The sequence below is a fragment of the Cricetulus griseus genome, chromosome 3 (assembly GCF_003668045.3).
Source record: "Cricetulus griseus strain 17A/GY chromosome 3, alternate assembly CriGri-PICRH-1.0, whole genome shotgun sequence".
Lineage (NCBI taxonomy): Eukaryota > Metazoa > Chordata > Mammalia > Rodentia > Cricetidae > Cricetulus > Cricetulus griseus.
This window is the reverse complement of record NC_048596.1, coordinates 118,223,438-118,367,616: the sequence shown is the minus strand read 5'-3', so window position 1 is coordinate 118,367,616 and position 144,179 is coordinate 118,223,438. Positions and strand designations below refer to the sequence as shown.

The following is a 144,179-nucleotide window of genomic DNA, read 5'->3' as shown; positions in this document are numbered from 1 at the left end:
GTAATTCAGGCCCTGTAACCCAGCTCCAGAGGCGGGGAGAGGGTGTGGTGGTTATCCTGTCAAATGACAAGAATGAGGGTCACCAGGAGACAAATCTCTGGTCCTATCTGTGGGGGAGTGTAGATTGGGTTAAGTGAGATAGAAAGACCCACTTTAAATGCAGAGGGTACCCTCCCAGGGAGAAAGTGAGCTTAGCACCTGCTCCATCTCTCTCTACTTCCTGACTGAGATCACAATGGGACTCTGACTCCTGTGGCCATGCCTGTACCACCAAGATGGCTGAATACACCTTCAAACTGAGACTCAAAACAAGCCCTTCCTCCTCTCCTTAAATTGCTTTTGTCAATTATTTGGTCACAACAAGGAGTACCAGATACTGAGAACCTCTGTCCTCTGAGTAGAAGTGCCAGGTAAAGACGCAATGGGGAAGCAGCAGAGGTGCTGGGCATGGAGCACTGCAAGGCAAAGACTTGTGGGAAACCATCTGAAGAATGAATTGTAAGAGAACACATTCTAGTGGCCACTAAAATCTGCAGGGAAAGTTATGTGCAAATCAGTTGCTAGGAATTTGGAATTCAGGTTCCCATGGGAGCAAGGCTATAAATGGAGGCTGATTTCTCAGGCCAGAGGAAACTGATTTACCCAACATTCTTCAGCCAGATTACTTATGAAAACTTCCTATCTCCAGGACCAGAGAGATGAGAGAACTGGAGTAGGTCTCCTTGTGGGTCTGTGATGCCACAGGTCGAGCGATCTTCCTGAATAGGGTTCCAAACAAATTTGAGAAATCAGTAGGCTGGTTTTCATTGTATTTAATAACAAAGCTGTCAACACACACACACACACACACACACACACACACACACACACACTTGAGTATTCAGTTTGCAGGAAGTGGTGATAAATTCTCAGTTATTACCAAATCAGCAGGCTGGCAAGTCTTCGGGTCACACAGTAGCTGAAGCAGAAGTGTTTGATGTAAATGCCTCCTAATCCTGTAAGCCATTATGCCTAGTGTCTGTAGCAAGAAGGGGACTTAGGATGCAAACACAGGGGGAAAAGTCTGTGATGTAGAGGGCAGAGATAAGGGTGCATCCAAGGAATGCAGCAGATTGTCCAAAAAACCAGCCAAAGCAGGGGGTGTATGTAGAATAGCTTCTCTCTCACAGCTTTCAAAAGGATCAACTCTCTTGACAGCTTGGCCTTGCTTGGACTTCTGGCCTCCAGAATCATAAACCCTTAGATAGCTGTTGTTGAAGCCTCCCTGTGTGAAGGGCTTTCTGAAAGCTGTAACAGCAGACCAATGAAGGTGTTGGAGCAGCAGCCATAGATAACTGGCAGGCAGCAGAGTCTCAACCCCCTGGTGATGGCTATCTGCACCAGGGATCTTGACTGGAGTTAAAGGTAGCCTTCTGCGTGCTGACCAGTATCCCCTGACATCATCTAATATTTCAGCTATGCCCAACAGCTGCTCCTGACAGTGAGTGTGTAAGACCCTCGGAAAGCTGAGGCTTCCAGAATCTTAGCCCAGGATCTCGGCCACCCCAATCACCAGGCGGATTCGAGAGCTTGCTGCAAACTGCACGAGGCTTTATTGTAATTTAAGGAGCTAATCCCATGCTAGCTCGGGTCTTTCACCCACCTGCCATGGTGGATGGCTAGAAAAGACGGCTCCTAGGGGCTCCCGAAAGATCTTATAGGGCAGTGTAAGGGGAGTGTCTAGGAGTACGCACAGGCTCACGATTGGTGTGCCTCCAGGCTTGGAGGGCTTGCCCTGTGTTGATTGGTCAACTGGTTGTTATGGCCCATAGGCCCTCCCAGGGTGGTTGCTATGCTCTCTACGTCATTGCTGTGTGCTTGTCCGTAAAGCACACCAGAGCCATAAAGCATAGCGCCACCAGCTAACTCCCGATTGGTTCCTTGTCACGAGACAGGAATCTGACTTTCTAGTGTCTAGGGCAAGGTCATAGAAGCACGTGTTCGGCCGTTATGGCTGCCAAAAGGGAAGCTGGTTCCTTCAAGTGCCCGAACAGTCTGGTTGGTTGGTTGGTTGGTTGGTTGGTTGGTTGGTTGGTTGGTTTTTTAATCAGAGTTGGGGAGGAGCTGGGGAGTGCAAGACCCTCAGAGAAGGGGTACACAGGTTATAGACAGAGATAGAAACAAAGAGTTTCTGGGAAGGCGATAGACAGAAGCAGGGGTAATAGTGAGAAAGGAGAATGTAAATGCTAACAGGCTTGACAGAGCAAGAGAAGGACTGGGTCAAGATACTCTTGGGCTGGTGCCTCTTAAAGCAAGCCTGTCGGGGGCCGAAAATAATATTTTTTTCAGAAATAGGTCTCAGCTCAATTCCAAGAGCTTGAATCTCCTATTGTCTTTTAGATGTCAGCTGGTTACCTCTGGATGGCCTGGCCTTGGTGGAGAATGGCTTCTAGTTTGTATAACAAAAGACCTAGGCCTAGGTAAGCCTACACCTACCCTGAAGGCTATTGAGGACTTGAAGTTTTAGGGGTGTTTTGAGGATTAAAGGAAATATTTTATTGATATCAGCTCTATGCATGATAATAGATGTCTTCTGCCAGTACCTCCGCTTTTGGAAAGTTATTTGAGATGATGCCAGAATAAACCATGGCCTCCAGTATGGATGGAGAGCCCTCCTGAGATAACAAGATGTCTCTGTCTCATCCTTAATGTTGGGTAGCTAGGATTTCCCTCATCCACACTCCCCCACTCAGAGTCGGACCTGGGGATGTTCCGCTGGTTCCAACTGAAGCCCCAAAGTCATCAGTTCAAAATAGATGGCCTCTGTAGTGTGGGACTGATTCAGGCCACACCCTGGCAGTCCCCACTGTCTTTGAAGGATCTGATGTTCACCCTTGTGGTCCACAGTGATCATTCTCCCAGAAAAGGTACCAGCCTCCCCAGCGCCTGACACCTTCACCTCATCCCTGACAGGTGACATGTCTGAGCAGTTGTCCATTTCCTGCAACCCCAATGATTAACATTTCTACATAAGCAGTACATGATCCCATAGAAAACAGAGATGAGGTAATCGCAAAAATAAAGGTGGGACAGTGAGATAACACGGTGAATGAAAATGCTTGCTAGGCAAGCCTGACTGCCTGAGTTCAATCCCTGGGGCCCACTGAGGACCGATGAGAGAAAACCGAACTCTGACTACATGCTACCCTCACCCGAAATGGGGGGATAGAAGCAGGGAAGGAGGGAGAGAGAAGAAGAGATAAGATAAATTTTGGGCTTTTTTTTTTTTTTTTTTTTTGAGACAGGGTTTCTCTATGTTGAACTCACTTTGTAGATCAGGCTGATCTCAAACTCTCAGAGATCTGCCTGCCTCTGCCTCCTGGGTGCTGGGATTAAAGGTGTGTGCCACCACCATTGGGCACAGTCTTTTATTCCATGCAGATATTTTTATTTAAAAGAAAAAAACATTTCTGCTGTTTTAGAACATTTTTTCCCCCTTAAACAGCTACCTACCTGTAGAACTGACTACGCCCCTTTGGGAGTGGTCACAGGTATGCAGAAGGGATGGGATAAAAGAACTAAGGAGGAGGCTTGTATTCTCTCTCTCTCTCTCTGTGTGTGTCTCTCTCTCTCTTTCTCTTTCGGTTCAGGCCAGGTCTCAGAGTACATCTGAGACTGGGCTGCTCAGAGTGCCAATCTGGTTATCGGCTACATGTGTGCGTTGTTCTCATTGTTCTCATTTATAATATACCATCAATAACCATATCATGTGTATGGTTATGTTCCTTTTCAGGGCTCTGAAGGTTGGTCTTCTCTATCAGCAAGCAGCTGACATTTCCTTTGGGAGCATCTGTAATGAAAAAAAAATTTTTGGCATAAAGATTAAAAAATAGACCTCTAAATGAAGCCAGGGCCGTGTGATCACACAGCTGGTCTGTCTAAACATCCTTCTTCCATTCCTGCCGCCATTGCCTCCAAGGCCTCAGGGTGGCGCTGCTCCCTCTCCAACCTCTCTCTGCTCTGCTGGGAAAACAGAAGGGACTTTTCAACTAGACTATCTTTCCTAACAGCCAAGTGATATAATAGTAACAACAACAAACAGCAACAATAGGCATCTCTCAGTCTCCTCTCATATCCACCAGGAATCCCACACCATGGGCTCCCGAGTTCCTCACACATTCAAGTGTTAGGACATTTGTCAACCCCTGGCCAAAAGCACAAATAAAGGCTCAAGGATTCTGTGTCTATAGGTGTTTAAGTTATCAAACCAAGACAATCGATTACCAGGTGAAGAATGCCCTATCCCTCCACTATGAAATGCATACCTTCGTGACCAACTATATTGAGCTCAGTATGGTGACAAATGTCTGCTTTAATTTCTGAGATGCAGAGGCAGGAGGATCATGAGTCTTGGGTCAGCCTAGGTTGTACATAGTGAGACCCTGTATAAAGTGGAGATGTAGCTCAGTGGTAGAGAGCTTGCCTAGCAAATACAAGGCCCTGGGTTCAATCCCTAACATCACACACACACACACACACACACACACACACACACAGACACAGTGGAGATCTAGGCAGATTTTTTTCCTCAGTCTTCTTGGAGATCCATGTCCCGGCCCTTCATTTCCCTTCCCTGCCCCACTCTGCCCCAGACTGTAAAGAGCCTCAGATAACACAAGAATACTGACAATTGTACACCCAAACTTCCTCCACCATTATCCCCTACATTGCCAAATAATCACCCCTTGGATCCAGGTCCAGGGAAGATGTCCTTGTAGGCCCAAAAAGGACTTCCTACCACTGAGACATAAATTCTGAAACCTGAATTTCAAGTGAGTTCACAGATCTCTTCCCCCAAGGATACTTACTCTAGCACGGGTAATGCGGTCAGGGAGAGGTGACATCCACCCCTTAGAATTGCCCCTAGACATATGAACTCCTGGAATTCTGTGTTGTGGGAGATGACACCTTCTCATTATCACACCTCCTCATCATCCATCGTTCTTGCTTTGACACTAGACAAGACCCTGCCCATTGGCCAAGACTACAGCTGCCCTGGAAGTCTCTTTCTCATTTCTCAACAAAATGTCCTCAAAAAACAGCAGCCTTGTGTTCACAGAGGCCCACGGTACAATGCAGTAGGAGGAGATGTCCTTTAAGGGCATAGTGTGTCACTTCTCTCTCAGGGGACCGATAATTCTGGCCTTAATGCAGCCCTTCATCTGTCTAGTCTCCAGCTGATGGGAAGGCAGGCTCCTGAAGCAGCCCCAACGAGCGGTAAGGGCTCTTTGGCTGAAATGAAAAATTCATGAAGGGAGACAAGTGCTGGGGCCTTTGGATGGCCTCCAAACCACTGTGCTCAGGGGATATGGCAAGGAACTCGAAAAGCCAAATGGAAAATTTCGTTCCTCTCCAACATCTCTCATCATGCTTCCCGTTCATGTTGCCCCTTCTCTGCTGTCCCAAGCCACACCTCTTCAGTCTCCTCAGTGCCCATATCACCAAGGCATTCAGGAAGTAGGGTGGCCTGCCTACCCAGACCAACCACATGGCACCCATCCAGCATCCTCAACAAAATAATCCTTGTACCTAGACAAGCTGGCACAGACCTGGCCACCTGTCACCCCAGACCTGGAAGAAAACCAAACTGGCTATTGTCTGTCCTCCCAACCCTCCGAAGACACCTACAGAATACTACCTGTTCCGATTTCCTAACCAAGAAATCTGATCAAAATTCATGGGATTGGTCAAATCTCATGAGTTAGGACAGAGATGGTGTTACCATGTTGGGGAGATGGGTTTGGATGACATCAAGGGGAACAAGTAAGATTGGAGAGTTGAACTCTCACATAAGATGGGTTTGAGAAACCTGCTAGCTGGTGACACAAAATGGTACCATGGTGGAAGGAGCCATTCAGGGGCAGTGAGTGCCAGGTCAGGGGCCAGGCTTGCCACCAGGGGTGGACATTCTTCATTGAGGGGATGCAGATGCTTTTGTCTCTGCTTGTGCCTCACCCCCACCCCCTGCCAGCACTTGGGAGGTGGAAGTGGGAGCATCAAGAGTTCAGCTATGTAGTGAATTCAAGGCCAGCCTAGATTATAAAAGACTGTTGTAAGCAAGCAAATAGACTCCCTTCACTGTCCCCCTTCCAGGCCAGCTGGTGTCTTCAAAGAAACAACACCCTCCATGAGCTTGACACCTGCCATTGCCTTGGCAATTAGCTCTCTACTCTCTTAGGCATTCACACAGTCTTCCAGACAGTGAAGGACCTGGGTTCCTATGGATGACAGCTTCTTATTGATGAGCTTCTATTGACAGGCATGGTGGCTCCTGCCTTTAATCCCAGCAGTGGGGAAACCAAAGCAGGCAGAGCTCTGTAAGTTCAAAGCCAGCCTGGCCTACACAGTGAGTTCTAGGCCCTTGGGGCTATATAGTGAGGCTCTGTCTCAAAAGAAAAGGAAGAAAGGCTGGCTTTCTCATCATGCCCATTTTCATACAATGAACTCAGGGCATTGTACATGGTAGACAAGCACTTTGTCAACTGATCCACATCGCAGCCTCCCCACCCGTGGGGAGGGGAGCATTTCTAAAGCATAAGTTCCAGAGGACCATTGCAAATAGAAAGAGAGAAGCCTTTTAAACATCAGGGCTAAACATGGCTGGAGTCCTGAGGTCCAAGCAGAAGCATATATGTGGAGAAAGGTTTGTGAAGCTTCGGGCCATTGTCCAGTCAGGAATATGAGATTGGGGCATTGGGGAGGAATTTGCACTGGGTATAAGGTCTTGGAATGGAATTTTAGAAAACACATTTAGGAAGGGACAAGGGGTGGTGTGGTTCTAAGACAGAGAAGACAGTATCAGGAAGGAAGGCTGACATGGCTGTTGGTAAAGTGCTTGCCTAGCAAGTGCAAAGCCTTGTGCTTGGCCCCCAGTGTCACATGGGGCATGGTGGTGCACACCTAGAATCCCAGCTCTCAGGTGCTGGAGACAGGAGGAGCACACATTCAAGATCATTTTTGGCTACAAAGTAAGCTCAAGACCAGACTGGGCTACAAAAGACTTTAGATCACTTCCTAATGCTGAGACCCTTTAATACTGTTCCTCATATTGTGGTGACCCCAAACCATAAAATATTTCATTGATACTTCATAACTGTAATTTTGCTACTGTTATGAATTGTAACATAAATATATGCATTTTCTCATGGTCTTAGGTGACCCCTGTGAAAGAAGGTCCACCCAGAAGGGGTTGCTACCCATAGGTTGAGAACCATTTAGATGGTAACTTAGACATACTTTTAATGAAGAGGTACTAAAGCTAATCCATCATTGATTTTGGTGCTTACTAACTTCTCGGCTTTTAATGGGGACTAATTTCTTTTCAATTTTTTTGTCTGGATCATTTGAAAATGCCAAGGTTGTTCATCAATCCTCATTGCTGTTCCCAATAGAAACTGATTTCTACCAGGCAATGGTGTTGCACACCTTTAATCCCAGCACTTGGGAGGCAGAGGCAGGAGAATCTCTGTGAGTTCAAGGCCAGCCAGGTCTAAAGAATGAACTCCAGAATAGACCAGGCTATGCAGAAACACAGAGAAACCTTGTCTCAAAAAAAAAAAAAAAAAAAAAAAAAAAAAAAAAGAAAAAGAAAAGAAAAAAGAAAAAGAAACTGGTTTTTTTTCCACTACATTGGATTTTTTTTTCACTACATTGGATTTTACACACCCAGAATCCCCACTCTCAAGAGGTTGAATTAGGAGGACAGGGGCTTCAAGGACAGCCTGTGAAGGACAAGTGAATGAGAATAATCTATGGGTTGAAACCTGACCACTGAAAACCACTGTTTACAAGCTGACATACACCTTGCTGGGCTTTTGTTGGGGGGGGGTGCTTTGAGACAGTGTCTTGTTATGTTGCCTAGGCTGGCTTCAAACTTGCGGACATTCTCAGCCTCACAAGCACTGGGATTACACAGAAACACCACCGTGACTTGTTTGGCTTTTTCTTACATATTATAATCCCTCCAGCTCTCTTCCCATCCCCTCACCCACACCGGCCTGCGCGCACACACACACACACACACACACACACACACACACACAACTGTAGTGTGCAAACACATACAATACATAGTTTGGAGCTGCTTTTGCTTGTTGGCAGTGGCTGGGAGTCAAACAGAAAGCTCACAGGTTCCTGTGGCCATCTTTGAGTGGCAGTAGACGCCCGAGTGACTGTGCAGCAGCCATCTCTACAGCCATCTATTGTTGACTCCATGGCCATCAGACACTGGCTCCCTATTTGCTCCCAGTCCCCAAGGCCACTGTTGTACTTTGTGTCTCCATGAGTCAGACGGCTCTAAGCACCTCGTGTAAGCAGCCTCATACAGTGTGTGCCCCCTTGCAATTGTCCTATTTCAGTTGGCAGAAAGAGAATTCACTTAGCAGAGTCAAAATGCCCTTCCTTTTAAGTGCTCAATAATGCTCCATCACAGGCATATACCTCGTTTTATTTATTCACTCGTCCATCGATGGGCACTTAGTGAAAATAGGTTTTTTAAGTTGCTTTTTTTGTTCTATCTTGCAGGCATCACTTCATATTAAAGTAAAAGTACATTTTAAAATTTTATTAGCAAATGGTAATTATATATAATGGGTTATATTATGACATTTCATACATTCATATAATTTTGGTAATATTCATGCCCATTACCCTCTCCTATTCCCTTCCCACTGATCCCTTCTTTTTCCAGATATTTTCTCTTCTGCTTTCATAGTTCTTTTCTTTCTTTCTCCCTTCCTTTCTTTTTTTGACCAATGAGTTTCATTAGGGTTGTCTTTAGGAGCACGGGTTAAAAGTCATTTATAAGAGCGTGGGCATCTTACCATGGCTGCACCACCAAATAAAATGGGTACATTATTATTTAGGATTTTTTTTTATTGGTGTTGTTTGAAACCAAGTCTCACTATGTAGCCTGGCCTGAGACTCACAAACTTCCTTCGGGAATTTCAGGCCTGTGCCACCATGCTCCACTGGTATCTCTTAGAACTCTGTGAAATGTATAGTCTATGTTAATTAGCTAGATCACTCATAATGAACAAGGCTGTTTACACATTTTTGTTTAATAAACTTTTCCACAAATTTATCCCGAGGAGTGAACACGCATGAGGAGGTGCAGGGGTTAGCAATAGAAAAGCCAGGTTTGTGCATTTTCAGACCACAGAAACCTCCTGCTGATCTTCTCCCACAAGGACTACTGAACTTGTGTTAACATACTTTTCTCTATAATTTTATCATATGAGAATATGCTCTGATCCCTTTCAAATTCCATTCCTAATGGAATCTGCAGAAGAGACAGAGGACACTGTAGGAACCCAGTCCACCTTGTTCCAGCTTATGCTCCTCACCACATAGGCTGTGCTCACAAGCTGGAGTCTTCAAATTCGTGAGCCAAAATAAACTTTTCCTATTTATAAGTTCACTGCTTCAGGCATTTCATACCTCTTTCTTCCCTTCTGGCGGTCATCAGCAAGCCTTGGTTGGCATTGTTTGGTTTGTAGATACCTCACCCAGTTCTCTGTGATCACATGGCTTTTCACTGTGTCTCAGTCCCTACATTCAAATCTCATTTTTCCCCTTCCAAGACACCAGTCTTTGGGCTCAAGGCCCATGATCCCAAACAGCATGAGTATATCTTAATTTGATTGCAATGGCAATTGCAGTGACCCCTGTCCCCCTAATGATTAAGATATGAACATGTGCTTTTTTTTTTTTTTTTTTTTTTTGAGATAGGCTTTCTCTGTGTAACAGGCTCTCCTGGAACTCACTTTGTAGACCAGGCTGGCCTCGAACTCACAGAGATCCACCTGCCTCTCTGCCTCCCGAGTGCTGGGATGAAAGGCGTGCGCCACCACTGCCAGGCTGAACATAGGCTTTTAAGGGACACAATTCAGCCAACCACTATGGGCATCCTGTCCCCAAACTACCCTCCTGCCCTATCTCCTTCTGGAGGCAGGCAGAAAGATTGCTCCCTGCTCACAAGCAAATGGGGGATAACGGAGGCATTTCCCTAGCCAAAGAGAGAGCAAAGGTGCATTGATCAGCACAGGAGCCTTTGCAGTGAGAGGGGCCAAGAGAGCCGTGGACCAGCAGAGTGGCTGAGCCAGCCTGTGCTGAGACAGTTTGCTTTGGTGTCCTCAGCTGAGCCCTGAGCACAGTGATATAACGGTCCAACTATATTAGTCATTGCTCCTCCAGATGCCATACCATTTGGGAAACATGGCTGCATTCTGTGAGGTCACCCCATTTACAGCATTTAGGGGCAGAATAAATAAAGAAGCAAAGAGTTTAAAGATTCATGACTTTCTACTCCAGACTCCAGAGAGTGGAGAATGAAGGATGGTATGTTTACAGGGACCTACGGCACCTGTGCCTAACACCCCCGACCCAAAACTCCCTTTGCTTACTGTCTATTCTTTCCTCTCTGGCCTCTGGGAGGTGGAGCATCAAGGTACAAACCAAGTTTAGAGGGATCTCACAGACTGGCTCTTCATAGTTCTGTGATGAGAGAAGGAATTCTTCAACAAATGGATAGATAAGTGAATGAAACAGTCCCATGGGATTCTTTACCCACAAATGTGTGTTGGGTGCATGTGTGTACATAAGCAGTCCTTGATTTAAGATGCTCATTTTTTTCTTCCTTTGAGAGGGTCTCATCATATATCCCAGGCTGTCCTGGAGTTTATGGTCCTCTGGCCTCCCACGCGCTAGGATCACATATCAGTACACCGTGAGGGAGTCTAACCTGATAACTCAGCTTCATGAGGGGCTTCTCAGGGTACCACATGCACTTTTGGTTTATTGTGTTCTACACTGACCGTAGTTTATCAGAACATAGGCTCATCTGTGTGTGTTTATGTATGTGAGCAGTTTAAACTATCTTGATAACAAACTGTTTCAGACTCCAATCCCATGAAAACCGTTTGATGAACTGAAGGGCTCAGGTCAGGAAGTCAGATAGGAACTAGAAAGGGTGGCCAATTTTGGCCTCAAGCCAAGGCTGACTCCAAAGTGGGGGGCTACATCTTCACCCACATGTCTGGTGGTTTGGCTAAAGCCTCAGCTGGGCTGCCAGCCCACACGCCTACCCCCGGCCTCTGCATGTGGCCTCTCCAAGTCACTTGGTTTGCGTTTCTTCAAACCAGCTGGAAGCTAGGATCCAAGGGAAAGTTTCCCACAAACCTAAGTGCAAGCACACAGAATTTTGTGATTGTGCCTGGGAGAGCCCAGAGCAGCAGCCAGCACCATGCTGTGTGCCTCAAGGTGGTCACACAGGTTGACAAGTTCGGGGCCTGGAGGAGTGGGCAAGAGCCTAGGACATGTGGACAGTCTTGTGTCCATCCCTCCACTGGAGAGATGGCCCAGTGGTTAAGGGCACTTGCTGCTCTTGTAGAGGACCCAGGTTCAGTTTCCAGCATGCAGCTCACAACCGTAACTCCAGTTCCAGGGGATTCAGTGCCCTCTTCTGGCCTCCATGGGCACTGCATGCACGTGGTATACATACAGACTGCAGGCATGTCCACATCCACAGTAAATTAAAATAAAAAATGTTTAATTGTGCCATTCATACAAAAATAGTATATATAACTTTTGAAGAGTTAAAACTCGTCAATTGTGCCTCCCTGATGCTCAACCAAAGGCAACCACTTTAACCTGCTATTTATATGTTTGCTTTATTTATAATTGTGCCAACCTACATTTATTCCTAAGTAATATAGGAATAAATATAGCATAAAATAGCATCAAAAAGCTAGTCATGATGATTTATATCTGTAATTCCAGCCTTTGAAAGGTTGAAACAGGAAGATGGTGAGTTTGAGCCTAACCTGGGATATATAGCAAGTCCCTGTCTTAAAAAAAAAAAAGACAGAGTATTCTTTTGTGACCTCATTCATTTACTCTTTTATCAGTCAGAGTAGGCTTGGTTATGCTGCAGTAACCAACATCATTGAAATCTCAATGGCTCACTACAGTTATCCACCACTCACAGAATGTACGTGTTGTGAGTCAGCTGTAAGTCCGCTCTGGAATCCAGGCTCAGGAACAGCTCTGACTGGAAACATTGCTAGATGCCAGACAGAACGAAAAGATGGTGGGTTACATCTTGGCTCTTCAAACTCCTGTTCAGAAGTGACCTGTGTCAGTTCCATTCTGCTAGTCAAGCAAGTCACATGACCAAGTCTAAGATCAGTAGAGTGCAAATGTAATCCTCAGGTAGAGGTATACCCGAAGAGAGTGACCCTAAACCAGTAAGGAGTGTTTGAGGTAATAATTAAACTACTATGTTCCCCTTGGTCACAACCATTTGCTTCTTTGATGCAACTTATCTCAACATTCCTCGTTGGTCACACATGTTTGCTTCTCTCTTGCACAACAGCTCTCTTTCTCACAGGAGAGATCTGACATTCCCACCTAATCAGGGAAACCAACTCCAAGTCCAGAGTCTCGTGGCAGGTACAAAGGGTGGAGGTATGGTTCCTCTGACTGGAGAGATGATGCTAAAAGAACAAGTTATTGTTCAGGAACAAGGATGAGAAACTGACAAGGACGGCCTAATTTAGAAAGAACAGGGGACAGGGCACTGGCCACTGAAATATTGAAATGTTATAGGACTGAAATTACAATAAAATTGTGTGTGTGTGTGTGTGTGTGTGTGTGTGTGTGTGTGTGTGTGTCTGTGTGTCTCTGTGTGTCTGTGTGTCTGTGTGTCTGTGTCTGTGTGTGTGTGCAGGTGCACACATGCCATGGCATAGACACAGAGATCAAAGGCCAGCTTGAGTCTCTCCTTCCAGGATGCCGGTTCTAGGGATCCAACTCAGGTCATCAGACTTGGCAACAAGTGCCTTTATCCACGGGCCGTCTCACCAGTACACATGGAACCCCTTGTCCTGTCCTAAGCGTGGGACTGTCTCTTGATCAGGTCTTAGTTTTGCTCCTGGTGGAGAGGAAGTCCCTCAACCTTTGGCTGAAAGGATTTAAATGCTGAGTCCTCTTGGCTCTGCCATTCAGAAGGTCCATATAAAAAATAAAAATAAAAAAAATAAAAAATAAAAAAATTATGCATTCCTGGGACATTGAAGTCTTCCTACTTGCTTTCTACAATAGATTCTACTATTATTCAAAATATCGATTGCCCCTCCCTATGAGTATTTTACTACCACAGGATTGATTATAAATCAGTGCTTGCTCAATTCACTGATGTCAAATTGGTCACATGATCTATCTATCTATCTGTCTATGGTCAATGAAATGTGAGCACAAGTATGATGCCACTGGTCCAAGACAGGGTGTCTCACCCTTTAAGGCATGTATGAAACACCATAGGATCTTGCCAAACACCCTTTCTGATTCATCAGCTCTGGGGTGGGGCCCCAGGATCTACATTTCTAGCATGCTGAAGTAAATGCTATAGATTTATGGATCACACTAAGTAGTAAGACTGGGCAATGGTGCTCAAACTTGCCTCATGTGGAGAACTTGTTAAACCAGACTTATGGGTGTATCTCAGGCTTTATGATTTAGTAGGCCCCTGAAAGAATTTGGTATTTCTGATATGGCTGCTCTGGGGATCCAATGTTGAGAAACACAGTGGGAATTAGCAGGTGTCTAACTCCATCCTAGCAGGGTGCTGAATCTGACAAATTCTGTATTCTGTATGTTAGACTTGGGGAACTTAAGCCAATCTGATGCCTGTGTTCTGTCCCAGTTCCAGTTAAATCAGAAAAGCCAGGAGGGTCCCCAGAGTTGTTATTTCAGTAATGTTAGATATAATGTTGGAGTCAAGTGGGAACCACAGAGCCACTTTGAGCCTCTCCTCTGCAAATGGCCAGAGGATTTCAAATAGAAATACAAAGGACCAGCATAAGGCAAACCCTTAGACCTGTAGTCTACTCTCTACACTTTTGTGTCATCAACTGTTTTGTTTGTTTTAATTTCCACAAATAAGTAAGGACATCAAAAACAAAACTATAATCAAACAGTAGCAAATAGTCATTTTAACAGGGCAAGTACTGTTCCAGGGTTGTCCCTGGGCCTGTACAAGGCTCACCTACAGACACCATGCAGAGAGTCCCATAGCCTGCCATTTTGCTCCTGGGCCACTGTTTGCTTTCTCCAGAACTGTACATCTATTTCCTGCTGGCACTTCTCTGTATTTGGAAATACTCGGGTGTAGCTCAATGGCAGAACACATGCCCTTGCAGGATAAAATACAGAATAAATGAAAAGGAACAAATAAGATAAACACTCAGTCTTGCTGCCGTCCTGTATCCTGCCTCTACTCACTGATACATTTCCCAAATAGATGAACTAAAACTGTGCCGATTTCTAAGCTTTCCTAAACAGAAAAGCCTTGTTCCTCTCATCCCTCACCCTAAACTATTACAGACTCCTAAATATGATGGAAGGTGTTTGGCCAAAGTCATTTTCTCAGTGATTATTCTCTTCCAATTCAATTAAATAAACATGGTTTATTGCCTCCCATCTGAGGTACAAAGATGACTAATTTACCATTCTTGACCCCAAAGGGTAGAGCCCGGGAGCAGATGTTACATAAATGAGTCAATACTACCGGCCAAATAGGAACTGTGACGTAAGGTCTGAATTATGTCAGTGCTTGCCCTTGACACTCTGCCTCAGCACAGGGCCTCACATATAAATGGCTTTAACTGAACAGATGAGTGGAAAATTGAGTATTGAATAAATGAACTCCACAGGAAGGTGAGGAAGTCACCCAGATGGAGGGATTTTGTAGCATTATAGGGAAGGATGAGTAGTTTTCCAGGTGGGGAAGGGTGTCTGGCTAGCCAGCTTGCTCCAGGGAGCCTGTCTTTGCTTCCCGAACACTAGGGTTACAGGCTGGCCACCACACCCGGCCGCCATTTACAGGAAGGCTGGGGATCCAAACTCAAGTCCTCACACTTGGGTAGCAAGCCTTTTACCCCCTGAGACATCTCGTCATCCCCTAGAACTCATTTTAAAAACTTAGTCCCAGCAGCAACATGGAGCACTAAAAAATGACAAACCCTTTGGGAAAGAAGACAGAGAGGAGAACAGAAGGCTAAAGACAGAACCCAGGGCAGCAGGAGTTGGTCCTCAGTGTAGACACAAAGGGGCGGCAAGAAAAATCAGAGGTGATTCCCAAGCAGGAGGGGCCTGGCAGCCAGAAGTCAGGTACAGAGGGGCAGCAATCCAAGTGCCAAATGTGCCAGAAGTCGGGGTCAGGGTGGCATCTGCCACACCAATCCAGTGGAGACAGAGATGAAACTAAAGTCACAGGTACCTGGAGGTCCCATCTTCCCTTACATTCCCTCCTTACTCTGGGTGTGTTTATGTGTTTACAGTCTTCTCTCTCAGAGGAAATGCAAACATAAAGACAAGCCAAATGCAAATGTAAAGACAAACCAAATGTGGTGGTGATCCCGGCACATAGGTGGCAGAGGTAGACCCATCTCTGTGAGTTCAAGGTCACCCTGGGCTATACAATGAGACCTTTTCTTTAAAAAAAAAAAAGTGAAGTCACAGGAAATCTATTCATTTGCTGACACTCTGGATGTTAAGTCAGTTTTTTCTTCCTTTCCTTCCTCCACAAAATCTTGTTCAACAAAACATTCGATGTACATGTAAGTATTATTACACCAAACCCCAGGTAACCATCACACACTGTCAGCAATGTCCAACCCAGTTTCATCTCTATATGCACATCTTCAGGATTTTGAAGCAAATACTAAACTTTGATTCATTTCATCCATAATTATGTCAGTATGTGCCTCTAAAAAAACATAAGGACTTAAAAAATTCTAGCAATTAATATAGCTTAAAATCAAAATGCCTCAGTGTCCACCAAAATGCAGTGTTCAGATTTCCCAGTTGTTTAGATATTGCATTGGAATAGAGTTCGCTTTTGTGCAGTGCTAGGATCAAATCCAGGCCCCTGCACACTAGTCAATACCATTGAGCAGCAACCTCTGTTGTGCTGTTTTCAGTTTGTATTAATGCTAGCCAGGCGTTGGCGGCACATGCCTTCAGTCCCAGCACTTGGGAGGCAGAGGCAGGAAGATATCTGTGAGTTCAAGGCCAGCCTGGTCTCCAGAGCGAGTGCCAGGATAGGCTCCAAGGCTACACAGAGAAACCCTGTCTCAAAAAAACCAAAAAAAAAAAAAAAAGAAAGAAAGAAAAAAGAAAAACAACAACAACCACAAAAACCAGAGACGCTAAAACAAATAAACAAAAAACCCCACACATTGCTTTCCATTGACCTGCGTCTTGAATTTAGGTTTATGATGTCACAGGTTCCCTTTCCACACTTTCCTTGGCTGAAGAAGAGGCACACACTGTCTTGATAGTCTGGGGGCTAAGAGGCTTTTTGTGCGGGGTGTTGCCTACACAGCAGGTGAACCTGAACTGACAGCAGGCATGCAGCTTGACCACTGAGGGTCAGCTCAAGAACAAGACAGTATGTATCCCAGCGACCCTCTCTCCCAGTTTCTCCTACCCTACCGAGGCCACCTGACCTCTCCACATCAGAAATTCCTTTTGCCTCTTTTGAACCTTCTAGAGATCAAATCAAACAGATCTCTTTTGTGGCAAGTTCTTGCTCAGCATTTTATCCACGTTGGGTTTAGAGCAACGGTCTGTTGATTTTCAGAGCTGCACAGGAGTCCACTGTATATGGACATACCTTGATTTGCTTATCCGTTGCTGTATTGAGGAACCTTTGGGCTGTTGACAGTCATAGGCTGTTATTATAAAATGGTGCTACATGTGTTTCTTTGGGTCTTAATTGCTGGATTTTAACCTGTTTTTTAAAATCTTGATCTCATTGCATACAATTTGTGCGACCTTAAGCACATCATTCCAACCATCTGGAGTTCATCTGCAATGAGGATTATCACATTGGCCCTGTGGAATGATGAGGGTCATGTAAAGTTCTCAGAGTCACACTGGCTTTTACAAAGTGTCTTATGACTGGTGTTCCATTTTTCTTGTGGTGCCTTCTTGGTCTTCATTGCTCTCATCCTGCTTCCTAAAAGCTCCATTCTTCCAGGTTCAAGGTAACCTGATGGTGTTTCTCTCTAAAACTGGTCTATTCCCGTGACTTCTGCTTTCTTGTACATGGACAAATTTGCAAAGTATTATATTAATATACTATGTATTATAATAACAGTAAATATCACTGTTAATCTCATCTACAAAATTTGTTCTCTCTCCTACTGGCCAATTCTAGTCAGGACCTAATATTTGCTCTTCCACCCCCTCCCTTTTTTTTTTTTGGCCCTGAAACTTATTATGTAGATCAGGCTAGCTTTGAACTTGCCTAGATCTTGCTGCCTTCTGCAAAATTATAGGTATGTAACCCCTACAAACAGGCCCCTCTCCTTTGAATATGCATGTTATCATAATCTCAACAGCCCTGGATCAGCCTGGCCTTTCTCTTCCTTGCAATTACCTTCAAACAGCTTGGAATCATCTCTGACCCTTCCTTTTCCCTTGAGTCCAGTTTTAATTTGTGAGGGAGTTCTGATGAATATCTGTCAAATTACTGTGTGTGTGTGTGTGTGTGTGTGTGTGTGTGTGTGTGTGTGCACGCTGTGTTGTATGTTTCTGGGGATGGAACCCAGAGCCTTTTGCATACTAGGAAAGCATTCTGCCACTGGAATACTTGTCCCCTACCCCCTACCACTCTTTTTTATTTCTTGTCCATTTTTATTCCCATTGCTTCCTCAATCCCTTGTCACTTTACACCTAATGTCATAGCCCACCATTTCCTCTACCTGGCTCCAGGCTGTCCACACTGCCTCTGGGGTGACCTGGCTCAAACACAGTAGTGCTTCGAGGCTGGGCAACCGGATGCATGGCTTCCGGAATGAATGGTGGCTCTCAAATGGTCCATGATCTCTCTTCCCCAGTGAAACACCCAAAGCAGGTGGCAATTGCTTAAATCTCAAACCGCAACCACTTAAAGCTTCTGCAAATTGTCCTAAGGACATTCAAGCAATGTACAAACTTGGATGCCAGAAAATCTGCTAAATCCCAGAAAGAACATTGAGAGTCAGTGTCACTGAGCCACAAACCACTTGCTCCTTCCCACTCCAGTTCTGGGAGGGAGGCGGTGAGAACAAAAACACAAGTAAGACTTTTCTCCAGCTCATTGCTGGTAGTGGGCTTCTGTATGACCCTGGGAGGGGCAAGCTGCCTTCTAGCTCCATGTTGCAAAAGGTTCCAATGCAGACAACGTAGGCTGAGTGGCCTGAAGCTCACTTCTTACCCCCACCACCATGCACAGGTAGAAATTCTAGTTTAGCTATGGATGGTTGAAGACTAGCTGCCCTTTAGTCACCCAGGCCCTAGCCTGTTCATGGGGCAGAGACTGTTTTGAATGGGGCAAGCCAAGAAAACCAAAGGTTACTTACTCCGTCCATTGTCCTGCCCACTTAAGCAAGACTGAGACATGGGGACTGCCACTGTTCCTGCCCAAGTTCCCCCGGCTCTAGAGCAGCCTATAGGTTTTGCTGGAGAAGAGCAGGCCATGAAACAGAGCAGCCTGGAGCTTTCACCAAGTAAGACAATTTGGGGCCATCAATTGGGGATGCTCCAAGAAATGATAAAGATTGTGTTAGGAAGCAATTAAGAGGAGCCAGGCACTCCTCCATTAGAACAAGCTAGAGTAGGGGGTGGAGTGTGTGTGAAGGCCTGGGTTTAATCCCTAGTACTACATACTCGGACTCTAACTGCAGACCAGTTACAAGTGCATCAAAGAGAATCATGGGATGAATCAATCAACATCCCTCCCCCACTTCCTGGAGCTGGACTATGCCTCAAAATTGACCTGAAAGATTGTATCTGCAAAAGGGGCCAAATTTGATTGGGCAATACTGGAGAATTTTCTACACCAGGGCAGGATCAAAGCTACAGTGAAGGTGAATAGGTGAATAGCCCATAGCATTTCACTGGCTAACAGTTTAATTGAAAGTTCAGGTAGAAGGGCTGGAGAAATGGCTTAGTGGTTAAGAGTGCTGGCTGCTCTTCCAGAAAACCTGGGTTCAATTCCCAGCATCATATGGCATCTCACAACTGTCTGTAACTCCAGTTCCAGGGAACCCAATACCCATGGCAAAACATCAATGCACATTAAATTAAAAAAAAAAAAAAAAAAGGTCAGGTAGAAAAGCAAAGGGAGTCTTTTCAGATAGGTGTGAGGCAGGCATGGTGGTGCAGGCCTGTAGGCTAAGCACTCAGAGGGGCTGAAGCAGGTTGATGAAGAGTTAGAAGCCAGCTTGGGCTACAGAGCTAGTAGAGCTAGATTCTGTCTTAAAACAACAACAAAAGACCATTGTCATTCTAAGGTAACTGTGTACATGCCCGAGTCTGCAGTTTCTGAGGAATGGCATCCAAATCTACCAGTGAGAGAAAGAGACTTCATCAGAATAATCCAGCTAAGCCACTCCACAAATAAAATATGCAAACACAATAGCAAGTCCCAGGCAGGGTTGGTGGCCCACCCATTTAATCCCTGCACTTGGGAGACAGAGGCAGGTGAGTTCAAGACCACCCTGGTCTACATAGGGAGTTCCAGGACAGCCAGGGAGGGTTACATAGAGGGACCCTGTCTCAAAAGCCAAAATGAATAAAATCAAAGTTGCTATAATATATTACCTAAAATAATCTTCAGTGAAAAGTTATAGCAAACAGGAAAAGAAACAGAAATCATGACCTACACAGAAGAAAAAAGATATTAGACTCTGAGCTCCCAGACATCAGACTTCCTAGACAAGGACTCTTAAAACTCCAAAACAATTGTCAAAAGACCCAGATGCCCCATATCCTCCTCCAGGGTCTAGGCTTGACCTCCCTATCTACACCCTTTCTCCAGCCCACCATATCCAGCCTGAGACTCACATACTGTGCCCTGGCCTAGTCTGGCCTCCCCTGCCTGCACAGCAAAGGATCAATCCGTTTTTGCCAGGACCCTCCCTACCTATACCCCAAGCCATAGGCCCAACCCATGACACAGTCAACATTTCCACCCAGCCAGATCTACTCCCACACTCCAGGCTTGGATCAGGAAGCACACCTCCCATACCCCAGCCCAGTCTCCCCACTCTGCACCTGACCTCATCCCACCCCAGCCATTTCCAACCTCTAGACACAATGCACCTGGACATCCTCTCTTCTGCCCCATCTGCTCTGTCCATAACAAACTCAGAGGTCACATGCCCAGATCTCATTCAAAAATACAAATAGGAGAGATCAAGCCAGTGACTCCTCTCTAAAAGTCTTCTGGTCCTGTAGAAATGCTTGTCAGTGAGACTGACCTAGAAGGACTCCAAGGACACAGGACTTAAAAGAAAAATATTGAACTTTATCTGAGAAATCAAGGAGTTTAAAGAAGACACAAAGAAACAGCTCCATGAAATTAAGAAGAGCTGAATGACAAAGAACATCTGAGCGATGTTATCTCGAGATAACACAAACATAAGGCTGATAAAAATGACTAAGACAATTCAAGCTTGAGAACGGAATTCAGTAAGGAAATAAAAACACTGAAAAAGCCTCCAGGCAGTGGTGGCGAATGCCTTTAATCCCAGTACTTGGGAGGCAGGGGCAGGAGGTTCTCAGTTAGAGGCCAGCCTGGTCTACAAAGTGATTTCAGGACTGCCAGGGCTGTTGCACAGAGAAACCTTGTGTTGAAAAACCAAAGCAAACTAAAACAAACAAACAAACAAACAAAAACCACTGAAAGATGAAGAAGACTCAAGCTGAAATGAAATGAAGATGAAATTGAAAAAAAAAAAACCTACCACTACCACCACCAATAACTCAACTAGAAAAACTCAAAGGAAAACCTTACAAGTAGGCTGAATCAAGCATTGGATGGAATATCGGGGCTCAGAGATAAAACACAGGGCCTATATCAAGTAAGTAAGGAAGGTGGAGAACATTAAAACACAGGAAATGTGGACCTCCATGAAAAAAGCCAAGCCTTCAAATAAGAAGCGTAGGAGAAAGAATACCAAGTCAGTGGTATATATCAGATCTTCAACAAAATCATAGAAGAAAAACTCTCTAAACCAAGAAACACACACACACACACACACACACACACACACACACACACACCACTACAAAGACAAGAAACACAGGAGATCCAATAGATAGAACTGGAAAAGAAAATCCCCACAGCCACACATATCCCGTGATATTCTGCCTTACCACAAGCCTAAAACAACTGGACCAAGAGACCACAGACTGAAACCTCGAGCCCAAATAAACTTTTCTTCCTTTAAATTGACTTATCTCAGTATTTTGTCACAGCGATGGCAAGTTGACTGACACAGGTATGTATCTGGATATATGCAACTCGATGGTAAAAAGTAGTGACGTCATAATACATGCTATGATATGGATGAGCTTTTAAAACAAAGTGAAAGACAGACATAAATGGCACATAGTGTATTATTCCATTTATATGATATTTCCAGACTAGGTGAATCTGTGAATACAGAAATACATGCAGGGGTACCTTTTTAAAAATATTTATTTATTTATTTATTTGCCGGGGTACCTTTCAGAAATGAAATGTTACAGTGTTTATTGCTTTATTCTTATTGGATGATTTCCCTTAGTCTAACATCCTCAAGGATTATTCATGGTGTAGTGTGTCAGAATTTCATTTTTCGTACCCACTTCTCCCCTGCCATAGACTGTTTCTTCTTTTCAGCAGTTGTGAGCAATTCAGTGATGAACACTGGTATACAAATACCTATGTGTACCAATCTTAACTTTATTTTTCTTTCGAGACAGGGATTCTCTGTGTAGCTCTGACTGTCCCGAACTCACTCTGTAGACCAGACTGACCTCGAACTCAGAGATCCACCTGAGTGCTGGGATTAAAGGCATAGGCAACCACTGCCTGGCTCTTTAACTTTTAAGGTCCCACATCTGCATCAAGGATGACACAACAAATGAGGTTAGGGTAGAACATGGGAGAATATCTTAAATTTTAACAGTTATGACATGGTTTTAATGAAATCAGAATAATCATAACCATCACATCAAGTCTGAAGTGTCACAGGCAATGCTTCTGTCCACCGAGGTCCCCAGCCACAGCACTCCCAACATTTGGGGCCAGGTAATCTCATATGATCAGGTGCTATTCTCCGCACAATGGGTGGTTCGGCCACATCCCCGGTCTCTATTCACAGAATGCCAACAGCACCCTTCTAGATACGACAACCAAAAAATGTCTTTGGGAAGAAAATTGTTGACAGTTAAGAAGTACTGATTAGACTGAAGATGTGGCTGAGTGGTATTGTGTTTGCCTAGGATGTGAGGCGCCTTGGATTCAATCCTCAGCATCACCAAGCCAAAACCAAAACACTGATTTAGGATGAGTCGGAAGAGGCCATTCCACTTGAAAAGCAAAAGCGCACCTGGGCATGGTGGCACACTCTTGTTACCCCACCATTTGAGAGGTAAGGACAGGAGGATCAGGATTTCAAGGCCAGTCCCTGCTACATAGCAAGTAGCAAGCTTGAGACCACCTTGGGCTATATGAGATCCTGTTTCAAAAAACAAAATCTCTCTCTCTCTCTCTCTCTCTCTCTCTCTCTCTCTCTCTCTCTCTCTCTCACACACACACACACACACACACACACACACACAAAGAAAGAACAATGCCAAAATCCAGGAATGGTGGTACTGCTTATCATCCCAGCACTCAGGTCACTGAGGGAGGAAGCTCATGAGTTCAAGGCCAGCCTCTACTACCTAAAAACACCTGACTCAAAAAGAATTTAAGTGAATCAATTTAATGTAAGTATAAGTTACAGAAGAGGGGATACAGAGATAGGGTCAAAATTATGAAGGAGGCATGCAGATGCCTGGTGATGGGGGATGTACGCCCTGCAGGACACCAGGCAAAGCCATTAATTCAGGTGAAAGCATTCACCGGCCTCTGGTCCATCTGTTCATCTCTCCTGTTATTTTCACACTCTGATTCCACTCTGGCCAAGCTGTCTTGAGTTCTTTTTTTTTTTTTTTTTTTTTTTTTGGTTTTTCGAGACAGGGTTTCTCTGTGTAGCTTTGGAGCCTATCCTGGCACTCACTCTGGAGACAGGCTGGCCTCGAACTCACCTGCCTCTGCCTCCCGAGGGCTGGAATTAAAGGCGTGCGCCACCAATGCCTGGCTGTCTTGAGTTCTTCTACCTAGAGGACTCTGAGGCTGCTACCTTCACCACCTCGAATACCACCCTCTGAATCATGCCAGGGGCATCTAAGCACCGGCTCAAATGTCTATGAATCCAAATCAGAAGAAACTGTTCCCTCTTCTGAATGGAGATGTTCAGCACAGGCTGAACTAAGCTTTTTACTGCTGATGTTTCCTGAGGTGTCTCTAGGATTTCCCCTTTGTCCTATATACCCACCCACGCAGGGACAGGACTTGGCCTCACAGTTTAGTCCATCTCTCTAGCACTAAAAATATGTTGTTCAGTAAAACTGTTTACTGACTGGTTAATTAAAAATATGATAAAAACACTATATGGGTCTCTAAAGGGATTTAAGTAGCTTTAAAATAGCTCAAGCACATGAATTTCAGTAGGAAAGGATTTGTGATACACTTACTTAATGCACACATTTTATTGACTTCTTTGGAATTAATAGTGGGAAGCAGTCAATTTTTATTGCTGTAATTAAGGATGGTGTCAAGAAGAGAAATGTTTGGTGACTGAGATTTCACCTACCTGTCTAACTTTTTTATGTATCTAATAGTAAGTCTGGAACACTGGTGTGTGTGTGTGTGTGTGTGTGTGTGTGTGTGTGTAAGATGGGCAAGTAACCTCTGGAAGTCAGAAGACAACCTTGTGGTATCAGTTCTCTCTTCCACCTCGACATGAGATCAAACTCAGACCATCAGTGCAGTGAGTGAGTTACCCACTAAGCCATGTTGCCAGCCCTGCCCCATTTCAAAACCTTACTATAGACAACTTTACATGTAAATTAAGGAAACAGCACAGGCCAAAGAGAAGGTTATTTTCCCATCATTGCCGTCTTAAACAGTCAGCTGGAAGCTTTTTCTAATAACAAAAGGAACCAGGTCCTTGAATAGCATCCTTGCTTGTCTTCATTGACCTGTAACACATTGGGCCTTAGAACTTCTAAACCAAGTTAATCACCACAATCAGTGAGAAGCTGACCAGGAGGCACAGCACACTCTGAACCTAAACTTCCCATAAACAGCCCTGGGTGTCACAATAAATCGACAATGTTGCATCGACTGTCTGAGCCATATCAGGCTGTCAGAGGAATCCAGACTAAATGTCCGGACTACAGCGTTCAGTATCATTGTCTCAGCCTCACTCTCTCCCTTTGCCCTCACGGTGACTAAGCTGATGAGGTCTAATCCCCTGAACCTTGACACAATCCTTCAGATAATCCACACAAGAGGGTGGTGTGGTGGAGTTCCACTGCAGGCCCGGCACTAGGAAGGCTAATGGAGGAGGGCCACAAATTTGAGGCCATTCTGAGTTATATGAGGCCTTGTTTTAAAAGGCTTGAATTAAGTTACACATACACATGTGTGTGCACACGTGCATGTATGCTAGACACTGATCACCAAGGAGAAAACCTAGGAAATGAGGCAGATTTAGGGAATGGTTCCTCAATGGCTCCTCTCATAACTACGACAAAGGTTTATTAAGAGCTTGGCGTTTGCCAGGTGCCGGCTGAAACTGTCGTCTGTCCATTTGCTTAGTCTTAGGGACCCACGAGGGAAGCCCATTACAGTTGGCTGTATTTACTAAAGAAAAGGACAGCACAGAAAGGCACTGTGCTTGTCCACAGCCACAAAGCTAGGGAGGGTAGAAGCAGGGTTCAACGCCAACAGCAGAGATTCCAAAGCTGGTTGCTGGCAGTTGTTCCCTGAGGACTGAGAATAACTGACAAGGCTAGGAAACCACTGGGCTTGCCTGAAGACAATGAACAGAGGATGTATTACTTATGGCTCCTCCATCTTCCAGGGTACTTCTAGACTCAAGTGAAACCCTGTTTGGCCATCATGGCGTTAAACCCAGTCCACATCAATGAAGTCCCAGAGCCTCAACCAACACAGAATGTGAGCAGGGACACACTGACTTTAGGTGATCTTGAACTTATGATCTTCCCACCTCCATCTCCTAAGTGCTGGAATGACAAGGTCTATGCTGTGCTGAGGTTGGAGCCCAGGGCCCCATGGTGAACTACACCTCCATGCTTTATAGACACACTCTGACACCTGAGTATCTCAGGCTAAGGCTCACCGAGTCCTCCATCCCTGTAGGCTGCTAAACTTGAAGGCAAAAATGAGGCCATTTTTGCCCCCTAAATGGCCTCCTGAATCAATGTTTTGTAAAATGGAATAATATGATTAAACAGAATATGGCAAGAGCCCTGAGAGAGGGGAGGAAATGGAAACCGGAGATAAATAAGAAAACAGTGCTTTGAGCGTCATTATGATAATGGATCCTTCTTCAGGCCACCCAGTCACAAAGTCCTGTGAGCTCCCTCCTCTGCCTAGGCTTAGTCTGCACTGCTTCTTAAGCCTCAGTGGCCCACTATGTTTGAGAATTCCCAAACTGGCAGATGTCCTTTGCTAGCACTGCTGGCTGAACCTAGGTTCCTGAGACAGGAGGGAAAACCCACTTTTACCATGGTGAGCTGTCTGCTGTTTATTATAAACAGTCACTTTTATGGCTGGGCTTTAAGCTAGAGAACTCATCTGAGATCCCAGGAGCCACTGCAGCCATTCCAAGGCCAAAGAAGATGTCTCAGGCCCAGCAGACATGTGCAGGAGGAGACCCAAATCAGGCTGAGCTGGCTTCCTCAGCACGTGTGCAACCATGTGCAATACCACCAACCAGCTCTATTTAAAGGAAAAACCAGAAAACTGTAGCTTAGAACCAAGTGTGTGCACCCACACACACGCCTTCACCCACACTCATGAATACAACTCTCAACTGACAGCAAATCTATTTATAAATTCATCATTTTTAAGAATTTCTTAATTGGCAATAGTACATATTTATGACACACCTACCACACGATGTCTTGGTACCTGTGTATTAGTGAGATGGCTATATCAAACTGGTTAACAGCCTTATCTGGTGACAAATCAAAAGCTCATCTCTCCAAGTCTAAACCGTTTCAGTAGAGAAGTCAGGACCATGGGGAAGGCTGATCCTCAGTAAAATTGTTTGCTACCAAAGCCTGGGCTTTTTGTCAAGATGGGACAGAATACAGAGGAATAAATAAGCCTTGAGATGAAACTTTATTGAGGTAACATAACAATGGGATAAAAAAACACAACAGTGATGTATTCTCTCCCCTCCCATTGGTGCTTAAAGGTCTGGGGTTCAATGCAGTTCCAAGAGTCCATTCTGTCTACACTCTGGGGCATCCCATACCTTTAGAATGAGAAACAGGCTTCAGGAGAGCCTGACAGGTTCTTTACAGAGTGACTTTTGGTTCAGCACTGAGCACCCTTCAAAGGATGCTATTTGCTCACATTGCTGTTTTTCTTTGTTTGTGACAAGGCTCAGTCTGGCTTTCGGCTTACAGCAATCCTGCCTCAGTCTTCTGCTGTGATAACAATCATGAGCCACCATACCCAGTTTGCTCCCACTCTGTGAGTTGGCTCCTAATTTCCTTGTCACCATCCTGAAATGTGTTGGCGAAAATTTAGCATTGCTTCAAATACAACCTCCTTCCTCTGGCTATGTGGTTCTTCCATGTCTTCTACATCCTCTCTTGTAGCCTCTCTGAGTCTTGGCAGTGTGTCCCTTGCTGCCCCACTGGAGTGGCATTTCCAGTCATCAGTGTTCTATTCTTAGTCAAGCACGTGCCATTGCACACGCAGCCTCAGGCTCGCAGAATTTTAGAACTGGGCCTAGCTGCATGGATGGAGAGGGTGAGTGGCGAACAGTGAGTGAGTCTTGATGAAGGCCTGTGGAATGCCAGGCACTGTTCGCCCTCATCTTCTCATCAGCACTTACCAAATGAAATCAGCACAACGCCGAAAGGCTAAATGACGCGGCCGAGGCCGCACTGCTAGCACATCCTTCCTTCTAACTTGACTTCAAAGCTTTTACCTTCTTCCAAGAAGCTTCCAACCTGTAACGGTTGCTTAAAGAATGAAAGAACAGAGAGGCAATAACAGGTTCATAAAGCCCCGCATGCCCCCACCCACGTCCTTAGCTGAAAGAGGTCAGAGGTCGCAGCCTTCACTTCTTTGTCCCTTTCTGGCTTGGTGACTCACCACCTCTGGCCTTCGAAGTTAGGACTCCACATTTCGTCACCTGCGTCCTGAGCTACAGGTCCGTCCTCCTGGGGCACACCAGAGCTGAGAACCCCACAGCTGGGCTATCCCTTTCCCCCATTCGTCCCCATGGGATTCCAGAGCTTTCCAGGTCCAGAACCCAGCTAGCAGTCACAATGGACCCTTCTCCCATCACCTCACCCGGTATCAACCATCAAACACAACCCACCTCTAGCCAGCTCCCTTTATCCCGCCTCTTGGGGCTGGCCTTACCCAATAGTGTCTTTGCCCACTGGCCGAAGACATCAAAAGTAACCAATTGTAGAAGAACTGTCTGCTAAGAATCACCTCCTCCACCCTGAGGAACAGCCCCACCGACCAATGGGCTGCCAACCAAGCGCAATAAGCGCTCTGAACAAATAGAGTGGCCGCTTGGTTATCCAATGAGCAGTGGGGTACCCTTGCTTAGGGGCGTGGCAGAGGCGGTCGTCAGGGGCGTGGCGGCAGTTGCCTGGGCGGGGCCGGTAGCGGCGGGAGCTGCGCTGGCCAGGGGTTCCGGCTGTATTTCTATGAGCGCAGCCGGCAGCCGTGGAGCTGCGGGAACCGGACACCGGGCGAGCTGGACCGCTGGAGTCAACGAGCGCAGGTAAAGCCTCAGCTAAGAGAGTTCCACCAAGCCGGGATCGCTCTCTGGAGGCGTCGGGCCAGAATCCCGAGTCCCCGGTCCCCAGCGTGGCTCGGCCCATCGCGCCGCAGCCTGTGTGCTCCGGATCTGTGGAGACTGTTCAGGGACTGTCACCTGGCACTGCGGGGATCCGGAGGGCCAGCTTGTCTAGTGGCGGGGCAGCCCAACCCACGGGTGGGATACGCCTTCCTGAAGGTCCTTTGTCCTCTCCTGCTCGAAGAACCGAGGTTGGGGACAAGGCCGACAGAGGCCTCCTGGCTGCCACCCCCTGTTCCCCATCGATGCCCACTATTGGGCCGGGGGAGGTATCCGCCGGGCCAGACTCGGGGAACAGGGTTGCTGGATGCTGGAAATCTGAAAGGGCCTGACTACAAGCCCGAGATAATTGTTGGGCCTTTGCGTTTTGGGATCCCCGTGCTCACCTTCGACTGATGGGTTCACGTTCTAGGGAAGCAATTTTTGACCTACTTGGAGGCGCACTTTATTGAGCTTGTGAAGCAACTGTTCTAGGTGTTTCGTGGGCTTTCCCCATAGCAAGAACTGTCCAGCAGCGCCCTGGGCTGCCTGCCAGGCTAGGCAGCCAGAGCATCGACCTTGGAAGTGCCTAGGCAGAGGCCAGATGACAGCCACCTGTCTGGGATGCTTGGGAAGGGAAGGATTGTATGATCCATCTGTAAGGCCCTTCTCCATCCACCAGTGCACTCTGGGCAACATTTGATGACTAGGTTGAGTGGGGTAGTTACCAGAGTCCTCTAGATTCCAAGGGGGTGTTGAATTCACCCATAATGATTTTTGAGGTTTTAGCTCTCACGTGCATGTGTGCATGCCTGCATGTAAGTGGAATAGATTATACCAAAAAGGTGAATTAATCGAGTGGTTTATTTCAGTGTTCAGCTGGGGTTAGTCCTTCTGGTTCCTCTATGTGGGTGCCTCCACCTCCAGCTTGTCAATTTTACCTGGCCCAGAGGCAGGATCTGAGAATAGACCGGGGAGGGATTGCAGGTTTGGCAGAGTCAACATGATCTGTACCCAGAGCTTTTCAAGGGCCATTGGGTTACAACCACATTAAGCAGAGTGCATTTCCCCTCTTCACAGCCTTGCCTGAAGGTCAGGAAGCAGAAGAAATAATTGTAAACCACCTTGCTCATGTGAGGATAAATGAAGCTTTCAGCCAGCCAGAAGGCAGGCCAGTCCATGCTGCTAATGGTCAGCATGAACTTGGGATCTTTCAGAGCTAAAATGCCACAGCTCATCTAATTCATTTCCCTTACTGTACAGATAAGACACTTAAGGCCTGGGATGGTTACCAGGCTGGCTGGTCATCACAGGGCCATGACTAAGAGTTAACCTCATGACCCCAGATCTAGTCAGGACATGCCTTAAATTTTACTCCCAGCCTAGTTCTCATTCTTTGTTTAAGTTCTAGAGGAGCCCAGAGAGATTAGAAGCACAGATTTCAGTGTATCAGTGCCTGGGTTTGAATCTTAGTCCTGCTTCTTCTTAGCTGTGTAATTTGGGGCAAGTTATCCAACCTCTCTGTGCCTGTTTCTTCACCAATTAATGCAAGGAACGATGCTGGCACTTTGGTTAAAGATTAGAAAAATATGCACTCTTGGGAACATTAGAACAGTGCCTGGCACACGCTAATCATAATAGAACTGCCAAATAGCATGTTGTCACCTTTCTCTATAGCTTTCCTTCATATCTACCATCCAACATTCTTCATTCTTAAATATATTCTATATTCTAACACGAGTTTCTTAATTGCATCACATTTTTTTTTCTGTTTTTCCTTGTATTGAATTGGAGAATGTAGTTCCTCTGTTAGTTCCCACCTTGTGATAACACTCTTCTTAGACACTGGTATTTCTGGCACCTTTAAAGGGAGTTAAAGTGAATCAAAGTGGTAAACCAAAGTCCCCAGGGTCCCAGTCCTTCCAAACTCAAATTCTCTCTGCCCAGCCTCCCTCCCCAGTTGTCAGTGTGATTCAGCTTGATTATAAATGGACGAGTGTTTTTAGATTAAGATTTCATGACCCACTGAATTAAGAGCTTTACAGAAGAAGTTCAGGGATCCTGTGTTTAGTGTATTTAAGCAAGTTTCTTAGTCATTTGAGTAGGGGGAGCGGCAGCAGCAGCCTGGCAGAGACGCGAAAGCAAGAAGGATCTTTGCTGGCCACCTACTTGTTCATTCCTCTGTCTGCATCTCCCCCTCCCCCACTCCACCTCCTTTTACAGAGCTTGAAACAACCCAGATGGCAGTGCAATGCAGTGGTCTTTCTCTTTTCATTTTATCAAAAGTTCTCATCCATCCCCCTTTTACCTTCACTTTCATTTATACTACCTCTTTGATGCTTTTTGAAGTCCACTAGGTTCTAAGGGAATGTTGAATTCACCCTATTGAAGTGCCCTCTGTGTGCAGAGCTGTTTTCTGTAAGTGAAAAGATGCCTGTCACTTTTATTTCTTTGTTTATTTTTCAAGTTTTTGGATTTTGCAGAAACTACATCCCCTGTCATTTTTTCCTTCTCTAGGTGTCACTGAAGTTGATTACTCTTCATAGATGGGCACCTAGGATTATGACCCTGAGTTCGGGGCTTTGCCTTGGATGCTTACCACTCAGCCATTTTAGAGTAATGGTTTCTTTTCTTTGGTGCATTGCTTTTTTCCCCTGGCATTCTAACAGAAGGATGACTTCCTAGTCACTGCCATTCCCTCCTTCCCAAACTGACACCTTTTTCCTAGTCATCTCTGACAGAACCTGTAGAGTACAGAGGTTCCACCATTTAGCTTACAGTTCCTGCCCTGGAGCTCAGCATAACCTCTGGCCCTGTGGCAGACAGGGGAGATCACTTCTTTCCTTTCTTTCTTTCTTTCTTTCTTTCTTTCTTTCTTTCTTTCTTTCTTTCTTTCCCCTTTTAAAATCTGGTTCTGTGGAACCCCCTGGCTGATGGACACTTTCAGTATAACGGAATCCCACCTGGCATAATTTCTGCCAGAACCATAGCCTACAGTGTTTGAATTTTTGACTGTAGGGTTTGAACCCTCATTGACCAGTTGAAGAGTTGATGACCCAGGACATGAAGTGTTGTAAGCCTTTCTATTTCATCTTGGCTTTCCCAGGAACACACACTGGAAGGGTGGAGAACCTTTTGATGTGGTCTAGTGTTAGTTAGGATTATACAACAGCCTTTCATTCTTCTGTGTCTGTCTGTCTGTCTGTCTGTCTGTCTGTCTGTCTCTGTCTCTCTCTCTGTGTTCTGATGGTGATGTTTGAGACAGGATCTACATATGCAGTCAGGCTTGGCTTCTCCTGGTCCTACTGCCCCAGCCTCCAGGGTCCTGTGATTCCAGACATTCAGCTCTGATGCCCAGTGATTACAGCCATTTTAAGCCCTTGTTTCTGTTCAGCGTTGATAACATTACAGGTGCTAAACTTATTTTCCATAAGAACTGGTTTTGTTTTTATTTTGAGACAGGGCCTCCTGTAGCCTAGGCTGGCCTCAAACTCACTGTACATCCAAGGATAACCTTGATCTCTTGATCCTCTCAAGTGCTGGGATTACAGGCATCACCAGCCACTACACTGTCTTCTTTTAACGATTGTGTTTCCACTTACAGATTGTTATTATTATTATTATTATTATTATTATTATTATTATTATTAGTTTTGCTATCTTGGCTCCAGAGCATCATGTATGGGAATTAAATCTTTTCAGTTTATAAAATGGCTGCAGGAGTGGGGCGTTGGTGGCGCACACCTTTAATCCCAGCACTCTGGAGGCAGAGGCAGGCGGATCTCTTGAGTTCGAGACCAGCCTGGTCTACAAGAGCTAGTTCCAGGACAGCCTCCAAAGCCACAGAGAAACCCTGTCTCGAAAAACCAAAAAAAAAAAAAAAAAAAAAAAAAAAAAAAATGGCTGCAGGAGACTGATGAAGAACCCCACGAGGACCCTGAAGTGTATGTTCCGGGCTAGTTGGACAAAGCACTTGTTACACACAGACCCATTCTCTGGTCTTTCACAATCATCAGGCAACAGTCAAGTAAAGAGTAGATTAAAGAATCAGAACATTGGTAGCATAAGTTTGCATAGTTTCTGATTTTTCACTTGTCTAAGTGGAGCCCAGGTTGGCCAGGAACTGGCTGAGGTGAGGGATAACCTTGACTCCTGGTCCCCTTGATTGGGCCTCTGGAGAGGCTGGCATCACAGGTCATTGCATTAGTTGGCCAGTTTGTTATATGGTACTGAGGATGGAACCCAGTGCCAGCAGTCTGTCAACTGAGCTACATCCCCAGCCAAGTGGAGGTCTGTTAGGTCACAAATTCTTCACCAGGTATATGTTGGAAACACAGATAACCAAACCAACAAGTATGTCTGCTTTATCACACAAAACTATTTTGTTTTAAAATTGATTCTATTTAAAATTTTAAAATGTAATGCTCTTTATTCAAATTTTGGTGGTTTGTTTGAGATGGGATCTCTCTTTGCTCTGACTGGCCTAAAACTTAATAGGTAGACTAGGCTAGCCTTGAACACAGAAATCTGTTTGCTTCTGCCTCCTGAGTGCTGGGATTAAAGGTGTGAGCCAGCACACCTAGCTTGGCCTTTGTTGTTGTTCATTTTAATTTTTTAAATGTTGTACACTTATTTGCTGTGTTTGCATTTATGTATGTGTATACATGCTATGGTGTGCGTGTTGTGATTAGACAACTTTGGGGATTGATTCTCCCCTTCCATCCTATGGGTTCCTAGGATCCAATACAGGTTGTCATGTTTATCGACAGGCACCTAATTTATCTGCCAAACCACTTTTCTGGCCCCACTAAAAACATATTTGAAGAAATTATACATTGAAAAGTACAAAATATTGAATCTATATGAGAAATGTCACTCTTGAAAAATGCAGTTCTGTTTTGTTGTTGTTGTTGTTGTTTTGTTTTTTTAAATGGGCAATACAAATCCAAGTTATCCCAGGATTTGGGAGGTTGGGGCAGGAGGATTGCCCAACACCAGCGTGGGCTACACAAGAAGTTCCAGTCAGCCTGGTTTACAATGTGAGAGTCTGTCTCTGGGGGGGGGGGGAGTTACACATTTCTTTGATGAGAGAATATTTGAAAAGTGCAAAGATTAGGAAATAAATGCATGCCTCTGTCCTCACCCCTGCACCCATCACCTGCTTTATTTGACACGCCCCACCCTTTTTACCCAAATGGTAGCACACACTTTAGGCAAGCTGTTTGAAACCTTACTTTCTTCACTTAATTTTTCTTGGCAAGATGAAACACGCGTCCACGTCACCCTGCATGAAGGCCGTCTATTTTAGATCTCGCTTTCTGCTCTGAAGGCTGCTTAGCCGCCCTCGTGTTTAGGCAGCAGCTTTGCAGGAGAATCTTAAAGTATTCTGTGGTAGTTTGGAGACAGATGTTTTTCTTCTCTTTGTCCTACTCTGCTGTCTAAAGGTCCCTTTTTTCTACCAGTTAAAGGATTAAAAGGTAGGGGTGAAAAATCTCAGACACAGCAGGCAGCAACCGGCAACAAACTTTATTAAAAGTAAATTAGCATATACACATAGCAAAGGGCACACAGAGAGACTCCCCACAAAGTGAAGAGGGCATTCAGAGACTGAAATCACCCCATCACGTCCCCCCCCCCCAACACACACACATACCAGGGCTGGGAATTGTGTTTCTGGGCCTGGGCTGGGTCCCTTTCCCTTATTTTGAATTGGTCAACTTAAAGAAAGGGAAGCTGATAGACTCACAGCTTCAAATAAACATTTTGAGGACCAGCTTTGAATACCTGACAGCCTGGACAGGTCAGCCAGGAGGAATGTCTGCTGTTGGGAGAGAAAACCTGCCAGGCCTTTGTCTCGGGTTATGAGGGTGAGGAAGTTTTCCATTTTACTTATGTTACTCCTTTCCCTATCTGTTTGTCAGGGATCTATCTGGCTCCCAGCCCCTCACTAGGACTCTGAGCCTGAGAAAATGCTTGGAGAGGCACAAGGCTTCTCCAGGTTAGCCTGTGAAGGAGAGCTGGGACAGTGAAGAGTGAGGGACACACAGACCCTTAGGCACTACCCAACCATGCCCTTAGGGCAGAACATGCAGGCAATGCCAGAGCCAGTTCACTGTGTTCTCTGGTATCCAGAGAGTTTTGTTTCCAGCTCCTGTCTCCTGGCCCCCGTATCCCACACCACAGCTTTCTCTGTGTTCTCACCTTTGAACAGCAGAGAGGAGCCTGCCCTTCCCCTCAGGACTTCCTGTTTGGGGAGCATTAATAAGTGCCACACCTCTTTTCTCTTGCCTCGGGAAGAAACAGCTCTGACAACTTCCATTGCCCCCGGATCTATACGCAACTTCTGTTAACCTGATTGTAAGTGCTTCCCAGGCTCTCCAGATCATTTTGCCACTTCCACATTCTGATCCACGCCAGCCTTGCTAACTGAAGCGTTCTTTGGGTCTAAGGAGAGGGTTTCTGGTTCTCCACAGTGGAGTTTCCTGTGGCTGTATAACCACATTGATTTGAACATGATCTTTTGGTCTTCTGTGGTTCTTAGATTTTGCCTGTGGGTTTTGGGTTTTCTTTGAATGTGCCTCAGCCTCTATCTTGCTTTATTTTCCTCTGAGTCCAGTCTAAAGTCACTTTGGAAATGACTGAATGTTCAAGGCGTTAGTCAGAGGGGCCAGTCTTGAGTCATCACTTCCTGGTCTTAGCTCACTGCTGAGCACCCACAGCATCTGTGTGTACCACAGGTACCTTCTTGTGCACATGAAGACGGGGGTGTTATTACCAGTTATTCTTTTCCATCCTTTCTCTAATAAAAGAGACAAAATCTGCCAACAAGTGCCCCCAGTTTGTGCACCATCATCTGGACATGTATTTGTATACTGTTTGCTTAGTCATGTCAGTGAGGGCAGTGAAAAAACAAAACAAAACAAAACAAAAAACCAGGAAGTTCAACACAAGTTCACCCAGATTCAAAATTTTTCAAATAAGGAATGCAAACCTAAGATCACTTATCACCTTCATTTTATTCATGAATAAATTTTATTCATGAACAGATATGTTAGCTTCTAACAGGGACTCTTCTACACAAGGTCAAAAGATTGTCCTGGTGTCTGTTGAATCATGGCATTTGGGAGGGTCTAGATCCCCTTGTGGAAGAAGACTGTATTCATGAAGAGGCCTCACCCACTTCAGGTTCCTTAAGCAGTACTGGGAAATCAGGGCATCCATTCAGTTCAGCTTTCTCTGGATGTGGTACTTTTTGGCGGGCTTGCAAATCCAGCATCTGGGGCGGTACAGACCATGAGTTTCTAGCATGTTAGAGAGAAATAAAACTGATAGGGGAAATTGTTCTTTAACTCCCTGGGGTCTGGATTGTTCATGTTGGATTTGTATCTTTCTTTCTTTCTTTCTTTCTTTCTTTCTTTCTTTCTTTCTTTCTGAAACAGGGTTTCTCTGTGTGACAGCCCTGGCTGACCTGGAACTCGCTCTGTAGACCAGGTTGACCTCGAACTCATAGAGATCCACCTGCCTCTGCCTCCTGAGTGCTGGGGTTAAAGAACGAGCACCACCACCACCACCTGGGCAGTGTTTACACATGAGATTTTCTGAAGCATGTGTGTAAGCCTATTAAGCACATGATGTAGCATGTCAGGGGGTGACCTCTCTCATCAGGTCCCAGGTCCTGTTTGCTCGCCTCCGCCTCCGTAGTACCAGCACTCTGACCTTGGGCTAAAATTTCTCAATCCAGGGCCCAGGGTCTATTTGTGAGGTTTCCTGAGGTCTCAGATGAACACTCAGCACTCAGTCTTTTTTGTTTTATGTGAATGATAATTGGAAAAACTTGACAGACCCATCCTGGAATGTTGGAATTACTAAATACTATTAGGGTCCACAATGCAGCCTTGGTAACCCTCATGTATGTGTGGGAAATCCTGATGGGTTGGAGTCAGGAAACCCCATTAACAGAAAAAATGCAAAGATGGGCTTAGCACAAAAAAAGAGGCAGGGACTTTTCAAATGAAGAAATAATATAATAAATAATTTGGATAAAATAAATTATTTGTATGACCTAAACACAATGTCAAAATGGCAGCAGCCAGCAGCCAAAGCTTATTTGACAGGGTAACACATGAGCTCAGGGGCTATTGCCCTGAACTTGACTGGAACTGAAGGCTAGGGGTGAATTTGTATCTCATTGGCTAGCAAGGCTCTTGTCTGTTACTAAATAACCACTCATGCCCTTGTTAGCTTTTTACTGTGGAATTTTTTGTTTTGTTTTGTTTTTTTTGAGACAGGGTTTCTCTGTGGCTTTGGAGGCAATTTTAAAGATACATAGTAGCCAGAATCATATAGTGAGCCTCCACGGACCAAGGGCCCATCACCAGCTTATGAATAATGGAGTTTCCAATATTCTTGTAGCTACTTTCCCCAACCCACATTTATCTTAAATTCAACCCCAATTATGTTGTTACATATGTAAATATTTCCATGATATCTCTTCAAAATACTCTCTTATTATATATCTAACATTAAAAAAATTAACACTAATCCTTTTAACATCCAGTATTCAATTATTCATTGAATGTAACCGTTCTACAGCCATACCACCCTGGATATGCCCAAGCTTGGCTGATCTCTTGACTTGTAATCATTCTAGTTCATTGTTCTACCATTTATGACACTGTGTCTTTGTATCCTTGTCTCTTTATGAGGTGGTTGTTTGGGACAGGGTCTCACTCTATAGCCCAGGTTAACCTGAAGTGCACACCATTCTCCTTCCTTAGCCCTCCTGAGTGCTGGGATTACAGGTGTGCACCACCGTGCCTGACTTGTTACACACGCCAGGCAAGCACTCTCCTCCTAAGCTTCAGAGCCCCCCTCCCTTTTCCTCTTTCCCCATTCCCCTGTGATTTATTGGAGGAGCTGGGCCCTTTGTATGGTAGAGAGTTTTATCTGCTTTTGAACAGGCAATGTATTGACATGGTGTGACCTGGGCAGAAGAATGTTCCTGGAAGTAATGACTATTATTAGTGCCTCGTATATTTTTTTAGATGTATTTTATATGTAGCACAGCAGATGTGTGTTACATTAATATCCCTTTTCTAACTTTTTTTATATAGCTGACAGCATATTGCCCATGTTTTTCTCTTCCTTCCTTGTGTTCAGGTAACATGGCATGATTTATTTTAGCAAATTGCCACATGTATCAGTCTTTTGGCAATCTTTTCTCATGTATTCATGTATGAAATTGTTTAGCTCTAGAAATGGAGGGAGAAAAAAAAATCAACCTTTCTAGGATTCTGTGATTGGACTGGAATCTTCGATGCAGGGGAAATGCTCACTGATTTCATGTTTTCAGAAATGCTCATGGGGCTCTTTCTGTGCTGGAGATGACCTGGGACTCTGCCATCAGCACCTTTCCAGGGGACTTGGGCACTATGTGTGTCTCTGTGGGCTATGCTTAGCCCAAGGGAGGCTCCCTGTGTTCCAGGCTCTGCACTCCCGGGAGGTGGGGGGAGGTGAACTGTATTCATAAGTAAACTTCAGCTTCCAAGGACTCTGGCTGCAGTTCCCTCTCTGAGTCTGAAGTGTGCATAAAGTGCTCACTCATTCTTGTCAATGCCATTGGAAAAAAAAATGTGTCCTTCTGAACAGTGAGATGACGGAAAATGCCAAGGAGAAGAGATAGCCAAGGATATTTTCCCCAATTTAGAAAATAGCCCCTTTCCTTTGGTCTGTCATTAATAACATCCACTACAAGTTATTTTAGCCTTAACAGAGGAAGGTGGATGTGGCACTGGCATTGTCACCATAGAGCTCATAGGGGGAATGCAAATGTCTTTATGTCTATCTTTGAATGGGAAAGGCCTTAGAGAACCCCTGTCAAGGGGCTCTGTCAAGTGGTGGGCTCCATTCAGCTCTAACATGGGACCCCCCTCCCCACGTTCCTAGAGCCTTTCCCAGAGCCTAGCACAGGGAGGGGTCCCTGGGCCTCAGTTTCCTTGTTTGCATTCATAACACTCAAAGCTGCTGCAAGTACCAAATTAGGTAATGTCTGAGCGTACACTTTGTAAGTAGTAAATTATGAAGTTTGCCTCTGCTGTCAACACTAATGCATTCTGTGCCTTGTTTGAGGAGTAATTGAGGTCATGTATTAACATCACTAACACTTGATAAACTGTGGAGCTACCCAAGTAGAACACTTCCCATCATCCAGTTCTGTTCCTTGTTTAAGATCTAGTGTGTTAAAGATAATGATGTCAAAGCCAAATGTGATATTAGATCCCAGGGCAAGCCTGGGTGAGTGAGGGAGACGCTAGTGGTCTGCAATAAGGGAAGGACTGTGCACTCAAATGTGTGTGTGTTATGTATATGTGTGCTGTATGTGTCTGTGTGTGGTAAGCATGTGTGGTATGTTTGCGTGGTATGCATGTGGTGCGTGTGTGTGTGTGTGTGTGTGTGTGTGTGTGTGTGTGTGTGTGTGTGTAGGGGGATGTTCCCACATACTGGTGATCCAGTTATTGCCTTAGTACCTGCTAATGTTGGGGATGGGAGGGTGGTTGTGGCTCACAGGCAGATTAGACAGCAGACTAGCCAAGCTTAAGCAGCTGTCATTTGGCTCTGGAATAAGGTCTTCTGGTCTCGGATACAGGAAGCCCCTTCTTTGCCCTCTCTGCTGAGAATACCATTGCCAAGTTTGCATAGTGTTTGTATCTTTAAACTCATAATAGCAGGATGCTCTGGCATAGGGTGCTTGGCCTCTCAATGACTCTTCAAAGAAGGTTCTATTATATCCATTTAATGAGGTACCAAGAGGTTAAGAAACTTGACCAAAGTAATATAAATAGTGTGTAGTACAACTGCACTTTAGGCCAAACCTGTCTTTCCCGAGAGCCCAGGAGTAGGCCCCCTCCCCTGCTGGCACTACAGATCAGAGGAAGTCTCTCTGGAGGTGGAAAACTGTGGGGCACCAATTGCTCTAAAGGACTTCTGTTTCCCTCAGATGCTAAAAAGGAAGCTTATTTTATAATCTGACTGGCTTCTTCGTCTAGATTAACCTAGGATTAGTACTATTTAAATGAGCTTATGTCTACTAGAAAACACTATAGACAAAGTTGTGGCATCGACTGTCTCAACAGAGCTGCAGAAGGATTGCCTTCTAAAGGTCTCAGTATTTATCAGCTCCTTCCAGTCTATGGAGAGGTTTCCAGCTCTGTTTCCTTCAGGGGCCTTTCCTTCCTTCTATCTATGATCGCTTGTTTCCACTACAAGTTATCTTTGTTTGTGAGACAGCCATGTCTGAAGTAGATTTCTTACTTTTTGGCCTACTGAGCTGTTCTTTAGTCACACAGGGAAAAAGTAGGAAAAATATAGCTTTGGACAGTAGCTTCTCTGAATGACAGAAAATTGAAAACCTTTATTTTAGATGGAGAAACGGTTTTCAAGATGGTCTTTTAAATACCCCAAAGCTGCCGCCAGCCCAGGTCACATTGAGCTTTCTCTCTCAGCACACAAGGGCAAGGCAGCTGCCCACCCCTCAACCCAATGGAATACTCTGGCAAGGAAATTCTGCTTAAGGATCACAGTAGTGGTACTTCAGGCTAATTCTTTCCCACTGGCTCAATCTGTTTACAAGATGCCCACTCTGTGCTCAACACATCTATGTAGAATGTCAATAGGAAGATTTAGTTAGAAAGGCCAAATTGGCTGGGATCCCCAGTATGGAGAGTAAGGAAAAGCGACTTGTCATTTTATTTTTTTGTTTTATTTTTTGTTTTTTCGAGACAATGTTTCTCTGTGGCTTTGGAGGCTGTCCTGGAACTAGCTCTTGTAGACCAGGCTGGTCTTGAACTCACAGAGATCTGCCTGCCTCTGCCTCCCAAGTGCTGGGATTAAAGGCGTGCGCCACCACCGCCTGGCGAGACTTGTCATTCTTATGAAGAGATGAGACTAGCAAATTTTCTGGTCATGAATGGGCATTTACATGTGAAGGTAGGCCATTGTGGTCTTAGAGTCTACAGGAGATAGCCCCCCCCCCATACAAAAGTTCCTGCAAAATGAGTTGTCATTGTGACTCCAATGGTGAGTGACAATACATGTCCCAACAGAGCCAAGAGTCTGGTTCCAATAGCCAAGTAAATGTTCCTCACACCTTCCAGCCTTATGTCAGTCCCTCACATGAACAGAACGATATACTCGGCTCATTACCCACAGCCATGACAACATTTGTGTGGCACCATCTTCCAGGCTGACTCCTGGAATTCCCCTTTTAAATAGAGCGCTGAAGCGTCATTCCACAATGACTCATGGTCTCCACTCCAAACCCATCCCTCTGGTTCTGTCTGCCTCACAGTCTGAACCTCAGCTTAGCTTGTGACCCTGATGGCCGTACACACCCCATTTCTCACTCTCCTCAAGGATCCCCAACTGTAATGGCATCTCCCAGGGTTTGTTGCTGGCCTTCAGGAGCCTGCGCTTACTCCTGCTTGGGTAGCACTTCCACTACTCTACAGATCTGTGTATTATACTTCCTGTGTTATACCCACAGAAGGAAGACTGAAGCTGAGAGGTCCTTGATACAGTAGGATTAGGGTAGAATGACAGAATAGGGTGTGGTCTATAAAGCACCCCCTCCCACAGTTGGCATGAACACTTCTCACAGTTGATATGAACACATCTCCAGTAGGCTCTGTCCTTTTCATTTGCAAAGCACTGCCTTGGCCACTTAAAGTAGGTGGGTTAATTTTCGGTAAATGGTTGTATCGTCTCCCCAACTGTGGGGAAGGATTTGCCCTACTTCTGTTGAAACCATCTCCCTCCCTGGCAGCTTTCTAACCTCCCAGGACACTAAAGAAGTGGCAGTGTTTGTGTGTTGGGAAGACCCTGAAGAGGAAGAGCTCCATCAGGGACCTGTCTGCTGGTCCTTATAGTGTATGTCACAGAGGAAGGGTCGGGTGTTGACTTAGAGCAGGTGCCTGTTAGTTATGGGCAAAACTAAATTTGGGCAAAAGTTAAAAGAGGAAGGCTGCTGGCAGACTAAGGGTGGCAGTTGGGACTCGCCCTTGGGCTTTAAAAAGGCTGAGAAATTTTGCTTCTAGAGTGGGAGGCAAGAGAGAGCAAGCAAGGCCCAGAGCAACAGTGGGGTGTTTGTATTGGATGGATGGGGAGACAGGAACATTTGAGGGTGTGAACTTACTTCTATTTCTTTACTTGGCAAAGCAATCCATTTAGCTCAAACCCTAAAATATACCAACCCAGTGTGCTTCCTTTTGAATTTTTATTTTTCTAGATTGTTCAGTATCCTCCATGCAAAGATCTGATAAAGCCAAGCTCAGGGATGCCTGGCGGCAGGTGCCAGGCCACGTGTATTGAAAGTCCCTTACAGTTGCTTTCAAATGGCCAGTTCTCTAACCTAGAAGTAACTTTCCCTTTAAGAGCTCAAAATGTTTGTGAGCCTCTTGTGTGTCTGTAAATATTTTATAATATTAAAGCCTTCTTAACCCATATGGTTCCTGTAGTTCCATAGTTCAGCTTCTTTCCCTCTTTAGCCTGTAAAGGAACCTATGCTCCCTCATTTTTAGGCGAAAGTACGAATTAACATGAAGTTTCTATGATTTACCTAAGATTACTTGGCAGACTCAGGATTCAAACCTAGGGCCTCTGATCCTAAAACCTGTGGTGTTCGGATAGGTCACATGGGCTCTCAAGCTGTCTCAAAATATCCAGGGAGAGCAAGAAACCCACCCAAAGCTACACAGCACAGAATGCTTAGGGGACAGTCACTCTAGATGTCATTGGTAGAAGTATAGAGGGTGTGCATGGTATCCCCACCCCCTCTCTCTCTGGCATCAAGTTACCACTTGGGTTGTGCCCTGGAAGTTCCAGTTCTCAGAATCCATAGAACTGACAGCAGAGAACTTGACACTCCCCTGTCCTTCCTTTGCTGCTCAGGGCCCACAATCAGTGGTTCGTACTTATCTGTGTTGGCTGCTCACACCTGTTATCTGAGACTGGGTCTCAGTGGAGCCCATGTGACCTCTAAGCCTGCTGCTGTGGGCTGGCAGAGGCTCTTGTTTCTGCTCATAGCTTCCAAGGTGCTTTTACAGCTTGAAGAAGTAGAGTGCCTTCCAAAGCTGTGCACACTACATTCTCTTGCCCCCAGAGCCTTCTGTCAGTCTCAGAAGGATGAAGATGCTAGAGCTGTCAACACTGTCTAGCTTTTATTAAGGGCCCAGTGGTACAGACCTGAGGAGAGCCATTGCTCTCACAGCAGATAGAGAGAGCCACAGAGCAGAGAGGGGCAGGAGGATGAGCAAGCTCAGCTCCAGCAGGCCTGGAAGGATGAGATGAGTCAGTTTTCCCCATGGGGAGGTGAAGGGCTTGGCACGTGGGTCAGGTCTCCTTGCAGATCTGCTGTTTGATGCTCACCATGGTGAGATGCAAGATTAGCAGCTTCCTAACCATGCTCCCACTGGCTCCCACCTGCATCCTCATTCCTTCCCTTCTAGAAGCTTGTCTGCAGAGTGGCAGCTTGTCTGTGTGGCTCCTGGGACATGCCGGGAGTTTCTTTTTGCTGTAGATCGGGAGCTGTTCTTTTCACTTGTACCCTTCTCTGAAAAAAATCTGGCAGATGGGTCTGGGGATGAAGCTTGATTGAGAATGCCGCCTAGCGTTCATGGAGCCTCGGATTTGAGCCTTACCGTGTGCAGCTGGGCATGATGACATGCCTATGATCCCAGCACTTGAGAGGGCGTGGGGGGCATAGGATAAGGAATTTGAGGTTATCCTTAGCTGTTTGGTAAATTCTGGGTCAGTCTAGAATGCACATGACTCTGTGAAGAAAGAAAGGAGAAAAGAAGGGAGTCAGGACTGGGTGGTGGCAGCGCACACCTTTAATCCCAGCACTCAGGAGACACTGATAGGCTGATCTCTGTGAGTTTGAGGCCAGCCTAGCCTACAGAGTGAATTCTGGAACTGCAAGGGCTGTTACACAGTGGAAACACTCCCCTCCCCCCAAAAAAGAAGAAGGGAGGCGGGGTGGTAGGTGTGAGTCTGTCTTTGCAGCAAATGAAGCAATGGCGTTTGTCAGATTCTGAGAAACTGAGAATTTGCTTTGATAATAGAGTTTAGTTTTAGTATAGTTTTGAAAAATGCAATATTTGGAGTTATTGAATCTATTAAAATATTTTCTTAGAAATGTCCTCTTTGAAGATTCTGGAATCTCTAGAGGAAACAGCTGGCTTTTGTTTTTGTTTGTTTGTTCCTTCTCAGCATGGGCTGGTTTCTTTATGGTAAAGAACATTTCTAAGTGGGGGAGCAGCAGGTTCTAGGCGTTTCTCCATCCTTCTCCAGGGCATAGCACATCCCCCCCTCCACACCAGCTTCTTTGCAAGCGGGAGAGACCAGCTTCTCTTCAGCATTTCTGCAAATGCAAAGTGCCCAATTAAATGATCATGTGTAACTGGTGACTCAGTCTTCAGATATTTTTAGTTTAGTGAGTTACTTTCGTGAAAGCTGGTGGGTTAGTAGCCATTCCTGACATTTCCATGTGAAGTCTTCATGTTCTTGCTTTTCTGAAAAAATCCCTTTTGGGGTTTAGTCTATTTTCTGTGTATGGGTGTTTGGACTATGAGTCTGACCCACAGAAGTCAGAAAAGGCATCAGATACCCTCATACTGGAGTTGTGGATGGTTGTGAGGCTCCCTGTGGGTGCTGGGAACCCAACCCAAGTCCTGAACTGAATAGATGGCCTTCACCCCTGAGCATCTCTCCAGACCCAGGTTTTGTTTTTGACCAGGAACTCAGAAGCCATCTTTGGAAACTTCAATAGGTTATGACCTTACAACTTTGTAGAGGAATACTGTTAAATAAAACTATCCACCTGAGTGTGTTTACAAAAAGAAAAAGGAATTTCAAGGTCTGAATTTTTAATGAAATTGAAGGCAGCATTAACATAAATATATTTAATTATCTAACATGTCTTCTACTTAATCAAATTATGTGTGACTTTGTGCAGACTTTCATCTTCCAAGATCTAATTTATGAGAGATGTCAGTCTTATTCAGTAAGTGTGTGTGTGTGTGTGTGTGTGTGTGTGTCTGTGTGTGTGTGTGTGTGTGTGTGTGTCTGTGTGTCTGTGTGTGACTGTGTGTGACTGTGCGTGTGTGTATGTGTGTCTGCCTGCCTGCCTGTCTGTCGGTCTATCTCTCTGTGTGTGCCTATTGGTTTTTTGTTTGGGTTTGGTTTTGGTCTTGAGACAAAGTCTTACTCTATATGGCTCCATTGCTGGCAGCTCCAGAATTCTGGGATGGTGCCTGTGTTACTGTGGCTAGTGAGGGGTCTTCTAAGTTGTAGCTTTCATCCTCTCAACTCCAACAACTTCAGCATGGGAAACCTGCTCTGATCTTCCTGGGTGGCCCCAAGAGTCAGTTACCAATAGAAAACAGCAAGTTGGGAAACAGCTAGTTACTCAGTGCTGATGCTGAAAAATAAATGCCTCTTGGCATCTTTTGAATGAGAATTGGTGCAGTTGCCAGGCTTTCTCATCACTTGGGAGTTTGAAACAGTGGTGGTCCAGAAGGAGGGTCTTTCAGAGCCCAGAGCACATGAGTAAACACTCCATCCTCCCCAAACTCTGAGGGGGAGGGATTTAGGTCACGTGGACATGTTCTGTGAGCTGCTGGCTCAGATGTTCAACCACCTGGGGTATTAGACCCAGAGTGGGACCCAGGTTGTCAGGGATTGCCCAGTTCTCAGTAGATGAGGCCGAATCTCAAAATCTCTTGGAAGTTCCTCTGAAAATCTTCCATCTACGGGAGTGTGATGGTTTGGTTAGAAATGTCCCCTATAGCTGGAGAGATAGCTCAGCGGTTAAGAGCACTGACTGTTCTTCCAGAGGTCCTGAGTTCAATTCCCAGCAACCACATGGTGGCTCACAACTGCCTTGAATGAGATCTGGTGCCGTCTGCCTGAATGCAGGCAGAAGACTGTATACATAATAAATAAATAAAATCTAAAAAAATAAAAATAAAAAAAGAAATGTTTCCTTTAGGCTCAGGTGCTTGAATATTTATTTGGTCCTGTTGATGGCACTGTTTAGAGAGGTGTGGCCTTGCTGGAGGAGGTGTCTTACTAGGGGTGGGCTCTGAGCTTTGAAAGCCTGGAGCCAATCCTGCTCTTCTGCTTCCTGCTCAATGTTCAAGATATGACCCTCAGCCTCCTGCTGCCACTTCTGTCCTGCTGCAGTGGACTCTAGCTTTCTGGAACAATGTGCCCAATGCCTTGGTCATGGTATTTTATTACAGCAATAGAAAAATACCTTAGTGACAAATAACTCCAGGGTGCAAGACACATCTTGAGAGTGGACACTAGGCTTTCTCCTAGCCATCTTATCCTGAGCTTGCCACTTAATTCCTTTATCATATGACAGCTCTGACTTCTCTGTGAAATAGCTCTTTTCCACTCTCTCCAAAGGTCTTGTGCTACCCACACTAGGGTTGACTGCTTTTTTTTTTTTTTTTTTTTTTGTGCCACATCAGTATGACATGGAGTGGACATAGGTCATATTTTTGTGGCAGGGACTTGTTCCTTAACCCCCTAACACCTTCAGTTGCCAGAGGCCTTCTATGTGCTAGCCTAGAGTTGTGGGTTAAGGTGGGGAGAGGCATGGACTTCCTACAAGGGGAGGTAATTATAAGGGGCTTGACTTCTACAGGAGAGACCCTCTGCAGGACACGGTGGGAATATCAGAAGGCCGTTAGCATAAAACCAGGAGCTATGTAGCTTGGAACTTTCTTTCTTTCTTTCTTTCTTTCTTTCTTTCTTTCTTTCTTTTACTTTCTTTCTTGACAGAGCTTCTCACTGTGTTACAGACCAAGTGGGCCTGGAGCTTGCCCACAGTCCTCCTGCTTCCGTTCCCCTGAATCGTAGGACTCGGGTGTATACCACCATGCCCAGCTGTTTGGAACCCTTTGATGATCACCATCTATTATCCAGTGGTGTATTTAATCTCTAACAGGGTTCCTCTGTGGAGGACTCTGGAGGAGAATATTCTGGGATTAATTTTAATCTTGTTGGAGGTAGTCCCAGTAGATAATCAGCTAGCTGTCTCATTGTTTGATGATGCCCTGGTGTTCTTCAGCCAGGCGTATTTTGTGTGATTTCTGCATGTCAGATTAAGAAGAGAATTTAGTAGTGATGATGGTGATAGCCAATATTTTGAGACACTTAGTAGAGTAATATAATGGAATTATTGGTATAAATGACACAGCTGAAAATATATAACTTTAATTGATTTGGAGAAAGAACAAAGACTTGGGTATGTGGATTTTATTGTGTGTGGTCTGAGGCAGGAACGCAGGGACTACATTCTGTCACGAAACACAGATTTCTTCCCCTTGTGCGTTTTAGCCAACAACTGCAATTGTATCCCCAGAATCTCAGACATTTCAAATTGAAAGAGTTTTCTACTCTAATCCAAGCCTCTCATTTTACAGCCAAAATCCTTAGGGCCTGAAAAGCTAAGTGACTGTTTCAAGTTGACTAGGTAGAACAGGTTCTAGGTCCCAGGTCTCAGGGGCCTGCATCCTAAGTGATACTCTTGGCCACAGGAGAGCAATGAAAAGCATGGGAGGCACAGCCTAGGCCTTCAGCATGGGTGGAAATACCAGCCAAGCAAGTCTTAGAGTCCAACAGCAATGCTGAGAGCTCCCTTAATGACCCCATGCTGGACATTTGGCAGCAACCTGCATTTTCTTTTGGATGATATATAGATGACAAATAGAACTAACTATCAGTTACAGCACCAAAATTTACTCATAAAATAGCAGGACTGGGGTATAGGGTAACCCACAGAATAAAGACTGATATATGGGAAGTCCAACTCAATGGAGACAGGTGGGGAAAGACTGGTCCCTTCCTTCACACACCCAGTCCCCCAGCCCCCTGTGACTTGTTTTCACCATCTGAGACTGCTCAGGGCTCATTCCAACTGGATTTCATCTGCCTAGAAAATGGAGTGGGGGAGCACTGAAAATAGTGTTGAGTTCGGTATGTCTTACATCTGAGTAATAACCTAGCCAGACCTTGAATAGCTTCCAATATCAGATGAAATCCAACATATTTAGGGTAGTATGGCTATAGAATCTAAGTTTGATAAGTCTAGACAAAGTTTAGAATATTTAATATTAAGTGACAGGTCAGATTTGTAAAAAAGAAAAACAGAGATGAATGGAAATGGATGTGAAGAGCTTTGTTTTGGAATTTCCTGATGATTCCTAGTTTAATACCTGCATAGACTGACAGGTAGGTAGGTTGGTATTTATTGTACAGACATACACATACTTCTAAAGTCCTAGACTTGATACACTGAGGCCTACTTCTGTGTGTAGCTGTTCCAGGCCCTTCGTTGCTCAAGTATTCTCATCTCCAAGTTCCTAAAGTACACAGAACCCTAGCTTGTTTTCCCCTTGGTTGTATTCAGACAGTACTTAATTGTAGTTCTGTGCCATGCCAAGCACCCAGTCAATAGTCGGCTGCTTAAGCCTGCTAGGATTTAAGGGTTGCACTCCTCAGGGGCATGCAAAGCTGACTTGCTGCTCAGGACCCTTAGACTCAAGCGTTGGGCCAAGGCTGTAAATTTGGGTCATAATAATTGTAAACCATCCATGGAATTGTCTACCCTAAGTTAAGTTTTAAAACCTTGTCATTTTTCAAGGGTTGAGGAAATTAATTCTTTGCTGCATTTGCTATTTAAAAAAAAAAAAAAGCTGTAGGAGAACGCCATCAATGAAAGTCCTCTCTAAAGTCCTGCTTATCTTTAAAATAATTCTGTTCCAGAAAAGCTCTCCTTCCACTGAGAGCATGTCATAAACCTGAGGGGTCAGAATGCTCTGTTAGCTCTTTCCATCTGGGGACCCACTCATCTGACTGGTTTCTCTTTCCCCTCTGGTGGACAACATACATAGTTGTGTTTATTTTGACTGTACTAGATTTTAACTTTTTTCATATATTTTGTTAGTTACTATCTTAAAGCCAGCTATCATGAATACATTCATGAAGTCTGTCTTTCCTTGTGCTACCAAGTAATGAACCCAATGCCTTGCACGTTTTAGAAATATTCTACCACTGAGTTCTACCCCTAGCCCTTAAAGCTTTTTTTCTAACAAAATAGCTAATGATAATAATAGTGGGTTTTGAAAATAAATTAAAACACTCTTATAAGTAGCAGCAGAAGCATCTTATACTTGACAATTGATGCTTCTAGCATCACAGAGGTAGGTATATAGTATTTCCTTATGTGTCACTGGAAATTGTACAGTGAAATCATCTAGAAATAACAGTGGTATAAACTATTCTTTCACATAAAAGGAATCCCCAGACAGATGGCCTAGGTCTGATATGGTAGCTCCACTAAATCACCTTCCAATCTGTTGGTTTTAATAGACTTATAGAGTTACTCCAAGGTTTTTTCATGGCCCAAGATGTCTGCTGGAGTTGCAGCCATGTTGTCTGTATTTCAGGGAGGCAGGAAGAGAAGAGGGCAGGAGGGCTGACTACCTTTTAAAGGAGTTTTCTTAGAAATGAAACCAGACTTTTAGAATTGGCCAGGATTTAGTCAAATGGACTCACCTAGCTGCAAGGGACCCAGGAGCATGTCAGTTTACTCAGCAAGACACATTCCCAGGGGAAAATGGTTTGTCAAGGTTTCCTCAAACAGTTTATAGGAAGTTTAAGCATAAATAGACTTTAATTGATGAATATAGTAAACACATCCTATAAGCTTTGACATTTTGCCTTTCAAAACTTGGCTATGATTTTATCATTTGTGCATATACTTGATATTTTAAAATATTCAGACAATACAGACTATAAGAGACTTTAGATAGGTTTTTCCAAGGAGTACATGCTCTGGAAGATAATTATAGGGATGACTCAGGTATAAGAAATGATTAAATTGGACTGGGGTGGTGGGGTCAGTATCAAAGACTTTACAGACTCACAGAATATGTGTGTCTGGAGGAACAGGCTCATTCATTGTTGCTATGGCAGGCTCTATTTTACCAAATCTTCTGGTTTGGTTTTTTGTTTGTTTAGTTTTTTTGTTTGTTTGTTTTTTAAGAAAAAAACGGAAGTATAGATTTTTGCTTGCAATTTGATGTTTGACAACTAATAAACATACAAACAAAACATTTCTCCCTAAAAGCCAGGCAAAGCCAGGCATGGTGACTCGCATCTATAATCCTAGTACATAAAAGGCTGAAGAGGGAGGACTGCCAAGAGTTCAAGGCCAGCCAGAATGAGATAATCACAACCACCGCCAAAGTCAAGCAAAGATAACACCAGGCCATGGGCCAGCAGCTTAGATAGATCTTGAGTCAGGACTGTGTCTTGTTTTCATCCTCCAGCTGAGCCTTTGGGCCTGGTGGGCCCAGGTGGCCTGTGATGTGGCTGGGGACACTGATCTGCAGTTCCTACCTCACCACACCCTGGCCCTTGTGGCTAATTTGTCTTGGAATATGAAGAGCTCATACGAACGTGAAGTAGAGCAGGGTCACTGTGAAGGCTAGTGAGCCTCCCGTTAACCTGCTTTTCATTTTTTCCCTCAGTAATGTTAGTGTGGTGAATTAGAAACAAGTGGAGGTTGGATACCTACTCTGCCTGTATACCTGTGATTTGGGGAGAGCCTTTAGTGTCTTCTGTGTTTGACCTCCATGCTGTTCATTTCCTTGTTTACTTCTCTTGGTGACTTTCCAACAGCACTGTATCAAGGTCTCTGGAGTCAGAAATGAGCATTGGCCTTTCTGCCTATCTGTCTTATGACCTTGGGCAAACTTAATCTTCATAGGCCTCAGTTTCCCCACCTGTAAAATGGAATGATACTTACATCTGTCCCACAGGGATGGGAAGGAGTAAATGAATTAATATTCATGAAGAACAGAGCTTTGTGTACAGTTTGCTGTTCTTTTGTATTTTTGGAGCCTTGTCTTTGCACTTTTTACTTCCCTTGGCTCCCATCATGCCTGCTATTGCTGTATGTCTGGGAGAAAGGGCATGACTCACTTGCTGTACTGCCTTGCTCTAAAGCCATCTCATTTATGTCATATATCACATCGATGACACCTGTCCTGTCTGCATTGTTCAGGATCGTGTTGTGGGATAAAGAGTAAAAGTAGCTTGAGTTTGCTGCAGTCAGAAGAAACATGGAAGAAACATGTCTCCGGAGCCCCGGGTCTTGGTGGGGTCACACTGCCCCCCCAGCCAGTTTGTGAGAACGTACAAGACTATGGCAGACATGCTAATTAAAGAAATTGCCCTTTCCTCTAAAGACTTTAAGTGCAGAGAAAGGAAAAGTAGACTGTTTATGTTTCAATTAAAACAGGTTATTGGCCAGGCATGGTGGCACATGCCTGTAATACTGGCATTTGGGAAGCACAGGCAAAAGAGGGTGCCACAAATTCAAGGCCAGTCAGTTCGGGGTACTGGATACCCTGTCTCCAAACAACACAAAAAGGAAGGATGCTTTCTTGTTCTTTAAAACCTTACCTACATCTGATTCTCTTCACTTTTAGGTTAATTTGAATGCAAGATCAGATCTGATTGGCCCAACTGTTCAACTCTTCAAGGAAAAACCACATTCTCTGTGAGAAGAATAACGACATAGGTATGTCCTGCTAAGACACATCTTGCTTTCTCTTCACCGCCCTCTGCATGATAGTAAATAATGAATGGTTGTTGGGAGGGAAGGATCCTTCAGTGAGTTACTAGACTTGACCAGCAAGGATTCCTGTGTTTCATTGTGTGACAGGAAAGCTGTCATGGGCAGCCTCTGTTCTCACACCAGAGAGGAGGATAAAAAAACACACAGACTTTATTTCTATTTTACCAGCACATATAAGAGAAATTTGGAATTTCTGGTGGGTTACACAGAGAAACTCTGCATTGAAAAAAAAAAAAACCTTAAAATTGTGTCAGGGATGTTTTCTTTTTAATTAATTAACTAATACTATTTATTATTATTTATTATTGATGAGACAGGGTCTCGTCCCAAGCTGGTCTTGAAAATGGCTGTGTATTGGAGGACATCCCTAACTTTTTGAACTTTTTTCTAAAGCATTTATTTTATGTGTGGATGTGGACAGGCTCACGTCATAGCATGTGTGTGGAAGTCAGGGGCCAACTTGCTAGAGTCAGTAATTTTTCTCTTTCCATCAGAATCTTTCGGATTCTGGGGACCAAACTACGGCCATCATTCTGGCCGCAAGCACCTTTACCCGATGAACCATCTTGCTGACCCTCCAGCAATGATTTAGTACTTCTTTTTCTTTTTTGTCTTGATGACAGAAGGCCGGTTAAGAGGCTGTGATCTATGATCTGTTCTTACCAAACTGAAGACCTTGCCAGAGATTTGTGTCACTTCAATTTTAGAGGAGTCTCCAAGGCCCCTCTGGACTTGCTGTAGGTCTCAGGGGTCTTCAGACTGTTATACACATTATGGAGACTTTTTTCACCCTACCCATTATGTCTCCATCATTGGCTACCAGAGTTCTCATAACTGTTTTTAGCAGCGGCTACTTAAAATTGGTTCAGGGAAAGCAGTTACCATAGTTACCAGGGCTATGAGAATTACATTTTCTTTCTTTCTCTTTCTTTCTTTCTTTCTTTCCTTCTTTCTTTCTTTCTTTCTTTCTTTCTTCCTTCCTTCCTTCCTTCCTTCCTTCCTTCCTTTCTCTCTTTCTTTCTTTTCATCTTTTTTGTTAGTTTCTTGCTAGCCTTCCTCTGACTCCCCATTTCATTGTGAGACAGGGTGTCATATGGCTTAGGCTGACCTCGAACTCCTGATCCTTGTGCCCGCTACCCCTCAAGTAGTAGAATTACAGGTGTACATCCCCATGCCTGGTTAGTTGCCCTAATCCTTAAGGCCACAGCTGATTCTTTGTTATTCTGTAGAACATCGAGGGAAAGACTAGATTTTGTTGTTGATGTCTGGTCTCATGTGTTTGAAGTGTGTGTGTTTGCTTTGTATACAAAGGGAATACTTACCTCAAAAGTATTCCACTTTGTGGGAAATTTGATATGCATGTGTGTTTTCTGTATTGCAATCTTAAATTTTGGTCTAGTGGTTGAATTTGGTCTGTCGTTGGCCCAACTTTTGGACTGGTAGCTGCATTCAGGTTCCTCCTGGAGGAGAAAAAGTGTTTTAACTGACTAGGACCATTTCACAGTGCCTGAAAGCCTCAGGAGCCTTGAACCACCTGACCTAGGCTAAGTCTAAATAGAATTCCTCAGTCCATGGACTCCGTAAGCAAATGACTGAGAAGTGGGGCCAACACACAGCACAGCTTTACCTGGTAGCACCCACAGTCCCATGTTGCTGTTCGAGGCTGGAAACAACACTTGACACACCTGGTGCCCAAGTGCCATTATGTCTCCAGAGATTTAAGTGGCTTCCTCACGGACATCAAAGCACTTCCCGTAACCCTTCCTAACTCACCTTGCTGTCCCCGCTCTCAGAAAGACTCTTACTGTACAGTTTCCAATGTGTTCATCTTGAAACTGCTCATGAGATTACAGTACCATCCTTAGTCAACACTCAGATGTTTTTGTGGTAGGGGATATTGGCTGGGCATTGGTGTTGTCAGGTGATGATGATGGGGGGGAGGGTCTGTGGAATACCCTGTGGGCATGTGTAAACCACATTCAGAATGGGCCACGCCTCTGCAGTGGGGTGGACTCCATGCTCCTCACTCTGGCCATGTTTGTGAGCCCAGATCTGTGCCTTTGCTTCCTAGATCAAGATGAATGCCATGCTGGAGACCCCTGAACTCCCCGCTGTGTTTGATGGGGTGAAGCTAGCCGCCGTAGCTGCTGTTCTGTATGTCATCGTGCGGTGTTTGAACCTGAAGAGCCCCACTGCTCCTCCCGACCTTTACTTCCAGGACTCCGGTCTCTCACGCTTCCTGCTCAAATCCTGTCCTCTTCTGACCAAAGAGTGAGTCCACTGCCCTGCCTGTCCCCTCCTGCTGTTCTATTTGACCTAGTGCAATGTTCAAAGAACCTTTCCAGCCGAAGGAGATTGCTTATTGGGAGTGGGCTTGCTTGGCATTCGTGACATCCCGGGTTCTAGTCTCAGCACCGCAAAGAAAGCAAGCAAGCAAGGAATCTCATATTGTGCCTATAAGGCACAGATGGAAAATGGCCTCGTTGGTGTTAGAAGCAGTCTTGGTAGTCGGATAGTGTTTAGGTAGTGAATGGTGGGTGAAAGAGTTGTATCTCTGTTGCTTAGAAACATCCTGTCCTTCACAGCATGGTGTCCCCATCATCCATTACAAAGGACTTTTCAGAAAACAGTAGACATTTTTAGGTAGATATGAAACCCTGGGGAGTATTTTAACTAACTCTTGCCACTCTGAAGATAGAGAAGCCATCCTTATCCAAAGTCACCGAGAACCACAAAGGCCTTGTCGTGGGGTCCTCTTTATCCCCTGGACATCAAAAAGTGTCTAGACAACTAACCAAAAGAACACATTTGAAGGGAGTGCCCCTCTGACTCTGGGCCATGCCTACATTTTGGAGGGGGGTGGCATGTTTTCGAGAGAGGAAACCATGGCTGTGGGATGAAGGGAAGCTGCGATCGATCAGGATGCACAACCTGTCTCCAAGAGATGCAGTGTTAAATTTCCCACTGATGTCTTCAGATTAACTGGGTCGTCCTTTGGGGCTCAACCAAGCCAGAGGCAGAAAAACTCCATGTCCCCCCTTTAACTGACCAATTCCCTCTTTCCCTTTGTGCATCTTGAAGCTTAGCTTCATTCATCCCTCCATACCTCAAGGCTGGGCTGAGGCTGTGCCTTAGGTGTCTCCGTGAAACTGCATCCTCGGCACATACCTAGCAGGTTTCTAACACTTGATGGACAGGGAAGAAGCTCCTCCCTCTTCTGGGAAATTGGTGACTGAGCGCATGATTGTCTCAGACTTCTGAGGGCAATAGGCATCTAAGAGTCTAGTTCTTGTCTTGTGCAGTCTCGTCATTTAGTTGATTTTCAGAGGCTAGTAGCCATGGCGGAGGACCTTCTGGTGGGCCTTGGATGTTTGGGGTGGTCTCCAGTGCAGTGTCTTATAGCCAGGACTATGACGCCGTGGCTCTAGATCTAGAGATATCCTCATTGAAGGATGTGTGTACAACATAAATATCATAATTGTGTTTGAAACTACCCTTGTAGTTGAAACTACCCAGTAGGCACGACACACTAGGTGCCATCCTAGGATTTGGTGTTCTTATTATATGACAATTGCAGTTAAAATCTATTCACAATATGCACAGTAACTATGTATTGAAAAAATTGTTCAGCATTTTACCCTGTATTTTCAATTTTTCTCTTGTATTTCCATTGGATAACTCACTAATTTAGACTAGCCAGTGACAGTTACAATTATTTTCAGATTCACTGTAACCACCAGACCCAGTTCCTCAGTCATCTCATTTGTAAAGAGCATTTGAAAACCAAATTTATGCCAGGTGGTGGTGGCACATGCCTTTAATCCCGAGACCAGCCTGGTCTGTAGAGTGAGTTCCAGGACAGGACAGTCATAAAACAAACAAACAAACAAAACACACACACACACACACACACACACACACACACACACCCCAAAACCAAAAACCCAAATGTATTGTATAATTTTCTTGTCATCAAATGCCTGACTAGAAGCAACTTAAGGAGAAGAGGTTTTACTTAGCTCCACAGTTTGAGAGGGTACAGTCCATCTTGGTAAGGAAGGTATGGGGGTGGGGACAGCTTGAGGCTGGAGCAGCAAGTAGTATGAGGTGGCTGGTGTCTGCAGTCAGGAAGCAAGATACGGACTCAGACCACCCCCATGGCCCTAAGTCTGCCATCTAGACTTCATGTCCAAAAGGTTCCACAGCCTGCCAGAGCAGCAGCACTGCCTGGGGACCAACCGTTTAAATAAATGAGCCTGTGGGAGGACTCTTCCCTTTCAAAACCATAGCACCAAAGTGTTTGGAACCCTGTATGTTTATATGCAGACCAGTGTAAATTTGTACTAAGGCTTTAGAGGGAGGGTCCATGGGAACACTGCCCAGGCTCCAGAAAGATGCTGTCAATTTTTATTCTGCACTGTTTGTTCAAAGTGTAACTAAAACCAGCTTATAGCAGGTCTTAACTCTTTTTCTTACTTTTCTTTTAAAATTAACCCAGACACATTAAGTTCTACAATCTCCCTTTGTGCTCTCCATTTCCTGGCTCCTATTCCTATATGAGCCTGTGGTGCTGACCTAGGGACTGCTATTGAGATGGCTGACTCTCGCTTCCAGTGTGGTCGAATGCCCCCTCCATCCTTATGGGATGTAATCTGAGCCAGTGGCATCAATACAATATCCCCAGTCACTGATCTGTCCCCAGGCTTTCTTCCAACATGGCCTAGATTTGGAAGGTGCCGGATGCCCAGGTTAAGGCAGAACTCATATTTGTTTAGGAATTAGCAACAGTTGAAAATGTAGGCTTTTTAGGTGAAAGGCAAGTTCTCCAGGAAGCATCTGTTTCCAAGACCTTTCTCTTTGTTTGCAGGGCCAGCTCACTTAGAGCAAGTTGGATATTATTTATTATGTAGTGGAATTCCAAATGCACAAGTCTCCTCTAACGTGAATATGGCAAATGATTATGGGACAAAGGATTCTGTGCCCCCTAGGTTTTTTGTTTTTACCCATTGTTTGTCTTTATGGTTAGAGTCTGGTACGTGTTCATGTGGTGTTTGCAAGCCATCCTGACACTCTCTCTTTGGTACATATCCCTGTGTTTCACATTTAGCACCTCTCAGATACGTTCTGCCACCAGATTCTCTGTTGTTATTTTTTTTCCTAGACAGGGTCTTGCTATGTAGCTCCAGCTGTCCTAGAACTCATTCTGAAGCCCATGCTGGCCTCAAAGTCACAGAGAATCTGCCTGCTTCTGCCTCCTGAGTGCTGGGATTAAAGGCATGCTCCATTATGTTCAGCTAATCCTCTTAAGGATTTGGAAGCCAAACTCATTTTTTTCTGTCATTTTAAGGATCGGGAAGCAGGACATGGCAGTGAGGGCACCTAAGAGAGTATAGTGTCTGGAGTGGGTTCCCTTCTTATCCCTTGGTGGAGGTGGACAAGGTACAGGGAAAAGCACAGAACAAGCGAGAGGCTAGCCCAGGGAGGGTTGTTAGCAGGGTTTTCCCCATCAGGTGGCCTTCAGTTCCTGCATGTCTATTTCTATCTCTCTGGTGGAAGCTGCTGTCCTCTCATGATCTTTCTCTGAGTCACATTTCCGGAATGGCTTCTCTTGTGTTTGAAGTTGAGGGTAGGAAATGGCTTTTGTGGGTAAAAACTTCTCCTGGCACTTTGAAGTTTTTTTCCTAGGAGGAAGCTGTCTCTAGGTTCCAAAAACACTTGCCTCTGCTGGAAGGTTCGGGTAGCTGATTCACAGGGAGTTGCCCCATAGCCCCACTCAGGCAGCTACTTACTATGACTTTCTTGCAAATCCAGCAGACCCTCTTGCTGGGCCCAAAGAGGAAATAAGTTGAAGAAAGGTGAATATTCAAAAAGTAGAGAGCCTTTTCCTTTTCTTAGCATTAAAGTCAGCTTTTAAGTCTGATTTTAAAGTAATTGACCCAAAGGTACATCCCAAATGAGTTCTGATATCTGGAGGAAGATTGCTTTGGTGGGATGCTGTGCCTCCTGTTCACTTAGCAATACATTAATATTTACCTAGCAGTTCAGGAAGGGTTTGCTTTTAGTGAAACAAGCAGACCAAAGCTCAGTTAGGAGCAATGAGGGGCTTTCTGGGTGGTGATACAGGTCTCCATTTTCTTCAGAATAAAAAGTAATGCATATTCATTTCTAAAAATATGAAACAAAGCACATAAAAAACCACCTGTAAATTCTTCTAATCAGAAGTGGTATACCATTGCTGTTTGAGTGAGATCTCTGGGGTCTTCCGTACATATGTGCCCTCCACTAAATGAGGATGGTATAATTTCTGATTTCTGATTTCTCCCACCCCTTCCATGTGTGTGTGTGTGTGTGTGTGTGTGTGTGTGTGTGTGTGTGTGTGAGAGAGAGAGAGAGAGAGAGAGAGATGTTCGTGGGGGGATGTATGTGTGTGTTCAAGCACACATATGTGTGTGTGCATATGAAGGCCAGATGTCAATGTTGGGTATCTTCCTTGGTCGCTCTCCACCTTTGTGTTTTGAGACAGGAACCCTTGCTGAACCTAGATTTACCAATTCAGCTAGATTGGTTGGCTAGTGATCCCTTGAGTCTACTTCTTTTTATCCTTCTACCCACATCCCTAGTGCTGAGTTATATATACCTGCCTCCACGGCTTGGCTTTTATGTGGGTGTTGAGGATCCAAACAAAAGTCCTTGCATGGTAGGCACTTTATTCACCTAGCCATGGCCCAGCCAACTAAAAGAACTCTTACAACAAAACCTGAAACCATATCAGATGCTGAGAAACCTTTCCTATCTTACCTGTTTCCTTTTAGACACACCGAACCTTCTTCCCTCTCCAGCACATAACTCCTATTTCCATTTGTGTCACTTTCCAGCTTGCCACTGGAGTACATGCACCACAGATCAAAAGCCACCTCTTGACGAGACAGAATAGGACCGTTGGTGCTCCCAAGCCTTCAGTATGGTAGCCTCCTGTCTCTTATTTTCCATAAGCAAGTGTAGGTGAGATGTTCACATGGCAGATGCCATCCATGTTGGCCAAGAGAAACCAAGAAACTGCACTGGCTCCTATTTGTCCAGTGGCGCCCCAGGGACTCAGGTGTGCCTTTAGCACTGACAACACTGTCTGCCAAGAAGGCTCTGTCCTGTCTCTGAAAGATGTGTTTTGTTAAATGATTTTTCTGGTCTTGAATTAGTCGGGGCAGCTGTTCCCAAGCTTTTCCCTGGGGCCCTGGCTGAAGTACCTGATGGCAGGTGCAGGCACCAGGTGGCACTTAACTGTGCACTTTCCCATGGGAAGCCAGGCTGTGCCTTTTCACTCACTAGCGGGTGTGTCTGGCTAAGGTGTGCTCTAGCTAGAGTTGAAGGGATTTGGGAGAAGCATGACGGACTCACAGACAAGTGTGAAATAGAGCTGGTGTCTTCAAGGGGTGTAAGAGATATCTAGGCTCCCTTTTCTGGTCCAGTGAGGGAAGGCAATGTGGCAGAACTCTAACCATGTTTAAGGCTTCCCCATAGACAAAAATATAATAGTTTTCTCCTGCCACCTGCCACCTGCCCCCAGCCTCCACCTGTGTCACCCAGAACTGGGTGTTGCTGTGCACAGTGGATTTGAAAAATGTCTGAAACTCGGCTGTGAGGTTTGCACCATGCCAAAAACAACACTTAGCTTCCTATGCCCTTGTGTCCTCTTGGAACACTGCTTCTGGGAAGCTGTTTCACACCGTCCACCACAGGAGAATGGCAGAAGCGCCGTGGCCCTTCGGTAGATCATGATAGGTCAGGGGTGGTTTTCTCCCGCTGCTCCCACTCACCAGAGTACGGGACCTAAACTGTCTCCCACTCAATCATTCTCGTCCCAGTTAGCCCATAGCTTTAGTTCTTTGCCATACGCCTTTGGCTGTCTGACTCATAAGGTTAAAGGATCTCCTTCATTAGACTTAGCTGTTGGGGTGGGGCCTAAGTCATTAGAGACGTTTGCATTGTAGAAATTTTCTAGAGGCATTTTTGAAGATTGGCTTCATCACAACTTCACTGTGGCTGCTCTCCCACTTCACCACTGTCCCCAGGCCTGGAATACTCACTTGATAATTATTCCCAGCATCTGCTTTTAGTTTTTCTCTCAAACAATATTGATTCACTTTCTTATCTGAGATTTTACTCTCTCTCTCTCTCTCTCTCTCTCTCTCTCTCTCTCTCTCTCTGTGTGTGTGTGTGTGTGTGTGTGTGTGTGTGTAATTTGTGTGCAGGTACCTGTGGAAGCCAAAAGAAGGCATCAGAGCCCTTAGAGCTGGAGTTACAGGTGTTTGAAAGCCCTGGAGTGGGTGCTGGGAACTGAACTCAGGTCCTCTGGAAGAACAGCAGGTGCTCTTCACCACCACAGCATCTCTCCAGCCCCTCAACTCGTTTTCCATCTTGTCATTTTCATTCTCTAACAGAAAATATCTATTTTCTTTTATCCACCACAAATAAAAGCCTGGTTCTACGTACTATACATACTGTGTTTGTTAGAAATATGCAAGATGAAGGTTCTTTTGCCCTAGTGTGCCAGGGAACTTTTTAAATAATTAGAAGTACCCTGCCAGGAAACCCGACACTGATTCAGATATATCTGGTAGTGTAATCCATGGTGTTCTTTTCTCTATCAAATGAATGGAGGACTCCATATATAAACTCCCACTCTCATGCAGTTTTCCTCCTGTCTCTGTTTTATAAGACCTTTTCTTTGCAGTAACAGTGCCAAAGCCTAGACTAGCCTGCTACCCCCATGCCAGCCTGCAAACCCTGGGCTAGCCTGCCACCTCTATGCTAGCCTGCAAACCCTGGGCCAGCCACTCCTAGGTGAAGCTCTGCAATCAGCACAACTTATTTATAGTGAGTTAGAGCTGAAAGGAATTTCATTATCTTGGGTTTAAACTGCACTTAGTTCCCTCTTGTTCACCCACATTCCAGATCAGATTTAAATCCTTCCATCCTCTGCTGAACATCAAAGCTTTGTCCTTTTCAGAGGATAAACTAATGGCCAAGAGTCTTCTTTTCATTGACCTGATTTTATCCATTCCAAGAGCTGTACAAATATTTCCTCAGATGCTATAAGAGGATCTGCAGTGTCCCGATGCACTTGTTACTTAGCCATTAGCCCTTCAGAGCATAATTACCTAGAAAGCGTGAAGATGAAACACTCAGATTGTCTACTGGGACTGAATGCTGATGGGCAGCCTTGGTTGAGGCTACTTCATCTTAAACTTGCTTAGGCACACAGTTCAAAGAATTGTTATCACAATCATGCTGTCAAGGCAAACAAAACAAAACAAAAAACTGACCCTGGGATATAGTCCCTTGTCACAAGGCCAACCAGTTTGCCCAGGGCTGGCAGGTGTCCTGTGATATGAGACTTTCTTTTTCCTTCTTTTTAGACAGGCTCACATTATGTAGCCCTGACTGGCCTTGAACTCACAGAGACCCGTCTGCCTCTGTCACCTGAGTGCTGGGAGCAAAAGTGTGTGCCAGCATGCCCCATGATGTGGGACTTTCTATGCTAATATGAAGAAGTCTCAGACAGGTGGGGATGGGTTGGCCACACTATTTCTCACCAACTTCCTCTGTCATACAGTGAGGCTATTTGTTTGTTTTTGTGCGAGTGAGTGCGTGAGTGAGTGAGTGAGTGAGTGAGTGAGTGAGTATACATTTGGAGTTGGTAATTACTTTGCCTGTGACTAGTTTAAATTTTACTCTTAGATATTCATCTCCTTTCTCTGTCTGTGCCCTAGTAGATATTTCTCCTAGGAACAGGCCAACCATGACAAGAAAGCAAAGTGCTCTCTCCATCTTTGAAGCATCTTACCTTGGCCTGAGCTAGGTAACAGACCTGAGCCTGCCACAGGACTCACCTGTGCCCTATTTCTGAGACCCAGATTGGAACTTCTTGTGACAATTCTGTTCCTTCAGGTGTTGCTGAAGCCTGAAATACCTAAAAAGTCTCAGAATCCAGAATTTTCATGATCCCTCCATTTTATTTAAATAAAGGCTATATCATTCAAGATAAAACAACCTATCACAGCTTCCCAAACACTCCTCTCCTACTTGGTCCCTCCCCTTGATGTTCTCCTGTTCCTCAAGCCTGAGCATGTTCTTCAGGGCCCTGCTGTGCCTTCAGATTTGGAAAAAAAGAAAAAGAAAAGAAAAAAGCTACGTGCGAGTCATGCACTTGGGAGGTAGAGGCAAGAGGGTCAGGAGTTCAAGGCCAGCCACAGCTACATAGTGAGTTTGAGACCAAGCCAGCTACATGAGATCCTGACTCAAAAAGGGAGAAAAATAATCAAGAAACCTGTGCTCCAGGGATGCCTTTACTCTGTGTTAACCCAATGCATATTAAAAAGCAAGAGGGCCCACTACTGCTGTGGGTCCAGTTGCTAAGTTATTCTTCTTTTCCAGTCTTTCCCAGACCAGGTAGCAGCCTCCATCTTGGATTCCTTTACTTACACTGCTTTCCTTAAGCTTCATTCAAAAGGCCTGCCCAGGACCACGTCTGTCTACTTTTCTGGTCCTTTTCAGTATGTATTTGCTTGAAAATGGCTTCAGTATCCAGAAGCAGAAACAGACCTGCTTTCTAGGAAGCCTGAAATTGCTAAATATAGCAGGCTTTCATCAGCATCTCATGTTTTATCGATCCCATGAATTTCGTAGTTACCAATTTTTATCTCAATCTGTTCTTCTCCGCCTGCCTCTCAACACCCCTCTCCTCGCTCCAGTGGGTAGTATACGTCATACGGCAAACGGTGCATATAACTAAGACAGAAATCAACTTTAATAATATGTTCTGGAGGGTAAGGTATGATTCCCAGATTTCCTGCCAGGATGCCATCAGTGATGATGAGGCTGAACATGCTCCCTTTCTGCATCTGTACTTGGTCTGGAGCCACAGTGAAGGAAGTGCCTGGTGTCTTCAACGGTGTAAATAACTTTCCTGTACATAGAGCTTTGGGGGAATGGCTTTGGGATCGGGATCCAAAGAGAACTGACTCCTGCAAGTTGCCTTCTGACCTCTATAAGAGAGCTAAGGCATGTGTGTACTTACATGTGTACAAACATGCATACATACTTACATTCATACATACAATATATAAATAAAAGACTTAAGAATATTAAGTAACTACTTAGGGGATGCATTCTCCTGGGCTTGCAGGGAAATCTGTCCCTCCACAAAACTCCAATAGGTTCGACTCACACAGAAAGCTGGCACTTAGCATAATTGGATGAGGTATGCCCACTGACCGGTTACTGCTAGAAGTCTTTTTTGCCACTGAGCCTCTTTGGAGCTCTTCAGCTACCGGAGGTGACAAACTGCCATGTCACAATAAGTCATGGAGATGGAAGGGAGTCAGCCTGGGAAATGCCCTGTCTCCCCCCAGGTGAAGGGTCTGGCTTAGTGTGCACTTAGTATGCATCAGGCTAGACTACTTAACTCCTTGGGGTGATCCGAAACATTTGGGGAACTTCTCCCAAGGTCAGTGGCTGATGAACCATCAATGGCTTCCCAGGAAGAAAGGGACCCATGACCATCTTGACTTCCTTGTGACAACATGAAAATGTCCTTCCACAAGCCCCTGAACTGGTGTGTCCAGTTGAATCACACAAACATGAACAGTGTTTTCATAGTATATAACACAAAAGACTCCTAAGTCTTTTATTTATATATCATGTGTATGTATGTATGTATGTATGTATGTATGTATGTATGTACATATATATGTAAACTTGCAGCAGTCAGTTCTCTTCTTCTGCCATGTGGGTTCCAGGGATTGAACTCAGGTTGTCAGACTTGTCAGCAAGCACCTTTACCTCCTGAGCCATCTTGCCAACCCCAAATCTTTATTTTCTTCAATTTGAAATTACCAGGCCATAGCAGTGTGGGATTTTCCTTCCTTGGTTTTGAATAAAGGAAAATATTTTTCTCTATGATTAAATAAATAAGCATATTTATCATCAGTAGGATCTGATAATCTACTCTTAAGTCTCCTTGTGCATAATAGACTCAAGATGCTTCTTTTCCTTATTTTCACCTTCTCTGTCCAGCATAGGTCCCTGCAACCCTCAGACCTTCTCTATAGCCATTTCCTCTCTTCTCTTGCTTTTACTATCTTATCTCTGGCTTCTCTAAGGACAACAATGTAACTCTTCCAGTGTCTTTTTCATCTCCAACTGTATTCTTTTCCTTCCTTTTGAAACAAGGTTTCACCATGGAGCGCAGGCTGCTCTGGAATTCACTATGTAGCATAAACTGGCCTTGAACTTGTCCTGCTGCCCCAGCCTCCCAAGCTCTGGACTTGAGCCATCAACTGCCCCACCACCACAACCCATAGCCTTGAGAACAAAGAAGTCTGTGTTCCACACAGCTGTTCCCTTGTACAGAATCAATTCATGCTGGTGTTTATAGATTTGGGGAGGATCATAAACTATACAAATGAATAATTTCAGGCTGGGGATAAAGGGTTTGAGGGAGCAGGAGAGACCTTAGTGCCCTGGCACACTGGATGAAGGTCCCTGTGTGATCTGCAGGACTACTTGACTTCAGATAGATGGGGCAACATGACAGCACTGAGGTCAGTGAGGACACCAGCCAGTGAGACAGGCTGTGTAAACAGCACTCTTGCAGGAAACTGGCTTTGTCTTCCAGCATTGCATTTCACCCATCCAGATTTGTCTTGTGCCTCCAACCAGCATCTGGGTGAAAGCAATTGCTTTGCTCTGACCCCACAGGCCCTCGTGCCCCCGTTCCCAGTGCCATGACCAGGCTTTGACTATTCCTGTAATTCCCAAAGATGAACGTCACACTGTTTATTCAGAGTTTGCACCTGCCACATATTCTGCCCTTTGTCCACTGTGCCCTTTGGTTTTGTTTGTTAATGAGCTTCTGCTCCCACTCTGGTCTCCACCGTTGCTTCCTGACCAGCTCCTAGCCAGGGCGTGTGCATGGTCTGGCGACAACAGCCACCTCATACCCACGAGTTCCCTGTCTGCGGGGAAAGAAAAGGAGTTAGATCACATGGAATGTCACCTTCCCAGAAAGGACTTTGCACTTATCCCACACTGTGGTGGAAAGGGAAGCACAGGCCTTCAAGGTAGATGCAGTGGTAACCTGTGGGCACTGGAGGAAAGGCCGTAATGTCCACACCATAGAGCAGCTGAAAAAAAGGGAGGCAGATCTCTCAGGGAAAGCTGTTTGGCAATTACACAGAAGCAGGTACCAGTGTGACAGTAGAGCTCAGAGGCAGACAAGCAAATTCCAGGACTCCAGATCAGCTTCAGGTGGGGGGTCGGGGGTTGGAAGGTTATGGTGAAGCAAGATCAAAAGAGATGCTTTGGATTGATGGCTGTAGAAGGGTAGGAGAAAGGGGTGGGAATGAGCCACAGGAAGGCAGTAAGAGAACTGAGAGGAGAGTCTGGAGTATCATGGAAGCTAGAAAGGAAAGCTGTGAAGATGGTTCCAAAACCACAAAGAGCCAGAGAGGATGCAGCCCCAGTAAAGGCCGAGATCCTGGCCAGAATCAGGGATGTTGAGGATGTACTTTGGGTAGCAAGATTAAAGAAGAGACTGGAGATGCTGGTGAGCATTCAGACTCTGGGAAAGAAAGCAGGGGTAGGGGTGATAGAAACCAAGCCAAACTTGATGAAGGCTTCCCCCCAAGACTGAGAAGGAGTGCAGCGGCACCCTGCAAAGGAGGACTATGAGACTTGTGAGGACAGAGATTAACAATCCCTAGGGTTCCTATGAGACTCACCTGGGCCAGCTCTGGCCCTAGTGGCAGGGTGGCTTTACCTTGCAAAATCTCTATTTCCTTGTTTGTGAGATAGAATAATTGTAGGTTTTTTCACAGGATCAATGAGAGGAGAAAAAGAGAGCATCGTATAAAGTAATTGCTAAGATGTTTGAACATGTAAGAGTTTAGTAACCACAGCCGCTATTAGGTAGAGATCTTCATAGGCAAATTGTTACCCAGATCAGATGGCAAATGGCATAGCATACCCAAGTTCATGTGAGTCTGTCTGAACTGTCAAGAAGACCTGTGTGGGCAACTGGGTAGGGGAGAGGCCTATATAATTTCTGTAAGAGGAAACATAAGTAGCAAGCAACAAATAATGTGTTAGCCTTGATAATGGTGAAGCATCAGAAGAAAAAAAATGAAACATTGTTTGATACTCAGAGGAAAAAGTGTCATCAATATGACATTAATTTTTTGTTTTTATATCTGCGGCACAGCAGTCATACTTAACCCTATTGCTGCCTCACCTGCTGACTGCGCAGCCACCACCTTGCTGAAACCGCAGCCCAGAGCAGCCTTCATGTCCCCGCTGCCGCCTCAGCCACCTCCACTTAGGGAGTCAATTTTGTTTTAACTAAGTCTCAGTCCTTTTATTTTACCAATAAAGACTCACGAGCCAGATGCTGGGGTGAAAACCTGCTAGCTCAGAGAGGCAGAGAACACAACCAGCTGACCTTCCTTGGCCAATGCCAAGAAAGAGCTTTTCTTCCCCTGTCCCAAACCAGAAAGGGACGACAGCATCTCACTGTCCGTCTTCCCGACTCCCTCTTACTCTCTGTGTCTACTTCCTGTCAGCTGCTTGCTCCTCCTTCTGACCTATGGTTGATTTTATTTAACCCTGTTTAAAATAAACAGAAAGCTCTTGGAGTAAGGGCGTGTGCTAGGACAGGGCTACACCACAGCCAGAGTCTGATTTTTCCAATAAGTAACCAAATCTTAGGCTTCACAGTGTGTTCAAATATCCTGCAACATTAGTCAGTCAAGATCGGCTGGTTTGTGCCATGGTAATTTCTTCTGGGTTAACATCACTCCTTGTGGTAGATCTTTACTCCATGTCAGCAGGAGGAGGGAGCTGCCAATTATAGTCCCATTGGGACTTCAGCTGGTGAACATGTCATCTCAGCATGTGACGGAAACAAGAATTTGGCACCCCACACACTGGCTCCCTAAGACTATTTCCCAGAAGTTGGTAATCCCTTTTCCTTTCCATTGACTATAGCAATGCTCTTGGCCACACCTAACTTTAGAATCGCAACTTACTGTGCCCAGAATCAAGGTGAGAGGGTGGGCAAGATGACTCAGTCGGTCGAGGCTCTTGCCATCAAGCCTGATGACCTGAGTTTGATCGGGGACCCACATGGTAGGAGAGAACTGACTACCACCAGTTGTTCTTTGGCCTTCATATGTGTGCTGTAGCGTGCTCTCTCTCTCTCTCTCTCTCTCTCTCTCTCTCTCTCTCTCTCTCTCTCTCTCTCTCTCTCTCTCTCTCTCTCTCTCTCTCACACACACACACACACACACACACACACACACTAAATAAATAAATACTGTCAATAAAACAGAAGTGGGGGAAGTAAGGCCTAGACACCAGCACAGTCAGAACTTCCCCGGTGTACCCCTCAGTCTGTTTCCTCTTCTGTCCATTGCTTTTTCCTTAGTTCAGGCTTCATCAGATCTCACTTGGAGTGACATGGTAGCCTCACCCTCACTGTCTCCCACCAACCCAATGTTCTCTCTCGAACAGCACAAATCTAACCTAAGTACAGCCTTGCTTCAGACAGCAGTGGGGTCTCTCTGCCCATTGACCCTCGCTTCCACTTTGGCTCTGCCTCTGCTGCCCACACACCCCAGAGCCCACTCCACTCTGCCAACACTGCATTTCTCTCCTGCCTGTTACACTCTCCTCCCTCCTCCCTCCTCCCTCCTCCCTCCTCCCTGGGCTCTCCTTACAACCTTTGCCCAGGCAGCCTCCTTATTGTGAGAACACAGACACCCTGTGAGGGACCTGCATTTCCCATTCCCACTCAGAGTGGGTGGTTCTCTTCTGGGTGGCCTCACCATGTCTAGAACTTCTCTGATAGCATTCATGTTTGCGTTAAACATTACTTACTAATCTTCACCTCAGTACATTGTGGGCTGACTCACCATTACGGGAGCACTGATCCAGTGATTCCATGCTATTTCCTTGTCAGGAAGACCCTACAATGCAGGCATTGTTACTCCTCGCCCCTCCTCTGTCCTCCAGTGCTCAACAAACAGCCCAACAAGGGGAATTATCCAGTCACAGGGTAGGATTGAGACTTAACCCTGGTTCTCCAGCTCTCAAGTCCTTTTTTTCCATGTTTTCATGTGTCTTTACTATCCAGTGTGATGCCCAGCACATAAACGGCTAATGTATGCTTCTTGCTTGGATGGATGCATTACAAATAACTGTAGAATGGTGGTTCTTTATAAAGAATCAATTTAAACAACAACAACAAAAAAAAAAAAACAGAAGCCTAAGCTTGATGGAGAGTGGCAGATGGAATCCAGTTTATTTTTATGCCTTCCTGAGTTCCACCCCACCACACACACACACACACAAAAAGTAAGGTTTTAAAAGGGACAAATAGAGCCGGGCTCTGGTGGCACATGCCTTTAATCCCAGCACTCAGGAGGCAGAGGCAGGTGGATCTCTGTGAGTTCGAGACCAGCCTGGTTTACAAGAGCTAGTTCCAGGACAGCCTCCAAAGCCACAGAGAAACCCTGTCTTGAAAAACCAAATAAATAAATAAATAAATGGGACAAATAGAACATAAGGAGTGGGCGGGGCAGTGGATCTGATGAGCAGAAAGCGGTGGCCAGGTGGAAATGGAAACTGACCTGAAAGGTCAAAGAAAGCTGACCCCCCCCCACACACACACATACACACACACACACAAAGCCTGCACAGGCGTTTCTACAAGAGCCAGGTTGATTGGAAGGTTCAGGTGTTGGAGGCACCCAGTAACTGTGAGCATGCAGACCTGAGTGTTGGCAGGAAGCTCCAGGGACTTCTCCCTTCTCACAGAGGACACGACTGCCCTACTCTGCCCTGTGGGAAACTAACAGCTTGAGGGTGGGATGGGGCACCAGGTCTGGTGTCTGACTCCGAGAGCTCCCCAGACACAAGCAGGTTCTAGAGAGATGGGAGGATTCCCCTTGGGGGCCGCTGAGCATCCCTGGAGGAAAGTGCTGGAGATGATGTTGTTTAGGTATCGTCTAGTGAGATAGCAGGAGCCCCCAGACTGGGAGGCCAGCTTTACACAGATAGAACACGTCAGCTTCTTAGCACCCCACATTTCAAGGAAGCACGAGGAAAGCCTGGAACGGGAGAGCCGGTAGGAAGCCAGCAGCAGAAAGGAAGGAACAGTGAGTGCAGAGGCTGAGAGGCAAGGGAAGATGTGTGTGCCCGTGTCGAGAAGAAATGACCACAGCTAGAGTGTTGGAAGCCCAGGAATGAGCATTGGGAGCAGAAATAAAGATTGTTAGAGGCATGGTAAATTTGGAGATCTCTTCCAGAAAGAATAAAAAGACAAAGAGATGGAATGGGGAATGGAAGAGAAAATGTGACCATCTGTCCAAGAAATCCAACATTCAAATAACATGGCGTCCTAAAGAAAGAGCCGGGAGGCTCTGGAGGACGGATTGACAAAGCTCTGTGTCACAGCTGGCCCAGAACTGACACTCAACACCAGACCTATTGACCTTTGCATTTGTGTTTCATGTGTCAAGAGAGTCTGTATCTAGAGATAACTCTCTAGAACGCAGTTATCTGTATGGTGGTTGCGTGGTACTTCTCGCACACAGTGGACAGACAGTCCGGTGCCTTCACTCCTAGGGGACCTTCTGACAAGAGCAAAAGTTGTTGGCCATTGGAGGGAATGTTTTGGGAGAGAGCTGACCCATAGCCGTCCGCAACAGTGGTCTCTTTCAGATGCACTAAGAGCTCCAGTGGCATCATTTCCTTCCTTCTGGGTCTCTGCTTGGGGCTCACCCTGCTCAGAGAGCAGTGACTGTTCCCCAACAGTCTGTTCAAGTGTGAGTCTTGCTTCCATAGGCTTCTATGTTTGTCTTTTTATCTTTAAAAATAAAGCTAGGGGGTAAGAGAGTTTGCCTAGCAAGTGCACAGCACTGGGTTTGGCCCTCAGCTCAGAAAAACAAAACAAAACAGGGTCTCAATATGCAGCCCACACTGGCCTGGAATTTGCAGTCCTCCTGCCTCAGCCTCCTCAGTGCTGAGAACACAGACACACACCACCACACCCAGTTCTTCTCAACCTTTCTTCCTAGTCCTAGAGGAGTTAGTTTCTTTTTTTTTGATGTGCTAGCTGCTTAGCCATCTTAAACAGTTGAACCATATTCTACTTGCACATTTTGTCTTTTTTTTTTTTTTTTTTTTTTTTTTTTTTTTTTTTTTTTTTTTGCTTTCCCAGTGCTGCAATGAATCATTTACACACGCCAGTAACAGATAAACTCCTAGAAGTAGACTTGTTGGGTTGAAGGGGACTCTGTAGAATAATTTGCCAGTGGCTGCCTTCAAGCCTCTCCCACCACACCATGTGAGGGGGCCACTTATTCCCCAAACCCATAGCAATCAGGGCTCTGGTTCTTATGGATGTTTGCCAAGCTGGCGGGTGAAACATATTTTCTCGCTATGGTTTTCACTTACATTTTTTTGAAAAGGGCAGTTTTTCAATGCATTTAAGAGCTTCTTTTTGTGTCCTTTCCTGCTCATAGCCTCCAGCCACTGCCCTTATGGTCACTGGCCTGTTCTGGTCATCTGAGAGAGCTCTAGATATGCCAGGGAAATTAGGCCTCTGTGATAGGAATTGCAAAGATTTGTTCCTGGCTTGTCATTTGCCTTTTGACTTTATGTGTGGTATTTGCCATGCAGAATTTTATAATGTATGCGTAGTCAAATTTTTCACTAGCTTCTTTTGTGCCTTGTGGAATGTCTGTTTTCCATTGAAAGGTAATCCTTTCTAAGAAAGAAAACCTTCTTTCCTGCAGATAATTAAAAAATTCTGAAGTTCCTCCTAGCAATGCATGGTTTTATTTTTATTTTAAAATGCTTGACCCCTCGGGAGTTTATGTTAGGGTGAGGCACAATGTCAGCTTAAGTTTTTTCTAGATGGCTGTCCTTCACTCAGCACCATTATTGAACAATACATCTTTATCTCATTTATTCAGGATCTGTCTTTCTCTCACTATATTTCCTGTATTTAGGAATATTCGGTGACCCTGAACATGCAACCTTTGCAGGCTTTAGCTTAACAACATGTGGGGCACAGCAAGGATATTCCTCATTTACACTTCTTTTTCTTAATTTCATTGGCTCCTTGACAGGTCATTTTTCCATAGGAGCATTTAAATGCTTTATTCTAAATACAGAAATCTCATTGTTTTGATGGTGCATCTGTTAAGTTTATAGATAATTTAGACATGCTTGTGTTCCAGATGTTTCCAATGAAGACTCATCTGCCCAAGTCTCCTGAGCCTTAGAGAGCATTAGGAAACTGCCTTCTTAATCTCCATCTCATGATGTGAACTCCCTGGGAGCAAGAGTAGAGTCAGATTCTGAATGTGGCTTCTCAATAATGACCTATATAATTACTGACAAAAGCATAATTTTTATTAAATATTGTAAGGACATGTTTTTTAATCTAACATCATAACTTGGTATTCTTTGAGTTTTCAACATGCAGTACCAAGTGCTGATGTCGAATGCCAGCATTTAATTTTGCATCCATCTTTTAGAATTTTTTTGCCTTTATTTCTATTCTATGTGTATGGGTGTTTTGCCTGCATGTCTGTGCAACATGTGTGTGCAGTACCCAAAGAGGCCAGAAGAGGGTGTCATATTACAGGGGACTAGAAATACATTGAACGGTGAGCCACCATGTGCATGCTAGGAATCGAACCTGGGTTATCTGGAAGCAAAAGTAGCCAGTGCTTTTAGCTGCTGAGCCATCTTCCTAGCCCATCTCAAAGTCATCTCTTAATTGAAGTGTTGGTAAAAGATCGGCCCATGTAGATAATCCAGCAATTTGACATTTAGATGCCCCAGTTGCCCCCGCTAAGAATAATGGCAGAGGGGATGGGACTTTCCATTTCTTATCTTTCTTCCCTCCAAAACCTGGCACAGAAGTGGCCTTGGTCTGGGAAACTGCCAAAAGCAATAATGGATTGGACAGAGAGTGGGTCTTGGCACTCTGTGTGTCCTCCAGACAGGAGGGAAGTCACTGGAGGATATGAGGACAAAGAGGTGTTCTATGTCCTGTGTGTCAACACGTGCTCTGATTGCCAGTACAGGCAGGTTAATTTTTTCTTTTGTTTTTAATCCATAATTTCTCAATAAAAAGGATTGCCAAGGTAACATCTCCATCTGAAGTCTGTGCACACTGATTCTGGGACCCTTGTGCCTGGCACCTGGGCAGCCTTGTTCCTGGAGCCCACAGGCTTCTGCCCAAGTTTAGGTCAGTCATCTGCAGCTCATCACTTACAGGCCTAGTTCTTTAGGGGATGCCTTTGTCCAGTAGAACCCTGGAGCCTATTAGCGACACCTCCCTTTGTTGTCATCCTTAGAGCATGGAGTCAAAATGGGGGGGGGGAGGGCACACATACAAGAGAGGACTGTGGGGCTCTGTAGGCAGAAAATATATCTTGTGGGATCAGATAGATATAACATGTGAGTACAGTCCCAAGGGTTTGAAAGTTTTGTCTTTGATTTTGGTGAAGAAAAGTATGGATGTCTTCATTATAAGTTATTTAATTGCCATTCAGGGACCATTCTCCTCCTCAGCATTCCTGTTTAACAGCTTGCCCATGGTGCCCAAGGGATCCACAGATGTGCCCGCTCATCCAGCGCCCCCCTCCCCCACTGCCCCCCAGGCTTGGGAGCCAGTTGCAGGGACAGAAGATGGTTTCCATCTTGCCTACTCTGGCTCTTCTTCATTTCAGGCAGAAGCAGAATTGTTTCTGGTTTGGAATTTTCCTGTGCTGAATCCAGCAAATGTGGAATAGAACATTTAGCAAGAATGGGGAGGGAATAATGAGCAGCAGCTGCGAAGAGAAGCGGCTGCCTCCAGTGGAGCAGTGCTGTGTGGAACGCACATGCCGTGGTCCTGGGGATGGGAGCCTGGAAAGCTGCTCAGAGGTATTTGTTACAAAGCTCAGGATGGATGAGTCCTTCCTCATATGAGGACTGGAGACATGTGCCTGCAGGGCCTCCTGTGTCCTAATGTAGCAGGATGAGTCAGTCCCAGGGCAGTGGCTCTGAAGACCTGATATTGACCTTCTAGTCAGGCTGGGGGAGAGGGGGCCTGGACTCAATTCAGCCAGAGTCCTGGTTTCAGCCCTGGGGGACTGGAGAGGGGAGGCTCTGCACACACACACACACACACACACACACACACAGTGGTGGTGGGGGAGAGATCAATTTTGCCACCTCAACAAAGCATTGCCCCTGTGTGTCCCTGCCCGAGCCAGCAATGATTAGCTTGGTGATTTTCACCCATTAAGACAAGAAAAATGCTTCCCCAAACCAGATACCTGCCACCTTTCTGGAAATGCCAGCATTCTCTTCCTTGCTTTCTGGGGTCTCATTATCTTTGGAGAGAGACCCGGTTTGATTTTATCAACACTCTGGCCTCATCTTAGAAGTTGCCAAATGCGGATATTGAAATAATTACCATGCCATTATATTTCTGCAGAGGAAAACAAAACAAAACTGACTGCCATTCAAAGGACAGTTTCAGTTGTAGAAAACATGAAACCAAAGAAATGGCTTTCTGTTGGCTGCGTGGGAAAAGCACTATAGAGAGGTCCCAGCAAACTCAATTCTCAGTTTGGAGACTCGTAATTTCAAAGTGCATTTTGACAGTTGATTAATGCTTTGTTGCTAATTTAACTTTAGTTAGGGAGGTCAGTGAGGATTAAGTATAAACCAACAAGAAAAGCCATGGCCTGAGTCACATGCCCGCCCTGCCCCCATCTATAGAACTGGGAAATGCTATCATTCGTAATTGTTGGGGAGATGAAATGCCAAGCGTGACTTGCCCAGGCCCTTACAGGATGCTCAGCAGTGTCCTACTCCCTGAGAACCTCAGACTCCATCTTGAACTGATAACTTCTTGTCCACAAGGCTGTCCACCATCATGCCTTTGCCTTCTGTCTCCCGGACCCTACAGCCCACACCTTCCCTCTCTGACAGCAGCTTCCCAGGACTCCTCAATCACGGGCTGAACTCCAGTTCAGGCCCTGAAAGGACAGGCACCGTGCCTCACTTTCTCCATGGGCTTCGTAGCCCCACATTTGTTGAGTTTCATTGGGCAATACAGTAATCCTGATACTGTCTTTGGCTTGGTCCCAGCTGCTGTCAGCACACTCCTAGATAGGGATTCTCAGTGTCACTGACCTTTGGCCACAATATTTACCTCCTCTGGGGGCAAATATTTTTCCTGAGATGGAAAACTTGTTTTTCTTTCCCTGAATGTGTACACACAGCTGAGTGGAAGCCTGTTGCAATAGACATTCTCTCTGGAAACTAAGTGAACATTCGAGTTTGTATACCTTAACAGTCCCAAACAGCTCCTGACTGGAACTCTGACTGGTGTCCTGGCTCCCAGCCAGTGAGGGATGGACGTCAGTCTCGCTGGAGAGTGAGATTGTCAGGAGATGAATAAGAAAGCCACATGGGAGCCGAGTGTGGAGGCAAACACCTTTAATCCCAGCACTTGGTGGGCAGAGGCAGGCAGATTCCTGAGTTCAAGGCCCAGTCTGGTCTACAGAGTGAGTTCCAGGACAGCCAGGGCTACACAGAGGAACCCTATCTTGGAAAAAAGACAGAGAGAGAGAGAGAGAGAGAGAGAGAGAGAGAGAGAGAGAGAGAGAGGAGAGAGGAGGGATAGGGAGGAAGAAAAGAAAGCCATGTGCTAGAGAGATGACTCAGTGATTAAGAGTATTTGCTGCTCTTGCAGAGGACCTGGTTAGGGTCCCATCATACATGTGGTGGCTCACAACCATCCATAACTCCAGCACAAGGGGATCCAATACCCTTTGAGGAAACTAGGCATGCATGGTACACAGACATACATGTAGGCCAAACACATACATAAAATAAATAAATAAATACATCTTAAACAAACAACAATAAAACAATAGATGCAACAGAAAGCTTTTTCTTGATTTGTCTGCTTTTTGAGTCACTGAAAGGTCTCTTGGACTTGAGTTCTGTAGGAGAGGGAAGCCTGTGGGCCAGAGAACAGAGTGACAGAGATGTGTTTGTGAGGCTGAACAAAGTCAGGGCCTGTGGTCTCTGGAGACTTCCTGGGAGGTGCTGTGGTCACAAACGCTTCCCCTCAGGACCTGCCAGAAGAGCTGCAGGGCTGGCATTATACGGTCTCAATTCTGAAGAAATGGCCATCCATTTCGCATGCTGACCTTTCAAATCAACCTCAAGGGTGAATTCTAGATGAATTCCAGAGGCAGCTGTGGGCGCCTGGCAGAGGCCTGCAGACACTTTGTATTGGGTGGCCTGCTCTCTACCCAAGGCCTTTGGGTTTCAGCCGGGAGTAATTTAAAGATGAATTTCTTACTTCTGATTAACATCACAATATTTAGCTATTCCTTGGCTTGCTTTCTGATACACAGTGGGGGGTACGCTTAATATACATTCAACTTAATCAAGAAAGGGTTTTGGACATAGCTATGGACTGTATCCTGAGGTTCCGAATTCCATCCCAGACACCGCAAAAAACAAAACAAAGATAAGAACACACACACATGCACATACAGCTTCATTTCTAGTGGCTCTTCTGCTGGCTTCACCATTTAGAGGAACATGAGCCTGCACTGTGTGTGACACCCCCCCCCCCCCCCCCCGGACAGGGGGAGCATCTTGTTGTTCCCTCCAATTTAAAGATGTGTTTCTGTGTTTTCACTTTTTTCATTTGCTGCACAACATGATCCCAACCTGAAGCCACAAAGTCATCTGTGCGTAGCTACAGATCCAGCCATCTGCCCAGCCCTAGGGAACTGTCTGGGGCGTCACTTGGAGAGACAGTGTGAGTCTGGGTTTGGCAGCATATGCCTATAACCCCAGCACTAGGGGGTGCTGAGGCAGAAGGATCAAGATCCTGTCAAAAGACAGTATTCTTTCCTAAGAGATGCTTGGGCTGTGACTGGGTTAGAATTGATAGTTTCAACTTTTAACTTGATCCTCACATCACTGCCAGCTTTGGGCTTAGATACCCTCTTTTACTGGGTCCTCAGTAAGCTGATGTCTGTCGGGAGTAACTAACTGCTAGGACTGTCTGTCCCTGTTCCTGAGAAGGAGACAGCCTTTAAAAGTTGACACTAGAAAATTCACATGCTGGTAGTTGGGTTGTTTGTCTGGGCTTGTATTGGTGGCTCTTGTGTGTGTGTGTGTGTGTGTGTGTGTGTGTGTGTGTGTGTGTATGTGTAGGGGGTGTCGCTGCTGCTGCTGCAATGCCGGGGAGTGTACCCAGAGCCTTGTACCTGATAGGGAAAGCCCCTATAGTGAATTCCATCTCAGCCTCACGTGCCACTTTGATAATTTTTAAGCTGGATGCTGTTAAGCGTGTAGGAAAGGCTCATGTACGCTGGTGTTGACTACTGACTAATGGGAATTCTGGAGAGAAAGCATCCTAGTTGCCATCTGCATAAGCACCACTGCACAGGGCCAGGGCCTCGGTTGACCTCTTGGTTCTACCATTGGCACACAGTCTGGCCATCCAAGCTTTTAACAGCTGGCCTCAGTGCCCCCATGGAAAAGCAGGCAGTCCATTTCGCAAAAGTGACATCAAAGCTAAATGAGATCATGCACAAAAAGCACTTTGAAAACCTGTGAAGGGCTGTAGAAAAACAAACAGTTTTACTTAACATGTTCTCTATTCAACGAGATAGGTAAATAAATTCAGGATTACAGAGCCACAAATAGCATCTCAGACGGCTCCAGCTTCCCTTGTTCAGAGGCTCACTTTGTTGAGGAAAATCCTTAATGTGTATTAAGTCACTAAGGGAGAGGCCCCAAGGTTTTGGTCCAGTGACCTTTCTTTGCTGGTTGCTTTTCCTTGGCGTGAGTCTTATTCCTGCAGGTGACTGGAGCATGGTAAGTTTTTTATTCTATTTCTCTTTGAGAGATAATGAACTTTATTTTTCTCTTGCCATGGAAGAGAAAAAAGAATCCTCAATGGAACTTCATGGGGCTGGAGAGATGGCTCGGTAGTTAAGAAAACTGCCTGCTCTTCCAGAGGACCTGGGTTCCATTCCCAACACCCACATGGTGGCTCACAGTCTGTGACTCTAGTCCCAGGGGACCCAGTGCCCTCTTCCAACCTCTGCAGGCACCAGGCATGCGTGTGTACATGATGCACAGACAACATACAATGCAAACCACTCAGACACATAAAATAAAGGGTGCTCAGGCTGCCCTCAAACTCCTCAAACTTCAGGGCCCAAATGACTAAGACCATAGACACCTGCATTGCACCTGGCTAAGAGTTTTCTTTGAGAAAATGTTGTCTTCACTGAGGCCTCAGTCCTATACAAAGAACTACAGGCAACCAAGGAATGCCAAGAGTGGGAGAAAGAGTCTTCCCCAGGGAAGAGCACACCAATCGGTTATATCCAAAACCAGTGGTCAACCCTAAAAACATAAGCATGTGTAACATTACACAGAATTATATTTAGAAATATACATGTATAAACATATATGTGCATGTGGCAACAATCAATGAAGAAAGAAATCATGAATTTGGGAGGGATAGAGGAGGGGTACATAGGAGGGTTTGAAGGGAAGAAGGGGAAAGGAGAAATGATGTAATTTTATTATAATCTCAAAAATAAAAGAGCAAAAAAATAAAAGTATTAGTCAATATTAGGATTGTTTGTTCTTACTCATATCATCTATGCATTTTCAGAGTGAGTAGATTTGCATTTTTCCATTAAATAATTTTATTCCTTCTTATATGTAAATGGGTGGGCACATACACACAATACTAAATGTATCTATTTTAAATTTTCTTGTTGAGCTTGAAGATAATTTAAATGGAACAAATTCTGCTAAGTCAATTCAATATGACATTATATATATATATATATATATATATATATATATGATGAAATTTTATGTTCATCTGGATCATTTACTATTTGGATTTTGTTTTGTTTTGTATTGTTTTGTTTTTTGTTTTTTGTTTTTTGAGACGGGATTTCTCTGTGGCTTTGGTGGCTGTCTTGGAACTAGCTCTTGTAGACCAGGCTGGCCTCAAACTCACAGAGATCCTCCTGCCTCTGCCTCCCGAGTGTTGGGATTAAAGGCATGCGCCACCACCGCCCAGCCTCTATTTGTATTTTTAACCAAACTTGGGGTCAGTGATCATTTTAGTTTTTTGAGACCTGGTGCTCACAGTCTGGTGTTTTCCAGACTGGCCTCAAATTTAAGTAGTCCTCCAGCCCTAGCCTTCCAGGTGCTGGCACACGTGCACCACCATGTCCTGCTCAGTTTTTGTCCATAACACACATCTAAACCACAGCCTCAGGGGAAGTAAGTTTTCTGTGGCTGTTAGTCTCCACATCTAATTCCCTTTGTTCAGCTGTGGAGGCCAAAATTTTGTTAGACAGCACTGAACTGTGCAGTATGCAGTTTTCATTGATGTCATTGTGACTTGGTCCCTTTTTTTTTCCAGTATTAGCCATTGTGAGATGAACAGAGGACTGATATGTATCCATTGTTCATTTTTTAAAAATTGCAATTAAGGTTAAAGATAGAGATTAACATAGAGATTGAGGGTAGTAAATAGCCTGGTGTCAGAATAGTAGGGTATTTGACATTATTAGTCACAAAGGAACATCAAAACTGGAATGAGATATCACTTCACCCACCAGGAAGGCACAGTCTTGTTGTTTGCAGTACAGGAGATTGAACCCAAGACCTTACACACACTAGGCAAGTACTCATGCAGTTATATAGCCCCAGCCCCTTCATCCCACATTTTATTTTGAGACAGGGTCTCACCAAACTGCTCAGGCTGACCTTGAAATTGGAATATAGCCCAGATAGGACTTGAACTTTTGCTCTTCCTGCCTTAGCCTCCCCAGTAGCTGGAATTACTGTCATAAACCACTAGGCCTTGCTTACAATATATTTGAACTTATTTTATTATTATTGGAGTGTGTGTGTGTGTGTGTGTGTGTGTGTGTGTGTGTGTTTACACCAGTGCAGTGCCTGCTGAGACCAGATTTGTTCGATCCCCCTAGCCACCTGATGTAGGGGCTAGGAACCAAACTCAGGCCCTCTGAAAGAGCAGTGCATACTCTTAAACATGGAGCCATCTCTCCAGCCCCCTATAATATATATATATATATATATATATATATATATATATATATATATTTAATAGAATGTTTCAAGTTCTGCTGAGGATGCATAGAAATTGAAACCCTTGAATATGCTGGAAGGAACAGAAAATGATGTAGCTACTATGGAGACCAGTTTGGATGTTCCTCAGGAAGTTAGCAGAAATTCCACATCTAGGTACAGGCCACGAAGAACTGAAAAGAGGAGTTCAAACAGAAGCTTGCACACAAATGCTCATAGCAATGCTATTGAGAATCATCAAAAGGTAGAAGCCACCCAGTGCCTATGAATAATGAATGTGCAAATAAGTGTGGTATAGCCAAGCATCCCTCCTTGAATTTCTTTCCTTCCTTCCTTCCTTCCTTCCTTCCTTCCTTCCTTCCTTCCTTCCTTCCTTCCTGTTCAGGGAGGGACTCAAGGCAGGCGCCCCGTCATGGCACCTGGCATGTGCTCCTTTCTTGATGTAGCTTATTCAGAGTCAGCTTTTTTCTGCTTATGATAAAGTGTCCAGAGCCTGGAGAAGTGACTCAGCAACTAAAAGTTCTTGCTCTGCCTCCAGGCAGTAGTGGCACATGCCCAATCCCAGCACTCGGGAGGCAGAGGCAGGTGGATCTCTTTTGAGGCCAGCCTGGTCTACAGATCAAGTTCCAGGCAGCTCTGAGTTTGGTTTCTAACAACCATGTCAACGGCTCATAACCATCTGTAATTTCAGCATCAGGGGATCCCAATGCCTTCTTCTGGCCTCCATAGGGACCCACACCACTGGCATATATTCTCTCTGTCACATATGTGCATAAACAATAATTGATGAAAATTTAAAGTGTCCTATCTGATAGACACCTAAAATGCCCAGGGGTAGCTGCCAATGGGCATTTGGCTCACCAGGAAGAACTAGCAGGGACTTGCTGGGATTAGGGGACTCAGTCTCGGGGATGTATCCACAACTGTGCATCAAATCCTAAATTGATAGAGAGGTACAAGAGAGTCAAAGGGAATGACAACCACCACTGAAGCAGTTAGATTTACAACAGAGGGGTCCAGGTAATACAAGGAAAATTGGTCACACCCTGAGTTAGGGCAAACAAGCATTAGTCAACTTTATTTTTCTTCCTTCAAAGATCAGAAACCACCTGCCCTGCTCCACCTGCCCTGCAATGCTCGCTCGCTCTCTCTCTCTCTCTCTCTCTCTCTCTCTCTCTCTCTCTCTCTCTCTCTGGGTGTGTGGGTGGGTGTGTGTGCGCGTGCCTCAGGGCATGTGGGCAGGAGGGGGGTTCCAGATTTTCCCCTTGCAGTCTCTCCCACTGGGCAGTTTTGTTAGGAAAGCCAGATGTTGATCTGATAAGGACAGGCTGGCCTCTATTTGCTGTGGTCTAGCTTGTTTCTTAGTAACGAGCTTCCGCACCACAGTGGACAGAGCAGCAAGTGGATTAGAAAAGGAGGAGACATTATTCCTGCTTTGTTAGAGATAAACATGACCATATGCTCCAGCTCTTGAGAACAGCTTTTACCAATATGCATGACCCCATGCAAAGCGCTGTAGTCCAACTGCACACTCTAAAGCTTTACCACAGGACCTGGGGGAGATGTGCCATGTTTTCAGAAGGAAGAAGTCAGTGCAAAGATGTCTGTTAGCCCCAGGGTAATACATGTTGATATGTTTTCAGTCAAGCCTTCTCAAAGTTTCTCAGGAACTCGGCAAGCTGGTCATATAATTTATCTGGAGAATTTAATAACCTGCCAAGGAAACTTTGCAAAAGAATAGTGAAGACGACCTGAACTTTCATCTCTCAAAATATCCTATAAGAGGTATCGATTGAAACAGCCATACTGGCAAATGAATAGACAAATAGATGGATGAACCAGAATAGAGAACAGAGAAATATGTCTGAGAACTTGGCATCTATTACAGATGATGGTTGAAATCAGTCTGGATGAATGGACTGCTTATTATTATGCAAGAATAGTGAACTCATCTGTTAGGAAGAGATGAATTACATTTCCGTATTACTTAGAGAAATAAGTGCATTTCAAAAAAAAAAAAAACCTATAGGGATAAAAGGGAATAAGTGGTATAGTTATAGATGGATGTTAGAATCGCTCTTCTTAAAATACCCTGCAAAGTCAGAAGTGGTACAAGCCTGTATACAATTCCAGCACTCTAGAGGTAGAAGCAGGAAGATCTAAGAGTTCAAGGCCAGTCTCAACTACATAGTAAGTTCAAGGCCAGCACAGGCTACACAGGACACTGTCTTAAAAACAAATTCAAACTAGAAGATGGAGGAGGAGCCAAAATATAAATGTTTAATTTTTAAAATTACTAAATTTAACCACAAAATATAAAAAGTATGTAAAATCAAAATAAACTTTCTTGCATCATGATGCATACCTGTAGTCTTGGCACTCGAGAGTCTGAGGCAGTTCAAGGTCAGTCTGGGCTTTATATCTAGACCCTGTCTCAAAAAAAGAAAGAAAAATGTGTACTTAAAACATACACTACAGTGGCTGGAGAGATGGCTCAGAGGTTGAGAGAGAGCACTGACTGCTCTTCCAAAGGTCCTGAGTTCACACCTAGCAACCACATGGTGGCTCACAACCATCCGTAATGAGATCTGGTGCCCTCTTTTGGCCTGCAGGGATACATGCAGACAGAATGCTGCATACATAATAAATCTTTAAAAAATGTTAAAAATAAAATAAAATAAAACATACACTATAATAAGGAAACAATTCCAACACATAAATGATAATGTTTAATAATATAGAGCTAGTAAAAATAAAAATTAACAGGAAAAAGTAAAAATATAAAAACAAACTATAAACAGAATTCACAGAAGAAAAATAAAACTAAATAGTAGGAGACATGAGTCAGGAAAACACAAGTTGAAATGAGAAACACTTTTACTTATTTGGAGTATACATGTGTGCCATGCACACGTGTGGCTGTCAGAGGACAACTGGCAGTAGCCATGTGGTTCCTGGGGATTGGACTGAGGTCATCAGGCTTGGCAACAAATAGCTTTCCTACCCTCCAAGCCAACTCATCAGCCCAAGAGACATTTTTTTAAATTATAAATTAGATCAACTTTAAACATGTTGAAGTTTAATGAGGTGCCCATTAAAGTGGCCAGAATGTAATAATAATAATAATAATAATAATAATAATAATAATAATACCAATTACTGATGAGGGTGAAGAAGCCAAACAAGTGCTCTCATGTATTATTGGTGGTACATAAATTACAAATCGACCCATCTTCATTGGACAGCATTTTGGGGTTATCTATAAAATTGAAAATACACACATCCTCCAAGGTTCCCCTTGTACTTCTCTTCTCACCTGTTGGGCAGTCAAACTTCCAAGGTTATGAACACAAAACCTGCCAGGTGTCTTAAGGGACAGGTGCATAGGGCTGTCCTTCCACTACACTTTGTCCACCCAACCCGTCCCAGACTGGCCTAGATCCTCTAGTGAGATGACCTTCGGACACAAGAATGACAAGTGAGTTAATGGCTTTTATATTTTCAGACAAATTGCTGCATAGGTAGTTAGAGTAAGTATATCCTTCCACAGACCATGTCAGCAGCATCTCTTCAGTGTATTGTTTAGATAAACTTCAGAATATTTTATCCTTTGTGTCTGTATCTCTTTCATGACCTGGACCATTCTAAATATTGTTTTGACTTTTTTTTTTCTTGTGGTTTTTGGATAAGTTATATAAATATTTTTAAAAATAGAGTCAGAAACCCACCACACTGAACTTAATCACAGCGTTGTGAGTCCTGCTGTGTGTTATTGGGAAGTTAATTAAAAACAGTGTTTTATCAGTAGGTGGTACTGTCATACAATTAAAAATTGTGAGACTTTCACTGTGCATAGTTGACCTCATACTGTGATTCCAAGGCAGTTGCCCCCCACCCAACATACACTTTCGAGATTTTATTCTACTGAGAATGTCACCAAATGCCAGTCAGATGAGACTAGACTCACATTATCATGATACATACTATCTTTTTTAAAATATACTTTTTATAAACCTATGATTTGCTAAGTGGGTGTGTTTCTGTTATTTCAGCAGATTTATTTCAGAATCTGGGTGCTTAATGTGGGTCCTTGGCCATAGACCCTGGGGTAAATGTGGAAAGAGGTGTGCCTGGGAAGAACCCCTTAGTGATGGAGCTGCCTGGGTTCTGGGACAGAGCAGTACACAGAGATGAGACAACTGTCCCAGCAACCAACCTGATTGGGAGCAAGTCCTAAGGACAAGGCCCAGCTGGCCAGGAAGGGACCAGGGTGGCAAACGGGCATCCGGAATAGACACACTGTTCCCCAGTAGTGTCCATTTGAGGTGAAGCTGAGCCACTAGTTTAGGTGTACTGGAGCTTAGGGAGAGAATTAGGGAGTGCCAGGGTGTGACCACCCCCTAGGCCAAGCTAAAGACCCATGCACTGGAGGACTGCAGCAAGATCTGTGTGTTGAGATTCTCCCTCCATTGGCAAGGTGGACAATTGAACAGCGGAGTGGGTGGGGGACCAAGGGTGGAGGCGAGGAGGCCACAGTGAGGCTACTGCCAAGATTCAGAGGAGGATGGACAATGGCATCATGATACGCAAAATCTGCAAATAGCCAAAAGGAGATTTGGTTGTATTTTTGACTTATTTTCCAAGATTAAATCATGTTCTAAACAAAATTAAAGAGTAGCATATGAAATATACCTGTTCTGGCTTTGTATTTTGTTTATTTTGTTTTGTTTTTGAGACAGGGTTTTTCTTTGTGCCCTGGCTGTCCTGGAACTCGATTTGGAGACCAGGCTAGCCTCAAAACTCAGAGATCCACCTGTCTCCTGTTCTGATATTTTTAACCTTGCTTTATTTATCCTTTTATTCATACTGTAAGGAAAACATTCCTCCAATTTTACTCAGGAGTTTGGTTTCCATGTGCACCCATTTCCCTCTACACGGCCCAGTAACTGTCTGGTAGCTTTTGTAAACTATGTGGCTGAGTCTGACATTGTATTATTTTTATAAGGCTGCCTTTTGTTACTATCCTAACCACTCAGCCCCTGTAAATACCTTCTCCTGCTTCCCAAATGCAGTCTCTTCTGCAGGGATATTTGCACTTGCTGGCAAGTAGCTCCATGGCTCTTAAACACCCTTCTCTCACCACTCCAGCCCCAAAGAAGCAACTTGTCTGGGGACTGGTTTCCAAGGGAGCTGCACTTAGAAGCTATAGCATTTACTGAGCACAGGTGCCATGCAAGCCACATTGTATGCATTGGCTCATTTGATAATAATAAGGCCAACCCTATCATGAAGGACGTATTCAAAGGGTATTATTTGCTTCCTTTTTCCCCTCTATTATAGAAATGACCCGTGTTAAATCACTTAAGCTCTCAATTTGAAGTCATGGTTGGTTTCTGAAGCTAATCTGGTGTAGGAGGCATTAATGAATGTAGAAGAGGAATAAATGGTTGCCTGGGTAAGAGGTGGTAAAAATGTTCAGCTCAATGGTAGAGTGTTCACTCAGCATGCATGAGGCCTGGATCTTATCCCCTGCATTGACAAAAGCTACAGTTGAACCAGATTTTTTTTTTTTTTTTTGAGACAGAGTTTCTCTGTGCAGTGACAGTTGTCCTGGAACTCGTTCTGTAGACCAGGCTGGCCTTGAACTCACAGAGATCCTCCTGCTTCTGCCTTCTGAGTGCTGGGATTAAAGGCCTGCACCACCACGCCCAGCGAAACAAGTTTTTACAAACTAGCAAATAAAAAACCGTTGGGTTTCTGACCAATGTGCAAAATGTGTTGGTAAAAGCTTTAAAAATGAGGCCACTCCTATTTTTCTTCCTCTCCTTTTTCAGATACATCCCACCGCTGATCTGGGGGAAGAGTGGACATATCCAGACAGCCTTGTATGGGAAGATGGGAAGGGTGAGGTCCCCACACCCTTACGGGCACCGCAAGTTCATCACCATGGCTGACGGAGCCACCTCCACATTCGATCTCTTCGAGCCCTTGGCTGAGCACTGTGTTGGAGGTGAGCTGAACCATAGTGGAGTTCCCGAACCATAGTGTTGGGCCTGGAGAGAGAGAACACCCACAAGTGGAGAGCAGTGTATAAATGCCTGTGCCACCCATTATCCCATTGCATTAGTGGGGGGGGGCATGACATCACGCAAATGACCTGCAGTTTAACCTGTGCTTGCTAGTTCATAGGTAGCAGAGATCAGTACAGAATTGTGATCCACTTGTGAAATGCAGAAGCCTATTTCTTACGATTTATTTATTATTATTTTACCTCATTGATGATTTGCTTGCATGTACATCTGTATGAAGATGTCAGATCCCCTGGAACTGGAGATAGACAGTTGTGAGCTGCCATGTGAGTGCTGGGAATTGAACCCAGGTCCTCTGGATGAGCAGCCAGTGCTCTTAACTGATGAGCCATCTCTTCCAGCCCTTGCCATTTTTAAAATTGAAAGTTAATTCTTTTGTTTGTTTTTGGTTTTTGAGACAGGGTTACACTATGTAGCCCACAGGTGATCCTTCTACCTAAACCTCCCTGGAGGGAGGGGAATTGCCTATAATCTCTCATAATCCCACCACCTCAAACCCTGTCCGTGTTCAAATATTAAGTGGATATGTAAGGCTCTCTTTCTCCACCTTGTAGATGACATCACCATGGTCATCTGTCCTGGAATTGCCAATCACAGCGAGAAGCAGTATATCCGAACCTTTGTTGACTATGCCCAGAAAAATGGCTACCGGTGTGCAGTGCTAAACCACCTGGGAGCCCTGCCCAACATTGAGCTGACATCCCCTCGGATGTTCACCTATGGTAAGCATGGGGCATGGCCAAGTGGAGCCTCTCTTTCTCTCCCTTTTCTGTTCTCACTGAAAGTGCCAAGCTCCTTCTGCCTTCTGCCTTGTGTTGTGTAGAATTTGTGACCATCCATTAGAGATGATAGGGCACACTTGTTACAGCAGCCAACTTGTGCTGGCATTTGTGATGCTGTGCCTTGAACAGCTTTGTAGGTGGGACGCCACCTACAGTGCCTAGAGGTTCATAAGGGAAGGTCTTGCCTGGGCCTTGACTGGTCTGAGAGTGCCACAGGGAGCCAGGGAGACCAGGTTCACAGCTGGACTTACACCATTCACTATGCCACCCTGACGCCTGTTCCTCCAGATTCTACCAGGCGGGCAAAGATGTAGTGCAGTGCATTAGTGTCGGCCGAAAGGAATCCGTAATCCAGCAGATTGCTGGATCCTCAGGTTCCTTGAGGACAGGAATAGGCTGTCAACTTCACACAAATGTGTGTGTGTTGGGGGCGGGTGGGGGGGGATTTCCCTGTGTAACAGCCTTGGCTGTTCTGAACACACTTTGTAGACCAGTCTGACCTTGAACTCACAGAGATCTGCTTGCCTCTGCCTCCCAAGTAATGGGGGACTAAAGGTGTGCACCACCACACTAGGCTGCACAAATACTTCTTAACTTTACTGCACAAATACTATTTAACTCATTACCAGAAGTTCTCCCTTCTGAACTGTCTCTCCTTTTGGTTTTGTTTTTAAAACAAGGTTTTAATTGGTAGCACAGGCTGCTCTAGAACTTAAGCTATCATCCAGGCTGGCTTTGAACTTGCAGTAATCCTTCTGCCTCTCCCTCATAAATGCTGGGATTACAAGTGTGCACCACTATGACCAGCCCTGAACTGTTCACTCTTGATTCTCATTGGCTCTCTCTTCAGATTATATATGCACACATAAATAATAAGCACATGAAAAATGCATCTATATGTTCACATTTGGGGTGGTTATGAGCGAACAAATTGTAATATGTTGTAATGAGAAACAACTGAACATTCTATCTATAATCTTGCCATAATGGCAGTTTCTAATTCTTTGTTCTCCCCTTCGGTTTTTATCCATATTTACATAGTTTTTATTTAGTTGCAGACACAGTTTGTATACAAATAGTAACTTAAAGTAACTTTATAATCACTTTAAAGCTACATAGTCATTATATTGAATCTTTTTAAGAGCTTCATTTCTGTTTAGTTATAGTCACAGGGTGTAGAGGTTTTCAGTATTTTAAATAATGTTGCTGTGAGTATCATGTTCATAGTTTTGGGTTTGTTTGTTTGTTTGTTTGTTTTTCTCCTCTTTTAGTACCAGGGACTGAACCTACAGTCTCCTGCGGGTTAGACAAGCAGCCTGTCTCTGAGCTATAACTGTAACTCTTTTGCATTTTTATCTTGAGACAGGGCTTTGCTAAGATGCCCAGGCTGGCTCTGAACTTGATCTGTTGCCAAGTGGGCCTTGAGCATGTGATCCTCCTTTCTCAGCCTCCTAAGCTGGTGAAACAACCAATCTGGCCTTTTCGTCCCATCAATGACATCTTAGAAGGAGATTTCTGATAGAATTATGATAGAATATTTTTCCTATATATTTGTGCATATTGTCATGTTTTCTATGGGGTCATGCACACTGCCATTCCAGACACCCGTTTTACAGGTGGCTTGTGCTCAACACTCTGGTCAGTGGTTTGAGACAGAGATGAAAATCCAGATTTACACTTAACCCAGGTACATGGGGGATGTGATATGTGGGGGAAGAACTGGCTCTAAAAAGCCAAACAAGGCAACTTTGAACGCAGATGAAAACAATAGGGGGTGATGATAAGATGCTGGATTAGACAGAAAGCCATCTGGATAAGTAGAAGATAATAACACGTGGCTTGGCTGCAAGGCTCAACCGGCACTTAGAAACACTACCTAACATCAAGTGTACCAACACAAATTAGAAACGGCAGTGAGAGGCCTGGCAGTGTAGCTCAGTCGGTATAGTGCTTAACCAGCATGAGAGTTCAATCCTAGGAGTTCAGTCTACAACACTGCATAGCCGAGGTGTAGCCCATGGATATTGGAGACAGAGGCAGGAGATTAGAAGTTCAAGGTCATCCTTGACTATATAGAAGTTGAGACCCTGTCAAAAAGAAGAAAGAAGAGTAAGAAGCCACTGCCATCAGTGAAGACCTAGTATATGTACTTGTCTCAGGCAGCTAGAATCCCCTTAACAACTCTGGGTGAAAAATACTGAAGCACTCAGAAGAACCGTTTAGTCAGGGGCATCAAGCCCGAAAGTAGAAGAGTTGAGACCGGAGCCTAGTTCCAGCTGTTGCAACCTTCAGAGTCATCTCACAGCTGGTAGAGCTGGTAGAGTCTCCGAGAGCCAGGCAGCTCATCCATAGAGTGTGCTGGGCAGCAGATAAGGGAGATGGACAACATTACAGACTGGAGATAAGCTGAGAAGAAGCAGAGCGGGGCCCCGGGCAGGGTGTGCTCTCAGAGAAGACCCGAGGCAGGAGACTGGGACCCTGGGTCAGACACTCCAGTCCAACCACAGCTGACAAGGTGTTCGCACTGAGTCTCGGTCCCAGGTTCTTCCAGAACACCGTTTTTTGAGACATAAAAGAGACGTGACTTTTGTGGCTGGGCTGCTCCTTTGCTCTGTGGCAGTATATCGTTTAGCTGTTGCTCTGCACCTTTTAGTAGGGTTGAAGTCAAACAAATATGACTTTCAAGAGGTATAAAAATCTAGAATTCAGATAGCATATTGAAATCTAACGTATCTGTGGTGGCTTTCAAGATGTTAAAGAGTCGGTATTTTCTCAGCAGCTGCTTTTTAGCTATAATTAATTGATTTTTGATAAGTGAATCCTTGGACTGGTGAGCAAGAAACATTATTTTAATAGGAGTGGCAAAGTCCAGGTTTGTTACTTTTGACAGGGAAACTAGAAGTGAAAAAACCTTCACTACAGTTAATCAAGTTGCAAATCATACATATTACTTTCACACCTCAGCACAAATATCTCTGTAGAATTTTATATCTATAGCAAGTCATCAGTTGTTTTAAGTCATCGTTGCGCTTGACATAGCCTGGTGTTTGCCGTCACTAATCCTGACTCACTGCTCCTTCAGGGTGTACACTTTTGTCACCCACTCTTTTCCTCCTTTCAGCCCAACTTTTGAAGTGTTTGGTCGAATTCCGTGTTGGATTTCTGTACGAGACAAGATAGAGTAACTGATACATATCCCCAAAGCCCAGCAATGCAAAAGCAGAGGTGTATATCTGCTTACCCTACATGTTCATGGCATAGCCTGGGGCCCTGGGTCTCCATCATTACTGTCTACATAAAGAGGCCCGGGTTTAAAGAGGCCACCAACTGGAACATGGCCAGCCTCACAGGGGATATCGAGAGCCTGGCTCTAGAAGCTTTAAGTTAGAAATGGTAGAGATCACTCCTGGCCACAATTTGTTGGCCCAAGCACTACCAAGCTTAACTTCAGTGGAGTGAAGGAATACAAAGTGGATAACTGCCCAACTCTTAGCACAGCATATCAACATTTTAAAATCAGAATTGTGATTTATAAATTAACATAGAAGATTTTGTATTGACAGTTCAAAGCTTCCTCTTCCAGGAACATGGTGTTTACTAATCTCCTAGTAAACTTCTAGTCCCCTGTAGAGGCAATTGTCATACAACTGATTCATCGGTAGAATTCCTCCTGGGAAATTTTAAAAGACACCAGAGCTGGGGGCCCAGCTCCTCAGGAGCCTGTTGTACAGCCAAGGTTTTCAGAGTCGCAAACCTGAGTCTCATCTCTTATTGCCTCTTCATTTGTTGTTATTGTTACTGTGTTGTGTTAGATCTTGTTTTGCTTTTCATTGTAGAAAACTTCAGAGCAGGGAGAGAGGAGAATAGTAGAGTGGACTTGGGACAAACCCAGTATATCAGCTCCTGCTTCGAGACCCACACAGCTCATCGCCAGTCTTAACCAGTCTTGTTCCTTCTGTAAACCACCCTTCCCACATCCTCTCTCAAAGGTTATTTGGAAACAAGTCCCAGTCAGCTGGTCCTTTCATCTGTGACTCCTTCAGTGTGTTGTGCTATGATACACTGTAAACTGTTTGGACTTGTTTGAACTCCAACAATGCCACAGTCTGGTGGCTTATCCAGCAGAAACTTATTTTCCCACAATTACAAAACCGAGAGTCTGGATCTGTGATCTCTCTCTGTGGCTTGTAGATGGCCAGTATTTTGCTGTGAGTCTTCATGGTCTTCAATGTGTGCTTCTGTCGGGTACTTCTCTGTGTCCTAATGTCTTCTTAAAGGATATCAGCTGTATATTTTAGAGCCTTCCCTAACCACCTCATTTTAACACAATAATACTTTTGAATATAGTGGCATGCTGAGGTGCTGGAGGTTAGAGCTCTGGGGAGACACAATTAATCTCATAGCCTAAACACAAGCACAGCAGCAAATCATCTCAGATAAAACAGCACCACTTGAAGCCGGACGTTGGCATGCCTTTAATCTCAGCACTCGGGAGGCAGAGGCAGAAGGATCTCTGTGAGTTCGAGGCCAGCCTGGTCTCCAGAGCGAGTGCCAAGATAGACTCCAAAGCTACACAGAGAAACCCTGTCTCGATAGGCTCCAAAAGCTACACAGAGAAACCCTGTCTCGATAGGCTCCAAAGCTACACAGAGAAACCCTGTCTCGTAAAACCAAAACCCAAACAAAACAAAACAAAAAACAGCACCACTTGAGCTCACACAAGGGCAGTTCACTTCTGTCTTCTGTCCCGTTCCCCTATTACAGCAGGTTGCTCAGTGTAGAACCCACATCAAGTCTATAGGCTGCCAATGGCGAATGTGTTTCTTACACCTCTTGAATCACCTTCCCTCACTTTTACCAGATTCCTAAGCAAGCCCTCGTCATAAGAATGACTTGATGTGAGCTGAGTGGTGGTGGCACATGCCTTTAATCCCAGCACTCAGGAGGCAGAGGCAGGCAGATCTCTGTGAGTTCAAGACCAGCCTGGTCTACAAGAGCTAGTTCCAGGACAGTCTACTAAGCCACAGAGAAACCCTGTCTCGAAAAACCAAAAAAAAAAAAAAAAAAAAAAAAAAAAAAAAAAAAAAAAGAGTGACTTGATGTGATATCAGGGTGGGAAGCTCTCTGGATCCCCAGAATATGCCACAAGCCCCTGAGTCAGACTTCCTGGTCCCATCCTGAGACACATTAGACAATGCACTGACCCCAGCATTCCCTGGGTGTCAGAGGGACTTGGGCCTGCTCATCTCCAGGATACTCAAGTTCTCTGGAAATCCCTTCCATGGCTCTCACTTAGCTTCTTCTGTCATTTGAGTCTCTACCAAGATGTCATTTTCTTGAGATCCCTTCACTGACTCTTCTGCCTGCAATAACGTGACCCTATCCATACCACCCAGGCTTCTGCCCAGTGCTCCCAATCGTTCTCCATGAGACTTAAGATTTGAGGATACTAATATATTTGGTTTTCTGAGACAGGGTTTCTCTGTGTATCTCTGGCTGTCTTGGAACTCACTCTGTGGGCAAGGCTAGCATTGAACTCAGAGATCTGCCTGCCTCTGCCTCCCAAGTGCTGGGAGCCACCACACCTGGCTGATTTTCATAATTTTTAGATTGGATTTGCCAACATGTTTAAAAGTCCATTCCACTAGAGCAAGCCTTGCTGTGACTCCCATTTCCCAGAGTCCTGCTTGGCCTTAGGAAGCATTCTCCCAACTCTCCTTCAGTGACGCTAAACACTGGCTCAAGACTCTGCTGGCAGATGTGGAAGATAGTGCGTGGCTGTAAAGTGGCACTGAAGGTGACAGTAATCTCAGGCAGGTAGGTGTACCTGGCAGCTATGTGAACTCTCCCTAGTGTAAAGTTCACTCACCGTTCTAGAATCGAGGCCTGGCTTTCCCTTCTGTGAAAACCCTTTTGTCTTTTTCAAGACTGAGGAGAAAACAGAAGAGGGCATTGACAGGAGCCCTGTACTCTGCCCATTCTGCAGTACCCCTATTTTTCAGTTTGGAACTCATTTCCAAAGCATAGAAGCCCTAACCCCTTGTCAGCAGCCGTTACCAACAGAGAATTTCCTAAGTGTGATTACATGTTCTTAGGCTCTTTGGTGCTGCCTGAGAAAGCTAATTCATCAAGGAAAGCCTTGCATTGCAGCTTCCATTGATCTCACACTAATGAGGGGCAGACTGTGCTGAACTCTGCATATTTCTTCATTTGATTGTTACTGCGTTGGAGATCGCTATTAATTAGTGTCCCCACTTTATAGGCTTAGGGAAGTTTAAGTGCCTTGCCCTGGATCATGTGACCAGAGGAGCAGAACCAGCATTCAAAGTGTATGATTCTTAACTCCAATTTAACCCCACTTCTGTTCTATTACTCATTTCCTATTTGGGGTACTATTCATTATAGTAGAAAATATATATGTGCGTATGTGTATATTCAGAATAGTATAGAGAAGCAAGAGCGTTGGAGCATTTAAAAGTATCTCACTTTGATGATGGTGGGCATTTTTATTAGTAAGTATGACTTTCCTGGCATATACAGTGTGCTGCAAACTGTCCTGAGTACTTTTTATGCCCTGTTAAGTCAGCTATCCTCTGTGACAGCCGTGGAAACTGAGGCCCAAGCAAGGCTGAATAACTAGCTGTAGATCACAAAGCTAATGAGTAGGTGACCCAGGTTTCAAGCCAAGGCAATCTAACCATCTGTCTGAGTCCCTCCTCCTGAGCCGCAGGCTACTGCACCTCTCCATGCCTGAGCGACCACTAAGTAGACATGGCTGTCAGTCAGGTGCCTGTTAGACTGAAGACCAAAGGGCTTCTCAGGCACAGAAGTGGGCTGTGGTTTGGAGTCTGGTCTTGTATTTGTCCAACGTCCTGCAGCATCTGGAGAGAGTCTGAGACCCTGTCTTCAGGACACTACAAGGAACAGCTCTCTGCTTTGGACAGACGAGGACTGCATAGCCACCATAGATCTCAGTTTATTTGCTTAGTTTATCCAAAAGAGAGTGTTCACCATTGGCAAGTTGTTTAGGTACAGGGACCAGGTCTTAGTTTTTAACAGGTGCAGATAGAATGTGTGTTAATCTCCTGCATTCCCTACATGACCCATATCTGCTCAAGAAGGGCCTACACAGGGCAAGAGCCGGGGCTTCAGAGGCCAACAGATGGGATTTGCATATCCAGTGGAGAAAACTGATAAAGGCTGGAGAACAGCAGCAGTAATGTCAAATGTGTAGCATAGAGTCCACTTCTTTTGTAGGGCTGGCTTTCCAGATACATGGCCTTCAGTACTGACTGGTCAGGCAGGTCTGTGTGGGTCACATCTCCAGTTCAAAGCTATTATGCCTTCATGTTCTGTGTGTGTGGGGGGGGGGGGCTCAAACTCAGGTCTCATTCACACTTACTAAGTGTTTTTTCACTGAGCTACATTTCCAGGCCTATAGCTCAGTGATAGAGCATTTGCTTGGTGTGCATGAGGCCCTGAGTTCAATCCCCAACTAGCAGGGGTAGGGACTTCTACTTAATTTCAATGTGCACCATAGATTTTGTTGTTGTTTGTTGTTGTTGTTGTTGTTGTTTTTCAAGACAGGGTCTCTCTGTGCAGCCCTGGCTGTTCTGGTTCTTACTCTGTAGACCAAACTGGCCTCAAACTCACAAAGACTAACCTGCCTCTGCCTCCCAAGTGCTGGGATTAAAGGCGTAAAGCACCACCACCCAGAGCACCATAGATTTTTAATATGGGGAGAGGCAGTAGTATGGACTGAACTTGGACTCTTGCACATGCCTGGCCATATCCCAAACTTCACGTTAGTTTTCTTTATTCTGAGACAGAGTCTCATTAAGTTGCCTGGGCTGGCCTTGAACATTTTTTGTAGCCCAAGCAAACCTCAAACTTATGGTCCTTCTGTTCTGTTCTCTTAAGTAGCTGAGATCACAGGTCTGTGTCACCTGTGTTACCAGGCCTGACTTTATAGACATCTATAAACGAAAGAAAAAGATGTTACCTTTTGAACTTCAATTTTAAAAGTATTTCAGAGTTACAGAAAAATAGCAGAACCGTTACAGAGTGTTCCTACATGTTCTCAGCCCATCCCCTAAGGTCAACATTTAACCACAGTACAAGCATTGAAACCATGAAACTCCCATTGGCAGCGTTCTAGACTAATCCTCAGACTGCCTGAACTTGTCCTTCCTCTCAGCAGCTCATGTGACCTTTATTTGTGGTGTTGACTTAGGTTCTCCCGCTGGGGACAGCGCCTCGGTCATCTTGTCTTTCTAACCTTGAAACTTGGGATGAATATTTAGTACTTATTTTTAAGATGTCTTGTAGGGGTGTGTGTGTGTGTGTGTGTGTGTGTGTGTGTGTGTGTGTGTCTGTGTGTCTGTGTGTCTGTGTGTCTGTGTCTGTGTGTTTTTAAAAATAAGGTCCTAGCTGTTCTGGAACTTACTTTGTAGACCAGGCTGGCCTTGAACTCAAAGATCAGACTGCATCTGCCTCCCAAGTGCTGGGATTGAAGGCTTGTGTCACCACACTTAGTTCTTAGTGTTTTGTAAGATTCTTTAAACTATGAAACATTAAATATTTCTCTTGATAAATAAAAATGAATGACATAAGCTAATAAGAACAAAAGTAAAACATAAACCTTTTATGGTAATTAGTAGTACCTATAAGGATTGAAGTTGCCTTTTTTTTCAAGACTTATTAGCTTATTTGTGTGTGCATGTTCGAGCAAGCAAAAAGTGAGATGGGGGAGACATAGACAGAGTTTATGTGCACCAGGTTTGTTTGTTTGGTTTTTATTTGGGGGAGTTAGTTTTTAAAGACAGGGTTTCTTTGTAGCCTTGGAGCCTGTCTTGGCAGAGATCCGACTGTCTCTGGAATGTTAGGATTAAAGGCAAGGGCCCTGGGAGACCAGAAAAGGGCATCAGATCCCCTGGATCTGGAGTTAGTAACATGAGTTGTGAACCATCATGTGGTTACTGGGAACCAGACCCAGAAAGAGCAGTAAGCACTCTTAACCACTGACTTGTCTTTGCAGCCTCCAAACTGTCTCTTCAATGTCCCCTTAAGTAGGATGCTACACTGGATCAGATTAGATATCCACCCTGCCATATGCATGCCATCAATAACACTGAAGAGGAAGGAAGATGGAGAAGTTTTGTGATGTTTTTGAAGTATGTTATTGTAAAGAGCCTCATCTAACATTGGAACACAGCAGTAGGAGATATGTTAGCTGAATTTTTTTTTTTTTGACACAATTGATTTTCTGATCCAGGCCATGTTTGGATTATAATGTTTCTGCCTGTGATAATATAAGGCCAGTAAATCAGGAAGAGCTGTGTTCACTCTGTGTGCCTCTGGCTGAGGACATTACACCCCGGTACTGGTGTTAAAAGTAGATCATGACTGGATCACGCCCACAACCCAAGAATGAGCTGGGGAGTGCTTTTCTAGCTGGAAGTCCTTCTGGCCCCTGTATTTTGTCTACATAACTAGAAAGTTCATGGCCAGAAAGTCAAGAGCCAATGGTCCTATCAGCTGGATCTTGAATCAAAGATGGAAATAATATAGGCCTTTTTAAAGTCTCTTCTAAATCAGGCAAAAGGAACAAAGCTAACTTGATTTTGGCCCCATGAGTCTCCTAAGAACTTAGTGCCCTTCTTTACCTAAAACACTGCACTGGGCATTTTGACGTTGAAAATGGGCTCAAACGGTTTAAATGCTTTACTTTAAATAGTGAAGAGGGCTTCCCCTTGTTTCCTAAACTCTTTACCTCCTGGCGTGGCGTCGTGCTGAGGGAAGGTGCCTGAACTGGCAGCATCACTCCATGGTCATCTCTTCCTTAGAGAAGCACGTCAGTGTCCTGTTGATTCTGATGTTGGAATTATTCATTTGTTTGCTTGTTCTTCATGTAGATTAGAGCCTTCAAGAGAAAACCAGAAAACCTTGACGTGCCTAAAGGGCAGTCTCAGTCTTGGAAGGGAGAAAGGCCCTTTCCCTACAGTAACCATGTAATTTAGCATCCTAATTGGGACACTTTGGAAAGTCAAGGGAGCTCTTACCAAAATCCATATCAGAACAGACACACTTCCGGGCTCTCAGACAAAGTGGGACTCTGTGCCACCTGACTTGTGGCATCCTTGGAGTTCACCCATAGTTCAGGGCCCCTGTCATAAACAGTGCCGACAGTGAATCTTTTAAAATAAATTTACATTTCCCCTCCTTTGGTTTTATGAGACAGTAGCCCAGGCTGATCTCAAACTTGCTCTGTAGCCAAGGCTAGCCTTGGACTCCTCATTCTCCTGCCTCACCTGCTGGGATTGCAGTTGTCCATCCCCATCACACCCGAACAGTATGTTTGTTCTCCTCCCTTATTTCCTTCCTTTTCTTTTTCTTTTTTTAAATTTTCAGGTTTATATGAGTGTTTTGCATGTTTGTATGTGTACCACATGCCTGTCTGGTGCGTGTAAAGTTCAGAAAAGAACCTTGGCTCCCCTGGAATTGGAGTTATAGATGATTGCAAACCACTATGTGGATGCTAGAAATTGAACCAGGGTCCTCTGGAAGAGCAACAAGTGCTTTAACTGCTGAGCTATTCAGCCAGTTTCCTTTTCTTTTTACAATACTGGGGCTTCAAACTCTGGGCTTTGCGCATTACTGTTACTAGTCAAATGTCCTGACCCTGAACTATACCCTTGTCCCAGACAGTAAATTTTAAGAAATTTGTTTTGTTTCCATTGTTCAGTTCATCTTACAACATTTGATTATATCATCAACCTAAATGTTTCTGTAAACTTGTCATAGCTGTCGTTTTCACTGTCACAGACTCAGTCCGGGATTGTGTTGATTCCAGAGTGACAGTGTGAATTGTGTTGCCTCTGCTTAACCAGCCAAGCCTTGGGCCGGCTGTGATAGCACACGCCTTTAATCCCAGCACTCGGGAGACAGAGGCGGGAGGATCTCTGTGAGTTTGAGGCCAGCCTGGTCTCCAGAGCGAGTGCCAGGACAGCTGGGGCTACACAGAGAAACACTATCTTGAAAAAAACAAACACAAAAGAAAGAAAAAGAGTCAAGCCTTCTTATAATGTCAGTGGACACCAAGGGAAGGGAGACAGACAAGGGGACAAGGGAGAGGGGGAGAAGGAAGGTGGGAGTGAAGGCAGTGATGTGGCCACAGTTCAAGCATCTTAGGGGACAGTTGTGAGGAGCAGGGCCATGTGCTTCAGGACAGGTGGAAAGCACGGTGAGGTTCTGTGAGATCCCCGTGTGTGAGATCGTGGTGTGTGAGATCCCAGAGTATGAAATCCTGGTGTTTTAAGATCCCTGTGTGTGAGAACCCCATGTGTGAGATCCTGGTGTGTGAGAGCCCCGTGTGTAAGCATGCAGCCCTAAAAAGGCATTTCCAGGACAGAAGAAGCTGGAAGTACTCAGTTTTCAATTTCTGAGTTAAGGACAAGGCAGTCTAGCTTCTTTTCTGCAGCTATTTTCTTCCTGAGTGACTCGTCCTGGGTAGCTTCCCCTTGGCTCTAAGAAATGGCTCGTGTACCTTTACTATGAAAGTGACAGGAGTTGCTGGGCCCTCATCACCTGCTGTCAGCAAGCCTTGCTGTTACTTAGTGGGACTCATTTCCCACCCACAGGACTGACCCCGGCCAGTGTGTGTGCCCAGTGTGTGTGCTTTCGTTGAGCATGATGCAAGCTTTGTTCTTACTCTCTTCACATCCTGTGACATACCTACCAAACGCCAGGCCCATGCCTGGCACGGATCATGTAGAATGACTCAGCTGCTGCATGAACAGGAACACCATGTCTCCGGCTCTGTATATTTTAGCCTGCTTAGTCATGCTCATGTCATTTGGGGCTATGACTTTTAGTTTTTGGTTAGTTTTTTTTAAGATAGGGTCTCATGTAATCCAGGCAGGCCTGAAACTCGATGTGCTGCGGAGGATGACCTTGAACTTCTAACCCTTTTGCCTCCATCTCCCAATGTTAGGATTACAGTCTTGTACCATCTCACCCAGGTTTGTGGTACTGCAGATTGAGCCCAGGACTTCCTGTGTTCTAGACAGGCACTCTACCAACTGAGCTACATCCCGGCCCAGGAATAGCTTTTGAACTAGCAGCTTTCAGAAAGTCTTTACTTTGTCTTTCCATGGGGAGAAGGCTTGAAGAAAAGGCAACAGCTTTTTGACCATTCTCTTCCAAAGTATTGGACTGTCCTATCATCTTGTGTGACTCATCTCTCTAAAGCCAGCCTAGTGGCTCATATTTCATCTTATCTTTGAAAGCTACAGTGAGATTAGATGTCTAATCTTGTTATTGGTGCTAATCCCGGAAGGGCCAAATACACAGAACCTCTCTAAACCCCCACTATGGACATACAGATTACTGTAGTGCTTAGCAAAGAAGCCAGGATGGGCCTAAGAGCATCAGGAGTTCCCAGTGCCGGGAAGAGGGCAGCCCTGGCACTAGGTAGACACACCATGACTTCCCTTCCCTTGCCAAGGATAGGTGTCTGCTCTTCATAGACAAACAACAGCTTTTCCAGAGTAAGCTGGCCCTTTATCCAGGTCAGATGTGTTTCAATTTAATGAAATGAAGGTTCCCAAAGAGCCTACACCATTAACTGTAATTGCTCCTCAGTTGTATAGCAAATCCAAGTTTTGTGACTGCTCCAGGTCTCAAATAATTAGGTTCAAATCCAAGTACTGCAGGAGGGGTCAGATGGGAAGACAGTGAATCTTTAATAATTGAGCAGTACTCCCCTGCAGTACTATTGCCTCTGTAGGTTTGTGATACAGGGCAGGAGACTTGGGCTTGGAATTCAGATGCAAGTACCAAAGGCCAGCACCCCACTCAGGCTAGCATCCCCACTCAGGCCAGCACCCCCACTCAGGCCAGCATCCCTACTCAGGTCAGCATCCCCACTCACCTTGAATGGGAGGACAAGTCACCTCAGCCAACAGTTCTTTTTCTTCATCTGTGTGATCCAGACAGAAAGCCTGCAGCAGAGTGTGCCCCCCTCCCCCTTCCATCTCTTGGCTTAGGCCATGCCGATTAAGCATCCTCTAAGCATCTGGCTCACAGATAGAGTGGGGAGCAAGATCAAGGACATCTTTATGGAGTTTATAATCTAATAGCAGCTCACTCAACATTAGAACATAGCATAAAGATATGAGTAATTAGCCAAGGCTGATATTAGGCAGAAATCCATAGAAATGGTAGAGAATGATTTTTACATTTAACAGTGTAAAAAAAAAATCGGCTTAGAACCATTCCTCATGCAAATAACATCCCCAACCTAGACTGCTGTCTGCGCTATTGATTGTGTCAGGTCTCTTCAGAATAGTTGAAACTGGCCTTGGGGATCTTTATTTGGCTGGAGATTTAAACTAGCTAGGTTGCTTTTATTAAGCATGAGGCTCTCAGATCTCTCCTTGGTTTCTACCACAGTTTTTCACAAGTACTCTATTAGCTATGTGCACACATATATTTCCCTTATGAACCTAAGCACACATGTGGAATGGCACCCTTTCCCACTCCCTGCCTTGTTTTGATCCCTCTAGAAGATGGATCATTCACCCAGCAGGTCAGGTCCCCCATCATCATTCTCTTTCCCAGCAGAACAGTGGTTTGTGTACCCTGCTCGCTACTCTGTTCCAAGGTCTTCACTGCTACAAACAGCAGTTGTCAAGAACATCCTTGTACGTATATCTTTGCACACATATACAATTGTATCTGGAGCATAAGGTTCCCAGAAATGGAATCGCTAGACCAAAACCCTGTGCTTTTATTTTGTCCTTATTTGAGACAGAGTCTAACTATGTAACCCAGGTTGGGCCTGAGCTCATAGTCCTGCCCCTGAGTGTCAATGATTCAAAGAATTAAACTATTTCTGTTTGTTTGTTTGTTTTTGTTGTTGTTGTTTTTTCTGAGAAATGGTCTCATGTAGCCCAAGCTGGCCTGGAACATGCGATGTGACTAACACCAACCTTAAACTCCCGATCCCACCCCTCATTCCCCAAGACTCCCCCCCATCCACCTCCCAAGTGCTAGGATTTCAGGTGTATGCCACTATACCTGGCTTAAGGATTGTACTTTAAATATATATAGACATATATGTATATCTCTGTGTGTATATATGCAAATTAGTTGCTTTTCTGTTGCTGTGATAAATACTACAACCAAGACAACTTATAGAAGAATTTATTTGGGCTTATGAGTCTAGAGAGTGCCCATAATGGTGGGACAGAGGCAGCAGACAGGATGATGGCCAGAACAGGATGTTGAAAGCTCACATCCTGAACTATGAGCACAAAGCATGAGCCTTTAAACTTTCAAAGCCTGCCTCAGTGACAGGGCCACACCTCCTAAACATCTGTAAACAGTACCACCAACTGGGGACCATGTGTTCAAATGCCGAGACTAAGGGGAACATTTCTTATTCCAACCACAAAGTGTGTTTGGATGTTTTGCCTGCATGAATATCTGTGCGCCTTGTGGGTGCCTGGTGCCCAGAAGTCAGAAGGAGACATCCGATCCCCTGGAACTAGAGTTACAGGTGATTGTGAGCTGCCATAATAGTGCTGGGAAGTGAACCTGGGTCCTCTGCAAGAGCAGCCAGTCCACTTAGTCAGTGAGCCGTGCTCCAGCCACAGGACTGTACTTTTAAAAGCATTAATAATGTTACCATGATATAGTCCAAGGTGTGTCTGTTCCACCGTGCACCCACTCAAAAGTGAACATACCTGCAAGCCCATTGTCTGCAACATCCCCAGTCTTGGATATTGGCAAATCTTTTCTGATTGCAGCAGCAGAAAAAATAATAATGCTATTTGTTTTATTTAATGGTAATTTAAATTTTCTTACCTATGAATAACACCAGAGCATCTTTCTCTGCTAGCCTTTTAAAAACAAAAGAAACAGAATCAAGGCTTTCATCCTCCTTCCCTATCGACTAGGATGGTAGTTCCCCAGTGGACCCCTGGACCAACAGTGTCAGCATCACCTGCCATCACACTGGAAATGTAGACTCAGAATACCCACACCCTCTGAAGGAGGAACTCTGTTAGAACCCTGCAGCTCTGTGTAATCCTGCCTCCGGAGCTCCTGGTTTAGTAGGTTTGGGGCAAGTTCCCACACGCTGGACCACACTGCACCATTCACTGTGCCAGTACCTCTCTCTTGCAGTCGTGCTAATTTCTTTTTTCAGTGCCAGAGAATCAAACCTAGAGCTGTATATTTGCCAAACAAGCATGGCTACCATTGAGCCTGACCTCAGCCCTTTGCTGTGAGATTTACTTACAGGCAGGTTTTCTGATTCCCTCTTTGCAGAGGAGCATTACCCCAAAGAAGTTTTTGTCAGGTGGGGAGAATCTTCAGGGAGTGCCTGGTTATGGTGACCTGGAACTGCATGGCCTCCTGGGAAAACCTTGCATTTAGGGAAATGAGGAAAAGCTATCCATGCTTCTAAAACGCTGCACAGCGCCCCCACCTGTGCAGGACTCTTACTGCATGTAGAAAGGGAAGGAAATCTGGATCAAGATCACCTAGAGGTAGACAGGAGCATGCTTCAAAAAAAAAAAAAAAAAAAAAAAAAAAAAAAAATCTTTCTTGCTGGGCAGTTTCATGTATGACTTTCATCCCAGCACTCAGGAAGCGGAGCCAGGCAGATCTCTTGAGTTGGAGGCCAGCCTGTTCTTCAGAGGGAGTCCTAGGACAGCCAGAGCTACACAGAAAAACCCTGTCTTGAAAAACAAAAACAAAATCCTTCCTCATATAGTTCAGAGTGGGTCACTTGGTTGCTACTGTTCGTTTTGTGAGTCAAGGTCTTGCTATGCAGTCCAGGCTAGCCTGAAAATCACTGGATAGCCCAGGTTGTCCTCTACTTCAAGCAATCCTGCCTGAACATACACACACACATGCATGCACCTAGGGTGCTGGGTTACAAAGGTGTACCGTTAGGCCTGCTTTGTTTTATTTTTTGTCTTTTGAGACAAGGTCTTGCTATGTTGCCCCAGCTGGACTACAGACCTGTCTCAGACTCCCAAATGCTAAGATGACAGGTGTGAGCCATAATGCCCAGACAAAAAGCCTTCTTCATTAAAGAAATGGTTATTAGGGCTAGTGCTTAACATAGACCACCCAGGGGGCCTCCAAAGAGCATCCATGCCCTTTAGGTCCCACCACCAGACATTCTGATGATAGGCTAGGATACATGAGGCCACCCCACCCCCCAAGGAAAAAGATGAACACAGTAATTGTAGCTTAGTTTGGTTTATATTACTATTATTAAATTCCATGACCAAAGCAACTTGAGGAAGGAAAGGGTTTATTTCATCTTCTAACTGCCAGGTCACAGTCCATCATTGGGGAAAATCAAGGCAGGAACTCAAATAGGAACTTGGATACAGAAACTGAAACAGAGACTATGAAGGGCTGCTACTTATTGGCTTGCTTTTCATGGTTCACTCAGCTTGCTTTTTATACAACACAAGGCTAACTGCCCAGCACCACCCATAATGGGTTGGACCCTCCCACATCAATCATTAACACCCCCCCCAAATGTCCCTCAGACTGGCCTATAGCCCAATCTAGTGGAGACATCATCTCAATTAAGGTTCCCTCTTGCCCAGTGACTCTAGATTGTATCAAACAGCTCAGACAGATAGAAGGGAGTTATTCTAGACCTTAAAAGTGTTGTTGCCCGGGCCAGGCATTGGTTGCACTTGCCTTTATTCCCAGCACTCAGAAGGCAGAGGCAGGTGGATCTCTATGAGCTCGAGGCCAGCCTGGTCTACAGAGCGAGTGCCAGGACAACCTCCAGAGCTACACAGAGAAACTCTGTCTCAAAAAACTAAAAAAAAAGTGTTGTCCCCCATAGCTTGCCAATTCTGGAAGCTACTGTTGGGCCATTTAGGGGTGTCAAACCTCTGTGCCAGTGTCAGGGCAGCAGCTCCCATTCCCATTGTAAAGCCACTTTTCCATTGCTGGTGTGTGTGGTGTGTGCTTCTGCTAGCCTCCAGGAGTTTTTCAGCTAGGTTTTATCCTTAAGTTGGCTTCCTGGAGTCTGGCCTTAGGCCTTCAGAAGAACGTGCTAAATCCTTTGCCTATAAATACCCACCAACCTCTTTCTCTTAGCAAAGCCATAGTAGCATAGCTTGGCTCTGACAGCTTCCCAGAGGACACCAGCTGAGATCATTTCTCCTGGGCAGGCCAGGCCCAAACACTCTCTCCATTCACACAGCCCCTCTGAGTGTTTCTGAATGAGTTGGCCTCCCTTGGCATGCTAGCCCTATGTCATGAAGAACATTTGGCTGAACCCTGCAGAGCGTCCCAGGTGTCCCTCTGGACTGAAGTTCATCTTCTTTCCCTCCCCAGAGTTGGCAAGAAGATCCTGTAAATAACACCCTTTGGGTTCTTAATCCCATGAATCATTGTACACGTGGGTATACCACCCCAATTTGTAGCTAAGAAGCCAATCAATCCCCAAAGGGTTTAACTCTTGCTGTGTTTATATCTGTGCATGAACATAGGTGCTTACACTCACCTTGAAGATCAAGGCTGCCCAGGAGCATCTAAACTAGCAAATCACAGCCATCTTTAAAGGGGCATTGCAAATCTACTGCTGTGCGTACATCTGCTCACAAACGCTGCTAATGCCCAGTTTTCTCTAATTTGAGGGAGCATCTCTCACATAGCTAAAAAGCAATGTCTGTATTCTACCTGTCCTTTCTTAGCATATATGCATTTATGCTCATTCTTTCAGTGTATCGGCTCCCAGTTATAAACTCTCTAGCTTGCATTCTCTTCTATATTTGTTACACCTGAAATGATTGGGTGACCTCACCTTTTGCCCTCAGGCTGCACGTGGGAATTTGGAGCCATGGTGAACTACATCAAGAAGACATATCCCCAGACCCAGCTGGTCGTCGTGGGCTTCAGCCTGGGTGGTAACATCGTGTGCAAATACCTGGGGGAGACGCAGGCAAACCAGGAAAAGGTCCTGTGCTGTGTCAGTGTGTGCCAGGGGTACAGTGCGCTAAGGTGAGTCATCTGCATCTCTCTCTCTCTCTCTCTCTCTCTCTCTCTCTCTCTCTCTCTCTCACACACACACACACACACACACACACACACACACACACACACACACACACGCTTGGGTCCTTCAGTTGACAGTACTTGTTTATTGCGCTTAGCCAATTATAGGTGCAGGGAGCACCTGGCAGACTTAGATTCCACTGCATCTGCACACCAGAGTCGTCCTAGCAGGCCTGTTAAGGATCAGATCCAAAGCCACTGTAATAGCTGCTGCCTTCCTGGGGAGTCTCAGATTATGTCTGAAATTCAGGAATATGGTAGAACTACAGGTTAACGAGAGAACACAGGAAACAACAGTATCTGACCCCTGGACATTGTGACCCTGGATCCCTCCTCCCAGCAGGAGTATTGAGTCTCAGATGGTGTCTGAAGGGACTTGTGGAAGTCATCTAAGCAGTGTCCTCACCTGAAGGATTCACCTCTCAGCATCCTGGGAATCTGGCCTAGGGAGCAAGTGTGCACCCCAGCCCTTGGTCTCCTGCCAGCAGACACACTGCAGGATGAGGATGAGTTCATGTGCGTGATGTACTTAGAGCAATGCCTGGCTACAGAACGTAATCGCCAGCAGCATCCCTACTGTCGCTGGGAAATGACGAGGTGGCTTAGATCAGGAACCACAAAGGCCAGTCTGATGAACCAATGGTTGTCTCTGGACAACCACTGGAGTGACTGGCAAGACGGCTCAGTGGGTAAATGCATTTTCTGGGGAAGTCTGATGACCCAAGTTTGATCACGAAAACCCACATAAACCGGAGCTAGCCAAAATCAGCTCCATAGAGCTGTCCTCCGGCCTCCGTGCACACACAATGATAGTAAGGTTTTAAAAAAAATAAGCACTTGAGGGGAGCGTGTTAGAAATAAGTTCAGGGTGGTGGAGCCCTATGTCTGGAGGTTTTCATTTGATGTCCCCCAGGATTCTGCCTTCTAGACCCATTTCATAGAGGAGTCCGTGTTAAGCAGTCATTGGGTTTGGTGACCTCTAGCTCTGGCATCTCGGACTAAGTTAGCCTCTCGTCCCATAGATAGCCGAAAGGCGTACATACTACCTTTATTGTGGCTCACTGAGAAAAATCCATCTCCCAGTTCACAGTCACATAGAACTAGAGCTAGCCACAACCTATCCTGCCCAGTCACTTGGATAAGAAAAAGACACTGAGTGGACAGCCTTTCACCAAATCTGAGGGAGTGGGGTCTGGAGATGAGGGGTCCTCCCTGCTTCCTTCCGCCTGACAGCTTGTCTAATGTTCTGCCCACCCCAGTCATCTTTGCTGTCAGACACCGCTGGATTCCATCCCAGCCTCAGTGCAGGGAACTTGCCGGGAATGCTAACCTAGTGTTCAGAGATCGCTGGGTTTTTATAAATAGGAAGCTGGTGACAAATTTGTCCTTTTCTTCCCCTCCTCTCTCTCCTCTCCCCACTGCTGTCCTCTCAATGCTCCAATCTTACAATAAACATGTCTCCTTGCATTGTGCAGCAATGGTGCCATCTGCTGTTGGCAGATGAGCAGCACAGTTAGCAAAGTAAGGTGTTCAAATGAGGCAGACAAGAGTGACTCAAGAGGAACCTAGGATCCTGAAGTGCTTCCCTCCCCCCTTCCCAGAGACCGCTAAGAGCTGCAGACACACAGTTGTCTGTTGTCACATCAGCCCCATACAATAAGGAGAGAAAGAGGTAGGTTGATCCTCTAGAGCATGGTTGGCATTTGGCTGAGACCCTGCAGTCCTACACATGGAATCTTGTGGCCGGCTAGAGAAGCCCATTGTCCCCTGTGTGCTGGCGCTGCCTGGGGCTCAGAGCCATGGCTGAAGGAAGGAAGGAAAGTTCCATACTTGAAACCAGTGTAGCCTTCTCTTCCTGTGGATGCTTGAAACAGGAGACTTTTCACCCCCCAATGGCAGCTGGGCAGGTGGAGCAGGAAGGCGCATCTGCATCCTGACTGGCATCCAAAATATAAAACTCATCTCTTATATCTGACAGGCAGCTCTCACAAACATACAGTGTTTCCTGTAGGGGCTTTGGGTAGCCACACAGTCCCCGTCACAGGGTCCCGCCCACCTCACGACATCTTAGTGATGCCTCTAAGATCTTCTCTGTAATTACGTTTGTTTGGTTGTTTGTAGGGGTAGGTGTGTATTCATGTCACAGCACACACATGGAGGTCAGAGAACAAGTTTGTTGTTGTTTAGACAGTCTCTGTATGTAGCCACAGCTGGCTTAAAACTTGCTGTATAGAACAGGCTAGCCTCAAACCCACATAGATCTGCTTGCCCTCTGCCTCCTCCAAGTGCTGGAATTAAAGATATGTGCCATGGTACCTGGCCAGAGGACAGTTTTCAACTATCAGTGCTCTCCTGCTACCATATGGGCTCTACAGACTGAACTCAGTTTGTCCCTTGGCAGCAAGTGCCTTTGCCCACTGTGTCACCTCAGCAGCCTCTCCTCTGGGGTTCTCTATACTCTCATGAGTTAGTCCTCCTTGTGTGTGCTCCACTCCTCTCATAAGGCTGTCTGAAATTATAGCATCCTCTCTTGCCCCCCTCTAGAGTTTCCTGTGCCCTCCCATGACCCCGCTGCTCCTCGTCCCTCTGTGATACTCGCTGTCTGTCTCAGTACCCTGTGTTGCCACAGTTTCGTGTGGTTCACCCCACCACCACTCTCTTCATTGGATCACCTAGATCCCAGGCAGACACTTCTGTTCTTCAGAGGCATGTGGTTCTTTGGCTCAGCATCCTTGTCCTCACCCTCGTTGGCTCTGGATCCCTGTGAACTCCAGGGACTTTTACTAAGCAGCATCCTAGTGTTGAACCTAAAAACCTCTGCACTGCTGACACACAAAATTATGGCCAGGACTCCCCTCCCCGCCTTACCTCCACAGTCCATCTTCTCTGAGGTAGGAACTAATGAAAGCAAGAATGCCCCTCAGTCAGGATCTAAGGAAAGGGAGACATGAATGAGATCAAGAGAAAACCAGACCTCTGGGAAACTGTGGCTTGACTCTCAGAGCAAGCAGCAACAGGAGTTTTGAAGGTCAAGAGAGGAGGAACCAAGTAGAGGAGCAAAGGCTTGTGGCTCGATGGTCAGGAAGAAGGCATTAGGCACGTGTCCACAGTGTCCTACCTGTGATGGTGTGGCTTGCCTGTGATGACATTGCTCCTGTTTCCACCTGCAGGGTTCAGGGAGGTCCCGTACCTGATAGTGGCTTCTCAGAAAGTATGTTATTCTCCACTTGAAGCTTCAACATTTGTATTGTGAACACATCACACACTCCTTTATGCTCCCCACTTATTTATTTAAGCAGTTGGAGAAGATTCCCAGCAGGCCTTTACCAACAGCCAGCTGTGCCTTTCTAGCCCTGGAAGTTTCTGGCAGGGCCATCTTCAGAGGGCTTTCTGGCTTCTCCCTGGATATCTGGATGCTGCACACCAAAGCTGATACCCAGCACAGGCACAGGCCAGGCATGCACTGTCCACACAGCCCCTCATGGCAGTCATGGTGTCTCTCACTTGCTGTGGTTCTTCCAGGGCCCAGGAGACCTTCATGCAGTGGGACCAGTGTCGACGATTCTACAATTTCCTCATGGCTGACAACATGAAGAAGATCATCCTGTCTCACAGGTAGGCCTCCTTCTCTTCCTTCGCAGGAGATACCTGGTAACTCCTGCTAAGATGCGACAAGGAAGGTCTTCACATGCCACTCTTTACCCAATCAGAGCAGCCCTGAGACTGCTTGTCATTGTTTAAGTGGCCTTCCTCCTCAGGATGCTCCTGTGAAGGGCTTCAGGACTGGGTCTTGTCCAGACCTCAACTTCAGCCATGTGGCAAGAGGCTCAGAGCAGCCCAACTCTTAATTTTCTCCCTCCACCCTAGTGGTTAAAACAACATTGTCTAGCCTGGCTTAGCCACACACCCCAGGCCAAACTGAGCTTCCTGTGGGTGGACTCACAGGGTACCTGAGCAAGGCTGGTGCTCACAGACCCTCAAACAACAAAGCTTCAAGGCATGTCCTCAGGTCCTTGCATCAGGTCCCTTGAGAAGGAGAGACTTCTGTCCCCTGTGCTGTGGCAAAGTCAACAATCCCATTCAACTCCTGTGATGTGAACATCGGTCACATGCTGGACACTGAGTAGAGAGAGTGCAGCCCAGCTGAAGTTCCAGTGGGTCTGAGGGTTTACTGAGGCTCTCTAGCCAGACAGGGTGAAGTTAGTTTACTGATGCCAAGTTTAAGTCCTTATGTCTGCACCTCTAGAATGGACACTGAGTCCTCCTGAGGAAGATTTGTTTTGCTGAAAGGTTGAGTGTTGCTAAAAATTACTGAAGGTTCATTATGCAATTGCTAACAAATTGGGAAGTCATGTTACTGTGCTTATCACAGAAAGCCAACTAGCTGAACTCTGAGGGAAACTTTAGGGTATGAATTCAATCCTTTGCCGCCTTATTTGGGAAAAAGTAAGTCCTAAGGAAAGCTGCTGATCTCCTTTTAGAGAGGTTATAAATGGATACCAGAACACTGCTTTCTGGCGTGACTGTTCCCTACTCTCGCGCCAACCCTCAGAGCAGACTCAGTCCTCCCTCTGCTGCGTGACTGAGAGCATGAGCTTGGAAGGGAAGTCCACCCTGCCTGTCATCTCCTACCTTCACCGTCATATCTGAAATGGCCGTTCCTCCTCGTAGAAATGACCCCCTTATGGAACCCACTCTTCTATCTCCACAGATATACAGGTTCAAACAACAGCAGATAGAAATCACAGTTAGCCTTGCAGGTTTTGTCTGTGCCAAATGCATGCAAGTTTACCTCTTGGAGAGTCTGTTACAGGTTCTAGCAGGGGAGCATAGCTACATGTAATCCCTTGACTGAAGACCATTCTCTATTTAGGGAAGGTTGTCCTCTTTGACCAAGCATGCAGCTTCCATAGAGACACACAGGGAGTTTTGAGGAATGAGGGGGTCACTAGCCTAGCCAACTCCATCACCCTCATATCCACAAGTTTATTTCTTACTTCTGCCTTAAACAGTATGGTCAAGTCTAGCAACCTTTTCCATTCCACTCACAATGTCTTAGGTATTACAAGTATTTTAGAGATGATTAAACATACAGGAGATGGCAGAGTTACATGCACATCCTAAAGCCAGGTATGCTTTAGGCACATGCTATTGTCCAAGCTACTCAAAAAGTTGAGGCAGGAAAATTGCTTGAGCCTAGAAGTTTAAGAATAGCCTGGGCAACACAAATAGATCCCACCCTATCCCATCCCACCACCCTTCAAAAATATCAATCCTGGAGTATCTGTGGATTTGGCTTTCTGAGCAGCATCCTCTTTTTGTTGTTGTTGTTTTGTTTGTTTTTCAAGACAGAATTTCTCTGTGTAGCCCTGGCTGTCCTGGAACTCACTCTGTAGAGCAGGCTGGCCTCAAACTCACAGAGATCCGCCTGCCTCTGCCTCTCGAGTGCTAGGATTAAAGGTGTGTGCCACCACTGTCCAGCATCTGAGGACTATCCTAAAACTAACTGTCTGTGGATAGATACCAAGGGTGACTGACAGTTTACAGCTTTTCAGCTAACACTGTGGAGAGCTGTGATTTAGCCAGATTCTGAAGGCATTACTGGTTAGTTTCCTTATTAAGCAACACAAACAGCTTGTAAAAGAACAAGGACCTGCCAACCTTTGGCAGCATCAACATCAGTGTAAACCTGAATCCCTATGTTTGGCTCACTGCCCATCACTTTTTCCAAGAGGCTCTTCCTGGGCTTCCTCCCCTGTGCTAAAGGTTGTATAATATCCAGCCAAGCCGGGCATTGGTGGGCACACCTTTAATCCCAGCACTTGGGAGGCAGATGCAGGCGGATCTCTGTGAGTTCGAGACCAGCCTGGTCTACAAGAACTAGTTCCAGGACAGCCTCCAAAGCCACAGAGAAACCCTGTCTTGAAAAATACATATCCAGCCAACTTGAAACCTAGTCTTCAGTTGGTCTTGGAATCCTGAAAGGAAAATAGGGCTTTAATGTTCACTTTCCTATACATGCTCATCTTCTTGGATATTCTAAAGGCTCGAAGGAATCTGGCACGGTGGCACATGCTTGTAATCCCCGAATGTAGGATGTAAAGGCAGGAGGCTCAGGAGTCCAAGGTCATCCTTGGTTACATGGGGGATTTAAAATTAGCCTGGACTACAGGAGACCTTGTGTTTAAAAAAATTACAAATTAAAAAAAATAAGAGCTGGGGCTAATAGTAGAGTGCTTGCCTGGTGTGCATAAGGCTGTAGGTTCAATCTTCAGTAACACAGGGGAAACAAAAACAAAACAAACAAAAAAAATAGCTGGATTGCTATATGTCTCTGATCCCATGGCAGCTGGCACTCCTGGTCTGCCTGTGGACAGGAAAGCAGGCTCTGCTGTGGTGGTTTCTCCTCTACATTTCTCTGTTCATTTGTGTGTCTTGTTATAGACAAGCTCTTTTTGGAGACCATGTTAAGAAACCCCAGAGCCTGGAGGACACAGACTTGAGCCGGCTGTACACCGCAACATCCCTGATGCAGATTGATGACAATGTGATGAGGTGAGTCCCCAAAGCCAGGCCAGAGGTGCTAGTCAGCTCTGCCCAGCACCACTGCCTTGCTCCACTTGCGTTGGTGGCTTCTTTTCATTTCAGTAAGAGTCTAGTGTTTAGAATAAGAGATCATAGGAAAATGCTCATCTCTTGGAAATGGGTAAAGACTATGACCAGTCCTCCCATGTGGCACAGGCAGCTTAAACTGGGGGGTGAAGTGTGCTCACCTGGTACACTCGTACACCTAGTGTGTCCCCCTCTGTACACTGTATGTCCTGCCTCAACACAGGTCAAGATTAGTGCCCCCCCAGATTTGCCTTTGCAGTGGGGGTAGTAGTTTTTCTACATGGTAAGCATGCTTATCCAGACTTCGATGGCTGAGTCTATCAAAAGCAGATGACCAAAGGTAGACTGAGAGAGTTGTAGGTTTCAGACAAGACATGGAACCACTTTCTGGGCATGGGATGAGGTACTTCTGGGCAGAAGATATAATCCTGCCCATTTCTTTCAATCGCTCTCTCCTTGCCTGGACTCATAGCTCTAATGATCTCACCTTTGCTGGCACCAGCACCTTCTAACTGAAGTTAGAACTTCACTTGTAGAGTTCATCTCAGACCTTGTCCCTGTCTTTCACATTTCACAATCCTTTGATAACTTTAGACAGAGCCTAAAGCAAGTAGGTCCTCCTCGGATAGGTGGCCATTGGCCTAAGGCCTTAAGTGCTGCTTCATAGTGCCTAAGAGTTCACGAAACTCCTATCCTTTCACACCAGGTAAAGACGAAGGTGACTGTTTTCTCAAAGCAAATAGAAGCTGTGGAATTGCTAGTAAATTTTAAAAAATGGAAACTGTATTTGTTAGGGCTTTTATAACTTTGAAAAGACACCATGACCACAGCAACTCTTCTAATTGAGATGGCTTGTTTACAGTTTCAAAGGTTCAGTCCATTATCGTCATGGTGGGGAGCATGGTGGCGTGCAAGGAGCCATGGTGCTGGAGAAGTATCTGAGAGTCCTATATCTTGCAAGCAACAGGAAGTTGACTAAGTCACCAGGCAATAGCCTGAGCATAGGAAACCTCAAAGCCCATCCCTACAGTGACACACTTCCTCCAACAAGGCCATGCCTATTCCAACAAAGCCACACCTCCTAATAGTGCCACTCCCTATTACTTTCAAACTACTATAGAAATAAATGGTGCCCAGCCCTCTAACGGTACAGTATGTAACTTATTGTTGTGACTAATAAGGAGAGAAAAGTAACAATTTCCCATCTTCTTAATTTAAGCCCAAAAGAAAAAGTTCCTCAATTCTTGTAAAGCTCTTCATCGTTAGTAGTATTGGGTGGTAGCGGTTCTGTAATCAGGCCACTCTGGCAGCATCCCCAGAGTGGTCACCAGCAATGCTGGAGGAATGGAATACTTTGGGAAGACCTCAGAGGACAGATTGACACAGTCTGGATTTGATCTCTGTACACAGCCTCCTTCCCCACCATGGTCCCTATTGGTCTAGTCTGAGCCTTCTGGGTCATTTCCTGACTGAGATACCTGAGAAGGGTGGAGGTGGAAGATATCTGTCACAGCTCTGGGGGAGGCAGGACATTTCAGAGACCTGAATCAAAACAGAAGGTCCACCTTCAGAGACTAGAGGCCCCATCCTGGTAGGAAAGAAAGGGAGGTTCAGAGGTCTTCTGGCCAATGTTAGAATTTGGGTTATCAGGGCATCAGAGCCCCAGCTGAACTCTCCCGGCCTCTCAGCACAGAGCTGCAGATCTCTCTGTTGTTGTGAGACCTCAGGTGGTCAGTGACAGGTACTGTTCCTTGCCTGGAGAGAACTGGCAACTTCAAAAGTGCTCTTGTCACATCTTACTCTCTGGCACACTTCATTCCAGCGGCTCCAGGGTAACCCTGCCAAAAGCAAAGTTCTAGCTAATGCATGCCTGTGACCGTGAGTTTCCCATCAAAGGAGATAAACGAGTTTATGCTGCCTTAAAAGATGCAGCAGCCAATGCCGATTATAATGGTTAATATTGACTGAGGTTTCTCCAGGCAAGGTGCCCATAAGCACTTCCATATCATCACTTTCACAGCACCATCAAGGAAGGTCCTGTCTTTGATCCACTTTACAGTGAGACAGCCAAGGCCCAGGAAACTGAGATTACACAACAGAAAGTTGCAGAACCAGGACTCCATCCAGATCCTAAGCCCATGCTCTTGACTCCAAACTCGGGCCACCTACATTCATTTTATTTAGTGCGATAGCTAGAACCATGGTGAAATCACTGCCTGTGCAGATACTGCCATTGTTATGAGTTAGTATAGAAACGGAGAGTCATCAGATCAATTCTATAACAGATGTTGTTTTGCCTTTTTGTGTGTATGTGCTTGTGTTCCAGAAAGTTCCATGGCTATAACTCCCTGAAGGAATATTATGAGGAAGAAAGCTGCATGAGATACCTGCACAGGGTGAGTGGCTGCCCCATCTCAGAGTCAGTGTCACCATGGCCCCACCTTAGAGTCATCATCACTGGGGCCAGCTCTGCCCGAGTACAACAGATACCCTTCCTAAGTTCACTGGTGGAAGCAGAGCCAGAATTTGAACAGCATCACTCTAGTTCATCGCTCAAACTTCCCATTGAGCCAGTTGTCCTCACTGTGACTGCCATACTCTAAATCCCAGAGCTGTCCTCAGACTCTCAGGCTTCCTTTGACAGTATAATAATAAAAAACACCTGTTTTCTGGTGGTTTTTCATGGGAGATCCATCTGTCTTTCTTTCTGCCCTTGAGCATTTCTGGTGGCCATATGTATGTAGGCCACATGCTATCTAGGACTGCACTCCCAGATTTCTGCCATGATTGGGTAAACACGGAGTAAATTAGGTGTGTTCTTTTTGGTTTTTTGAGACAGGGTTTCTCTGTAACTTTGGAGGCTGTCCTGGATATTAGCTCTTGTAGACCAGGCTGGTCTCGAACTCACAGAGACTCACCTGCTTCTGCCTCCCAAGTGCTGGGATTAAAGGCGTGCGCCACCACCCCCCAGCTTTAAGTGGAGTTCTGTATCAAAGTGATAAGGAACATGCCTTCTGAAACATGTAATAGGCATAGGCGATGCACCTGTAAAATAACCAGTACGCAAGAAGCTGAGGCAGGAGGATTGCTGAGAGTTGGTGCCAACTTGGGGTACATAGCAAGTACCCAGCCAGCTAGAGCTACATTGAAAGGACCACAACTCAAAAAGAGAAAGAATGCCAGCAAGATAGATAGCTCAGCAGGTGAAGGCACTTGTCACCAAGCCTGATATTCTGAGTTCAAATCCCAGGGCCCACATGGTGGAAAAAGAGCAGTAACTCCCCAGTTGTTCTCTGACCTCTCATGCATGAACGAACACACACACACACACACACACACACACACACACACACACACACAGATATACAAATTAATGTAATAAAAAATTAAAAATGACTGATTTTTATCTGTTTTTTTAACAGCTACAGTAAACCTTATGTTTACCAAGTTCGTGGCCAACACAGTTCCCATAATTTTACCTGAACCAGCACTGAGCACGTCTCTTTCATCCTGCCATGCACCATTGCTCTTATTATGACAACACACAGCTCCCATTTATGAGAGTGCACCTCTGCTGATCTGGCCCACAGATCCTCACCTCATGGGGATGGTTGTGAATTATAGTTCTGTGGCTGTCTTAGTTGTGGGTTCTCCTGAGTCAGCATCATTCACGTGCCCTTTGACATGCTAGAGTTCCAGGAGAGTACAGCCATTCCTTATGTCAGGATGGCAGTTCAGGATGGTCTGAGTGCCCCCATCAGCACCACCTACACTATAAAACAAAAGGATGCTCTTTTTATCTGTTTTAATAATGGGTACATTGAGCACAGTCCTGCCAAGAGCTCCCTGATACCCACCAACCCACTTATATTTGTTTGTGAAGTTTTGTTAAAATAGGTATTGAACCCAGGGCCTTTCATCTGCTGCTTAAGGGTCCTACCACTGAGTGACATCTCTAATGCTTGGTTTTTTGAAATAGGGTCTTGAGATAAAGAAAGATATATACATACATACATACATAATACATGCATACATACGTAGACAGACACATATATACATACATACATACATACATATATAAATTCACAGATAATAGATAGATACATACATATATACATACATACCTGGACACATACATAGACATATACCTACATACACAGACAGATAGATAGGCAGACAGACAGACACACACACACACACACACACACACACACACACACACACACACACAGACATCTTGATGCTGTCATTTTTCTGGGAAATGTGGCTAATCCAAAACAGTAAAGATAATCAGAAACACTTGTGAATGTCATTAAGTACACATTGAGCCCTGTCTCCCATGAGCACACTGGGTCTCCTGAGGCACTGGCAGCTGTGCTCCTAACTATACCTGCTATGGGGTGGTGATCACAGCAGACTTGTCACTCATCTCGCTGCCAGTGACCTCAAGGCACCCCTAAGGCTCCAACCCAACAAACGGAGCTGTGAGCATTTCCCTCTCCTTCAAAGGCATGTCTGGTAGGGAGCAGGCCGTTTAACTCCAGTTTTCCTCTTGCTGCAGATATATGTGCCTCTTATGCTGGTGAATGCAGCTGACGACCCCTTGGTGCACGAAAGCCTTCTAAACATTCCAAAGTCTCTCTCAGGTGAGTTTCTTCGCACTGTCTTCCCAGCCACACAGTAGATTACCATTGTAAACTTGGTCATTTTCGCTGTTCTCTGGGGGGGGAGGGGGACAGCTCATTGATAGTCCTGGATTGCAAAGGGCCCTGGGTAGAACCTTCTAGACTTCCATCCTGGTGCAAGAGACAGGACCATTCTTGATGTCCATCACCAAGAGAGTGTTCTGCAGCAGCGTCGTCTCAGAACTATCATACCTTTAAATGGGAGAGCCTGACTGAAAGAGATATGTAGAGCTAAAATTTGCCCTAAAAAGCAAAGCAAAACAAAGCCAATTCTGCTTCCTCTGATGACAAACAGCTCTTCCATCTGCCTGGAGGTTATAGGCAGCTGAAATGGCAGAGAACATTGCTCACAGAAACGCCGTGCAGACTTAATCCATCCTGTGGTCGGCACTACAGGGAAGGCAGAGAGAGGAAACACGAGGAAGGCCTGGGGTTCCAGTTATTTCGAATTGCAGTTTCCAATCCCTGGGGTATCACAGTCCTTTGTGATTACATTTCCTCTTGTAAATATTGTAGCCTAAAGGAAGGAGCTAACCCTGCCCTCTCAGCACCACAGCTGCAAGAGTAGGTAAGGTAGCAGAGAAAGGGCTTCCGCCTTACAGGGCTTCTGTCCTGCGCAGGAGAAAAGCTGTGTGTGGGGGAGTCTGTTTCATGACAGAAGCTCTCTCCTGTCAAACCCCAGCCACCCTTGGACTCCCAACGTACCACACCACAGCCCACTCAGCCACGTGCAACAGTGGCCCGAAAATAACATTCACAGGACTAATGATGTCCCACAGAAATGTACAAAACAGCAACTAGAAAGGAAGAGTTAGGGGAGTGAGACAAGAGCCAAAGTCCAGCTCCAGGCCCTCAGCTCTCAGGGTAGCCATTTAGCACCTGGCACTGGGAGCCTGAGCATCTTTGTTTGTTTGTTTGCTTGCTTGCTTGCTTTTTTCGTTTTGTTTTATGTGCATGTATATCAGTGTGAGGATGCCCTGGAATGGGAGTTAGACAGTTGTGAGCTGTCATGTGGGTGCTGAGAATTGAACCCATGTCCTCTGAAAGAGCCACCAGTGCACTTAACCACTGAGCTACCTGGCCTCCATCCTGAAGGTCCATGCACTGCGCTCTCCTTTCTCTCTGATCACCTGCACACTTTTAGTGCTATGACCCCTCCTCTGAGCCTTCCCACCCTTGGAGTTATCTAATCAGCATTTCAGTAAGATACCATGAGGAATCCAGGTACACAAAGCTGGGAAGCACAGCCCATCAGCTGGGGCACTTCAGCACCACCAGCACAGCGCTGGCTCCCCTCGTTTGCTCTCTTTCGCCCCTAAGGTTGTAACTTAGTCATGTGGGGGTCAGGGGGCAGCTTGGGTTTATAGAGTTTTAAGTATGAGTTCTAAGATCTTCTGAAGCTAGTGCCCATTTAGCAGTTCTGAAGACTGAACTCCGGGGGTTTTCTAGGCTAAGGCAGTGTTTTACTATTGACCTGTGCCCCCAGCCTTTTTGGTGCCCATTATACACCAGACTCATGAGGTCTGTCTGACTTGCCTGCCCAGTTGAGAAAAGACAGCACAGTGAGTAATGGTTGGATGCCCATTTAGGTGCCCTCTGAGGAATGCCCAGACTCCCCAGCTCTCTCACCTTTTCCCTCTTGCTCTGGAGTTAATAGGATGCTGTAATTCTGCTGCCTTTCCCCCCACAGAGAAACGGGAGAATGTCATGTTTGTGCTGCCTCTGCACGGGGGCCACCTGGGCTTCTTCGAGGGCTCCGTGCTGTTCCCTGAGCCACTGACATGGATGGATAAGCTCGTGGTGGAATATGCCAATGCCATTTGCCAATGGGAAAGGAATAAGTCCCAGTGCTCAGACACGGAGCAGGTGGAGGCTGAGTTAGAATGAGGCCTCTGGACTCTGGCGTGTTCCCGTAGCCCTCCTCTGGAACCCACGGCTGTTTCAGGTCTCTCCTATCCCTCAGTGACCTGGATCTGACCTCATACCATCAGTGGGGGCCACCCATCATGCAACCTGTCTCAAGTAGGCAGCTCTCCCTGGGAGCTCCAGGCTATTTTTGTGCTTAGTTATGGGTTTTCTCCATTACATTGTTAGCCATGGTGACAAGCTACAAGATTCTTACCTTTCTGTCCAGTTTCAGTATCTGATTGCTTTCATGCCAGTTAAATCTAGTTTTCCTACTAAGGAACACATCTGAACTTCAGTTTCGCTTTGCCAATCAAAAGGCCTTTCCCTGATAACCATGAAGGATGTATGTCACTTTGTGACAGTTGTATGTGCCCTTGTAGAGTCCCCAACAAGAAGTCAGCATCTCTGACCAATGCTGAAGAAATGACTCAGCTTTGAGAGCCTGGGAGCCTGGGGCCTCCTGGGCCTGAGTTTTGCCTCCAAAACAAAGGAGATTCCCTGAGTCTAAAGCCAATTCCTTCTCACCATCTCCCAAGACACCTTCCTCCCACCTTGCTGCTGCTGAGAGTTGCATGGGACACTTGTCTAAAAATTCAGCCTCCCAGATCCCTCCCCTGGGAGATGCTGACTTGGTGGGTTTGGGAAGGGGTCTGGGGATTTTAATTTTTAACAAGTGCCCCAGGGAATTCTCATCACCCAGCAAACTGAAGGAAGCACCATACTACAGCACCTTTAAATAGAAATGTCTCCAAAGCAGGAGGGCCTGTTGTATGACTGCCTTTGTGTGATCTTAGTGTGGTGTCCCTAAAAGGGAGAAGGTGTGTGGGCTTAGCCCTAGCTCTGTTTCTCCCCAGGTGTATGACCCTGGACAAATCCCTTTGGACTTGACTTTCTTCCCTTGCTAAATGGAGGGCTTGGACCAGGTAGACTGCTGAGGTGACCACCAGTTCTAAAGTTCAGTGACAAATTCAGTGTACTAAGGTCTGAGAGAACATCCCTCTGGGGGTGCCTGGGAATCTGTCTTCCCAGGCTGAGCATGCAAATGCCAGGACTTGCAATGTTCCCCTCTCCCCATTTAATATAAAGAGATTTCAGAGTCTTAATCACTCACTTGTCATTTTAGTTTTTCATCCCAGGGTCCGCCTAACTCTGGGTTTTGATACCAAACGATTCAAAAGTTGGATCTGAGTTTGAGGAAATGTATGTCCACCTGAGAGGAAAGGGTGTTCTTTTGAAGCCGGTTTGTAACTAAATAGCCTCCGGATTGTCTGTTGGGTAGATCTTTCTAAGATGTCTTCTGTAGTGGACACGCCACTCTAGGCTTCAAGTACTCTTCTGGAATTCATGTGGTACTTGAATCCCTAAGAACCTGCACTTTGAAAAATCAGCAGTTGCTCTCAAATTAGATGAAACTATAGGTGAATTGCCTGGATACTGTTTAAAAAACATTTTTTTTCATTGCTTCATCTCCTTTGGCTCCAGGACAGACTGAAGTATAGTACTGGGTCTGTACAGATATTTAAGGAGCCACCTGTGCACCCTAATGCCAATCCTCAGGGCCCCAGGTGGGATAGAGAGTGTGGGCATTGGCCCAAGAGACTGTGACAGGAACGTTTGTGAATTGAAGAACTGTTTTCTGACAATCACTAGATCATCCCATAACATCATACATGGACATTCTCCCAGAAAACTGGGGTTTCCAGTTTGCTTTGCTGTTATTTCTTCACACTTACCAAATTCTGTCACTGTGCCCCTCCCATGGTTGTCATTTCTCTGTTGCATGTCTTTTTTTTTTTTTTATGTTCTCTTAGCACAAATTGGCACTTTATCATCCATCCCTCAACTTGGAAGCTAATCCTTCTCCGTCAGTTTCCCTCCACCCAACCACAGCTATTAGAAGACTCACATAGTTCCTGCTGCTGCCTTTATCCCTGAAGACTTTTAAAGAAAGCAATAAGGGGATAGAGTTGAGGCACCATCCCTAGAAGTAAGCATCTCCCTTCGTTTGCCTGAGATCATCTCTTTCCGAGCTTGGGCACCACCTGCTTCAGAGAGAAGTCAGCCCTATGGTCACACTTAGGAGGAGGTGGGAGACTGTCCAGGGAGCCTGGTCTTTACAGCGGTCCTGGAGGCCCACCAAGGAGAGGCAGCACTGGGGCACAGGCTTTGTTGCTACACTACTGGTACTCTGGCCCCTAGGACTGGGGGAGGGTGTGCCAGCTGAAACCTCCTTGGTGTGTGCTCTGAATGGCACTGGCGTCCCCATTTTGCTTCACATGAAATCAACTGAAGCTCTTTATTCAAGCTTCGGGCGGGCTCTCAGACATGGAAATGAGACTGTGACCATGGCAGTCTGACAGGAAAATTCTTGTTTGACCCTGAATGAGAGCACAGAGGCATGAATGTGGAGGAGCCAGCTTGTCTAATGAATGAGGAAACAGCCCTTTATGTAGGTCAGCCTCTTTCCTTCCTCTGGGCTTCCTTGCTTTCTTCCCAAAGTCATCCATTCCTGATAGCAATGTGAATTGTCTGTTGGCTATCAAGGGCTTACTTGAACCAAAGGCCAAATTTTTAGAGAACATTTTAATGTTCTAAAAAATTGAGGACATAAATTATATGGATCTAGACCATTCTATGGCAAGAATAACATTAAAACCCAAGTGAGGAATGCATCCACATTACTCTAGCTGTGTCCCCTGCCTCTCACATAAGTGGAAGACATTGTCTTCGGTCAAATTAGGGTAACCTAGCTTGAAAAAAAGATAATCAAGACTGTGTAGTTAGCAGGGAGTTTCCCCAACTGCAATGACTTTGCATCATCCATCCCTGGGCCGAATGAAGGTGGGAAGTTTGTCGTGCTGTCCATATTCTTTTCATTTCTGTAGTGTCTTACAGTTGTAGGGAACCTTAGGAGCTACTGAAGTGTTCCTGAAAGGCAAGTCTTCCTTTATCCCCATGGCGTTTCATACCCAGGGTCAGGAGGCCTGTCTTCTCGTCCCCCCTGGCTCTCACTTTGGACCCGAGCAAGTCACTGCCCCTTTCTGAACCTGTTACCTCATCCTACATCACCTCTGAGACTGTTTCATCCACTTACTGATCATTTGCCCAGTCATTGCTAAGTGTTTGAAGGTAGAAACAGGTGAATCAAGACCCATCAGCTCATCTTGAGAGGACTTGGAGAGGGAGAGGAGGAGCGTGCGCGTTCAGCTTTTCCTAGTTAGGACTCTGGATGGAATCCAAAGCCATCTTTGGCCTCTCTTTCTTGTCTTCACCATTAAGACAATTTCCTTGCTGTTCTGAGGGTGGTCCTGTGACCGTGGCAGGTGAGGGCCACCGGTAATAAGGAAAGTACCTCCGGCCTTCAGTGTGACCAGGCAAAGCATGGACAGTTGCCAGGACAGAGTCCTTCCTATACAGGCTCATTCTGAACCCAGGCTGCACTCTGTGGCTGAGCCTTCTGGGTAGCTGTGCTTATATGGCTGGCATCCGGATGAGAGCTCTCTTTGTAAGTGGCTGACTTGAAGGAGAGTTTGCCAGCTCCCGGGATACAGTACGTGTGTTCTTGTTTGTGTTTGCCCCGGAAGCAGGTGCTAGAGATGTGAGAGGCTTTTCTTTTCCCGTGGCCTTGATCCTGACTTAGAGTGACAGTTTTAAAAGAAGAAGAAAAAGGAAAAGCAAAAGCAAAAACAAAAACATGTGGAGTTGGAGGAAGTCCTGGGGTTTCCTCCTTGAGATACACAGGAAAGTTGTTAGGAAGCATGTCACTTCAGCATCCTGTCACCGTGTTTCATCTGGAATTGTTTTCCTTACCTTACCCAGAAAGCCTTAACTTGCCTCTAGAAAATCCCCTGGTATGACCACATTGTGGCATAAGAATTCAAACTCTTCTACTATGAAAGTTTGAGGCAAAGCCACAGCCAAACCAGAGAATTTCCTCAGGTGGCCCAGAGGCTCCTGTGATGTCACCTCCACCTCTCACCCCCAACAACATGAGTGGTCTGGAATAGCCCTGTCACCTGTCGTCTTTGCCTTACTCTTCTCAAAGCCACTTTGGATCACCCAGATGCTTCCAGAAGGGGCCTGCTTGGCACTCAGACACCAAGTAGTTGAGAACCAGGTTTCTTCCACCTGGTATCTAAGCAAAGGACAGTATCCCCTCTTCATAAACTAGGATGGTTTTTCCTAAACTCTATTTACAGCTAAGGACACAGGAACAGGCCCCTGCTGGCTAACCGAACGGCATCGAGAGCAAAGGCTGCCCCGCCAGCCTGTCTCTGCTGCCTCCAGGTGCTTTGCTACAGCCCAGCATCCTCTGGTAGTGGTCCTTAGAGACAGGCCACACAGTCCAGCTAGCCAACAGTCCCCAGACATCCAGAACATAGACAGCTGTCCCTTTTGGAAAAGTCCGTCCTTCATGTTTTCCAACTGTCTTCCTAGCATGTGTGTAGTTAGAGCTTTCACCGATGCCTAATAAAGAAGCTGAAATTAATTACTAATCAGTAGGTTAAATCCAGAACCCTGAGTCTCGTGAAAGTCCTCAGCCTTTAACTAGACTCCTGTCAATTAGTAACAAAATCCATAACCTTCCATCTCCCCATTCCTGGTCCCCTTTAGCCAAGTAATCTTCTATTGCCATAAACTGGGGACAGGCCACTTCTGGCGCCTGCAGAAGTGCCCTTCGTCTCAGTGGGCATTCTGCCCCCAAACCACACACACAGAGCAGTCAACATCACCTAAAAAAAAAAAATTGCCAACCTCCTTGGTCCTCCAGGGCCAACCACTGCTCTCTCAGGCTGCTCTCATGAGGGAACCCAGTTCCTGGCTACAGGAGCTAGACTCACTTTGGTCTTCATTTTGGCCTCTTTAGTTTTCCTAAAGCACAAGTCCGTGTAGAATTCTGTCACCTCCCCATCCCAACACCTGTTCCAGGTGACCTGGATCTCTCCTGCAGCCTCAGAGACCTTCACTGGACCTGAGCTTGCAACTTCCCCCACTGCTGCTGCCTTAGTGACCCTGGGCTGGGGCCAGGGAGGAGGCCAGTTTGCCTCCCTCCTTTTCCTAGGTAAACTCCAACCAACCACAGTCTTAAGTTGGCAGATCTGCTTCCAGATTGATTTTTCAGAACCATCACTTTCACATTCCTGATTCTAGTTCATTTTGCTTTGCTCTCTCTCTCTCTCTCTCTCTGGGTTTTTACGCAACTCCAGATGCTGCCCCGGAAATACTGTATCTCGGAGTCCGTGCTCTGAAAGCCCCTGCCTGTGCTGCTCTGTCCTTTGACTCCTCAGCACAGGCATTTCAGACTTGCAATTAGCAATGCAACTTTTTCTAAACACGAGGATATTTACCTTTATTAAGAAATTATACTAAACAATGGCGTCCTTGAGTGTTTTATGTTCTCACATTACTTTTGATTCTACTTTGATTCTGTGTGGTGGTGAAAGATCATTACAAACAAAAACTGTAATTTTGTTATCTTTGACTCAATGGAATTTCTTTACTTAAAAAAAAATAAAGACTAAAAAATGTAGAGTGCTTGTGTGTGCTTTGTCTAGTGAGGGGTTTCTACATAAGAAAAAAAAAAAGGTGCATCTGGTGATCTGGTGGATGAAGAGGTGACTCGGTGGATAAAGTGCTTGCTGCACAAGCATGAGGACCTGAGTTCGGATCCCCAGCACCCAAGTCAGGTGTGGTGGTGCATGCCTGTAAATTATATAGCTAGGAGGCAGGGGCTTACTGTCTGGTTGTTCTACCTGCCTGACTTGAACTCCAGGTTCAATGAGAGACCCAAGGTAGAGAGTGACAGAGAAGGACATATGATGTTGACCTTTAGTGTCCAAATGAGGCACACACTCACGCATACTAACACACAAAGGGTGTTTCCTATGTCTGCATCAAAGCCCAGGGCCTAGTGGCAGTGTCCTAAGTGATGTTAAACCAACCCTGCAGACAAATACCAACAGTCCCAGACATCCAGATATGATCAGCGAGTGTCATTTGTGTGCTTTTTCAATCATGTTCTTTAAAAAGACCAAGTGAGATTCAGCTAAGTCAAGGTCCAATGGGGTCATCTTGTAGTTGTAGTGGTTCCTTACTTTTGTTTTGTTTTCTTGAGACAAGGGTCTCACATAGCCTGGGCTCCTCTCAGTCTCACTCTCTATATAAGGATGCCCCCTAAATTCCTGATCTTCCTGCCTCTGCCTCTCGAATACTGGTCACAGGCATACACCACCACATCCAACTTGGCAGCATCTCCATTTAGCTTTCTTCTATTTTGGATCTGTCTTAACCTGAGCAAAGGGCCAAACATTGGCTCAGCCAAGAGAACTGTATCACCTCCCAGAGCCTTGTGCTTGAGCCTTCCTTCTTCCAAGTTTATGCAAACCCTTTGACAAGCTAGGCAGTGAGTGCTGGCTTTGGAAGGTATAGATTACCAAGACCCAAGAATGCCCAATATCATAAGAAGGGGAGAAGAGAAGGGATGCAGAGGACATGAGGGAGAAGAAAGGTTGAGTCAGGGGAAGAATAGAAGATAACAAGAATGGAGATACCATAATAGAGGAAGACATTTTAGGTTTACAGAGAAATCAGGCACTAGGGAAATGTCTGCAGATCCACAAAGATGACACCAGCTAACAATCTAAGCAACAGAAGAGATGCTGCCTTAAATGCCCTCCCCTGATCATGAGACTGATGACTGACTTATATGCCATCCAGCCCTGCAGACAAATACCAGATACGATCAGCGAGTGTCTTTTGTGTGCTTTTTCAATCATGTTCTTTAAAAAGGCCAAGTGAGATTCAGCTAAGTCAAGGTCCAATTGGGGTCATCTTGTAGCCTTATTATATAAGCCTTCATCCAGTAGCTGGTGGAAGTAGTAGCAGACACCCACAACTAATCACTGAACTGAACTGAAATCCATATGCAGAGAAGGATGAGGGAAGAGCAAAGGAGTCCAGACCAGGCTGGTGAAACCCACAGAAACAGCTGACCTGAACATGAACTCTTGCTCCCCAGACTGATAGCTGGGATACCAGCATGGGGCTGATCCAGACCCCAGGAACATGGGTTTCAGTGAGGAAACCTTGGAAATCTACAGGACTTCCTGTAGTTGTTCGGTACTTATCCCTAGCATAGGTGTGGACTTTGGGAGCCCAATCCCCATAGAGGAATACTCCCTGAGCCAAGACACACAAAGGTGGGCCTAGGCCCTATCTCAAAGGATAGGATAGATTCTGATGACACCCTATGGAAGGCCTCACCGTCCAGGGGAAACAGAAAGGATGTGTGATAGGTAGGGTTTTAGTGGGGTGGGGTGGTAGGGGAGGAGGGGAGGAACAAGGGAACTGGGGTTGTCATGTAAAACAATCTTGTTTCTAATTCAAAAAAATTTAAAAAAAGAATGCCCAATATCACATTTTAGAATGCCCCCCACCCTGTCATGTCACTTATAAAACAGACACTCTATTTTTGACCTAAGACAACCAACTGGTAAAGAATACTGCCTATAGGGCTGAGGATTTAACTCAGCAATGGAGTACTTTGCCTAGCAAGTGCAAGGCCCTGGTTCAGCCTCTACCACCAAATAATAAAATGTGGGAAAGAAACTACTGCCAGGTTGGAGAGCTGGCTCAGCAGTTAAGAGCACTGGCTGCTCTTCAAAAGAACCCAAGTTCAATTCCCAGCACCCATGTGGCAGCTACCATTTGTAACTCCAGCTCCAGGGGATCTGACGTTCCCTCTTAGCCTTCATGGGTACCTCATGCATGTGGTGCACAGATATACCTTCAGGCAAAACACATATATGTGTAAAATAACAAAAACTTAAAATGGGAAAGATTTTGGGTCTGGGATGTTAGGAGAGTGGATGCCAACAGCATGTCATTTACCACACCTTTTCTGGGCAGTCTGTTGGCATATGTGCTCAATGCCACTTCTTACTCCCAACAGAATGTATTTTTCATTATACCTTTCACAAACAGACCCTTCAGACACGGTCCTATTGAGAGGAGGTAGGGAGGACAGATGGTGGCATTTGTATACCCTGTAGTATAAGGACACATTTGTATTCTATACTGTAGAAAGAAGTCCACACGTGTGTGTTATTAATAGCTTAACACAAACTGTTAATACCTTGTTCTACATTAACCATGTACTCATAGTCCAGGTGCCCCCTGGGGAATTGCAAGGTTGATAGCAAGAAGTACTATCTAGATTTGTATTCCAAGATGCCACCTAAGTCCCAGAGAGCCAAAATGAGGGACGAGAACAAGGGATGGTAACAAGAAAGGCAGACAAAAACCTCAGAAATGTGGCTGACACCTTACCAGAGAGGCAGAGCAAAGACTGTCTTTATCCCTCCTGCCCACACTCATAAAGCCTGCTGACTAGAGATGAATCCCAGGCATGTTTTTAAAGATGCTAAATCCGCTGCCTTGTCAGATCTCCCACTCTCTGAATAAAGGACAATGTAAAGGTTCGATTCCTGGGGCTGGAGAGATGACTCAGTGGTGAAGAGCTCCTACTGCGTTTACACAGGACTCCAGTTCAGTTCCCAGCACCCACTCCAGCTCCACAAGATCCAACACCCTAGCCTGATTTCCACAGGTACCTACACACACTTGAGGGTGTGTGCATGCACACACACACACACAATTTGAAAAATAGAATCTTTTTTTTTTTTTGGTATTCATGTTATACTGTTACATTTCCTGTGATGAGGACCCAATGTCTAACTGCATGGTCCTCCATATTGTAGTCCCCACCGTGTGTGTGTGTGTGTGTGTGTGTGTGTGTGTGTGTGTGTGTGTGTGTTTCCCTAGAGCAACTTAGAGGAACTGACCACTTTTATGGAATACCAATGGCAGGCATGGTGGCACACAGCTTTAATTATCTTTAATTCTGTGATTTCAAGGACAGCCTGCTCTACATAACAAGTTCCAGTCTAGCCAGGGCTACATAGTGAGACACTGACTCAAAAAATAACTGATTTTAAAGGACATTACAGGTGATTGACTTTGAACTGAATAGCCTTTCCCCAGAGGAAAAAAAAAGTCTTCTCTCCTTGTGACTCTGGGCCACCTAGAATGTCCTCCTGATGCTCTTGTTGGAAGTACCAAGCATCCTACTGAACATACACCAGTTTTCTCTTCAAGTTATTGTCTCCTTTATCTTATGACTGGGAAATGAAGTTCTCACATCACCATTCCTCATCCCCTTCACTGTCTGTGCCTCTCCCGTGCCCAGATTATAACGAGTAAGTTAAGTAAGGCCAACAGAAGAGGCTAAGCGTGAGTAGCAACAGAGCAAAGGGATTTGAAGTCAGAGTCCCATAGCAGCCACTTCTGAGCCCTTTGATGCTAAACAGGAATTAATGTTAGGTTTTAATATTTCTAGTGAAGATAAAAACAATAATGCCTGCATCTTGGTGGCATGGCACATGCCTTTAATTCCAGAGTTCAGGAGGCTGAAGCAGGAGGATTGCTGAGTTTAAGCCTAGGATGGGGTACGTAGTAAGACCCTGGCAAGTAAATGAATGGCAATTGAAAGGCTCAAGTAATATTTTCATAGTTTCTGTTTTTGTTTTTTTACTTTTATGATCATTGTGTTTTGCCTGCATGTATCTCTGTGTGGGGGTGTCAGAAACCCTGGAACTGGAGTTACAGACAGGTGTGGTGCTGGGATTTGAACCTGGATCCTCTGGAAAAGCAACCAATGCTCTTAACCACTGAGCCATCTCTCCAGCCTCCTCTTGTGTTGTTTTTATCTTGGTCTACCTGGTTCTCTCAGGATAGTGTAGAACTTGATGTTTTCCCATGGTCCAGCTCCGTCCCAGAGCATCTAAAACTGAGAGGCCCAAGGACAAAGCAGAAACAAGCCACACCTGATGAGTAGCCCCCAGAATACTCTGTCCAAATTCTCTGAAGGTTCACATACAAGGAGGGCAGAAATACACAGCTGCAATCTTCCAGCCCACACCCTGCTCTAATCAGTTTGTGGCCACATCCTGCCAGATGTCTCCAGAAGGATGCTATTATATGGACCAAATGGTTGTCATAAAACTCTAGTTTCTTTGTCCCCATTCCTGTGGCTTTCAAGAGTATTTTATTGTCTTTCCTGTATCTCATTAGTGCAGGAGGTGGGACACTTGTGGAATCACAGATATGGGGGGGGGTCTGATCTTACGGGGCTAAAGAAATCAGATTTTAACATTTGAGGTCTCCCCACACACTCTCCTAATGGCAGCACCACCTTCCCCAGACAAGGCTAGGGGGCAGCCCTACTGCCAATCACCTCCATCTTTCCTGTCCATGTCCTCGGGCTGTGCCATGCAAGGCCAGCAGGGGGCAGTGTGAATACACAGAGCAGCCTCACTGGGTCCCAATTCTATGGCTTCTCCCACAAAAAGCCACTGGGTTCTCTTGTTAGGAGAATCCCTGAGCTAAGGTCCTTGCCTTGCTGACTTCAGATGGACCCCAGTATTCTCTTGGGGCTCGAGTAGGACTGAGAGCTTCCTGGCCACGATTCCTGGCCAGATCTGCCTGCAATGTTCTCCCTATCCTTATTTATAAAGTTGGAGCAAGCCTATCCAAGAAAGAGATAGGAGTCAACCAACACTATCAGCTACTGTCCTCTCAGGCTTGTAATGCTAGTAAAACAATTAGAAGTATTTGTGTGTGTGTGTGTGTGTGTGTGTGTGTGTGTGTGTGAGAGAGAGAGAGAGAGAGAGAGAGAGAGAGAGAGAGAGAGAGACTAGGTAGTTTTGGCTGGCCTGGAACTTATTATGTAGATCAGGCTGACCCCCAGAGCTCTAGTTTTTATTGTTGTTGTTTGGTTTTTTGTTTGTTTGTTTGTTTGTTTGTTTTGAGATAGGGTCTCTTTGTGTAGCTTTAGAGCCTGTCCTGGAGCTCTGTAGACCAGGCTGGACTCGAACTCACAGAGATCCACCTGCCTCTGCTTCTTGAGTGCTGGGATTAAAGGTGTGCGCCACTGCCAACACCACCACCCAGCCAGAGCTCTAGTATTAAATGTACATGCCACCACACATCAGAAGTATGACTTGAAAACAAAACAAAAAAAATACTCATTTCTCAGAGCTAGAGTGATTTCTCAGTGGGTAAAGTGGCCCCATGCCCAGAAGATTCAATAGTGCCCTATGAGGAAGCCACATGTTCAACAAGCAGAAGCTCTAACAGGAATTCTCACACACTCTCAAAAATCACTATGTATTTATGGAAGCAACTCCATAAGCATTTGTATTCATCAAAACATGCAGATTTGGGGAATGTAAGTTGTCGTGGCTAGTTTTATGTCAACTTGATACAAACTAAGTCCTTTCAGAAGAGGGAACTTCAATTGAGAAAATGCCCCCACCAGATAAGGCTGTATGCAAGCCTATAGAATTTTTTTTTGACTGGTGGATGATAAGCAGGAGCCCAGTTCACTGGCTGGGTTCCTGGGTGCTCCAAGAAAGCAATCTGATCAAGCCATGAAGAATAATAAAGTCCAGCATCCTAGATGGGTGTGGTGGTGTATTCCTGTAATCCCAGAGCTGGGGGTGGAGACAGAAGGATCCCTGGAATTTGCTGGTCATCTCAGTCTAACTGAAACAGTAAGTTCCAGGTTCAGTGAGGCTCTGTGTCTCCAAAAAAGTAAAAAAAAAAGTTGGAAGACAACATTGACCTCTGGCCTCTGCATATGTATGCACAGGCAAGTACTCATACAAATGGATAAATTGGAAATTGAAATAGCCAGTCACAGTGGTGCATGCCTTTAATTCCCCCACTTGGGAGGCAGAGGCAAGTGGATCTCTGAGTTCGAGGCTAGCCTGGTCTACAAAATGAGTTCCGGGACAGCCAGGGCTACACAGACCCTGACTCAAAAAGAAAAGTAAAGTCTTTTACTCAGTCAAATACTGGTTCCCTCAAAACCACTCCTGCAGAAGTCACCGTCTTGGCCCTCCCATCTTGACAAATGCTAGTCCCTAATGTCATTCACCTGGCCTGACATCCCTGGACATAACTGCAATGTTCTCATTCTTGAAATGCCTTCCACTCCAGAGGGTCTGAAGAGATCCCTCCGTGTTAGGATTCCATACCAAAGTTCCACATAAGATTTAGTTTGAAAAGGAAGCTTCAGCTTCTGAACTGTGGCTAAAAGAAACTTGGAGGAAAGTCCTCACTGGCCAGCCTTCCACCCTTCTGGCCACAGAATAATGATTTGATGTGATTCCTCCTCTAGCTCAGAAGTTCTGTGTAAAGACCATGACTGATGACTGTGAATGCCATAAAAAAGGAAGCTTCTTGGGTAAAGAACACTAACTGTAAACCTTGGCATTGAAAGATGTAAGAAATAGGTGCAGGTTTGGTGAGATGGGTCATAGGGTAAAGAGGTTTGCCACAGAACTTGACAATCTGAGTTCAATCCCACATGGTTGAAGGAGAGAACTCCCACAAGTTGTCCGATAAACTCCACAGGCACATCACACCATCATACAACACGCATGTGCACGCATGCACACACACATATGTAAAAAAAATTAATGAATCCATGTAGTGGTACATTCTATAATGTACACAGGAGGCTGAGGCAGGAGGATTGCCACAAGTAAAAGGCCAACTTGGATTATAAAATGGGACTCTTGTCTTAAAAAAAAAGATAACAAGATATGTATATTCATATAGGTATGTGTTCATTTATAATACATTTATTACAGTCTCACTGAAATTAAGAAAGAACTTGTGGGCCAGAGAAACTCTCAAAGGTGTGAAAGCAGATGGGATTGGACTAACCTCAGAATTCAGAAAACAGTTGAAAGGCCCACAATGTGTGTACAGCACCAAGAATTCCTCATGTACATAAGGAAGCAATGACCCCACAGGCAAGAGCTGACGATTCTTACCTTGGTGGTATGCAGGCAATCAACCAGGCCAGTCAACCCTCACCTCAGGCCACCACTGCTGGCCAGACAACAGGAATGAATGCCTGCTACTAGCTGGGAAAGCACCTTGGGAGAAGTAGCAATCAATGCTTAGGAGCCCCATGTCCCCATGAGCCATTGCCCGCCTAACGGGAAATCACACGCCCAGCAAGCAGAGAATCTGACAGGAAGTCTCACTCAAAACAAAAAACAAAAAACCTCTAGCTGGGAGGTGGTGGTGGCTCATGCCTTTAACCCCAGCTCTTGGGAGGCAGAGGCAGGCAGATCTCTGTGAGTTTGAGGCCAGTCTGGTCTACAGAGTAAGTTCCAGGACAGTCAGGGCTGTTACACAGAAAAAAACAAAAAAGAAAAGAAAAGAAAGCAAAAACCAACCAACCAAACAAACAAACAAAAAACCCAGCACTCAGAAATCACTGTGCACTTGTGGAAGCCAGCTCCATTGGAGGAAAGCATTGTATTTGTCAAAGCATGTAGACTTGGGAAATGTAAACAATGCCAACTTGTTTTATATCCACGTGACACAAACTAGAGTATTTTTGGAAGATGAAACCTTAATTGAGAAAATAGCCCACTGGATTGGCTTGAGGGGGGCATTTTCTTGATTGATGATTGATGTGGGAGGTCCAGCTCACTGTGGGGGCTGCCACACTAGGCTGTGGTCCTGGGTGCTGTAAGAAAGTAGGCTGATGAAGTCATAAGGAACAAGTCAGTAAGCTGCACAAATCTATGCCCTTTGCTCCGGTTCCTGCCTTGAGTTCCTGGCCTGCCTTCCCTGACTGATGGACTACAAACTGCTAAGATGAAATAAACCCTTTTCTTCCCAAGTTGCTTTTGGTCACTTTTATCACAGCCATCAAAACCCTAAATAAGCCATAAATTCGCCACGAAAGAGCTTGACACAAGACAAACAATGACTTTATTTGCCTATCAAGGACTAAGTGCTCAGAGAAGATACCAACTATAAATTTAAGTAAAACCCACCCAACAAGGCAAAGAGATCTTCTAGTGAGGGGAACCACACACCTAAGATAGGTGGAGAGGAAGGAACATGACTCCACCCTGGAAAGACCCAAAGCTCTTAGCTCCTGGGCACTCAGCAGCAGGTCACCCCTAATGCAACTGTTCCAAGGCTACTACCTCCCTGAAATTCTGGGAGGGAAACCCCTTATCTGCCTACTGCTGCTGTGTTTGTCAAATCATTAGAGCTTCAAGCTCCCCCTTCTCCCCTACAGAATTGTGAGTGGGCTTTCAACTCTGTCTTACACACCCTAAATATCAAAGTGATTACAAAGGAAATCATGGAGAAACCTAATTAGTCTTTGAAATCCAACTTATCGAAAGGTCATTGTCCTATAACTGCAGAGGAGGGTGGGACTTTAACTTTCCTACAAGTCTCCTGATTAAGGGCATTCCTGGAATCTATCCCTTCTATGTCAGTTTGGGATGAAGTGCCTTCCCTCCTAAACCTAGGGAAGTCTGGGGAAACCACAGTCACCTCAGGCATTCTTGTTCCCAGTCTTGGGTTCAGGAAAGCTGAGGAAGGGCTAGGATGCTAACACAGATCATAGGGCAGGGCATCTCTTCACAAGGCTGTATTCTCAACTTGGATCCTGGGGCCAAAGAGCTGCTCAGCAACCACCTTTCCATCATACTTGGGTAGTGTACCCCCAAAGTCAGCAGGCAAGATGTTCTCATCAATTTCCTGGAAGAAGCCATCGAGGTCATCTCCGTGAACAAAGACCTGCAGGACAGTGAGTAGGGCAACTGAGCAGAAGGAAGAGGGAAGAGGGGAGGACAAAGCCATTGCATGCTGTCTTTGCCTGGTGATGTCTCTCTCTACAGTCTTCCATGTGGGGCTGTCAGGGAGTTGTCCGTTCAACTTGGGACCAGTGTGCAGTGTCTGAGGAAGGCTCTGGGGGCAGCCATGAACTCACCCTCTGTAGTAACTTGTTCTTTAAGAAGGGCTTGACCACATTATAGGTGGTGGTGAAGTACCATGGCTGGTGGATGAAGTGGATAGCTTTGAACCTGGCTGGGAATGAATCCTGTAGTGACAGAGAGAGATCCCCTCAAACCATTGCCCCAGTGGTCTCTGAGACTTCTACTTATCAGCACACACACACATACACACACACACACACACACACACACACACACACACACACACACACACAGCCTCTCCCCATGGACTGAGGATAGTCCATTCCAGGGCCAGCCACCAGAGAAACTTGACTTCACCTTTGCTCCAAGTTGTACAACCTAAAGCTATCACATGATGCAAAGCAAAACCAAAATCGAAACCCTAGAAATAAATTGTTTAAACAAAGATGAAATGGTACCCTTGCAGGCCGGGCATTGGTGGCACACACCTTTAATCCCAGCACTCGGGAGGCAGAGGCAGATGGATCTCTGTGAGTTCGAGAGCAGCCTGGTCTCCAGAGGGAGTGCCAGGATAGGCTCCAAAGCTACACAGAGAAACGCTGTCTCGAAAAACAAAAAAAAAAAAAGAAAAAAAAAAGAAATACCCTTGCTTGGTTATTTTGGTGATTGTCTGGTGTGTGTGTGTGTGTGTGTGTGTGTGTGTGTGTGTGTTGGCATTATTTTTTTGTTTCTTCGAGACAGGGTCTCATGTGTTCAAAGCTGGCCTTATGACATTGTTGAGTTATGACTTTGACCTTCCAATCCTCTTACCTCTTCATTCTGACTGCTAGAATTACAGGCCTGTGACACAAGGGCAAGTGCTGGGTATAGAACTCAGAGCTGTGTGCATGCTGGGTAAGCACTGTACCAACTGAGTATTATCCCCAGCCGCAGCGATTGAGGTTTTTTTCAAGCCATTTGTCCCTAGGGTGGACTGCAAATGGTTATAGACCATAAGGACAGCATTGTCATGCCTCCTTCTCCTTCAGCAACTGCCATACTCATATCTCAGACCTCTTCTTTCCCAACACACATAGGGTAAATATAAGGTAGCTCAAAGAAGGGACTGGGGGATATCTGTATATAAAGGAATCAGAAGGGGGCCGGTGATGTCCCCGCCTCAGGATAAACTCACAAGCAAAAAAGAGGCAGCAGGATACACACGGCAAGATAGCCTAAGATTCCAGGATCACTCATATAGAATCAACTCCAGCCTCAGTCACTTTATCTGTTGACCTTGCAAAGTCACTTAACCTCTGAGCCTCATGTTCCAGGTTTGTAAGATAATGCAAAAATAGGCATGAGAACCCTCTCAAGGAAGCAATGATATCATTACCATGTGCTTAACAGACTTAATCACCATGCAAGTGTTTGTGGTTGAGATGACAGCTGTCACTGCTCTGTATGACACTAGATTGTCAACCCCTCAGGTCCCTTCCTGCAGCGTGAAACTGGGAAACCAGGCCAGGCCTTCCCACCTGTGAAAGGTTCCTATGAAGCAGGTTCAAAGGTCTCACCTGGAGCATGTCCACCATCTTTTTGAGATCCGAGGGGCGGAGCCCTGCTGCCTGCTGCATAGTGAAGCCCTTAAAGTTCTCAACAATACAGAAGCCATTGATTTGCGTTTCCTCATTCTCCAGCAGTTTCTCCAAGATGAAACAATATGCCTGCAAGATCTAGAAGCACAGGGGCTAGGTATGTGGTTCAGTCATAAGGCCCCAGTGTTGATCTCCAGCGTCAGAAAGCCAGAAGCACAGCAAGCAGGGTTTAAGATGCAACCCCCCAAGGGCGATTAAATCTCAGAGTCCTGAGTGGAGAGCCAACTGGCACATTCCTCACTGCAGGAATTTGCCACAGATGTCCATCTAGGGCTTTCCCCTTGCAGACTACAATCTAATAAAATAACACTGAATGTCACATTTCATGATTAGAAGCCACAGAGTTTATCCCCCCACTCTTATAATGTTGGAAACCACTAGAAACAACCTGCGTATCTAAGAGAGGAGTAAAATAAAGGGAGATTTAAGCCACGGAATATTGTGGTGCAGCAGTGAAAATGATGCAAAACATTAACAATGTGGGGAACTCTTCATGACAGTTCATTGCACTGAAGAATCTCCTGCTGATTTTGTTATGTTTTGGTTTGTTTGTTTGTTGGTGCCAGAAATCAGTGGTAGAGCCTTGAACGTGCTAGGCAAGCACTCTACCACTGAGTTATATCTCCAGCCCTTGGTTTTTTTGCTTGTTTGTTTGTTTAAGAGGGTCTTACTTTGTAGCTCAGGCTGGCCTTTGCAAACTGTTTAGCCCAGGCTAGCTTTGAACAAAAGCTCCTCCTACCACCAACTCCTGAGTGCTGGATTACAGCTCTAATCACCATTACCTTGACGGTTGTGATCTGCTTAACCCTGATCCTCTAGTCCTCCCTCCCTCTTCTCCCTCCTTCCCTTCTTCTCTCCCTCCCTTTCTTCCTCCCTTCTCATTTTCAGTACTGGGGATTGAACCCAGGGTATTGCAAATTACTAAACTGTATCACCAGCCCTCTTTTTACTTTGCATTTTTAGGCAGTGTCTTACTAAGTTACTTAGGCTGGACTTGAACTCACTCTAGAGCCCAGGCAGGCCTTAAACTTGTAATCAGTCATCTTGCTTCAGCCTCCCTAGTAGATGGGTTTACAGGTCTGTGACACCAAGAATGATTGACGATCCTACAATTAAAAGTGTGTTAGAGCAAAGGATAACCAGACTACAGTCCACAACCCCAGAGAAGCTAGGTAACAAAGAGGTCCCTAAGAGAAACATATGTGCTTCCTCCTAGGAAGGGGAATTAGAAAAGCTCTCCTCAGTAAATTGGTAGTAAAGGGGGAGAAGGGAGGAGAGATGGAAGTGGGGAGGAGAACATGAGAGAACGGGAAGGTCAAGTTGGGGGAAGGACAGAGAGGGAGAGCAAAGAAAGAAACATCTTCATAGAGGGAACCATTGTAGGATTATTGAAAAACCTGGCACTAGGGAAATTCCCATGAACACACAGGGATGACCCCAGATAAAAGTCTAAGCAATAGTGGAGAGCGGGACTGAACTGGCCTTCTCCTCTAATCAGATTGAGGTCTACCACAATTGTCAAACCTTTATCCAGTAACTGATGGAAGCAGATGCAGTGATCCATAACTAACCACTAGGCCAAGCTCCCAGAGACCAGTCGAAGAGAGGGGAAAGTGATAATATTAGCAAAGGGGTCAAGACCATGACAGGGAAACCCACAGAAACAACTGACCCCAGACTGACAGCAGCAGAACCTGCATAGGACTGAACTAGACCCACTGAATGCAGGTAACAGTAGGTGGATTGAGCAGTTTGCAGGACCACTGGCAGTGGGACTAGTGCATGAACTGACTTTTTGGAGCCATTTCCTATGGAAAGATACCTTGCTCAGCCCAGTCACGGGGGGTTGGGGGAGGGCCTTGATCAGACCTCCAGCTCCAGGGGGTTCCGATGCCTCTGGCTTCCCCAGGAGCTAGCACTCACTCACTCTCACAAACACACACAAGCATACACACACACACTTACAAGTCATGGTGGTGCATGCCTTTGATCTAGCATTCTAGAGGCAGAACCAGTTGAATCTCTGTTTGTTCAAGGCCAACCTGGTCTATTTAGTGAGTTCCAGGACAGCCAGGACTATGTGATACATATATATATATATATATATATATTTGTGTGTATGATTTATTTTACTGTACCGCTAAGAATCAAGGTATGTGCCTCTATTACCTGTCTTATTTTATTATTTATTTATGATGAAGATGTGGGTTCCACTGAAGCTGAAGTGACAGGAGACTGTGACCTGCCTGACATGGGCGCTGGGAAGAGAACTCCAGTCCTCTGCAAGAACAGCAAGTGCTCTTAACTGCTGTGCCATTTCTTCCAACCTTCTCCCCCAAATAATATGTCTTCTTTTTTTTAAAGCTTTAATTCTAAAGCTAGAATCTTGTTTACTGAGAAGACCTAGTAACACCCTTAATAAGAGCAGGCATAAGGCAGGGAATGTTGGCTATTTCCACCACCATTTAACTAGACTGAAGGACTAGCCAGTGCAATCTAATTTCTTCTTAAAATCTAGGGTCTAAAAAGTAGAAAAGGGGGAGAAAACAGTCTCTTTTATTTACATATACTAGTATACTTAGAAACACAGGTGAAGCTGGGGACTTAGCTTACTTGGTAGAGTGCTTGCCTAGCATGTGTGCAATCCTGGCTTTGATTCCCCAGCACTTTATAAAAACCAGGTATGTTGGTACATGCCTGTAAATCCAGCACAGCAAGAGGAGCAGAAGTTTGAAGGCCATCCTTAACTACATAGTAAATTCAAGCCCAGCCTGGGATACCTGAGTCTCTGTTTCAAAACAAAACAAATAAGAAAGGAAGAAAACTAAAAGAAAGATAAAAAGAATAGAGGAAAATCCTTACTTAATTCCCTCAGTCAGCCCTCCTAAAGGCTTAAACATATGACCTTAGGGAAAGCAAATGGTTAAGTAGGATAGAACCTGTATCTTCCAGAATATTCCAACCCACAGCCCTCTAATCCCTGTCTCTCTGTTGTTCTCAGCTTTCAATGTTTGGCAAGGTTTCCTTCAGTTCATAGCCCACAGCTGTTGCCCCCAGTTGGCATTGCTGTAGATAATCAGGCCAGTGGGCTCTACTTGCAAAGCTGCTGGGCTTCTCAGCTGTCCTAGAACATCCTAGGAATTCTCTCCCTGTTTGGTAACTGCCTGATGGCAGGTGACTGCCTGCCCTCATCCCTCCCCGGACATGCCTCCAACAATAAAGACAGAGCTAGGACAGAGAGCCCACTGACCTCATCAAAAGTGACCTCTTCACAGTGCCAGTTTTCAATGTTGAAGATCATAACCACTCGGCCATACTTGTCCCGACTGGAAAGGACGCCAGGGTAACCGGCCTCGATAGTGCAGCGGACAGCCTCCATGGACAGGCTGTCAAAAAGTTCAGGGTACTGGAGACGAAAGTTCACATAGCCTGGAAGAGGGAGAGGCATCTTGGAGGCCATTCCAGCCACACTCACCCACTTTCTCAGGTGGCACATGGTGTGAATCAGAAACCTGGCTGCTGCCTGTGTGTAACAGGACTTCCAGCTGTCTGAGTCCCATGCTTCTTTCCCACAAGATTGGCCTGTCTCCCCTAAATATTGTGGCAATTACATGTGGTTCACAATGTTCACATCCTGAGCTGTACAGGCATGAGCAGGTACAGTCCTATGTAAGAAGGTCATCCTATGTATTATATTCCTTCACTTGGGGACAAGGCATAGGCTGTCAACTGGGCACAGGATCAGCTGAGTGGGTGGGTGGGCAGTGCTGAGGAAAAGCCTGGGAAGATAAACTCAAGGCCTCAGCTAGACTCAGAGGCTCTTCCTAATTCTAGAAGCATCTGTTTTGCTCACAAATACCATTCATACTTACCCTGCCTTCCCATGGCCATCTGCACTCCCAACCTGGGGCCCAGGAGAGGAGTTTAGGAAGCAATTGCCAAGAAACTGCCAACAACTTCTCTGCCATTCTAGAACACTCCAGTCTTATCCCAGCTCACGTTTGCCTTGTTCCCTCTGCTCAGTTACTCAGATGTCTAATTTCCTTGGGGTTTATTTTCTGATGTTCCTTTGCAGTGGAAGCCTTTTTAGACTTGACTTACAGCTTTGGTTCTGTCCTTTACACCCAACTGTTCATTTTTCTCCTTACCCCTGTCATTCAAACTATCTATGTATTCTAGCCATCAGGTTTATTATTTTCACCAGTAGAATGTAAGTTCCACAACAGCATAGGAGGCTTGAGCTCCTTGACCTAAAACAGTGGACCCTGGTGGCACTTACTTGACATTTGGGGGCAGAGGGGAAACGTAAAAGGGAAAGCCATTAGGCCACAGACCACCTGCTTCAACACTTCCCTCTCTAGACACCAAAGACTTGATTTATTCAGGAAATCTTTGGTTCCACTGGGGTTGAGGTTTAGTGTCAAGTGAGTTCATGGAGGAGGCACATCACCTGGAACATTGCAGAGCCAAAAATGGGCTACAAAGGAAACACCTTCCTTTGTCATCTAAATGTGGTACCTGAATTCTACTGAGTTCCAAGACTGACAGAGGAGAGATTCTTCCAGGAATCTGGTCTTGACCATCTAATTTTGTCCATCCATCCATCCATCTATCCATCCATCAATCCATCCATCCATCCATCCATCAATCCAGCCATCCACCCACCAACTAACAGAGACCAAGTGATCTTGAGGACTGCTCAGTTCACACATGTGTTCACACGCTTGCATGCACAAACTCATGTTGCACACACAAACTCATGAAGGATATAGAGACAGTGACTACATCATGGCATAAGGATATTTTCTTAGTGTAGAAAGAGTAGACACCCTCCACAAAACTTCTTCCCACCTTGTAGGGCCATCCCTCCAATGCAGGCCTTACCTTTGAGCAGCTCATAAGCACGACCCACGTCAAACTTTCGAGCACGGATGAAGCGCAGGAGGAAGGCACTGTCCCTTGCCTGTACCCTCTCAGCCACTGCCAGGGCCAATTCCTCCCCTGAAGCTGCCTGTGCCTGCACCAACTCCTGTAGCTCCCTGACCACCTCCTCCCGGGTCTCCTCCTTCTCGTTCAGCTCATCCTTGGCCTGGAACAGGGTGGGTTGGGGCAGAAGTTACCAATAGGTGCTGCTGAGAAACAGGGCATGTGTGAATAGGCTCAAATCTAAGTTGGCCTGCTAGAGTGCCCAGGGTACTACAGTTTGGGCCTTACTCCTTTGCAGCTCTGCCCTCAAGGGTCAAGGAGTGGTATGCTGCTCTCTCATAGACATTTGCATTTGGAGAGAGTCAAACTGCTCAGCCTGGCTTTGTTTGCAAGATATTGACAGCAATAAATGAGTCTAACATATGTCCATGTGTACTGTGCTCTTACCCAACACCCTGCTTAGTTCTCTAAATACCTTGTATGTGTTTCTTTAATTTATTGAATCTATTCATTGTATATGTGGGTGTTTTGCCTGCACATATGTCTGTGCACCATGTATGTGCTTGGTGCCTGAGAAGGTCAAAAGAGAACATCAGGTCCCATGGAACTTGAGTTATGAATAGTTGTGAACCACCACAGGGAGCTAGGCATCCAACTGGAGTCCTTTGAAAGAGCAAAAGTGCTCTTAACCACTGAGCCATCTCTCAATCCCTACATTGTGTTTAATTTTTGCCAAGACCCATTGTGGGGGTTTGTTTTAATTATTATCATTTTGTTCTGTGTTTGCTTTTAATTATTATTTTGTTCTTTTGCATTTATTTATTTTTGCATGTATATTTAGGGGGACACACGTGAGTGCCATGATGTTCATGTGAAAGTCAGAAGACAACTTGTGGAAGCTGTTTCTCTCCTTTTACTAAGCAGGTCCTTAGGATCAAACTCTTTTGGTCAAGTTTGATAGCAGATGCCTTTTATCCAATGAGACACCTCACCAAGCCCTTATTTTTTTATTTATTTTTTTTTGGTTTGTTTGTTTTTTGGTTTTGAGGAGTTTTTGGTTTTGGTTTTTGGTATTTTGAGACAGGGTTTCTCTGTGTAACAACCCTGGCTGTTCTAGAACTTCTCATTCTGTAGACCAGGCTGGCCTTGAACTCACAGAGACCCGCCTGCCTCTGCCTCCCAAACTCTGGGATTAAAGGCATGAACCACCACAGCCAGCTGTTGGTTTGTTTTTTTGACAAAGGTTCTAGCCCAGGATGACCTCAAATTTGATATATAGCCAAGGTTGACCTTGAACTTCTGATCCTGCCTGTACCTCCCAAGTGCTGGGATTTACAGGCTTGTGCTTCCAAACCCTGTTTTATGAGACACTGGAAGTGGAATACAGAATCTCATATGCTTTAGACAACTCTGTCAACTGAGCCACACCCCCAATCCCATTTTCAATTCTTTTGAGACAAGATCTCTATATGTAACCCAGACTGGCTTTAAAATTATAATTCTCCAACCTCTGTCTCCAAATGCTGAGATTACAGGCATGAACCACTATACTTGGCTATACTTGGTATAGTTAGTGTTCTTATGCTTATCTCCCAGAAGAGTATGCTAAGGGGAATAGAGGTGACCTGTTCTTGCCCTAGTTCCCCCAAGGAGGAAGATTCCCTGTCTTCACTCAGTGGCATCCAGACTTGACCCAGCAGAGAGCAGCTTGCCTCAGCCCATCCCCCCAAACCCCGAACACTTTAGGCCCTCCTTTTACTGGGCTAGAAGAGCTGGGAGAATGCCCCGTGCAGCTCTTCCTTTGGGCAGCATGAAGGGCAAGGTAGAAGAAAGAAGTCAGATGTGGACAACCTGAGAACTCCTATTGCTGTAGATACCAGTCAGTGCAAACAGAGCCTGCAGCAGAACTCAGCCGCTTCTCACCTTCGCCCCAGCAACCATTAGTCCAACTGCCATATTTCATAGACACAGAGAGGCCAGATGCAGAGAGGGAAAGCTCTTTGCTCAAGGTCACAGAGAAAGTTGAGCGTGTCTGGTCCTAGAACTTGAGCCTCCTGCTTTTCCACTGGGGACAGCCATTTTACCCTTATTCACTAGGGCCACTTCTGAAGCAGTGTTCCTCATATGAGTTGAGGTTGGCCCCTGGCCCATAGGCTCCAGGCTGAAGTCTCAGATGAAGGTGTTCCCAGTACTGACTAACCCAGTTGCAATAGCTCTGACCTTCAGTCTAGAACAGGCCAGTCTCTCACATCCAGGATGATCTAAAGGGTGGGGATGAACCTTTTCTAAAGGAGAGAGGACTCTGTCATGTCCACCCCACCCCTACTGTGTTCATTACCAGGTTGCTCCAGCCAGCACTTCCACCCCTCCCACTCTGCCACCTCACCTTCTGCAAAGTATGACGGGGCAGCTGGCTGCATGGGCCAAAGACAGGACCGTGGTCCTTGGTTGTGAGCTGCTCCAGCTGTGCCCGGAGCTCCTGCTCCTCTTCGGGGACCATTCGGAATGTGCCCACCTGGGCAGAGAGAAGTCATGTAGAAGGCAGGACAGCTCTGCCCCCAGCAGCCAGAACCACTGGCATATGGGGCTGCTGAGATCTTACATAATGCCTTTGGCCAAGATCTTTGCTGAGCCTCCTCCTTTTGGTGGATCAGGGCCCCAGAGAGATTAGCAAGGTGTAGGGAGGAAGGGAAGAAGGGAAGAAGAGCCCAGGCTACTCACCCCCTCTGACATATTGCCTCTCGAAGACACTGAGGAAAAAGAAAGAACCCGTTAGCTCTACCCTGGCCTCTCCAGGTGGCCTGTTCCCAGCAGCCAAGGAAGTCAGGACTGTGGTGATATTGGGGAAACCCTTCTGTGTTTGTCCTAGAACAGTGAATCTCAAGCATTTAAGTCCCTCCCAACAGTTAGGCGATTGGTCAGAAATTCAGACGCATAGGTCCTGGCCCCTGTGATTCTGACTATAAGGCTAAAATTGGAGCCCCCCTTCCCGACCTAGCTCTGAAGGACAAAGTTCCTGGGCTACACTTTGAGAACACTGCATTTTGAAGGAGCACACACTAACACCTTGGAAGGAGCACGCCACTAACACCCTACTCTTCAGCTGTGGCTAGCCAGGAACAAAGCAGAATTGGGCCCCATTCTCAGCCACAGGGTCAGGTCACTACAGTGTAAGGGGATCTCTCTTCCTTTACGCAGCCTTCCTTCCCCAGGGCAAATGGGTACCCCAGAAACCTCTCAGCCCGGTGGATGGCTCTGTCCCCAGCTCGTTCATTCTTAGGAGTGATGGTGAGCCATTATACCATCAGTCCTGGGTGTGACATACTAAGAACTTTCAAATTCATTATCTCAGAGACAGGCATGGTAGCACCATTCCTGTTTTATCTATGGGGAAAACGGGGCCAGGGTAGTGACTTGTCCAAGGTAATATAGTCCAAGGAAGCTAGGGATTAGGATACATACCTAAGGTGTGACTACTATAGGCAGCAAAGAACAGATTGGGGCAACTGGATGAGGGTCCTGGTTTCCAATCCTGTCTCCCTCACAGTTGCAAGTTGTGTGATTTCACTTGAGTCTCAACTGACCCTGTTGGGATGGGAGGAGTATGAGAGGTAGTTAAATAATGTACATACAAACAGCCCTGAACACCAGAACAGGTTTCAGTCATGGCCCACATGTTCCCAGATTTTCTCCTCTAAGGCTTAAATGTCCCCAGTGACTGTGAGGATCTCTAATCATTCTGTTTCCACCCGTGATCAGGTTCCTTTGGTCAACTCGGTCACATCCTCATAGTTGGTAAGTAGCTAGGACTTGAACCTGTGTCTACCTGACACTGGGTTTGTTTGATGCTTGCAGCCATGCCATCTCCATGCAAACTCCCTGGGGGAGCTGGTGACAGAAACCTTGTAGGTTGGAGAGATCTAGATTTGAGTCTGGCTTTTACCACCTGTGTGACCATAGGCAAGTTATTTAATTTCAACCGAGATTGAGAGCAAATTGAGGACAATAGTATCTGCCAAAAGTGACTGTCACGAAGACCACAGGGTTTCTGTGACATAACCTAGAGTAGAATCTTGCTCTATAACAGAGTCCCCTCTTCCTTTCACACTGAGATTAACCCAATTTGTATACAGAAACTTGAGATCCCAGAGAATATCTGAGGGTCTCTCACATTTTAAATCTGTCCTTTCCCTATCACAGCCCTGCAAGGACGAGGGAATTCTGGGGGCTGGAATCTACTCATAGGAACCAAGCAAAAGCCAACTTTTTGAATAGCAGAAAGACATCCAAATATGTGGGCATAAAGAGCAAGAGGGAGCCGGGCTTTGGTACCACACACCTTAAATCCCAGCACTTGGGAGGCAGAGGCAGGAGGCCTGGTCTCCAGAGAGAGTGCCTGGGTAGGCTCCAAAGCTACACAGAGAAACCCTGTCTCGGGGAAAAAAAAAAAAAGAGCAAGAGGGGAGTATAGTGGCCCACACCTATAATCCCAGCACTTGGGAGATAGAGGCAAGAAGATCAAGGTTCTTCTTGGCTACATAGTGAGTTCAAAGCCAGCCTGCATTACATGAAACTCTACCTCAAAAAACAGAAGCAAAAGCTGGGTGTGGTGGTGTGCATCTTTAATCCCAGTACTAGGATCACCGAGTTTAAAGCTAGCCTGATCTACAGAGAGAGTTCCAGACACCCAGAGCTATGTAGGGAAACCCTGTCTGAAACAAACAAACAAACAAAGCAAAGCAAGACTGTCTGAAGAACTCAAGAGGAATTAGGGGATACCTCCTGCCAGATAAACAGATCACCAGCATAGGTCCCAGATCTTAAAAATACAAGGTTAAAGTCAGCACTTGAATTTATCTCTCATTTTTAAAAAGCATGTATCCATGAGCTGTATGCTTGTAAGTAATGGAAACATGTTCCTCCTCCCACCAGCTCCACATCGATATTCTCTGCCATTTAGAATTGGCAAATAAAATACAATTAATTACACATAGAGGACATAAAGGGCATTTGATCATCTGCAGTTCTAATTGAATTAGGTACTCTATATTTATATGTTCTGAGTCTGCCTGTAGATGGGTCTGGCTCACCCTGAAGAATAGCACTTCGCTTTACAGGCAATCAGAGCAACCCTGACTACACACACACACTCACACACACACACACACACACACACACACACACACACACACACACACACACAGTCTTATGCTCCCTGGCCAGGCCTTGTTACTGACTTACTTACCTGACAGCTCTTCCTTAGGGCTATGGTGCCTGAATTGTTCTGGCGCTCTGGAGGCTGCCTCCTTTGGAGGTGTGGTCAGGTCAGCAAGCTCGGATTAGTGTGTCACAAGGAACTTCTCAGGCCCACTGTTTCCCATTAAATCAGGCTCACAAGAGGCCCAGAGCGAAACATCCTGAGGGAGAGGGGAGAGGCCGAGCCTGCAGGCAACCGTCAAAGCCCTGCTTTGTGAGCTTCTGCTTGAAGCTCTGTTCAGCCATGTGGAAGCCACTTCTCTGGGACCTGGGCCAGCCCCATCCCATTCCTCTGTCCTCTCTCTTCTCCAACTGGGAAGCAGGGGAGCCTGAGCGAGCACCCCCTCCCCACAAAGGAAGGACAGAGAGAGAAATTGTAAATGTCATCATCAGTGCAATCCAGGCCTATGGTCCACTGTCCTACACACAGAGGGAAAAGGAGCCAGTGGCAGAGCAGGGGAGGACCTACTGTGTATCCTAAACTGGCCCCAAACTACACTGCCCATGTTCGGATGTGTTTGTGGATTGCTGAGGATTGAACCAGGGCCTGACAAATAAGAACTCTATTTCTAAGCCACACCCTCAACCACCGCCCCCTCCCCAAGCCAGGTAAGTTTTGAACTTCTGATCCTCTGATCTCTGCCTCTCAAAGTGGAAGAAAACAGATCTCCCTTTGCTCCAGAGCCTATCTTGCCGAGGTTGCTTCTCCATGCTGTGACTTGGTCTCCTTTGAGAAGTGAGATGGCCAGAGAAGAAGCTGGGCTATGGGGAGGATCGGCAGTGGCCACACAGCACCCACTTCAGGTGCTTAGCTGCCTGATCCCTGGAGAGCTGGCAGTCATGCCCAGTGCAGAGTCGGTGGGCACCTAGATGAAGGGAACACATCCAAGCCTCAGTGCAGCCAGAAACTCCTGAGCAGCCCTAAACAGGGGAGACCCTGCCTCTGCCTTGGTATTGTCCTGGGGTATGAGAGAGGCAAGTCCTTTTGATTATTCTCTGTAGGGGATTCCAAAGCCAGGGAGCTCCTTAACACCACTACTGGGAAGTTCTCCTTAATGAAGCTCACCTTAGTCTGACTGAGCCCAAGCAGCCCATCTTCGATCCCGGTCCTCTCTCCCAGAGGTGCTCAGGTCAGGTTGAGCTCATGGGCACAGGGCATTCTCTGGAGTCCTGCCACACAAATGTTTTTGCTGTCACCACAGTTTGGGCCTTATGCAAGAAAGACTGTGTGTAGACACGGAAAGACAAAGCTACCCACAAGCTAAGGAGGTGACGAAAGATAACACCTTAATAATAAGTCTTAATCTTAGACTTAATCTCAGCTTCCCGGATTCTAGAGAATGAATTTCTGGTGGTGAAGTCACCTAGGCTGTGGCATTTT

At 45.5% G+C, this 144,179-nt stretch overlaps 2 protein-coding genes and 1 long non-coding RNA gene across 3 annotated transcripts; 1 reads left to right on the top strand and 2 right to left on the bottom strand.

The window, feature by feature from the left end:
- Window positions 1-26,319: 26,319 nt before the first annotated feature.
- On the bottom strand, window positions 26,320-27,548 carry LOC103164340. The gene is made up of 3 exons (XR_003483937.1): window positions 27,326-27,548; window positions 27,063-27,192; window positions 26,320-26,960 (listed from the first exon to the last, which is right to left on the bottom strand). It is a non-coding gene; the product is annotated as an uncharacterized LOC103164340 (long non-coding RNA).
- Window positions 27,549-27,831: 283 nt separating this feature from the next.
- Window positions 27,832-121,687, top strand: Abhd2 (abhydrolase domain containing 2, acylglycerol lipase). Its single transcript, XM_027408187.2, has 11 exons — window positions 27,832-27,971; window positions 50,588-50,679; window positions 52,808-53,007; window positions 83,817-83,992; window positions 84,626-84,793; window positions 102,715-102,898; window positions 106,475-106,567; window positions 109,397-109,507; window positions 111,891-111,960; window positions 114,126-114,210; window positions 115,940-121,687. The coding sequence occupies exons 3-11, from the start codon at window positions 52,814-52,816 to the stop codon at window positions 116,134-116,136; spliced, it is 1,278 nt and encodes a 425-aa protein (XP_027263988.1). The 5' UTR covers window positions 27,832-27,971; window positions 50,588-50,679; window positions 52,808-52,813; the 3' UTR covers window positions 116,137-121,687.
- An 8,993-nt stretch (window positions 121,688-130,680) lies between these two features.
- Rlbp1 (retinaldehyde binding protein 1) lies at window positions 130,681-140,275 on the bottom strand. The gene is made up of 7 exons (XM_035441555.1): window positions 140,264-140,275; window positions 139,929-140,057; window positions 137,501-137,705; window positions 135,867-136,045; window positions 132,536-132,694; window positions 131,033-131,143; window positions 130,681-130,839 (listed from the first exon to the last, which is right to left on the bottom strand). Exons 1-7 carry the CDS (start codon window positions 140,273-140,275, stop codon window positions 130,681-130,683), a joined length of 954 nt encoding a protein of 317 aa, XP_035297446.1.
- Between the last annotated feature and the right edge of the window lie 3,904 nt (window positions 140,276-144,179).

Coding starts and splice junctions, on each gene's coding strand:
- Rlbp1 (XM_035441555.1), bottom strand. Junction 137,706..139,928: donor CCCGTCATACTTTGCAGAAG/GTGAGGTGGCAG, acceptor ACCCTGTTCCAG/GCCAAGGATGAGCTGAACGA. Junction 132,695..135,866: donor AAGAGGTCACTTTTGATGAG/GTCAGTGGGCTC, acceptor CTGTGCTTCTAG/ATCTTGCAGGCATATTGTTT.
- Abhd2 (XM_027408187.2), top strand. CDS start 52,814: ATGAATGCCATGCTGGAGACCCCTGAACTCCCCGCTGTGTTTGATGGG. Junction 53,008..83,816: donor TGTCCTCTTCTGACCAAAGA/GTGAGTCCACTG, acceptor CTCCTTTTTCAG/ATACATCCCACCGCTGATCT. Junction 83,993..84,625: donor GGCTGAGCACTGTGTTGGAG/GTGAGCTGAACC, acceptor TCCACCTTGTAG/ATGACATCACCATGGTCATC.